The sequence below is a fragment of the Schistocerca gregaria genome, chromosome 5 (genome assembly GCF_023897955.1).
Source record: "Schistocerca gregaria isolate iqSchGreg1 chromosome 5, iqSchGreg1.2, whole genome shotgun sequence".
In the NCBI taxonomy this organism is placed as follows: domain Eukaryota; kingdom Metazoa; phylum Arthropoda; class Insecta; order Orthoptera; family Acrididae; genus Schistocerca; species Schistocerca gregaria.
The window spans coordinates 514,047,071-514,191,249 of record NC_064924.1 but is presented as its reverse complement, the minus strand read 5'-3'; the positions used below and the strand labels follow the sequence as shown (position 1 = coordinate 514,191,249).

The following is a 144,179-nucleotide window of genomic DNA, read 5'->3' as shown; positions in this document are numbered from 1 at the left end:
TAAAACGATTTATAGGATATTTCACATATTTTTTTAAAATTTGAAATTAATGTTTTTTACTTGATCATACGTTTTTCAGGTTGCTGTCCTTTCTCTGACACTGTTTACTCTGGTGGAAACAACTCTGCAACCGAGGGCACCGAATTTTCAGTATTTTGAGAGGTATTACAGATTTCTTTCCTTCCTAACATGTACAGTTCACATAAATTTCTTCTGATCTTAATGTTGTTGTTCATGTGCTACTCAATAAAACATATGACAGACAGGCACACTGTAATTGGTACATTCAATATTAAACAGAAAATGTTTTGTGATGCCCTTGAACCAGTTTTTGGCTTCTTAGGCCATTGTCAGATGACAACTGTATGTAGTAAACACAGATAAAATGATGTGTGACTTTCACTGATATTATTTATCCTACAGAAAATACAAAAATGATGAAATATAGAATGTTTACATAGGAAAGTATAATGATTTTTGTTTCAAGCGAAAATAGTTACATTAACTGTAAATCAGCAAACATATGACACAGAATGCCAGCTTACTATTAAATGACCAAACTCTTATTGCTTTTTTCCCTTCTGTTACATTACGTTTTGGTTAAAAGTACTAGACTAAAATTGTAAGTTCAGCTTTCAATTTTCTCCGACATTGCTTACTGTGGTGGAAACAACTCTGCAAGTTTTGCAGGAGAACTTCTGTGAAGTTTGGAAGGTAGGGGCTGAGGTACTGATGGAAGTAAAGCTGTGAGGATGGGTTGTGAGCCATGCTCAGTTGGTAGAGCACTTGCCCGCAAAAGGCAAAAGTACCAAGTTTGTGTCTCAGTCCAGCACACAGTTTAATCTCCCAAGAAGTTTCATATCAGTGCACACTCCACTGCAGAGTGAAAATTTCGGCCTGGGAACTCTGAAATCTGTTGTTAAATATATCTCCACAAGAAAAGTTTCATCTTTTAGTTAATGTAACTATTTCTGCATGACATAAAAATGTAATACTTTCCTTTGTAAACACACTACATGTCATCACATTTTTATCTTTAATGTACACTGTGCCAGCTGAATGCACAAAGCAGGGATGGCAGTTCAGTAGGTGGAGTGTGTTCGACAGCAGCAAGGCCATGGGCATGAGGGATGTTAGTGTATAATGAGGTGGCATCAACAGTGAAGAATGGGGATAAGCGAGAATTCCTAGACCTATCCCAGAAACTGTGCCCTAAATCCATCTCCCTCTTAACCCCAATGACCTGCCTTATACACACATTCTATATGCTTCCCAAAGTCCACAAATTAACAATCCTTGACGTCTCACTGTAGCCAACTATTGTGTTTCCACTGAAAGAATCTCTACTCTTGTCAATAAGCACTTACAACCAATTGCCCGAAGCATACCCTGTCATGACAAAGGATGTCCATTGCCGACTCTATCCTCGTCCCATTGCTACCTGGATCCCTACTCCATGGACCACTGATGATGTCACCTCCCTATACACCAACGTCCCACACACTCATGGCCTCACGTCTATTGTGGTGTATTTTTCCCTCTTCTCCTGCAGATGTTTATTTTGTAAGGTTTGTGGTGGATCATATACCAGCACTAGCGGGAAGTTGCGCCCCATGCCGATATAACTGGGCAATATTTTGCCGGCCCTATACACTGCCAGGTGACAATAGTATTATCTTTATTCTCTCTTCTCAGTGTAGTTGTTTGGTGGTCCGGATCCTTCTGTGCCACCTCTCTGTCCATCCAACTATGGTGAAGATTCCTGGAATGCTTCCGCAAGTTCTCTCTACTGCTCTACTAAATAAATAGCCACACTTCTCACAAACAGGGGTATATTTGCCTAACATTTTCACTATTTCTTTTAACAACACAACAAACAATTGCTGCGGTAATACCACTGCCTTGAGTACATTCAAAAACATCCATACATGGCTACTTTAGGACCTGAGAGAGCAAACCAGATAAATGACTATTGCTGTTCAATTGTTCATTACGCCCTTGTTGGTGTGTCATTTAGTCCATGGCTCTCGGATTTAGGCATTTGCTGCACCATGGCACAAATGACTCCTGGATGACCAGTGGCTGTAATACCATTTTTTATTGGTCCTCTTCTTGCCAGCTCCACCACTGCTCCACATTCACTGCATACAAGAAAGGAAAACACAGTTTCCCTTTCCCACTACATTTATTCTTATTCTATTTGTTCATGAGCATCTCTTGTCGACAGCTTTCCAGTGGTGTGTTGGCATGTTTACAATTATCTCAAAACACTACACTATCATACACTCCAACCTCACTACCTCATTTCATATACACCTTACCAATTACATCCCCTCACGCAACAAATTTTCCTTTGAATGGAAGATACATAAACAAATCTGCAGCACAGGCCTTAGGTACCCGTATGGCACCCTCCTATGCCAACCTCTTTATGGGCCATGTAGAGGAAACCTTCCTAGCCTTCAAAAACCACAAATCCCTTGTCTGGTTCAGATTCGTTGATGATGCACAAAAAATTGCTCTCATTTAGCCTGTCTTTCCATGGATGGGGTATCTGCAGTGGTGAAAATTCCCTTGCCCAGCATGCTGAAGGTCTTACGAAGGCATTCACATACAGACACTACCCCCAACACCTAGTCCACCAACAGATTTTCTGCACCATACTTCACACATCCCTAATCCTCCCACCACCTCCAAGAACCTGCTAGAAAGGAGTCTATCTCATCGTCCAATACCAGACCAGACTGGAACAACTAAATCACGTCCTTCGCCAGAACTTTGATTCTCTATCACTATCAAATGCCCACAAATGAAGAATGTCCTACCCATGGTCATTCCTGCCCCTCTTAAACTGTTATTCTGCTGCTCTCCCAATCTACACAATATCCTGGTCCATCCATATGCCACTTGCACTCCCAGTCACTCGTCACAGGGGGCATATCCCTGTGGAAGATCCAGGTGCATGACCCGCCCAGCTCTTCTTCCTAGTACACTCTATTTTAGTCCTGTCACTGGCTTATCGTATCCCATCAAAGGCAAGCCCATCTGTGAAAGCAGCCATGCCATATACCAGAACTGATGCAATTTTTGCACAGCATTTTACATGATCATAAACACAAACCAGCTATCCATCAGAATGAATGGCCACCATCAGACTGTAGAGAAGAATAGAATTGACCACCTAACAGAGGAGCTGTTGTGCATAACATCATTTTTGAAGTCAATGGCTGATTCACAGTCCTTGCCTTGTGAATCCTTCCCACCAGCAGAAGCTTTTCTCAACTGCACAGATGGAACGTATGCTTGCAACACATCCTTTACTCCCATAATGCTCCTGACCTCAATCTCAGCTAACTTGCTGCTCTACAACCCTAACCAAAAGTCTCCTCTTCCTCCATTCTGTCGCCCCTCCCAATCCAAAACTCAACTTCATCATCATGGTGCAATGCATGAAGGCACCCACCTGTTGTTTTCCTAGTCCATGCACCTGCAGCTTCTCCCTCTCACATCCCTATACCACACACCTGCTCCCTCCTTCTGAACATTTCTACTATTTGGCAAGTGCTCTCGTTTACTTCTAAATTATTTGTTGATAACTGTATAAGTAACTCATCGTTTTATCTGTGTTTGCAAAGGCATCGCTATGTTTGATACAGTGATTCTCTGCTTATCATGTCTTCGGGCTTTGTCTGTACCTGGATGCGTGAGCACTTGGGAACACTGGCTGCTGTTGGCTCAGGGACATGTAGATCACTGAAGTGGCATCCAATTGAATGACCTGCTCTAGACTGCCAAGCAATTTGGCATTATTATATTTGGTAATCATTTGGTAATAGCCTAAGAAGTTGAAAGACAGTTCATAACAAAATAAATATACCTTTGCAGAACATAAGGAAATGTTTCCTACGTAAAATTGTTACCATGTTCTGCCAAGAACTGACAGAAAATTCAGCAATGGTATGCATTCAAATTAACAAGAACACACCTACAAAAAGTGACAAAAGAGAGGTACAAAGTAAGAATAAAATGTTTAGCCCACAATTTTAAAAGAGGTTTCCTGAGAAACATCTTTGCATATTCTCACAGCTGTACTTTTCTTTATAAAACAACTGATTTTGGTCTGTTTAGGGCAGTCTTCGCGAGGTTATATAAGGGGTAATTAGACAAAGCATCATATATAAACTTCTTTTACAAATGTGAACTGTTCCATAGTATTACAACTGTAAAACCTGATTGAATTACACCCATGTTGTCCGATCTGCACACCTGCTATTGTAGTCATCCTTACTGTGCGTGCAGTCGTGAAAGAGTCACCATGTCAAGGTTTCTTCTATGGGAAGTAAAGAGATGAATGGGGAATCTGCTAAAAAAGTAGAAATATACTGCTAACAGTGAACTAGAAAAGGGCTTTGTGACAATATATAATGACAATGAGAGAGAGAGGAACTGTAAAAGATCAAAGGCTAACAAGAATATAATTTGGGCTCCAAAAACTACGTGGCTGGAAGCAAGTACATGACCAGACCAGATTTTGTACCCTTTGTAAATATTAGAGTCACAGACAGGCACAACAGACTGCTAAACAAGTGAGTTTTCAGCCAAAAAGCCTCCTTCTGAATTGGAAAACACACACACACACACACACACACACACACACACACACACACACACACACACACACACACTTTCACACAAACACTACTCACACACAAATACACATCTGCTGTCGCTGGTTGTCTTGGCCAGGCTGCTAGCAATTTTGCGTGGTGAGAGAAGCAATATGGATGGTGGTGTTAAGGAGGAAGGTGGGGGAGGCTGGACAGGACAGCAGGGTAGCAATGGGGGACGGTAAAGTACTGCTTGTGGGAGCATACAGGGACATAGTGAGGAGAGGATAGGGCAGCTAGGTACGATTAGGAGGTTAGATGAAGGGGAGGGGGGGAGGGGCGAGTGGAGGGTTGGTAGGGGGGGAGAGTGCAGTGGAAAAGAAGAGAAGTAAAAACACTGTGATTGAGTTAGTGTAATAGAAGGGTGTGTGGAGCTGTAATGGGAACAGGGAAGGGGATAAGTGAATAAAAGACAGTGACTAACCAAGGTTGAGGCCAGAGAGTTTACAGGAATGTCGGACATACTGCAGGCCAGAAGAGCTTCTGAAGCTGTCATTGACGTGGAGAACGTTCTGTTGAGCAGCATGCTCAGCAACTGGATGGTCCAGCTGTTTCTTGCCACAGTTTGTCAGTGGCCACTCATGTGGACATGCCAACATAGAATGCAGCACAGTGGTTGCAGCTTAGCTTGGAAATTACATGACTGCTTTCACAGGTAGCTATGCCTTTGATGGGACAGGTTGTGCTTGTGACAGAATGGAGTAGGTGGTGGTGGTGGGAGAATGTGTGAGATAAGTCTTGCATCTTGGTCTGTTAAAGGGATATGAGCCATGAGCAAGGGGTTGGGAACAAGGGTGAAGTAAGGATGGACAAGGATATTGTGTAGGGTCAGTGGGTGGTGGAATACCATTGAGGAAGGGGTGAGAAGGATAGTGGGTTGGACATTCCTCTTTTCAGCACAGTATGAAAGGTAGTTGAAACCTTGGCAGAGAATGTGATTCAGTTGCCCCAGTCCTGGGTGGTACTGAGTCATGAAGGGAATTGTCCTTTGTGGCCAGATGGTGGGACTTTGGAAGGTGGTGGATGTCTGGAGAGATAAGGCATGGGAGCTCCGTTTCTGTACAAGGTTGGTAAGGTATCTTCAATCTATGAAGGCCTCAGTGAGACTAATGTATATTTTGAGACAGACTGCTTGCCACTACGGATGCAGTCTCCCTGCAATATATTCTAAGTTCCTGTAACCCCTCAACTTTCATTTGTCACTGTCTTTCACCCACCTAGCCCCTTCGCTGTTCCCACTTCAGCACTACACAGGCCTTTATTACACCAACTCAACCACAGTGTTTTTACTTCCCTCCTTTTTCATTCCACTATCCCCCCACCTTTCATCTAACCTCCTGACTGTACCTATCTGTCCTACCGTCTCCCTGCCACATCACTGTATGCTCCCACAAGCAGAAATTTACCGGCCCTGCTATCCCTTCTCCTCCCCGCCCCAACCTCCTCCTTATCCCCACCTCCCAGATTGCTTCTCCCACCAAGTGCAGTCGCTTGCAGACTGGCCATGGCAGCCAGAGGAAGTGGCCACTTGTATGTGAGATATGTTGGCATGAATGTGGGTGTGTGTTGTGTACTTCAGAAGAAGGCCTGCTGGCTGAAAACTCACTTGTTTAGCAGTCTTTTTGTTGTGCCTGTCTGCGACTCAACCTCTACTGTTCGTAAATCTAAGCTTTTTGTTTACTCTGCTCTCACATACAGAGTAATATACATTCATAAACAACATAATATTATGATGTAAATGCTCTGTACTTCTTGATTGTGTGACTTAAAGAGAAATGTGTTTTGTGGAATATCTCAGAACATTGCAAAACATCCATAATTCTTGTCCATAATATTGAATGGTCATCACTTGTGTGTTCATTGAAGTTTATGCTGCTTTTCTAACAGAATAAGAATTTATTACTCTGGAACAGTACTGGGAGGTTGTGCTGTATCCTTATTATATTTTTGAATTAAATCTGAGGCCAGTTTAGTAAAAACCCCCATGAACCATCGACCTTCCTGTTGGTGGGGAGGCTTGCGTGCCTCAGTGATACAGATAACCGTACCGTAGGTGCAACCACAACGGAGGGGTATCTGTTGAGAGGCCAGACAAACGTGTGGTTCCTGATGAGGGGCAGCAGCCTTTTCAGTAGTTGCAGGGGCAACAGTCTGAATGATTGACTGATCTGGCCTTGTAACAATAACCAAAACAGCCTTGCTGTGCTGGTACTGCGAACGGCTGAAAGCAAGGGGAAACTACGGCCGTAATTTTTCCCGAGGGCAGGCAGCTTTACTGTATGATTAAATGATGATGGCGTCCTCTTGGGTAAAATATTCCGGAGGTAAAATAGTCCCCCATTCGGGTCTCCGCGGGGACTACTCAAGAGGATGTCGTTATCAGGAGAAAGAAAACTGGCTTTCTAAGAATCGGAGCGTGGAATGTCAGATCCCTTAATCGGGCAGGTAGGTTAGAAAATTTAAAAAGGGAAATGGATAGGTTAAAGTTAGATATAGTTGGAATTAGTGAAGTTCGATGACAGGAGGAACAAGACTTTTGGTCAGGTGACTTCAGGGTTATAAACACAAAATCAAATAGGGGTAATGCAGGAGTAGGTTTAATAATGAATAGGAAAATAGGAATGCAGGTAAGCTACTACAAACAGCATAGTGAATGCATTATTGTGGCCAAGATAGATACGAAGCCCACACCTACTACAATAGTACAAGTTTATATGCCAACTAGCTCTGCAGATGACGAAGAAATTGATGAAATGTATGATCAAATAAAAGAAATTATTCAAATAGTGAAGGGAGACGAAAATTTAATAGTCATGGGTGACTGGAATTCGGTAGTAGGAAAAGGGAGAGAAGGAAATATAGTAGGTGAATATGGACTGGGGCAAAGAAATGAAAGAGGAAGCCGCCTGGTAGAATTTTGCACAGAGCACAACTTAATTATAGGTAACACTTGGTTCAAGAATCATAAAAGAAGGCTGTATACATGGAAGAAGCCTGGAGATACTGACAGGTTTCAGGATTATATAATGGTAAGACAGAGATTTAGGAACCAGGTTTTAAATTGTAAGACATTTCCAGGGGCAGATGTGGACTCTGCCCCAATCTATTGGTTATGACCTGTAGATTAAAACTAAAGAAACTGCAAAAAGGTGGGAATTTAAGGAGATGGGACCTGGATAAACTAAAAGAACCAGAGGTTGTAGAGAGTTTCAGGGAGAGCATACGGGAGCAATTGACAGGAATGGGGGAAAGAAATATGGTGGAAGAAGAATGGGTAGCTTTGAAGGATGAAGTAGTGAAGGCAGCAGAGGATCAAGTAGGTAAAAAGACAAGGGCTAGTAGAAATCCTTGGGTAACAGAAGAAATATTGAATTTAATTGATGAAAGGAGAAAATATAAAAATGCAGTAAATGAAGCAGACAAAAAGCAATATAGACGTCTCAAAAATGAGATCGACAGGAAGTGCAAAATGGCTAAGCAGGTATAGCTAGAGGACAAATGTAAGGATGTAGAGGCTTATCTCACTAGGGGTAAGGTAGATACTGCCTACAGGAAAATTAAAGAGACCTTTGGAGATAAGAGAACCACTTGTATGAACATCAAGGGCTCAGATGGAAACCCAGTTCTAAGCAAAGAAGGGAAAGCAGAAAGGTGGAAGGAGTATATGGAGGGCCTATACAAGGGCGATGTACTTGAGGACAATATTATGGAAATGGAAGAGGATGTAGATGAAGATGAAATGGGAAATACAATACTGCGTAAAGAGTTTGACAGAGCACTGAAAGATCTGAGTCAAAACTAGGCCCCCGGAGTAGACAACATTCCATTGGAACTACTGACAGCCTTGGGAGAGCCAGTCCTGACAAAACTCTACCATCTGGTGAGCAAGATGTACAAGACAGGCGAAATACCCTCAGACTTCAAGAAGAATATAATAATTCCAATCCCAAAGAAAGCACGTGTTGACAGATGTGAAAATTACCGAACTATCAGTTTAATAAGTCACAGCTGCAAAATACTAACGCTAATTCCTTACCGACGAATGGAAAAACTAGTAGAAGCCGACCTCAGGGAAGATCAGTTTGGATTTCGTAGAAATGTTGGAACACGTGAGGCAATACTGACCCTACGACTTATCTTAGAAGCTAGATTAAGGAAGGGCAAACCTACGTTTCTAGCATTTGTAGACTTAGAGAAAGCTTTTGACAATGTTGATTGGAATACTCTCTTTCAAATTCTGCAGGTAGCAGGGGTAAAATACAGGGAGCGAAAGGCTATTTACAATTTGTACAGAAACCAGATGGCAGTCATAAAAATCGAGGGGCATGAAAGGGAAGCAGTGGTTGGGAAGGGAGTGAGACAGGGTTGTAGCCTCTCCCCAATGTTATTCAATCTGTATATTGAGCAAGCAGTGAAGGAAACAAAAGAAAAATTCAGAGTAGGTATTAAAATCCATGGAGAAGAAATCAAAATGTTGAGGTTTGCCAATGACATCGTAATTCTGTCAGAGACAGCAAAGGACTTGGAAGAGCAGTTGAACGGAATGGATAGTGTCTTGAAAGGAGGATATAAGATGAACATCAACAAAAGCAAAACGAGGATAACGGAATGTAGTCGAATTAAGTTGGGTGATGCTGAGGGAATTAGATTAGGAAATGAGACACTTAAAGTAGTAAAGGAGTTTTGCTATTTGGGGAGCAAAATAACTGATGATGGTCGAAGTAGAGAGGATATAAAATGTAGACTGACAATCGCAAGGAAAGCGTTTCTGAAGAAGAGAAATTTGTTAACATCACGTATAGATTTAAGTGTCAGGAAGTCATTTCTGAAAGTATTTGTATGGAGTGTAACCATGTATGGAAGTGAAACGTTGACGATAAATAGTTTGGACAAGAAGAGAATAGAAGCTTTCGAAATGTGGTGCTACAGAAGAATGCTGAGGATTAAATGGGTAGATCACATAACTAATGAGGAAGTATTGAACAGGATTGGGGAGAAGAGAAGTTTGTGGCACCACTTGACCAGAAGAAGGGATCGGTTGGTAGGACATGTTCTGAGGCATCAAGGGATCACCATTTAGTATTGGAGGGCAGCATGGAGGGTAAAAATCGTAGAGGGAGACCAAGAAATGACTACACTAAGCTGATTCAGAAGGATGTAGGTTGCAGTAGGTACTGGGAGATGAAGAAGCTTGCACAAGATAGAGTAGCATGGAGAGCTGCATCAAACCAGTCTCAGGACTGAAGACCACAACAACAACAACATGTAAAGGGATAACACTGACCACAAAATTCTAATGCTATCCTCACATTATAGCTCCCACCCATGAACTGAGTTCTAATAGCACAAGAGTTATCTCCCACAAAATGAAAACAGTTGTCAATGACATCACAGATTAATATATTGAAGGCTCTTGTCTCTGTATATTCAAATGGTAGAAAAGTGATTCAAATGTCACAAACATCCATATATCTGCCAATGCTGATTTCTGTCCATACCACCTGTTTAGCACCGTAATACTGATATATTTCACAAACAAATTTGGGGCAATTTTAAATTCCACAGTCTCCACTGTTGATGAAACACCTTTGCTTTTATATCTAAGATTGCAGGTCGTCTTGTCAGAATTCACAGATAAAACCTTCTTTGGTTATAACATATGTGACTCTGAAAGTGTAAAGCATCTTTGGGCGTAGATGATAATTAAAAAATCTCTAAGAATTTCCATGTGATAGTATTCCTGCTCACATCATGACCACTGAAGATTACAGTAATGCTGGTTGTAAGGTTACACACTAAACTGCAACTTCTCTGGCTACAAAGCAAGTCTGTTGAATGTGTTTTCTTTGTGAACTGTAGTTGATGGGAGGGACACAATGAGACATCACACTTATAGACTGCTTTCACAAAGATCATTGTTGACCATTTGGGTGGTTGTTTTGTCTACTGTTGTTGTTTGCAAGTGTCAATGCAGTTAAATAAAACTTTGCTGCCCATTCCGATTGGCTGTAAGAGAGAGGTAATTATGATGTCTGGCCTGGCCTTCATCTTTCTGAAAGGACTCCTTTGTTTGAAAGCCAATCCATAATGAAAAACACACTTTAAGGCATTCTAATGGCATTTCATAACTCTCAGTGAAGATAATCAGTTTCTATCCTTTCTGTTACTTCCAGAGAAACATAATGTTATGAATTCCTGTGGCTGAGAGATTGAACCACCTTAACTCAAAAAACTGAGCAATGGCACAGAAGATCAATTACTCTTAGGGCTTAGACATGTCCACAGTTCCTCACTTTTACATCTACATCCATCCTATCCAAGCCACTTTACATTCTGTAGCAGAGGGTAATTTCTATACTGCAGTCACTTCATCCTTTCCCAGTTCCATTCCCAAAAGGTGTGCAAGCAGTAATATGCTGCCTGTTTCTTCTGACCTGTTTGGGCCAGCTTAATGATCTTTTTCTCCTTTTCCTGTAGTAACAATGAGAGATTCTAATGAAAGCTGCCAGAGGTGTGAGACTAGAAATTACAATGTATCAATATGGGAAGCATAGGAGATCCAGCACTAAACTTGTCAGATATTTTAAGGTAATTTAAACCAAGCAAACCAATAGGAAGTTGGAAGTTAAATCCAATGTTGTTAAAACCTGACATGAGCCATGACTTACAGCTAGCTGCATCTCAGTTCATTCAGCACTGCACTGCCAGTAGAGCCTCCTCCACATCACACATGAGCTCCACAGCAAGCATACATAGCCCACACACATTCATTCATTAATTTGCACATTAGATTCTGTGAATCTCATCATGAAGGGCAGTCTTCAGTGATGTGTTGAGAGTCAAGTTACACATCCACAAGCAGAAGTAGCCACATTAGGCTACTTCTGTTAAGTATACTAACAAGATATTATGACTAGTGCTACTCTGCTTGCACTGGTAATTATGGGAAATACTTCTAGGTGACTTTATGTGTGTACAGTAGAAGAACAGCTATTTTGAAAAACAAGCCACTGAACCATGTCTTTAACTAATATGCTGCCGTTTTTATCTAACACTTCAAGCAAATCATTTATGTAGCTTCACATGGAGCATATCCCATATACTAGCAATATGTTTAATACAAACATTAGCTTTATTTGAAATTTATACAATTAATAAGGTATTCTTCAAACAATGGAAACTCCAGGTAGGAATATCAACAATATACTTACTGTAAAGAAGACATGTCAAGTTCCAGACAGGTACAATTAAAAGACACTTACATAAATAAAGCTTTCGGCCACAGCCTTCATCAGTAAAACACACACACACACACACACACACACACACACACACACACACACACGCACGCGCGCCATCTCCAGCATCTGGGGCTGGCATCTCATGGCGAGGTGGAAAGAATTCGGCAAACATTTGAGAGGAGTTCACGAAAGTCTACTTGACACATAACAGAGAACTTGCAGTACCTTATACAACAGTTGTCAGGTGTTGAGGTGTCATTTGGTCTATAAACCAAACAGGTTGCAATTAGTGCAAGCTCTTTGGGTTGGTGATAAAAGGAAACAGGTTGACTTCAACAGTGCTCTGGTAGAGAACTGGAAGGCAACACAAATTTACCATAGTTAATTTTCAGAGATGAAGCAACATTTCATGTCAGCAGTAAAGTAAACCAACATAACATATGCATATGGGGACTCCAGAACCCTCATGACATTAATGGCATGAAAGACACTCACGTAAAGAAACATTTTTTGTACCATTTCTCGTAAAAAAGTATATGGTCCCTTCTTCTTCTTTCTCTCTCTCTCTCTCTCTCTCTCTCTCTCTCTCTTTTAAAAAATGAAAAGACAGTGACTGGAACCAGCTGTCTTCAAATGCTGCAGAATTGGCTTGTTCCACAACTTCAGTAGGACTCCAATCATTTCATTTTCCAACAGGATGGAGCTCCACCACATTGGAACAACAACGGACATCAGTTTCTTAATGATACTCTGCCTGCTGGATAGGGCACACTTGTCCCAAGAAATTGTCATGCATTCTTGGACTCCTAGATCATCACATGTGACTCCATGCAATTTTTTCTTGTGAAGGAAAGTGTGTTCATCTCTCCCTTCACCTTGTGACATAGAAGAAGTGAAGAACAGATTAACAGCAACCATAGCTAAAAGCAGACACATTAAGTAAAGTTTATGACGAATTTAGCTATTGCCTAAATGTTGTTCATGCTGCGGCTGGTGGACACGCAAAGCATTTATAACAGCATAGCTGAAACATTTTGCAATTCATCCCATGTTTGTATTTTTTTTTTATAGGTCGTTCTTTTTGAAACACCCTGTACTTTAACCATTAAAGGCAGTCATAAATATTTCAGGGCTTATACACTGTGCTGGTCAAAGTTTAAAGGCAGTCATAAATATTTCAGGGCTTATACACTGTGCTGGTCAAAGTTCTGTGATGGTGGTGTTGAAAACTGCTTACGTGTGATAGCTTCTCAATACCCAGTTTAGCAAGTGAATTTCAGTAGATACCACATCTGTTAACTGCTCATCATCAACTAATTCCTTTTTAAAGAAAGTTTTTTAAAAAAAAAGAGTGTTAATATTGAACTTAGCATTTGCTGCAGGAAATCAATAAATTAAAATTCGACTGTTATATTTATGTGAAAATTTAGTGGTAAAAAAAATGAAAAAGTTTGCACTAGGCAATTGAGACATAATTTATATTTTCTTTGCTGGTCTGTATATGGCAGGCAGCTATAATGTCTGACCAACAACCAGTACCTCAGACGACACATGCCTTAGACACCCGTAGTTTTAGCTGGAGTCTTGGAGAACACAGCCTGGTATGGCTGTGACTGTTGACAGTGCCATCCAACAGTAGACAGACACATACCTGCTCCCTGCCTAGCCCAAAACTCAAAAGTGACTGGCTAAAAATTGTTCTGTGACACTAGCTCCACCATCACTCTGCCTCACTTTTAACTATGTCATTCCTTTGCATATAATTTGTGATTGAAGTTTAAATAGTTATGATTATCGAAATGTTAACATTGGTTAAAATTTTAAATTTGTGTCCCAGTGTTATATTTCTTTATTGGTCAAGTGAGGCTCTCCCGACTATGTCTTTGTGTTGAGTGTAAAATTTCAAAAGCATCCATGTTGTGTAATACAATCTAATTAAATTTTTTATATCCGTGTCTGACAATAAAACTGCACACACACTGTTGCACCTCAGTTTATTATTAAGGTAGATGCCAAGAAACTTCACACATGGAGCCTCATTCAGTGTGTGTCCATTAATCTCTACTTCCGGTATCTGCAAGTTATTTTTGTGTGTTTGGAAATGCATACTACAGGTATTTGTAAGATTAATGGTTAAGCTGATTTCTATGAATCAGTTGTAATCCTGTTATTCCCTTCACTTTGCTTGCTATAGACATGTTTATATTTATGACACCAGAAAACATCACAGTTTTTGAAGAGTTCACAAATTACTAAAGCTGTTAATTTGTATAGGTAATTAATGTAATGGAAATAACTTACTCCTGCATATTACATACTTTTTTTTTTTAATTTTCAGGCCAAAGTATCGATACCCATATTATGATGAACAAGGAAGAGGACGTCTTTTGTATGGATATGGAGGGTCAGACTTGTATCAGTATAAAGCCTATTCCCCACTTGAAGGAATTCATTAATTTATGCTACAGATTATATCAATAATGCAAGAAATAAGTTGTGTGTTTAAGACAGATAATAGGCATTATGTTAAACCCATAATCACTAGTTTCTTTTCAAAAGTGTACTGTAGTTTGCTGCACATACAGTAATACTGCAATCCAGGACAATTGTAAAGAGACACGATTTTCCATTATGCGTGTGCAACTGTCAGCATTGTTTCTGCCATGTGGACCTGAATTTCGTTCTGTATATAAATGTAAATTACAAGCATTTCTTGCACAATTCTTACTAGACAAATCAAAATAATTGTACCCTGCCCACACGCTTTCATGTTGCATCAATATTATTTTTTATATTCACTTTACAGCTATGTTAAATTACTGGTCAGAATATAACTAGAAAAAAATTGACATAATTTTGTATGCAATATATTAAAGATTGAGACAGAAACTGTGTATCTTTTGAAACTACCGTTACCTAATGGTCACTTCTTCATACTAACATATTTGTAATCAACATTGTAAGGTGATTTTCAGTGCTTGTAGATGGTACTATTCAGTTCCAAGTTGACTAAGGATTGCAAATTCCATTAGCAACCAAGAAATCAGTGAAGCAATAACTTTTAACTGAATATTAAAGACTAACATAATAATGCAACACTGCAGTATGTTATCATTCCATTCTGTTGTAAAGAGTCATTCAAAACATACGCTGCTCAGTTTTTGCCAAACCCAGTATTATTTCAAGTAGTAGCTAGACCACTTATCTGGCTCAGAATAACAAAGTGATTGCCCAGTTAATTGCTTACAAAACAGTAATGATAGCAGCAATCAGAGAATGAGCTTAGACATGCTTTCTATTTTGTTAACCGGGTTGACTTATTTTCATTTTTGGATTTTTTTTCTCATGGCATGTTGCTTTTACATGAAGGAATATCCTAAACTCAAACCTAATACACCCCATCGACGAGCAGCATGTGCATGTGTTTAGAATAGAAAGGCCGAGTCATTGCTGCCGCAATGATATTGTGAGTGAAGACAAATATGAACAACAGCACCATACGCTCCCATATTCAGCTGTCAATCACTTTCTTGTTCTGACCAAGGTACACAGTAATTTTCACAATAGAAACAATTTTTTTCTTGTACTGAAACCTAATAAAAAAAAGAATGAATTTTGTATATATTTCTGTACAAAAGTTTTGTGGAATTTGACTGAATTCTTAAGAAATTTTCTTCTTCCATTAAAAGAATAAAAGATCAAAACAGAGCAATACATTATCTTAGTATTATCTTTGAGATTTTAAGGACACAGTGATTCAATTTAGAAAAATAACTCTCTAGAGTGATGTAGACCTAAGAAAACAGTTCTGTGATGAGCTAAGGTGGGGGCAGAAAGAGAAAATTTTGCATCTGCATCAGTATAGCAGGTGAGCTGTTGAACTGTTTGCCTAGGAGGGGATTTCACCTTGCCTCGCCCCCTTCTCCCTCTCCCTTCCTCCGACCTGGTGCTTTGTACGCCGTCTGTGTTCAGGCAGAGGCGCTTCTCCATACACATCTCACCAACACTTCACTGTCCACAGTTTGTGCCCAGGTACACATGCTGGCTGCATCTCTGCTGTTGGTCTGCCTGTCCCAGAAGTCAGTTCATTCTGGGGTATCACCTTCCTCTTCTTAACCAAACTAAGTGTGTGTTCCCAGGCCCTACTAAGGATGTATCCACTTGAATAATGATAGATTCTTTAATGACACAGTCCTAGAAGTTATACCTCTATGTCAGAACCTTACTACGATCCTAACCAATTTCAAGTTATTCCGATATGCACTGTTCCATGACTGCCAACTTGCTAAGCTGCTGCAGTTTGGCATTCTCAGAAATGATCTTCGACATTACACACTGTTGTTGTTGTTGTGGTCTTCAGTCCTGAAACTGATTTGATGCAGCTCTCCATGCTACTCTATCCTGTGCAAGCTTCTTCATCTCTCAGTACCTACTGCAACCGACATCCTTCTGAATCTGCTTAGTGTAGTCATCTCTTGGTCTCCCTCTACGATTTTTACCCTCCAATACTAAATTGGTGATCCCTTGATGCCTCAGAACATGTCCTACCAACCGATCCCTTCTTCTGGTCAAGTTGTACCACAAACTTCTCTTCTCCCCAATCCTATTCAATACCTCCTCATTAGTTATGTGATCTACCCATCTAATCCTCAGCATTCTTCTGTAGCACTACATTTCGAAAGCTTCTATTCTCTTCTTGTCCAAACTATTTATCGTCCATGATTCACTTCCATACATGGCTACACTCCATACAAATACTTTCAGAAATGACTTCCTGACACTTAAATCTATACTCGATGTTAACAAACTTCTCATATTCAGAAACGCTTTCCTTGTCATTGCCAGTCTACATTTTATATCCACTCTACTTCGACCATCATCAGTTATTTTGCTCCCCAAATAGCAAAACTCCTTTACTACTTTAAGTGTCTCACTTCCTAATCTAATTCCCTCAGCATCACCCGATTTACTTCGACTACATTCCATTACCCTTGTTTTGCTTTTGTTGATGTTCATCTTATATCCTCCTTTCAAGACACTATCCATTCTGTTCAACTGCTCTTCCAAGTCCTTTGCTGTCTCTGATAGAATTACGATGTCATCGGCGAACCTCAAAGTTTTATTTCTTCTCCATGGACTTTAACACCTACTCCGAATTTTTCTTTTGTTTCCTTTACTGCTTGCTCAATATACAGATTGAATAACATCGGGGAGAGGCTACAACCCTGTCTCACTCCCTTCTCAACCACTGCTTCCCTTTCATGTCCCTCTTCTCTTATAACTGCCATCTGGTTTCTGTACAAATTGTAAATAGCCTTTGGCTCCCTGTATTTTACCCCTGCCACCTTAAGAATTTGAAAGAGAGTATTCCAGTCAACATTGTCAAAAGCTTTCTCTAAGTCTACATATGCTAGAAACGTAGGTTTGCCCTTCCTTAATCTAGCTTCTAAGATAAGTCGTAGGGTCAGTATTGCCTCACGTGTTCCAACATTTCTACGGAATCCAAACTGATCTTCCCCGAGGTCGGCTTCTACTAGTTTTTCCATTCGTCTGTAAAGAACTCGCGTTAGTATTTTGCAGCTGTGGCTTATTAAACTGATAGTTCGGTAATTTTCACATCTGTCAACACCTGCTTTCTTTGGGATTGGAATTATTATGTTCTTCTTGAAGTCTGAGGGTATTTCGCCTGTCTCATACATCTTGCTCACCAGATGGTAGAGTTTTGTCAGGACTGGCTCTCCCAAGGTTGTCAGTAGTTCTAATGGAATGTTGTCTACTCCAGGGGCCTTGTTTCGACTCAGGTCTTTCAGTGCTCTGCCAAACTCTTCACGCAGTATCGTATCTCCCATTTCATCTTCATCTACATCCTCTTCCATTTCCATAATATTGTCCTCAAGTACATCGCCCTTGTATAGACCCTCTATATACTCCTTTCACCTTTCTGCTTTCCCTTCTTTGCTTAGAACTGGGTTTCCATCTGAGCTCTTGATGTTCATACAAGTGGTTCTCTTATCTCCAATGATCTGTTTAATTTTCCTGTAGGTCGTATGTACTTTACCCCTAGTGAGATAAGCCTCTACATCCTTACATTTGTCCTCTAGCCATACCTGCTTAGCCATTTTGCACTTCCTGTCAATGCCATTTTTGAGACGTTTGTATTACACACTATCTGACCTATATATGTCATGCCACAATGGCAGGACACATGATACGGTTCCAGACTTCCATAGTCCAACATTATCCATGTACCAAATAGGGCTCCTGTTCTAGCTGGGAGGGGGGATGACTGCTTCTGCTTTGTGTTTTCAGATAATTTATTCTATCTTTCCAAATAATGTGCCACAAAGTGAAATAAATACAGTGACTACATGCTTCTGAGGTTCATCTCCAATTTCTACTGGTTGTACAGTCGGAGTAGAATGTAGGGCTCTCTGAATGTGCTACTTTGTGTAGCTGTTCTTCTGGAACACCATTCTCAAGTGATGAAGTTCTTGGTTGATACTCTCATTGTTGGAGATGGTGCAAGCCTAACATGTGTCGTCTTACAGTACATGCTGTGGCCTAATGCTTTCTTTTTACCAAAACATCCAGAAAGGGGCACACTCCATCCACTTCAATAGTAAAATTAATGTTCTATTGTGTGGAACTGGGATGAGCAACATTTCAAAATACATAAAGTAAAGATGGTCTTCTGCCCACTAGCTAAAACACAGGCACTGCTTTGTAATGTCAAGTATGGCCTTGAACTTCTGAAGTCTGAGGTCTATCAGATCCACTGTCAAAGATCACTGCCAAGAACACCAATGGCACACCACACTGCACCAGCCCAACAAGTCAGCAGTAGTGGAACATTGCCTATCAGAATTAAACACAATGGATTACCACTATACTGAGGATCAGACACAGATGTCTAACATCTGGGATTATCATTAAAGAATCTATCGAAATTCGAGTACGATAACTGCTCAACAATCATGATAGTGGCCACATCCTTAATAAGGCCTGGGAACCTACACCTAGTCTGGTTAAGAAGAAGAAGAAAAAGGAGATATCCCACAATGAATTGACTCCAGGGGCAAGCAGAGCAACAGCAGAGATGCTACCAGCACTCGTCTATGGGTGCGAACCGTGGATGTTGCAATGTGTCAGTAGGAGGAGATGCTGGACACATACTGCACCAGGGCATGAACCACAGACAAAGTGCCTAATCGGATTGAGGAAGGAGGGTGGGGGGGAGCTATGAGGTAAAAGTCCTGCATGAGCTCCTAGGCAATAAATTCTTAAGTGCACCCGAAAATGGCAACATGGTCACTTGCCAAACTACTGTGCTGTTGGATACTGACATCTGGCCATTCACCACTCAACTTCCTGCTTGACTGTAAGGAGCAGAGACACTGTTGGACAGAAATAATCACAAGCAATGATGGGTGACATGAAAATCAGTAAGTATGTAATAAAGGTGGAGCAGTTTACTTATACTGAAAAATGGTGAAGCCTTCACCACATGGGAAAGCAGGTATTAAAAATAAATAACGTTCATGTTCAATACAGGTCAGACAGCTAATAAAAAGGTCTATATTGGGCTCTCAATATGGAATACTCCCTCCTCAGGTACTAATGCACATTTTACACTTGTTATTTATGCTAGCTACCAAACTGTTGAGAAGTCTTTTGGGGGCAGTGTCCCATTCCTCTCTCGGGGTGGTTTTCAGTTCTTGCACAGTTTGGGGAGCGAGTGTTTGTTGAGAAACATGTCTGATGAGAGCATCTCAGGCACGACCTATAGGGTTTAGGTCCGGGGAGTACACAGGCTATTCCATACGTTCAATATCTTCACTTAGGAGTGTGTCTGACACCTCAGTGGGCTGTGTGGGTGGGCATTCTCCTCCACAGACAGAATGTTTGGGCCTATCACACCCCTAAACAGATGTACATGATCCAGAATAATCTCCCTGCAATACCACTGTGCTGTAATGGTACCTCACACAAAGATAAGCAGTTGTGTTCAGTTGTTGTGGATAATGCCTGCCCACACCATAATGGAGACGTTCATGAACATTCTGTGATATTTAATGTGTTCCCCTCTCTCCACACTAGCTGGTGGCCAGATTCATAGTGAAACAACATTTGTCAGAGAACATCATTGTGGATCACTGTTGTTGACCCCAACCAATATGCTGCCTAGACCAATGAGCTCATACTCAATGATGGTGTGGTTGAAGTGAGATGCGTTTAACAGTCCTATATCCATACAAACCAGCCTGATTTACTGCTGTGAAATAGTTCTGGTAGAGACACATGTACCAGTAGTGGTTCCAAGGTCTCTAGCGACCTGCCTGGGACTAAGAAGTCTGCCCCTTTTCGCCACTGGGGCTATGTATTGATCCTCTTGCAGTGTGGCGGGCCATTTATGCCCAACGGCTTGCTTTTGCACAGCATACCCAACTTCAGCAGCCTTTTTTAATCACAAGGTGGAACTTTTGGACACACTCATTACTGTGGCCACAGTGGTGACACTCTGACAAGCTTTGAGCCGTCCAACTGCTTGTTCATGATCGTAAGCACATGTTGCAATACCACATGGAACGTCTCACTAATCAGTTCCACATCTGTCATCAAACAACATACTGCATGAACTGTCAAATGCATACAGGGGCATTTGTGCACAGGCTTCTCTGTAGTCAACATACTGCCCTCTACATTTCCTTTTATTATCACTGGTTGGGCATTCCATAGCATTTGCTGATTGTTCCGGAGCAACAAAGGGAGAAGTTGAAGTACCAAAGTTTACATTCTGTCTGTGTACTACACAACACACTTCAATTGTTCTCTTTCTAAGGAAGTGGCATTGCTGAGGTATGTTCCGCAGAAGGAATCAGTTATGCTTCTGCCTCTTTTGGATATTTGTATACTCTATTGTTTGTTAAACTGGGTGGCCCATGAGAAACCAGCCCTGTGTACCAGGCTGCTCATTGTCACCCACCAATTGTCATCTATTGTTTCAAGCTATTGCAACTATGGTTTGTGTTGTCAGTAAGAAAGTCTAATTATTGTGTGTTTTTCGATTTGTTGTTGTTGTTGTTGTATCTGCTTGTGGAGGGCAACAATCTGTGTGTAATTGGTGAGCAGCCTGTGCTCAGGATTGGTTTTTGATGCATCACCGTATATACAGCAGAGCCCTTCTATTTCAAGGTTCCACAAAATTTGAACTGGTCTTAAGGAAATTAAATTAAAGTTTTATGTAAAACTAGAGTAAAAACCCATTTTCATATGTTATCTGTTTGTACATTTTGTGCACTTTCAAATGTGTTACATTTTGAATTTTCTTTCAATTTCCCATGCACAATACAGGTAAAGCTGTCCCACTTAGGGTTTTCGTTCATAATGCTCAGAAATAACCTTAGCTTCAGACTACTAATGCATTCCTATTCCAGAGGGACAGGTGTTTCGAGGAGGTGTGCACTTATTTTTTCTTGTCGGCCCTTCACTAAATGGGACGACTGACAGTCAGTTGTAGATTGCATAGTATCCTTATTGTTACCCCTATAGTTGTGGCTACTCAGCAACAGTGGTCATTAAAATACAGTATTCCTAAGTAACAATACAGTACACATTTTACAACATTGGCTGACCACTGTTGTATGTACTATAGTTGCTTGTTTAGTTACATCTGTGCTGTAGTGAGCCCACCGGTGTTACATTAATTTTGAAGTGTTTTATGTATGTACAGTGTACTGTACATACTTAACCCTGTGTTTCTTAATGTTTTAATTAAAATGTTACAATGAGTGGTAGGAGTAGAGAAAATTTGTGGCATTCAATGTGAAACTGGAGGCTTTGAAAATACTGGACAAAGGAGAAACATCAAAAAACACTTGCTGCTGAGAATGGAGTGCATGGAGTGAGAGTTGGAGAGTGGCATAAAAACAGAGACAAAATTGAGAAGTTTTCATCAAACAAGTGTTCTGTTTCATCATTTGAACAGAAGCCAGTGAAGAAATCTGACTATGAAAAAAGGAGTGAAGCTTCCTTTGGTTTATTCAACAAAGACAAAAAGGAAATCCAATTTCAGGGCCTTTTCTGCAATAAAAAGCTGTATTGTTTAGAAATGAGTTACAGGAAGGTGAGGACGATTTTACTGCAAGTTCAGGATGATTGGGTAGATGGAAGGAGCGGTACAGTGTAAGAAAGCTTGAAATTTGTGATGAAAAACTTTCCACTGTTTCTCAAGTTGTTACACAATTTTGTGAGAAATTAAAAAAAAGTATACATAAAGAAAATCTTACTCCTGATCAGCTGTATAACTGTGATGAAACACGGCTAAATTATGAGGGTGGTTTGAAAAGTTCTCGGAATCACCACGAGAGGTCAGCACTAGCGATACAAGTTGTTCCTGTGGTATTCATTGCACTGTTGCCTGTAAACACATGCCACGTCACTCCTCTTGGAAGAGAGCTTTGGCAGTGACTGGCTCATTTGTTGTTTCCACATAGTGAGTTTGCGAAAATGGAGGGGGGGGGGGGGGGGGAATTGAGATTTAAGCACTGATTAAGTACTTTGTAAAGAAAGGTATGAAAGCAAAGGTCTTTCATGCCGATTCCCAGAATACACTGGAGGACTCTGCTCCTTCATATTCAACTGTTGCCAAGTGGACAAATGAATTTAAATTTGGTCGCGAGAGCTAAGATGATGATCCACACAGTGGTCGGTCAAGATGTGTCACTACTCCAGAAATCATTGCAAAAGTGCACAAAATGGTCATGGAGGATTGCTGACTGAAAGTGCATGAAATTGCTCATGCTTGTCAGGCATCATATCACAGGGTATATCACATTTTAACTGAAGAATTGGAAATGAAAAAAATTATCTGCAAGATGGGTGTCCTGACTCTTGGTGCTGGATCCGAGACGCCCAAGAATGGACATATCGGGACAATGTTTGGCCCGTTTTAGGAGAAACAAACAAGATTTTTTGCATCGGTTTGTGACCTCAGATGAAACTTCGGTGCACAACTATGCTCCAAAGACAAAACAACAGTCAAAGCACTAGAAACATGCCGATCTCTGCCACCGAAGAACGCAAAGAAAATTCCTTAAGTGGGAAAGGTCATGTCAAGAGTGTTCTGGGATGTGAAGGGTATTCTGTTTGTAGATTATCTCCCCACTGGGCAAACAATTACTGGAGAATACTATGCTAACCTCTAAACAAATTGCAACAAAAGATATGCGATAAAAGGCCAGGTTTAGCATGGAACAAAATCATCTTCCATCAAGATACTGCGCGCCCGCACACGTGCCGTCGCCATGGCAAAATTACAAGAACTAAAGTATGAATTGTTGCCACTACCACCTTATTCATCTGATATGACTTCGTCAGACTTCCATCTCTTCCCAAAACTGAAAATTTTTCTTGGTGGGTGAAGATTCACTTCAAACAAAGAACTGATAGCCGGAGTTGACAACTATTTTGCAGGCCTGGAGGAAACTCATTTTCGAGATGGGATCAAGGCACTGGAACATTGTTGGACCATGTGCATTAATCTGCAAGGTGACTAAAATGAAAAATAAAGAGTTTCACTGATGTAAGTACTTTTTTTCTATTCTGTTCCGAGAACTCTTCAAACCACCTTAGTATAAGATGCTTTCTCCTAAAACTCTAGTGTCAAAAGAAGAAATGGCTGCCCCAGGCTGCAAAAAACTTAAAAGAGAGGTTAACAGTTCTTGCAAGTGGAGATCTGCTTCTTGAAAAAAATCTGATTGACTGGACAAAAAAGAAGTAGTTTTTTGAAGATTTTGTTGCAGACAACAAAAGATACCTAACGAAAAAGTGCTTCCAAAGCAATCTTAACACTTGACAACGCTCTTTCATACCCTGATAAGGAAGAATTGCAATGTGCTGGTATTCTCGCATTGTTCTTAATGCCAAATGTGAAAAGTCAATATAGTCTATGGACCAAAGTGTTTTCCAATGCTAGTAAGAAAAAAGGGTATTGTTTGCTTCAGATGATTCTACAAACATTTAATTCAGATGCTTCTAAAATCAACAGAAAGTGAAGGAACCATTAAAGAGTTTCTAAAAAGAACTACAATAAAAAGATGTAGCTTACTGGATAGCCAATTCATAGTCTGAAATAAAGCTGAAGACACTAAAAAAGTTTTTGAACCAGATTTTACAGAATGAAACGGATACCTATAGTACACACAAAGATGACCTACATTGGCAGAACTGTTGAAAATTGTTGCTGGATGTGAAAAAGTGAATGCGAGTGATGTTTCAGAATGGATGAACAGTTCGAAGTGACTGGTCTTGCCATTGTTGAAATGGTTAGTGAAACTGCTAAAGACAGTGACAATGAGGAATTGGCTGAAAAATTGTACTAATGATCACTCACACCGAGGGTTCGGCAGTGCTAGGTGCGGCATTGCATTATATCAAGCAGCAAGTGGTAGCTACTCCAGCTGACACTACACTTCTTAGAAGACAATAGGACATTACTGCTAAAAAATTAGGTTACATTTTGAAACAAAGGACTATGGACAATGTCTTTAAAATGTAATTTATATTTTTGCAACTTGGAAGTGTCTGCCCATGTATGAAAATATAACTCAGGTATGTACTATATTTTTTATTTGTTTTTAAATCATTATTGTGCTGATTAAACATTTATTCATGATTTACCGATTGATTCAGCGATATTTCCATATTATCCGAATTTTTTTGTAATTCGAGGTAGCCTCAGCCACAGTTAGCTTGAATACTGGGGCTCTACTGTAATATATGTTGTGTGTGCTTTATTAGCTACATGAACATTGAAAAAGCGAAAGAGCTGACACTGTACATACACTAATGTGAAATATCATTAAATGTTTCATACACACCTCATACTTAGTAATACAGACAGATATCGTAGGATGCTGCTATGGTGCGTTACAGGGGGCTCTGTCTCTCACTGCTGTATGTCTAGCCATTGGCCACCTTACCTACTGTGTACTCTTCTAGATGTTCTTCCTTGGCCAGTTTCAGAACAATATTCCGGACAAATAACTTGTCATTTGGCACTCCCCCTTCTACACCCCCCCCCCTCTCTCCTCCATATATGTTCACCTGTGGCAGTTTTTGCTGCTCATTGACACACACACTGTATATAATCTTGCACTTGGATGCGCCTCTCAGCTTGGCACCCCAGTTGGCCGCTATTTTTGTGATAGATACTGTATAGAAATTGTACACCTGTGGTGCCTCTGGTGCCCCTCTCAGCTTGGCACCCCAAGCAGTGATGTGTGTCACTTAGGCCTTGAACCAGCCCAGGTTGTGTCCAATTAAAATCTCATACGAAGTGCGAATAATATTATTTAGCATTTATTGAGAGCGGCTGGCCCTTACTAGACAGCTGCAACAAAAATGTATTCCGTTATTTGTTTACAACACATTTTAACTCATGGTCCTAGAACTGCCCTTCCATTGTACATTCTTTAATTTAGGATCCCAACCACCAGTAGACTGTGAGACCAGGATTAAAAGACACATCTGGACATTCTATATAAAAGGTAGATTGATACTTGCTATAAACATGACATGTTTAGCTGCACACAGGAACAACAAAAACACTGTTACACATTGACCTTAAAGTGATGTATAGTATTTCCTGCCAAGTACAGTATACAGTAATAAACTAAGTTGAGCCTCACTGGTCACAGAAATATGTTTGGAATAATATAATATTTGAAAACAGAAACTGAACTCTGCAGAAGGCTTTCCGAGTCTGTTGATCTATCAGTGCTTTAAATGAGCAGTCCTGTCAAACAGCCTAACCTCTGACACAAACATAATAGTGACTATATCAAGGACAAGTTGCATACAATGAGTATTCTCTGTGCTTTCATTACTTAGAAACATTTATTCCTCCTCACTTCACCTCTTTCTATATGACCTAGTCAACACTTTTCGTACACCCCTTACTTTGGCAGCAATTCATTTCTGGACTATGATGTATGTTGATGATCTTCGTATTCTATGTGCCGGAACATCCCTTTTAATCATTTTTCTCACTTGGCAACTGACTCTGCACTTTTTAGTTTATTACACATTACCTTCCTTAAGACCAGATCACAGTCATCCCCAATTATCCATAAAAGCTTACACTGAAAAGTGACACTCATGTGTATTTGGACCCTCACTGCTCATGTTGTATATTAATGACCTCAAACTTTTTGCAGAGGACACAATTGTCTATAGTGAAGTAATGTCTGAAAGAAGCTGGATGAATATTCAGTCAGATTTTAATAAGATTTCAGAGTGGCGAAAAGATTGGAAATTTGCTTTAAAGTTAATAAATGTAAATTTGCGCATGTCACAAAATGAAAAAAAACATGACTAATATCAGTGAGTCTCTGTTGGATTCAGCCAAGTCTTACAAATACCAGGGCATAACAATTTGTAGGGATATGAAACGGAAAGATCACATCAGTTTATTGGTAGAACACTGGGAAAATGCAATTATTCTAAAAGGAATTGCTTACAAATCACTTGTGCAACCCATTCTGTAATATTGTTCAAGTGTTTGGGACCCGTGCTAAATAAGGACTAACAGAGGTTATTGAAAATATAGAGAAAGCCAGCACAAACAGTCACTGGTTTGTTCAACCCATGGAAGATTGTCACAGAGATGCTGAAGAAACTGAACTGGCAGGTTCTTGAAGATTACAAAGTTCCAAAAAAATGCCTTTGAATTATGACCCTAAGAATATACTGCAGCCCATAATTATCACTCACATAGGAATCACAAAGACAGGAATAGATTAATTACAACATACTCACAGAAGTATTTAATCATTCTTCCCACATTCCATATGTGACTGGAATGGGAAGAAACCCTAATAACTGGTACAATGGAACACACACTTTGCCATTCAGTTAACAGTGGTTTGCAGAGTACATAAGTAAATGCAAATAAATATGTGAAATGGACAGTTCGCATTTAGCTGATTTAGCAACAACTTGTGCACAAGTACGCCAAGGATGAAAACTGTAGCATTGGTTTATCCTGTTCAAAACAGTGTGCTGCAAAGGTACTAAACAAGTTAAATTATTTTACTGAAAAAAGTTCAGTTTAACACTGCTTTAATTTTGTTTCTTTTCCTTTACTGGAAACACTAAGTTTCCTTAGAACATAACAGAGCTTGTCTTCACCTCCACATTATGAAAATAAGTCTAGGTTGAAGCAGAAATACATCCCTCATTTCAAAGGAAAGTAAACAATACCATGAACTCTCTTATCTAAAAGCGTACTTAATGCAATATTTTCCAGTTACATTATACTACCATCAGTGGTGTCCCATATTACCCAGCTTGTTGGCACGGTGTCATTGTTTGGTTCACTTGATCACCTTACTTGCCAACCCGCTTTGAATCCACACGGGCATTCATCATGTGTTGGCAGTCTGTGTTAGCCTATCCGTCTCAGCCAGACTGGCCCGCATGGTATGCTTAGTCTGACCTGATGTTGCCACATCTCACTCTCCCTGCCCTGCTGTAATGGACTAGGCTGTCAATACCTCACATATTGTGGTCCAGGACGAACTCACCAATCGGGCCTCTAGCCTACAAACCAACAGTACCCATCATCTCCAAATGGCGTGATCTTTAACAAATGTACTGGATCGTAGTGTCATTTGACTCAAATTTGTAAGAGATACAAATAACTGATAATCAAAAATTGTTTTCTTTGTTTCTTTATTATAAACTGTTACCACTCACTTTTTTTTTTCTTGCAGTTTCTTATGACAAATAAGATGTGGCGATCCAGTGAGTATTTCATTTTGTGTGTCATCTCTACATGAAGCACATGCGAGTTTCTTATTAAATGCATCCACTTTTTCCATCAGATCAGAAATAAGCTGCTACTCACCTTGCAAAGTCTTATTGAGAGCATTCAAGTGTGCAGTCAGATAAACTAAAAAGGCAAGGTCTGCTATCGTCCATTTTGGATCTTCTTATTTTGACTCTGCCTTTCCTTTTTCCTTCAGGAACTCAACAATAACGAGTCTTAAATTGAAAAATCTTTCGAGGCATGCCCCTCGACTTAACCAACATATTTTGCAGTGGTAAATAACATCTCCTACTCTTCGTTCAGTTCCATGAGAAACTGTTGAAACTGACGGTGTACTAAGCCATGAGACTTCAAAAATTTACTATAGTGACTACCAACTTCATCACGTGCTCCAAATTTGCATATTTAGCACAAAGAGATTCTTGGTGTACAAAACAATGAATTCCAAACAAATCTTCTGTCGATCATCCTACTTTTTTACGCAACAATGCTACAAGCCCATTTTGGGCCCCTCGCATTGCTGGCACTCCATCCGTGGTGACTGAAACCAACATTTTCCAATTCAGGTCAATGGCTTTCAACTGCCTCTTCAACTGCTTTTAGCAAGTCGGTACGCCTCGTTGTGTCTTTCATTGGTACTAAATCTAACAGTTCTTCCGTCACGTGCAAATTTGTGTCGACTCCATGAACATAAATCGCTAGTTTTACCGTGTCCGAAATGTAGGTCGACTCGTCCAAAGCAATCAAGAATGCAATAAACTTGCAGGCACTATCAATTAACTGCCTGTAGAAATCCGCTGCCATACCAACTATGCGGCGAGCTATTGTCTGTCTGGAAAGACTAATTTCACTAAACTACTTTACTTCCAGTGGTGTCAAGAGTTCTGCCGCCTCAACAATACACTCCTTGATGAAATCACCATCACTGAAAGACTTATTCGCTCTTGCAATTTTGAGCGCTATTTTGTAGCTTGCTCTTAAAGACAGGTCGCTACGTTCGGTTGCAGGCTAAAAAAAGGAAACAAAAATTGAGTGAATCTAAATTCGAATTCTAATAACAAATATGTACAAATACAAACTTCAAAAACACAAAGATTTGTAAGGGGTACTCATGTTCGGTCCGTCTTGCTGCATAACACTATGCCTTCTTAATTTCGTCAACTTGTTTGATCTATCAGCCCCAAATACATCATTAAGTTCTTTGTGTGTGGTGTTATAATGCCATTCTATTGTAAATTTGTGGAGCCTGGCGAGTATGAGACTGCATACTAGACATTGAGAATTTTCATCCTTCTCTTCGGAAAAATATTGCAATTCCCATTCACCTCTGAAGGCTCATGACGTTGTGTCACTAGCCCGCCTCTTTGTGAGTGTGTGTTCCATTGCAACAACCACTGTACAGTACTTATAAACTTCCTACAAATGGCTAACAAATAGCGAGGAATAAACACCGCTGCCACTGCGAATCAACTAACACACCATATGCCGGATGAAAAGATGCCACATCGCACAGCTAGTCTAATGTCACGCCATGCCAAGCAGTGTCACGAAAGACCGAGGAAAGCAGAGTAGTGGCAAGGCGGACCAAGGCCTGGACGGCATGTGTGCAGCACATCTGGACACGCGTGCTGTTTAGCACACCATGGTCGTCCCTGATGTAAATGGTTGCAATGAACGTCTTTACTACAAACCACTCTGAGCAAATAGTGCGTCATGACACATACAGGTTTATTGTAGTAAGACTGAATGTCATAACATCCAGATCCATCAAAAACACAAAAACTATTTAAAAAGCAGATACTAACTTGCATTATGTCTTCCTAAGAGACAGTCTCCAATACTTCTGTACCAACTACACAAGTGTCGACAAAGTATCCCTCAAATTCAATGAAATTGTGTTGACACCAGTTGACAGTGATGGAAACAAATCTCTGTACGTTACACAAAAAAAGATGGACACTATTGCATAAGCAATGAAAAATGCTTGTCAGATTTAAAATAATACAAAATCTTCAATATTGGCAATAGCTTTGAGATGCTTGAAACTCAGTGCAGACTTCAATGTGAGAAGCTTATACTGGCTTCACGAATTACTGCAATCAATCACCATTTTTTCTTCAATTTTTATTCATTCATGATCGGTTTTGAATTGCCTGGCGATTCATCATCAGATGATACATTTAATTTGGAGCATTGTGGAGGTTGTGCATTGTTTTTATTCTTGTGGCAGGCACTACTCTGGAAAACAATGTGTGCTTACCAGTATTTTTAAATATCAAGTGAAACAGGCACTTTTCCACCGATAGCAACTCCCACATACTACTACTACTACTACTACTACTACTACTACTACTACGTGATCAGGCCCAGTGGACCACACGCATCTACAAGTTTCTTCCTCCACTGTATTCTGTCCATTGCTGCTATCTGCCATTCGTCCACATCTATTGACATTTGTTTTAAATCTTCATGGAGTCCATCCCTCCAACGCTTCTTGGGTCTCCCTGGCGCTCTATTTCCTGTAGGTGTGAAATCCAGGAGCTTCCGAGGCCATCTGTGATCCTCCATCCGGGCCACATGGCCGGCCCACTGCATTCGTTTGGCTTTGACAGCTCCTGCTATGTTGGGCTGCTGGTATAGTTCCTCAAGCTCTTGGTTGTATCTGATCCTCAATTCCCCTGTATCTGCATCCAGAACCGGACCGACGATCTTCCAAAGCACTTTTCTCTCGAAGACGAGGAGCTTATGGAAGATCTGTTTCCCACATACATTACAAAATATAAACAAACCAGAGTGTCTTTGGTTTGTTTATATTTTGTAACATCCAGAGCAGTGCCTGCCACAAGAATAAAAACAATGCACAACCTCCACAATACTCCCAACAAAATTGTATCATCTGATGATAAATCGCCAGGCAGTTCGAAACCGGTCATGAAAAAAATAAAAATTTAAGAAAAAACGGCGGCAGGTTGCAGTAATTTCCGAAACCTTTAACAAGACAGTCGCAGTATTCCAAATCCAGAATGGATAAAAGGCTTACAATGGTTTCCACTTTGAAACCCTGTCTCAAAATCTGATAATCTCTAGAGAGAATCTGGTCAAATGTAAATTATAACAATGGCAAGACAAAGTCAATACCATCACTGCAAGATAGCAATTCTACCGATGATAGCACCATAAAGTGGAGCTACTAAACACAGTTTTCCAAACTTTCTTGACCAAAGACAATGCAGAAAGTATTTCAGAATTCGAATCAAGAAGAGCTGCCAAAGTAAGTACTTTGGAAGTAGATACCCTTAGTGGAGTGAAGCAACGTAATTTACTTAATATTGTTAAGTCTTCTGTTCCAGATTGGGTTCCTTTCAGAGTATGCAGATGAAATAGCTCCATTTTGAGCAATTATATACAATCACTTGATAGGAAAAAAAAACCTATATCTAAAGACTTCACAGGTCACACTAAAGTAAAAGTAATATGTTGAAATACAGAACCATACCAGTGACATCAAATTGCAACATACACTGTGTTCCAAAATTATGAAATACGTCGAAGAAACTAGTCTATTGACAAATAACCAGTATTGATTCAGAAAAAATCATTCTTGGTAAACACAACTGGCTCTTTATCCATATGAAGTAATGAAAGCTATCAACTGGGGATTCAAAATTGATTCCACAGTTCTAGATTTCTGGAAGGCTTTTGACACTGTTCCTCACAAGCAACTTCTAATCATATTGTATGCATATGGTGTATTGTCTCAGGTGTGAGACTAGATTCACGATTGTCAGAAAGGTAACAGTTTGTCATCTAATGAAATCCAAGTAATGTATAGGGTTTCTCAAGGAAATCTTATAGATCCTCTGCTATTCTTAATCTATGCAAACTATTTAGCACACAATACGAAGAGGCTTCAAGATGTCTGCATGGTGTGAAAAGTAGCAACTGACAATAAGCAATTTTTTTTTTTTTTTTTTTTTTTAAAAAAAGAGGGGTCCTCAACATCAGTACTAAAAAAATTCCTAAGTTTGGTTACACAAATTTAAAGATAGTAGATTCAACTAAATACGGAGGTACTGCAATTACAAACAAGTGAAACTGGGATCATCACATGGAAATAATTGTGAGAAGAGGTGAATTAGAGACAGCATATTATTGGCAGGATTAGCACAAATCTACTAAAGAGACTGCCTCCACTACATCTGTCAGTCTTCTTCTGGAACATTGCTGTATGGTATAGAATCCTTGCTTGAGAAGACAAGGAATACATCGAAAAAGCTCAAAGCGAGCTGCCTTCGTTTTGTACTGTTGCTAAAGAGGTGCAAGAAATGAACATAAGAGAAATGATTTGGGGCGTCAATTGTTAAAACTAAGGTGTTTTTGTCGAGGCAAGATCTTTTTCACAAAATTTAAATCACCAACTTCCTCCTCTGAATATTTTGTGTTGCCTACTACTTACACAAAGAGAACGATCATTGTAATACAGTAAGAGAAATCACAACTCCCACGTGCTATTTGAGAGTGCTATAGTTGAGAAACAATCGTAACACGATTCCGTGAACCCTCTGCCAAACACATAAGTATGAACTGCGGAGTAATCCTGTAGACATAATGTCTCAGCAGAACGTGATTTCAGTTGTGCACAATTTGTTGATTCAGTGAAAATTAGTACTCAAAAATTGAATGACATTTTAATTACACATAATTATTTGGTAAATTTAGCATAAAACTACATTGTTTTCTTTCATTTAAGTACAGCATGAATATTCTCTCTTTTTCCCCCCCAGACTGAATAATACGCAGAGCGCTTACAATAAACAAGAGTTTCCTGCTTCTTGAGCCAGTTACCTATAATGGACTTTTTACTGTATTTTGTTAAATCTGTTCTATGGAAATGTAAAAGTACACATGTAAAATATTTCTTCTGTGTTTTAATTTACATTCATTCTCTCCAAATGGGTATTTATTTCAGTAGCAGTCAGTTTATTAATTCTGATCAGCTCCACCTGTCATTCTGAATAAGCAAAGTGAGCGATTCTGTGTGCCATGGTCAGATTGTTGTTTTATTGATTCCCAGAACTGAGAACATACTTGTAAAACAGTAAGACAGAGTTGAGAAAGGAAGTTTCTTGTTGTGTCAGAATGACTTCAACTTAAAAATGCAAATAACAATGAGAAAAGCCACAAATTTCAATAATAAGATAAGTATATATTTATAAACAATGTATATGTTGTACAAATATCAACATTTAAAGGCCTGATAAACCTATTTACGTCACTATGTATGTATGTATGTATGTACATACAAAGATGTATCCTGGCACAATTTCAACAGCCCTACATCTTGTTACGAGAAAAAAATTGTTGCATGTATGCATATTCATACATTGGGTTTTGAATCTGTTGGTTTCTCAACACAAGTCACTAAAGGAACAGAAATTTCAAATGGATTAAGGATACTGTGGCAGATATTGTCAGAAGCACTGTTATTAAATGCAATGACAGACTGGACAACGTAAATCTCCATTTAAGAGCTAGTAGCTTACAGTTTATTATACCAGGTATGTATCATAAAAATGAATGACTAAAGTTCGTCTTTCTACCACATGCATGAAGCAAAGTATCACACATATAAAATACTCTTTGGTTGAGTGGTATAATCACAATTAGATCTTCTTCAAACCGCATACTACCTTTCACAGTGTAAGCCAAGGAAAGGTGAAAAATCCCCATTAAATGCATGGCTATTTGAAATTGCAATGAATTTAAGACATTGCTATTTCACCATAATAGATCATCATTACCTTTCTTGCATATCTATGAATTACATATTTCCTAGGTATGTACGCCATGCATAAATTTCATTTGTACACAATTTCACTGTGATTTCCTGCATCATTTCAACATGGGATTTAAAGCCATCCCCTGGGGTTCTATCAGTAGACATTCTACAATCACAGATCAAGATACAGTGGAACATGTCTAAAGTGACTGCCCACATACACACAAATATGAAGCCAGTATTCATGTGTAATTCTTATCTTTTCAAGCCGCGAAGTCACACCGACTCCTTAATAATTAAAGTTTTCATCATATAGAATCATTCTATATGCGCAATAGTACACCGGGTTAGGTCAGGTCACTGCAGAAAGGATCTGATTAGGACTGCCTCACAGAGGTCCAGGCTGTTCAGGTATAAGGGAGGCAAAGAAGCTTGAGAAGAATGTCCATGTGATGGCAAGGAGAGACGGCCTCTCGGGTTCTTGAACAGCACGCTCGTCTGTGTCACTATCCCCATCCCTTTGAGGAGCAGGGGCTGCAGCTTCTTCTCCAAACTGGTGGACATTCCCATGCCTCACTATATCACGACCAGCGTGCACTACATTGTTATTCTCAGGTACGGGTGCTGGTGGTGGCGCTGGCTGTGGTATCGCTGCAGGAGCTTGTACACGAAAGAATCCAATCTGGTAGCTGCACACACACACACAAGACATAAAATTTTACAAACCAACAGATCCTGGAATGTAATTTAAATTAGATTAATTAAAAATATTTCTGTTGTGCGCTAATCTCTCAAGGACGTTGAATTATTATACATATTGATGTTAATTATGGAACTCATACTCACAGGTACATTATTATTCCCAATGCAGACACTATGATGAATCTAGTGGGCGAGGAATAGAAATAAACTATGCTAAAGAGGACCATCACTCTACTCAAGAAATATATCCAATATAACCAGTCTCTGTTTGCTCTGTCATCATCATCACCACCTGGAATGCACAAGGATGTAAATAAAGTAAGCAGCCAGAAATGGAAGATAATTAACAGCTTCTAGATGAAATATTAATACCAATAGCCAAATGTATTTTTCTGCACTTGATGGGAAACAAATATACTTTTTGGTACATCTAAAGAAGAAGTCAGTTCAAGTATAAAAACAATGCTCCTACCTATCAGGTTACCGTCGATGGCTTGCTCCTGTTGGTTATTGGGCACTGCTGCTACTGCTGGCTCTTCCGCAACAGGTTGTGTGTAAGCGTCAGTCTGTCCATTAGGAGCCTGTCCATAATTATTCTGTACAGCAGGACCAGACGCCAGCCTACAGATGAACACAACATTTATTGCATTTAGTACATACAATTTTTTTTTTCCAGTTCGTCATTTTCGTGGTCATCTGTTACCCAGAAATGACTAGTGGAATCTCAGTTTAGACAAAATCCCTTTCACAACTCAAATAATCGTTAGTGTGTTAAAGACACACATAAACCCCACCAAAAAAGAAATGTTTTTCATATGAAGTGCCTTAACATTTAACTGCTGCTTCGTTTACATCTACAACCATACTCTGCACGCCACCTGTAAGTTGTGGCAAAGATTACTTTTGGCATCGTTATTATGTCAAAGACTTTTTCAAGGCTCTTTTGCATGAATTAGTATAACATGACTGAGTATTTAATACAATGATTAATATCATCTGGTAAATCAATGTACACAATGCAAATGCTAGTTACACTCAAGAAGGAAAAAAGATTGAAAACCATTGGAAGTCTTGTTTTGTGTTAACAGCATAATGACATCTGGTTAAGTTATTTTACTGTGTTGTGCTGTGCTACACCAATGTCATAAAATTATATTTAATTTGTCAAATAGTGAATGCACGCACATCTTAGTCCTTTCATCACAGCACTGAACATTTATTTGAAAACACTAATTAGTAAAATATCTATTAGTAAGTTGCCAAAATATAGCAATTTGTGTACACTGCCAGCTACTAAACATCAGACTACCATGCACCAAACATAAGACTGCCTTTAAGTGTAATGCATGTCTGAATATACAAATAATGAGGATTTTGATGCCACCACACAAAGAAGATAAGAGATCATCACCTACATAACATATGTAATGAAAGATTACACAGCAGGTCTCTTATTCAGAAATTACATTTGAATGATAAAAGATGGTGAAAAAACAGATGTTATTCCTTTATAAGGAGAAATGTCTACCAGCACATCTGAATTCAACAATGGTAGGATCATTGCCTACCTAGATTGTGGATTATCGTTCTCTGATATTGTTGCTCACATTGGTTGAGCTCCCGACTGTTGTGCGAATATGGAATTGACAGGCTCAGGAGAGCCGTACCCAATGCCATGCAGGGTCTCAACAGTTGAGAGGGAAGACACACTATTCATTCAGTACAGAATCTTACATCAACATAATGTAGCCTGTCAGGAAATGGCCTTGTTTTCAGCAAGATACCAATTTCACACATACAGCTTGGTGACATCTGTAGCACCACGGACTGTTAAAATGGCAACCATTTTTGTAGTTTCCATTGATGCAGAAGAAGAGAGAGACACACACAATCAGTAGTGTAACCAATGAGAACATTGAACACAACAGGAGCAGTGCTAATACGACTTTTCAGACAAATTCCAGTTCTGTTTACTGCATCAAAACCAATGTACCTGTTTGTAATGACTCCGAGGAGAACAAGTGTTGCCAGATTACATTTGTCATCATCATATGGGCCCAGCAACTGGTGCGATGGTATGGGGTGCCATTAGGTATACAACACAACCACCTCTGGCTCACATTGCAGGTATTTTGGACAGCAGGTGTAACAGTTCAAAGGTGTTATGATCTGTAGCTGTTCTGCACCTTCGAGATCACCATGATGTTATCTTTTAGCAAGACAATGTGTTGCCATGCAGTCTTGACCACACCCTCCCCCCTTGCAATGCAGGGTGTTATGCCGTTGCCTTCACCAGCATGTCTTACAGATCCCTCATTTATTGGAAACATCTGGTCACTGGTTGCTGTGAGCCTGGCACATTACCACTTACCATGCACTCTGATTAATGAACTCCGTCAGAGTTCAAGCATATATCCTTACTACTTTACTGTACATGCACAAAAAACAATGTTTCCTTATCTTGCCTGGTGTTGCAATTTTACTCTATTTGTCTGACTTTTGCAGAAGTAGCATACTCCATACAATAACATTCTCCGTATGTATTAACTACAGAATATGCAACTGAATAGAGAAACTACCACTCTTTGGCACCTTCATCACGTGTTTGCCCTTACCTCTGGAACCAATTTGGAATAAATAATTAATGTAAATAATAATAGTAATAATTCCTACCAGTTTTTGTTCATGAATACTTACATCTGCATGTACTGAGTCATGTAGTACGCATATGCCTGCTGTACCCAAGCCATCTGTTGAACCATATTATTAGGGTCAAGTGCGGCACCTGTTGCACTGAATGGAGCTGTACTGACATAAGGTTGTGCCATGGCAGCAGCCCAAGCAGCACGTGGATCCGGTGTTGGAATTTGAACATGACCCCTGTCATGCGCTGCTAGACCTGAGTTGCTTGAAGAGGTAGCAGCTTGAGGCAACAAAGTGTTAGACGCGGATCCAACTGATCTCTGCCTTAAGCCATCTGGTTCTACCATGGTACTGCTTGCACTGGTTCTCACATCTTCAGAACCTATAATTGGATGAAAGAAGGTACAAATCCTAAATTTAATACTTTCTTGTTGCCCCTTTCAATAGCATATTAACTGGTGGCTGTCTCAAGGATTGTATGTGCTTAACAGTATGCCAGCAGCATTTAAAATCTGATCGAGTACCAGAAAAAAAAAAAAAAAAAAAAAAAGAAGAAGACAGAGAGAATCTTTGAAAGAAAATAAAAAAAAATATTAATCAGTCTCTTAATAATTCACAACCATTTTCTTCCAATGTTTATTTACCTGAACTAGGAACAGTTGCTTGTTTACTGCCACAATCACTCATTTTAGATTGTGTTTTACTATTCTGTTCTTTTGATGGGGTACACACTAAGTGAACTGTATGAGCTTCTTGTCCCTCATACCATCTAAGGATGTCCCTCAAGACAACACTATCAGACAGCAGCTGGCCCGAATAGATTAGTTTCTGGTCTTCAGTTCGCTAAAAATATAACATCATCATTATAGTCACCATAGTCAATTCATAAGCCTGACATTTAATTACTGGTCAATATTATCTGGCTATGACACTTATTTTTGATTACCATACTTACTGGTTTACTAGGGTAAACTTCTGAAAGATAGCCTTTCAATCGTTTTATTGTCCAAGTTGGTTCGCACTTTATTGTCTGATCTTCTATCTGCTGATTGGGTGCTTTAACTATCAATGTGACTGGCATATCAAGCACGTCCATCGCTGTTCAACTGCTCCGACAGCTGAAGTTATCTGGTAGACACACCTGAAATGTTTTTCAGTTGTTTGTAACAGTGATCATATAATACAGGTAGGTATAGACATTATCACTGTATAGGATTGACTAACAGGCACTGCCACTGCCTTAAACAAACTACAGCCCTCCAGAATTTTATATTTTACAGCAAGGTAACCAGTTGCACTCCAAAACAGAAGTCTGGATATCTACTATCCCCACTAATGAAACTCTCTCTAGCATCCAAAGAATTTCAGTCAAATGGACATTTAAGGAAGAAGAACGTATTTGAATAATAATATTAATAATAATAAGACATTTGTTTTGCAGTGTGTGTCCATTAATTTTTTTTACATATTAACAATAAGGCACTGAAAACCTGAAGCCTCATACCATAACATTTTCATTTTAGCACAATGACAATAAAATTAATCCACTGAAACATTGCTCCAGTGTCTAGTGAAATATTAAATATCTCTACAACGTAAGAGAGAGAGTTTGGAGAAAATGCAGCTACAAGTAATAATACACAACTGAATGTTATCCACACTGCAGTTACTTTTTACTTACCTTCATATTTTTTTTAACTCTCCATTTTCACTCAGTCCATTTATTTTGCCTACTCAAAAACACAATAACTGTTCTTGGAGTTAACTGACAATATTTTCAACTCTTATTAGACTATTATGTCCATAAGACTAGCATGCAATTAAATTTTTTTTTTTTACTTTCATCACTATCATACTGTTAAACCCCTTTCTTTTTTTAATTAAAAGGCTCCATTTTACTTCATTAATTTTGACAACCTAGAATGAGAAGAAGAAACCAATAAATCTTAACTTTTCTTAGTCTGGTGTTGGTGGTATATAAACATTGCAAAGTTAGGTGAAAGGAAAAATCTCCACTTGAAAATTTTATCTCCGGCTATTTATACAAAGTTCTCACTGACTACAAAATCATTCTATTCTTACAGAGAGAAAACTCTCACAGCAGCTATTTCTAAGAGTGTCATAACTATAAATAATTGAGGAGTAAAGGAAACCACCTATCAAAAGAAGCATTGAGTCTCTCTCTCTCTCTCTCTCTCTCTCTCTCTCTCTCTCTCTCTCACACTCACACACACACACACACACACACACACACACACACACACACACACACACACACACACACACACACAGAGAGAGAGAGAGAGAGAGAGAGAGAGAGAGAGAGAGAGAGAGAGAGAGAGAGAGAGAGAGAGAGAGAGGTCTGCTTTACTTCTATATTATTTACATGAACTTGTATCTGACTTTACTATAAAATCCATGTTTTAGTTATGATGTGAGTAATCCAACCAGTAGGAAAACAAATGAAAATCTGAGATTCCTAACTCAGCCCATTATTTTTTCAGGACATTTCTCTCAATGTGTATTGAGAGAACTGAGCACTGGATGGGCAGGTTTTGGGGAACAACTCATTTATACTTTAAAACCTGGAATTAAAATGACTAAAGTGAACTTTAATCAACTGGTTGTAGTGATAAGTTAAAACTGTGAAGTAGAAAGAGACTTTAACTAGTACCAATGCCTTTAGGGGGGTAGTACACTATCAGTTCTATTATGCGGCACTGCTAATGGGAAAGCTTCAACCTGTCACAGTCTTCTCCTCATTCACTCTTCTCTTTAAACAATAGTGTCAAAATGACAATCCAGACCAGACTAGCAATAGTTACAGCAACTTACTTGCTTAGTTGCATTTGCAGATGGTGTATGCGATGTAAATACAGATTAAAAGCAATCCAGCAAGCATTGAAAGATAGTGTTGCAGATTACCCATATGTTGTGCATTCAATACCTCTTTAGTCTGATACTTGGTAAAATTATCAGAGTTAATCAGTTCTTACATTAACATATCACCATCATCATTGTCATCCTCGTTGTTGGGTAAAGGGCTCCTGCACACATCGTCTGTTTCAGCATGGTTTCCATCCACCCATGATCAGGACACTGCCGTGGTCTCTCTCAATCTCTTGGAATATAAGAAATAGCCTCCTCATTCTATTTCTCGGCTTACTTATGTTCCAAAATGTAGTATGGGATAATTTCTTTGGAGTAATTTATCTAGGCAACCTAAACTTCTCAGAGTCCAATAGTGTGTAACATGAATTATTTTTGCGGGATTTCAACTAAGTCCTGTAGAGGCCTGTTCACGGAACTGTGGATACTAATTTCAAATGTTTACATACCACCAGCTCGTGTGATGGAATTAACAATAAATTGATCTTCCCAAAGATTTTAAGGCACTTACTATGGTACGGAAAGTTGTCCATCATACAGGAACACACGTTTTCAATAACTTCCCAGCAGCCAAAAAATCTTAACAACTGATACTAATAAAGTTCACTTTAAGAGAAGATTAAACCATCTATTGGCAAATATTCCTGCTAAATTAATCAATTATAAAACAGAACTGTTAGACCTACATTCACATCCACAAGATGCAACCAAACTGAAATGCATGGAAGAGGGTACTTTCTACAGGTGGTTATATATTATTAACCACCACCGCCACCGCCGCCGCTGCCGCCACCACCACAAGCATTATGCCTCATTTCTTTCGATTTTTAAGATACTTGTCACTTCTCTTGTATTGCCTGACTTCTCACAACTGACTTAAATCTCTATCTGGAGAGGTAATCCTTCTCCACTCATTCTTTCAAGATGTCCATTCCAGTTTCTCCTATTTTCTTATGTTTTATTGAGGATATTAAATACATTTCTGAAATCTTGACTCTTGTGCATCCCTTTACTACTATTAAAAACCTCATCTCTGTTGCTTGCATGTGACTTTCTTGGCGTTTACTTACATCCACAATTCACTTCATAAGCAAATTCTGAAATGTCATTAACTTAATTTTTTTTTGTTTCCTCATTTTGTTTTGCATTTTCAGACGTCTGTTTTTTGTTAATCAAATGATCTCAAATTATCATCAATAAATATCATATACAGTTAATGTTTTAAAAAAAATCTGACTTCTGCAGATCATCTGTGGAATGATGTGATCCATGTAAATACCTTTTGAACAGGTTTGTCTCTGATGATGTATGACTTCAATAGCCTAAGAATCATGACAATATTATGAAAAGGATAGATTGCTGTTCACTGTATTCAAGAGACAGTGAGCATTAGACAGACACAACAAATGGACTGCTATGCATGTAAGCTTTCAGCCTTTTGGTTGAAAGCTCAAGTACAGCAAACTTTTTGTACTGCTCGCCTGCGACTCAGCGTCTCCTCTATACCATGAGTAGCAATCAATCCCTTTCATAATATTATTGTTATTCTGTTGTTGTTGTTGTTATCGTCGTCTTCAGTCCTGAGACTGGTTTGAAGCAGCTCTCCATGCTACTCTATCCTTTGCAAGCTGCTTCATCTCCCAGTACCTACTGCAACCTACAGCCTTCTGAATCTGCTTAGTGTATTCATCTCTTGGTCTCCCTCTACGATTTTTACGCTCCACGCTGCCCTCCAATACTAAATTGGTGATCCCTTGATGCCTCACAACATGTCCTACCAACCGATCTTATTTTCTAGTCCAGTTGTGCCACAAACTCCTATTCTCCCCAATTCTATTCAATACCTCATCATTAGTTATGTGATTTACCCATCTAATCTTCAGCATTATCGTTATTATATCCTGGATTTTTCACTGTTTGATATAGCTTAAGAATTATTATGTGCACTCAGTTTATTGTACATTTGTGTGTTTGGTAACAAGTTTGTTATCACATCTTAAATGAAACTACGTTTTGTTATCATTAACTACGTTTTATTATCATTCGACTTACACTATATTCATGAAGATTTTTTCACTTGGGGTTTGTGACAATCCAGTTTATTCCCTATTCCATTTTTTCCCCTCTCTCCCCTCGTACTAAATAAATTTATCTTTCAATTGCTCTGACAAACCCTAAACTTCTCAATCTTTCGCACTGAATTCAAAACTGATAACACACACAGGTTGTACACCCTTTGCTCCATACAAATCATAATTTGAATCCCAATCTAGCTTCCCAAAAGCACTTGAGGCAAGTTTTCCACTTGTTTATTCATTTTGCTATCCAGTCATCTGTTTGAGTCTTAAATACAGAACTTCTACTATACTTCATTGTAAATTTTTATAATTTTCTGTGCATGTCGATCATGCATTATTTTGCACTTCTTATAAACGATTTAACAGTCTACTTTTAAAATACATTTGTTAAGCAGTTCTACTTGTGCTTGACATCTACTGCAGTAGGGGCAACTAGTACAGTGTCAGGAAATCAAAGTGATTCATGTATCTACAGATAAATAGTCTACAGACCGTACAAAGTGTGGTACGAAATAAAATGTAACTGCAGGTATTTTTATCAGGCGTTAATGCAATGTAAAAATAGGCTCTAAATTCCTGAATTTGGGACAGTGGCCCTATAGGAAGCCTTTGGGATTTAATTTACTAACCATGTACTTTGGCACAAATGAAACTGCAGGGCTGGTCTGAAAGCTGTCACTTACCACAACGAAGACATCAGATGAGGGCTTGACAAACACTATCGGTGACGGATGATGAAAGGTTGTTTTAAACAAACTCGAGTTGTACGCTTAACTACGCACAGCAAAGATAGCCACTACGGGATGTTACTATCTGAAGACTAGGCAGTTAGTTTTAGAAATATTCATTAATGAGTAAAAAATCTGTTTCTTCGACGGGCTAGAACCAAACAGCAAACGTTTTCCACAACACAATAACTTTGAGTTGTTTACTATTTACCGTCACTTACTTTAAAACATTAACAATCAGGCAAATTACGGCAGGCAGTTGTAATTAGATGGCAGTGGTTTCCTGATTATGTATACACGACAATCACTGAATAACTTCATATGAGAAAATGTGCAGAAAGTTAAACCGATAATAATAACTATTGCAAAAGGCAAATGGGCGTCTCATTAACTGAAGTTCTTCCGTGAGATTAACTTACCACAAAAGATGAAATTTTCTTCCTTACGGGAACTCGCTATTGATGCCAGTTTTCATGTCAAATCACAGTATCGATGAAATACCAGAACTGTCAAGCTCACTCGCAAATTTATACACCAAATACGACGTACTACTTGATAGTCTCTCTCCAACTATTTGGCGGTATTTCATTGGCTGCTGCACAACACTTCTTCACTTGCTATTGGTTGATATGTAGGAACAGCTGACTGACGTAAATAATAGTAGGTTGTACTAGAGAGAAACAGAACAATTCGTGTGCAAGGGGCGAAAAAGAAGCGGTTCCAAAGTTTTAATATTCATGGTGCATATTATTGGCACATGAACTTGGCGGTTTCTCTCTCTGATTTATAGACAATCCTAAGATCGTCCCATCTGATAAGCTATTTGGTATTATAATTAATACGAATTTACATGAAAGCTATTGTCTATTGCCAAGGTCAAATGTGTTACATGACAGAAATTTCATCAGCTTGATGTAACATGGGCAGTTTGAAAATGTCAAAAGAATAATCTGCATAGAAGAACGAATGAAAATATGACTTTGTTCGTTACTAACACGTTTTTCCGCTTAACTCCCCTATCTCGACATTGAAATGATTGGTGTCATCTGCTGAGTAATATGCAGATTAATTTAGTCTAGTTCAGAAGTTAGGACTTAATGGTTGGTATCATATGGATTTATCAAAATCTGATATTTCCTTTATCCTTTAATGCCAGTTAGATGTAAAGGAAATGCATAAAACTATGAAATTTTATCATATTGTAACGTTACACAATACGCTGGTCAGGAAACGGTAAGACCTAACCTTTTTTTGCAGCATGAATGGAACAGAATATAGAAACTGCTATTGTAACATCAATTTACATTTATCGTATTGACGAAAGCAGTGTTGTTCAGGCTTACGAAATACGTTAAAAAATGTAACTTATTATTTTTCCAGCGCAAGGTACATGCTACTGACGAGGCTAATCCGTTTCAGAATTTATGAACTCTTATGCGAGGGACAGCACCAATATTCCACTTGGCAAAGCAGTTAATAACTTGAGACTTTTGATCCACTTTTATTGTTTTGATTACATTAGGTCCTCCCCCCCCCCCCCCCTAGACAACTTAAAAGCCCTAGACTTAATGAATCGGAAAAAAATGACCCTCTCTCTCTCTCTCTCTCTCTCTCTCTCTCTCTCTCTCTCTCTCTCTCTCTTCCAATCAAGAACTTTGGCGCCGTAGTGGACTTGAATTCAGGTGCTCCGCTTTCCACCTTATAGACTATTTTTTCCTCGTAAATCAGTTAAGACGAATGATCTAATGTTACTTTAGAAAGGGCACGGCCCATTTACCGCACATCATTGGCAAATCTGCGCTTGTAATGACTTTGATGTTAAATTGATGTTTTGTTTTTAAATCCCAAACGTAAAATGTATTATCTGCTTTAATATCACTGCCCAGTAAAACATCAACTGCTTTGCATTTATCCATTCTCTCCATCAAACCACGTTAGTAGCACACACTATATTCTAGCCAAATGGTGAAGCACATCTAACTACACACACACCGGTTACCAGTCCATCCCCTTAACTAATCTGCCGACTCATTGCCCTTCATTAACTTCTTGATGATGATAAAGCAGCAAATAGTCTCTGCTATTGCAATCCTACGATCTGTTTAAGGGAATTGGGCAGTCCAATTATTGCTTCACAGTATATGTAAAGTTTGTTGTAAATAATCCACTACCCTTCAAAAGAAACAATGACAACTTAATTACAATAACAGAGTGGAAAATTACATTCATTACCCCACATTAAGGATGTATTTAACACAAAAAGGGGCGCATAATGCTTCAACAAAAATTTTTGATCACCTACACAGTGACATAAAATTTGTGTCTGACAGGAAAGCAAATTTGAAAACAAACTGAGAATGTTCCTCCTTGACAATTCCTTCTTTCTATAGTAGAATTTTTATTACTGCAATTTTTAAAAGGAGGTAGGCATGAATTGCTAACCCAAATCTATATGGTTTTTTTTTTTTTTTTTTTTTTTTTAAACAAAAAGAACAGAGAAATGTTCAGAATGTAACCATATGTACAAATTAATCTGTGGTGTGAATACAAAATGACTCATTTCACGCCATCATGATCTATTGTGCAATATGAGCCATGGAACATGTAAATGACTAACACCTTATTGGCCATACTGTTCCTTAACATAGTCTCCAACTATTGTAACAGCCACCTCTAAAGCATCCACATACACTATTTTTCCCACAGATCAGCACCCATATATCAACACTATCCCTATTTCACCCACGCACAGGCAGCACATTGAGTTTACAACACATTTCCAACAATTTTACTGGCTTTCATGTGGTGACCAATGTTTGCAACTTGTTGAAAACAGATTTTGAAACACAGACATAGCTATAAGCGGAGAAATAATGTTGAAACCATGTAGATAATTGTCGGCAACAGCACTGCAGGCAGCACCACCACTACCACAACAGAGAAACAAAATGAAATAAAGAAGGTTTCAACATAATGCGCCACATAGCTTAAATGATATGCAGAATAGTTATTGAAAGTGTTCTCCCACATTGTTGAGTAACATGTTTTGTGTGTAGTAGCACACTAACTGAATAATTTGGAGGAAACAGAAGGGATTTTACAGTTTAGCATATAATCAACTACGGACACAAAAATTAAAGTTATAGCTCTACATTATGAATCTGGTAACACCATGTAAACATTGAGGAGGAGCATTTACTGCAAGTGGCAACTCACAAAACATTTAACTATTATTTTTCTAACTACCCATCACAATGAACTTTTCAAAGTGAGATGATGTGAGGGATTATGTTCTTTGCTTAATAGGTAGTAATGTTTTCAAAACCAATTATCCTGTTTCATCCTCGAGACCATATGGTGCTGTGCTGAGTTCTTGCCATTAGGACAGATATCCATAAAAAAGGAGTATGAATACAAAAACGTACAAAATAATTAAATTCAGTATAGCTCATAATACAGAAGCATGCGCTTGTTACAGTACACAGTTTGATAGTTTATTATGTTCTCTGTCAGACAAAAGATGAGATTATTAATTTGTAATGATTTTAATTTAAACTTTTTGAAGGGATCTGACATAATTCAGTACCAGTCATAAATTTCCCTACCCGAGTTGCTCAAGTAGTAATACCCTTATAGATAATGTTTCCACGCAACAAGTAGACGTTAAATACATGTCTAATGGATTGTAAGATCGCAATGCACAGTTAGTCACAATATGTAACTTTGTTCCATAAACAGTTCACAAATACTCAGATAAAACAGTTAGGTCTATTAATGAAAAAAACCACTGAAGATTTTAAAGAAAATTTAAGAAAAACGTTGGCTGGGGCAAAGTTTACAACGAGCCTAATAGTAGATTGATATTCAACAATTTGTTTGTATCCAATTTTGAAAGCAATATTTTTAAGAGGGTAAAAAAAGAAAAAAAAAGGAGAGAGAGAGAGAGAGAGGTGAGAAAATTAGAACAAATAATTTCAGAAGATAAAACAGTACACCAAAGAAGGAATACAGAGGACATTTTGTGAAATAAAAATTAATCTCCTTGTCTGAAATAAGGAAGATCATTAAATATTATATTATGACATGAGTAATATCTCCAGTAAACCTGCCCAGGTAGCTGAGTACATTAAGTTACGGCATTCACTTCTGCAATGTGGGAGGTGCACAAGCCCTGGATTGAATTTACCTTGCAACCTCTTGCATGCTGCATCCTTTGAAGAGCCCATGGGCATCCGTCGTTCATCTTGTCAAGAAGTAGAAAGACTCCTAGCATGATTACTGGGCATTAAATGTTCCAACCATACCTGACCGGTACCTGGTACCATTCCTACACAGCTACAACAATGCACTGGCTGGAGCTACAGTCTCTAGGATGATCAAATGTGCCAAGTCTTTCACCCAGAGTCCTGTCACAGCTGAGGACTACCATCATCACATGATTCAGCATGAGAGTGGCTTTATCTATGTCTACATGAATACCCTGCAAAACACTGTGAAGTGCATGGCAGAAAGTACATCCCATTGCACCAGTTGTTAGGGCTTTATTCCATTTCTTTCACTTATGGAGTACTGGAAGGATGATTGTTAACTGCCTCTGTGCACGCCATAGTTAGTCCAATCTTGTCCTCACAATCCCTGTGGAAGCGATATGTGTGGGGTTGTAACCCTTCACTGTATACGTTCAGTATCCGCAGTCAGTCCTATCTGGTATGGGTTTCACATACTTGAGCAATATTCTAAAATGAGTCATACGAGTGACTTTTAAGCAACCTTCTTTATAGACTGATTGCATTTCCTTAGTATTCTACCAATAAACCAAAGTATGTTACTTACTTCACCCACGACAAAGCCTATGTGATTGTTCGATTTCATGTCTGTACAAAATGTTACCCCCAGCTATTTGTATGAGTTTACTAATTCCAGTTGTGTCTCGTTGATATTATAGTCATAGGATATAATACTTTCTGAGTTTTGTGAAGTGCACAATTAAACATTTCTGAAATTTAAAGCAAGTTTTCAATATTGGCACCACTTTGAAATCTTATCGAGATCTGACTGAATATTTGTAGGAGTTTCTTTCAAATTGTACTTTATTATGCATGGTGTTCATTTTGAATTGAGATGACAGAGTATCTCAAAAATGACTCATTCTAGGAAAAAAGGTGTTTTAGGTGAAAAGTTAATATTAGTCTGTGCTACAACTGGCCAACTCCTAACCATTCCTCTTGCATTGTATTTTCAAATGGAAACCCCACCATTTTTACTGCATATTTGGATTTTGCATCAAAAACTGCACATGATAAACTCAAACCATTGTTTTCTCTTCCTGGTAGATGGTACTGTAATCAGAAAGTATCAAGTGTGCCTGTTTTTGCAATTAAGAACCGACACATTTGATTCTACATTTAATTTATGATGTAATTGTAAATCATTGATATTCATGTTTGAAGTTTACTTGAGTGTTGCAAATTTGATTTTACTGTACAATATGGTTAACTGTTTTAATGTCTGGTTAGAAACTATGTTTAGCATGACCCAGATACAACGAAATGGAGGTAATAGTTTTCTGCTCCCATTGGGATGCTCGATATTGGTGACTATCCTTGCCTCTTACCATTGAGGCACTTGGTTTTGGTGATTCCTTTCGCCTCTCAGCATTGGGGTGCCTGATTTCAGTGAGCATGCAAGTGTTTACAGGATTTGTGCGTGTATGTGTGGCAGGTGTGCTTGCAACTATCACTGCATGGAAATTTTACTTTATTATTACAAGAGTTGTGGTTTGTACACTGCCTGTAGCCACATAAAAGCCAGTGCAAGGGGCACAGTGGTTGGATGAAACACATCCTGAAGCATCCCAGCATGTGCGCTACCTCCACACTGGTAATGTGACAATTCGTTTGGCCAGGTATCCAGAGGGACTGCAAGACCTGGGCTTGCACATGCCTCAACTGTTGGTGTGCCAAGATCGGCTGCCATATACATGCCCCTGTCACCATCTTCCAGATGTCAGGTATTGCTTCACCTACATTCATGTGGACATTGTTGGCTCTCTACCATCCTCTGACATCTGCACTATCTTCTCACCATTGTGGACAGGTTCACCTACTGGCCTGAAACAATGTCAACAACTGACATCACTGCCACCACAGTAGCCACTGTCTTCATCTCCAAGTGGATTTCCCATTTTAGTTGTCCATACCCTGTCACAATGGGCACCAATTTACATCTGCCCTCCTTCACACATTGACATGCCACTATGGGGCTGACCTGCACTTGACATTGATGTACCATCCAGTTGCAAATGGTGTGGTGGAACAACTCCACCATATCTTGAAGGCCACCATCACCTGCCCCAACAACATGTGGGCCACTGTCCTGCCTCTGGTACTTTTCGGCCTCAGTGTCCCTCACGAGGCTGATCTGGTAATGTTGGCTGATGACCTTGTCTAAAGCCAGCCACTTGCTGTACTGAGCAACTTCCTGGAACCCGCTGACCCCCCGCATGATGTCATGCTTGAGTTTGTTGCTGGCTTGCAGGACTGCACGGCTCTCCTGCAACATCCTCCCTTTGCCCCCCTGCCCCCTTCCCCCATCCCATCCCTCCCCCCAGCAACATGGCATATGCAGGACATTCATCGACCTCACTTCATGCACTCATGTCATGCTTCGTATCAACATTCAGTCAACCCCTGCTTTGCCAGCACTACTCTAGCCCCCACTCGGACCTTCACCCTACATCTTTACAACACCCTTACCAGCATATCGATTGATAGGATGAGGCCAACATAAATGGTGCCTGACTACACACCACGTAGCCCAACCACCATCCTTGTCAACATCCCACAGACGCCCGTCACTGGTGAAGCTGGCGCCACCGCTACATCGCTTGAAGCACCCCACAGCAACTCCCCTGAGACACCAGCCAACCACACCAATGCTGAGGACACCTCCAGAAACTCACCAAAGTACCCAGGTGCTGCACCCGATGCTTCCCCTGGACCATCAGCTGCCAACAACACAGGTTCCAGTATCCCGGAGATCTGGGATGCTCACACCCCTGCCCCTCTACCTCTCCTGCAGCATATGCCCAATGGAGCAAATTAACCTCCACTGCTCCAATAACTGATTAAACCCTGAAGTTGCACCACTACTTGATGCCTTCACCACATCTGCAGTGGTGCTATTTCACAGCAGCTTGCACCAAACCTGCCACCACCAATCCTCACACCTGAGACACCAGTGATTCACTCTCACACTGTCCAGAGCATGAATTTTCAGTTGTCAGATGTAGCCATTTGGCTCCTGCCTCTGCTGCACTGCACTGGCAAACTCACCCAGAAACTGCTCACTGTGTGCACAGCCCCAGACACATGCCCCCCTCCAGCCACTTTACCCTTGTTGCATTGCTCCAGCTGACCTGCCTCTGAATCCATCACTCAGTGCACTGTCGGCTGACACATTGCATGCACTCACTGCCAGCATCTCGCTGACCTACCTTGTCATGCAATGGCTTGGCACAGCTGATAGTCATTCGCCTCACATCACTCACTTGACCAGTAACTGCAGTGTCGATGGCGCTGCACTCAGCGTCACTGCTGATGTAACACGCTCTTCCACCAGTATCAGCCTCCGTTATCACAACCTGGCTCCTCCTCCGCTTTTGTGGGAATTTGATCTTGTGAATGCACTGTAATGGATATACCACATGGCTACGGACTTCAAGTCTTAAATAGTGCTATAAATGGGACCAAGTCCATCCTCAAAAGCAGCATGTTTTAAACAGTGCTCCACACTGCAAGACATTCTCTACGACTGGCTAGTGCATATGCTCATGTGGATACTAGCTGAGATTTGAGCTCCTGCCCATCATGGCCAGTATGCTCATGTGAAGAATGTATATCATTCTATTGACTCCTGGCTTAGTCTCTTCCCCATGAGAGACGTTAACCAGAATTTGTGTCAGTTCTGGCAGACACTGAGTGACTAATTATGAATCGCCTCCAACATGATTTGTAAAGCTCATATTTCAAACTCCTATAAGAGACATGATATTTTTTCTCTGCACTTCATGGTATGAAAACATTTGGGAGGATGACAGTTCAAATCAGCCTCTGGTCATCGAGATTTAGGTTTTCCATGATTTTCCTAAATTGCTAAAAGTAAATGGCAGGCTGGTTCCTGTGACAGGGCTCGGCCAATTTCCTTCCCTAATCTGAGTTTGTTCTCCTTCTCTAATGACCTCTTTAGTGGGACATTAAATCCGTATGTTTCTTACTTCTTTTGAGCAGCCAGTTTACTCCAGGACCATCACCCACCTGTGCAGCTACGGGATACTTAGTCAATTACAGCGTGGATTTCAAAAGGCCATTCTACTGAGACAGCTGTTTATACATTTACTGAGCACTAACTAACAACATCTTGAAATGATAAAATAACACCTATTGAGATCTTTTGTGGCTTATGGAAGGCATTTGATTGTGTCAGTCATATTATTCTATTAAGGTAGTTAAGGTTTTAAAGAATTTGTAGTTCAGCACATCCCTGGCTTAGTTTTTATTTAAGAAACAGAATGCAGGAAGTTACCCTTGGCCATTTGAGTAATGCAAAGGAGGATGCCACATCATCTGCTTGGGGAAAAACTACAAGGGGAGCCTCACACTTTGACAAATAAATAACTAAATAAAAAGGGTAGAAAGTTCTAAGCTCAAAGTATGCATATTGATGAAAAATTAAACTGGAAAAACCATTTAATAGAAGAGCTAAAATATTTAGGTTTGGATACATTTGCCATAAGAAATAATTGCCAACTTTGGTGTTCTAGAAGTCAATAAGTTAACATATTTTACATATTTTCATTTACCGATACCTTGCGAGATATTATTCTGAGGGAACACCTCACATAAGCGACAGTATTTTCTGCACATTTGTTTTGGATTTTGGACATATTTTAAACTTCCTTCATATCTTTGTGAGCACAACTACAAGTAATGAAAACAACACTATATTTATATTTGATATGTTCTTCAGGTGCATCTACGTGGTGCATAACAGTTGGCTACAGGTGAGTGATTGCCTTTCATAGCTTTTGTTTATTGTTTTCATCCAGGAATTTCCAGTAGTGAAATATTGTGAAAAATTTTGCAGCTGTTTCATAAAGCCTTAAATATTTTCTGTTTCAGGTTGCACACTTACAGAACCACTCGTTTGTTGCATTTTAAACTGACGGAAATTAGATAAAGGTTTGTGCAATTATTTATATGTTAGTATGGAGCAGCTTGTTATTCATTCTGCTTTTACACAATCATTTATCCTCACCTTTACAACCTTGACATTGGAGGTAGTGTTTGAATCCCTCTACCACACCCTGTTTTAAGTTTTTTGTGAATTCTCCAAATCTCTACAGATGAATGCAAAAAAAGAAGAAACTATGACTGATTCCTTCTTTCTGTCCTCTCCAACTGAGCTGGTGCTCCATTGCTGGTGTCTTGATAGTCAATGAGATGTTAAAATACAAACTGCCAACTTTCCTCATATTTCGGCTTTTTAATGTACTATAAAATTGACTTTTAGTGATTTCAGTATATATTTTCAAGTTACTCGAATTCCAAATGATGATCTTTTCATTCATTCACCTTGTTCTGTAGATCACAACAAGAAAGAGGACCTTCAATAATGTGGAACCAGTCAATGTATACTTTAACAAAGAGGAGCAAACCTTAAAAACATAATTTGTTTAATGGAATGACAATAAACTATCTTTACATCACTTTAACTATTCTTGCTTATGTCAGCAAAATTGAATCAAGTAAATTAGAAAGGAATCTGATACTTTAAAAAACTGCTGCCTCCTCAGTTTACTAAGTACCTGGGTATTGCCTCCTATTGGTAGCTTAACATTTACTTTGTTGGGATATGTGTCCTAAAGTGACCAAACATATATGTCACGAGCAGTGTGGACACTCTTTGGGGCAGTAGAATGAGACTTAAGTGCGTATCTGGACAGTGCGATTGACCAGATGCTTTGTGCTGATTCTCCATTTTAAGAGGATTCTTGTCATTCAAGCGTTCATATCTATCAGTAGCTTACTACCATCATAGTGTCCCACTTCCTCCATTGGTGACCCCACATCAACCATGAATATGTGCAAATTTGTCTCCGAACTCAGTTGTGAATTTGTCTCCGAACTCAGTTGTGCTTGCTATGATCTGACAATGTAGCTGTTGTACATCACATCACATCACATCACATCACCAGGCACCATACCCACATCAATGGATGCCACTCACAGGAATGCAGTGCAGGAGCAATATGGACAGTGTGTGAATCCAACTGTGAAAACTGAGTGTGCGAATAATCTGTTTTCATTATGGCTAGCAAGCAGTGGCATGGCACTGCAGCAACAATGGTGGCATATGATGAACCTGTTAATTGACTTAAATCCAGTGAATTTGACAGAATCCTTAGAGTACCTTCTCAATTGTAATCATCTCTCAACACCATGTTTGCATCACCCATGGCTTCCATGACTCACAATGTATTTCAACGTTTGCAATTTGTCACGCGACAACCAACTTAGCATGAACAATTGGCAGCCATCTTGCCTCGCACACTTCACAGAAACAGTGCATCCATCAGTAAATTGACATGTTTGGGTGGCACTCATCTCAAACTGCCACTCTTCAATTTCAGGAATCCGAGCTTGTGGTTCACAATCATTGAGTGCATTTTTCAGACAATGAGCATTTTTGATGAGCAACCATCAGCCACCTGGTGAGCCACTTGGAACTAATTTATGATATCATCAAGTTTCCTCTGGCAGAGTATAGACAGTCACAGCTCTGGCAGCACCTTCACACCCTTGCTGATCCAGCTCTTATATCAGATTCCATGCAGTTGATCAAGCTACCAACAGACCTACAGCTCACCATGATCGTGAATAAGACAGAGCCAATTGGATGGCACTTGGTTATGGCTGACAGAATATTCACTCTCATTCACCACAGCAAAAAGTAACAGTGTCCCAAGATTCGACTCAGTGACGCATGTGGCAGATCCCACACCTTGCACTGCATGAATGCAGCCAGCCGGACATAAAGAGTCACAATCACTACAAACCACAGTGCTCCCTGCTGCCTATGCAGCAATGTTCACTAGCACCTGAAGTTATAAACGTAAAAGTGGCATGCATCCTGCACTGACTCCAGGTCCTGCTGTCTGCTGGTATCATATGCAATTTGGCAATGCTGCACACAAATATCAGGACTCCTTGCGGGTAACAAAATTCTATGAGCAGGTCGCAATAAGCTCTCCAACCCACAACACCTCACTAAATCACTTTCAACCCATTAGAATATCTAACACACACATGCCTGTCTCAGCTGCTGCTCTTGGATATCTTCTCGGATAAAGCATCAAACCAGCATACACCATGCCAACACAGATGGCACCAACCACTGCACAGCCACCCAAAGGTCAGACAATTGCAGTGTGCTCTGTCTGTTAACAATGCTCCTGACCCTGCCACTCTCATGCATACATGCATGCACATCTGTGCTGTTTGTGACAGAAAAATGCATCTCATGGCAACCACAGATGGACCCCAGTTAAAAAAATACATGACAGTTAGTCACTGTAGATCTAAAACTTCCAAAATCTGTAGTTAATGAACTCCTTCAACTGGAATTGTTTGCCCTTCAGATTATCCCTGGGCCTCCAGAAATCAAGCTTATTCCTAGGAAGATGGCTCTACCAGATTGTGTGGTGGTTCAGGTTCTCACTTCTCAAACAGCTCGTGACAGCTACCCCCTTCTCAAGGTACAGGATCTCATGCACACCCTCACAGCACAACAATTTTCAGCACAGTCGGTTTCAAACATGCCTACCCACAAATACCGATGCACCCCAATTACATCCAAAAGACTGCCATTATAACTCTGTTTGCACTATTGGGCATCTCTTTATGCCATAAGGGCGTAAAAAATGTTGCGCAAACTTGGCAGTGCTTCATTGATTGTCTCCTCTTCTGCTTCCCCTTTTGCTATAGTTATCTTGATGACATACTCACTTTTCACATTCCGGAGTTCTTGCCACGCTGAAGAAGGGTGAATTGGTCATTAATGAGGTGAGATAACAACTTCAGCAGATGGAAGTCATCATTCTCAGGCACACTCTTTAACACTGCTGGCATCAAACTGACAACTAAATGTATGCTGGTTGTGCCAGACCTTCCTTGCCTGGAAACATACCACAACCTATGGTGAGTCCTCAGGATTCTCAACTTTTACTGCCAACACCTCCCACTGGCAGCCAGGTTGCAGATCCCAGTAATAAATGCATTGAAAGGCAATGATAAACATGAGAAAAGGAAATTACCTTGGACCCCAGAAATGATGTAAACACTTCGCCACACTAATAATTGCCTCATTCAAGCTGTTGTATTGGCACACCGACAAATGACTGCACAACTGACACTTAAAATGATATGAGTGCACTGCAATTGGAGCAGTTCTTCAACAGATTGTTAATAGTGTGCCATAATCACTTTACTTTTTCTTCAAGAAACTATCAGCCATGCATAATTCATCCGTAAGCTGCTCATAATTTACTCAGCTATGGGTTTTTCAGTGAAGTCACTGAAGGCTGCCAGGTAACAATATTTACAGATCATAAGCCCTTGATAAATGCCATTTGTAACTCACAACAGACACCAGCCCCTGATGTTTCCATCATTTCAATCTTACTGGCCAATACACAACTGACAAATGAAACATGCATGGTGGTGGTAATACCATTGCCTATTATTTCTCATGTGGTTCTGCAATCTACCTACAATATGAATATTAATGTATAGCACAAGAATAAACAAATGATCCTGCCATCACTCAGCTACTCACCGATGGAAGTACTTTGCCTTCGACAACCACCATATTACTGTGTGACATCCGTTCCTGTGGGGAAACTATGACCATTGGTCTCCCTCAACATGCGACACATGGTATTTGGTGGATTTCACAACTTTAGTCACCCTGATGCCAGGACAAGAAATGGCTGATTGCAGACTGTTTTGTGTGGCATAGTAAAACAGGACTGTTGCCTCTAGGCATGATGGATGCTGTTTACCCTGCAAACAGAACAAAGCAGGGCATAATGCTTAACCTCTATTAGGCAACTTTCTCAAGTCAACAGGACATTACAAACATATTCACATTGACATTGTCAAGCAACTCCCGAATTCAAAGGAGTTCGTTACATTCTCTTTGCCATTGATAGAAAGACTCACTGGGGGAGGTGGCCTCCTCCTATGATATCATGGCAGACATCCTCGCAGGGACTTTTGTCAGACTGTAGATTGTATGCTTTTGTGTACCTGACCATATTATGACTGACCAGGACAGACAGTTTGAGTCAGTCCTTTTCAACACTCTTTGCTGCCTCTGTCGGATCGACCATATGCACATCACTGCTTACCACGCATAAAGCAATGGCCTGGTGCAGAGCTGGCATAGAGCAATGAAAGCAGCTTCGTGTGCCGTGGGGGCTCATGGACTGAGGCACTTCCATGGCTTCTAATAGGTACACGGGGTGCATATGAAAAAGACCTTCAGGCTTCGCTTGACAAAGCAGTGTATGAACCCTTGTACTCCCTGCAGATTATACTCTGCGCACGGCTGACATCAGCGAGTTCAGTATTTCACAATTGGTAAGTGCATAAAAAATCACGTCCACCACATACAGATCGCCCTGTTGATGCCACATTCTGCACTAAAGATAGTCATCAAAGAAATCTCAAACACTGTGACCGGGTGATCTTGCCTAATGACACAATATGTCCCATATTGCAACCTCCTTATTTCGGACCATAAAAAGTGCTCAAATCTGGAATGTATACCTCTGACATTTTGATTAACATGAAACCTACAACTGTCCTCCTTGACTGCCTCAGACTAGCACAGATACTGGAAGATGGACCTCCTGCATCGTCGCTGGACGATGATGATCCCCACCTCAGCAACCACTACACGAACACATACTACACAACATTTCAACTGCCACAAGAGTTATGAAATGCTGTTGCATCTCCACACAAGCTGACTGACCCATCTATACCTCCAATTCATGGTACTGTTGCGCCAGATGACCACCACAACACCTCACCTCCTGTCCTCTGTGAGAAATGATCCGATCATACCAAGCTCAAGCACCAGCCATGATGTGATTGGTCACATATATTCCTGCATGCTCCATGACAAATGGACTGGTCGGGCCCTCTGCAGACATTACAAATAGCCCGACCGGTCCCACACACCTGTGCTACTGCAAACAACAGTGGTGCACAGTCCTCCCATGCCTTTTGATGCAGACTGTCCACCACACCTCACTGTGCTCCATACTTCCAGTGGACTCACTGTGTGGACATTTGTCCAATAGCGATCAAACATCTTTGGTGGTGTGAGAATCTTTGTAACAGTGCTATGTGACTTCAGTGCAAGCTGAACAAAACAATTGACTAGATGCTCTGTACTAGTGCTCTGTTTAATGAGGAGTGTTCTTTTGATTCAAGTGTGTCATCTCTATTAGTGGTTTACTACCAGTGTAGTACAACACTTCCTGCAACTTGGTTATACTAGAATTTTTCAGAGCATATAGCTATGTGCTTCTATATGCAGCAAATTACTGCTAGACATACAACTTTTCTTGCCATGCATCTAACAGAACTTTTTAATCCTTAAATCTAACTGAATGGTTACTCTGTAGAAAGAATGGCTCTTGCATGTTTTAATTTTTTTGGAAAGAGACAAATCCAGCTTACACATGGGGCAAATTCTTTTTGAAGGAGCAGTGAAGAAGGAATTGTCAGTGAGATAAGAAACATGATTTGAATGGCAAGACACTTCTACAAAATCTTCCAGAAGCTTCCAGGATTGTAAAAAGTGGCATTCTATACAGATGGTCAGAAAGCAAAATGTACATAGCAAGAATAAATTTCAGTATCAAGTAGCATTGCAATAGGTAAGGATCTGTATTTAGAGACCCTGATAAATTCTTAAGTAGTAAATATCTGGAGAAAGAGGATTTACATCCCAAGAGATTTGGTTCCAAAACACTTAGCAAAATGTTCCTTTCAGATTAGATAAAATGTCTGAATGCTCCACAAAATAAAAGGTTGTCAGAAACAGAGGTAGGGAATATTATATTAACACTGAAAAACAAAAATTCTGCAGGTTGGGATGGGATGCCCAAAAAAGTTCTCAAGTTTGTGCATAAAATAATAGGAAATGCACAATTTATAATAATAAACCATTCTTTTGAACGTGGACATTTCCCGGAGGTGCTACACTGCTGTTCAAATAAGAGTCAAGAGAGGACATGGAAATTGTTGTCCCTTATCTCTTCTTCCCGTCCTGTCAAAAGTATTCAAAAAAGCTCTACCATCCAGATTAAAAATTTTATCGAAAAAAATGGGATTATTTTGAAAAATCAATTTGGCTTCCAATATAGAAAAAACTCTGTAGATGCAATTAACAAATTTGTTGACAAGATCAGTACATCATTAGACAATCAGAATAGAGTTGCAGGGATATTTTGTGACCTCACAAAAGCATTTGACTCAGTAAATCATGCACTTCATATCCATAAACTTGACAGTCGTAGAATTAGGGGCAGTGTTCTGTATTGAGTTACTGTGTACCTGTGCAATAGGAAACAAAGAGCGGTGTCTCTGCAAATGCAGGAAATTATGCTTCTAAATAGAAGACAGTAACACAATATGTCCTTCAAGGTTCTGTGCTAGGACCTATATTGTTTCTGTTCTAAATTAATGACCTGTCAATCAATATAAATGCCCCACTGGTTTTATCTGCAGATGAACACCTGTATTAATCGAGGAGCATGAATCAGAAACTATGCTGTATTTGTCATTAGTACAATAGATAATTTAGAAATAGATTAACCCGGAACATCCCAAAACCCATGTGATCCATTTCAGAACATACAGTAAACACCCCAGGAAATTAAAAGAAACCATAAAATCAAATTCTAGAAGAAGTGGATTCTATGAAACATTTAGGATTAAACCTAGACAAGAATTTAAACTAGAGTAAACATGTGGGGTGTCTAGTAAAAAAAAGAAAAAAAAACTATTTAGCTCTGCAATTGCAGTGCAAATATTGGTTAATGACACTAACATGGCCACCCATAAGGAAAATAGCACACCAGTCAATTATAAGGTACAATATTGTTTTTTTAGTGAAGTCTGAACAGCTTAAAGCACATACTGAAATTATATAAAAGAATCATTAGGAACATGTGTGCTGTGTATCCATTAAAAATCTGAAATTATTAACACTGTCCTCCCTGTATATCTATGATATTTTCATTTTTTAGGTAGGAATTTATAATTATGCAACAAGAACTGCTTTGATCACATGCACTATACAAGAAATAAAGAAAATTTTATGCTCTTGTTTGTTGTTTAAACTTATAGCCTCAGGCTCTCCAGTATATAGGAATGAAAATTTACAACAAACTAAAAGCAAAGAACATTCTAAGTCTGAACCTATATTCACTTTAATGAAAGCTACATGATATGCTACTTCAGCAACGCTAATATTCAGTTGAAGATTTCATCAAGCATTATCTGAATATTTGAGGAGGATGTAGTTTATCAATTGTCTTGTTATGTAAATATGTAAAGGTATCTTTTCACAAAACAGTTGCTTAATGTTTAAATACTGCTCCATCTCATGACTATAATCTCACTAATCAGTGAAATTGTATTAACCATATTTTGACAAGTCTTCTGTACTCTAATAAAATGATTAGCATATGCTTGTTATGAGGTGAATAAACCACAATTCAAAATGTGATAAATGCAATATTGTTGACTACCTTTCTGTCACTCTGAATCCTAAACAAGAAGGCAACACCCACATGAAAAAATATTGTTACTTAATTGTATTGTGGTTGTGTAGTCAACTACCAATCAGCAACAAAAATCATCAAATTGTGTATGTATTAAGAAGTGTGCTTAAGAATCACAAGAGCCTTAAAGATGCTTATGTGAGATGTAAAGTTATATACAGTACACAATATTCTCACAGTTCATTCCAAATGAATAAACAGTTTATTTACTTTATTGCACTTCCCCAGAAGATCATTCTAAATGACAGGGAGTGAAAATATGCAGAATAAGCTAACACTCTTGTCTTTAAGTCAGCAAAATGAGAGATTCTTCTAAGAGCTAAAAATACTGAACTGTATTCTTGATTAGCTTATATTTGTATTGACTACATTTCAACTTACTGTCCAGTTAGATCTCAAAAGGAGTTTATACACAGCATACCATTAATGTCTATTTCTGGCACTAGCAGGTCTGTGTAGCCATTATCAGAGTTGTGTTCAGAATGAGTCTTTCATCCTGCAGTAGCGTGTGAATTGTTTTGAAACTTCACAGAAGCTACCAGAAGTTTTACAATGTGGCACATTCTGACACCGAGTGAAAAATTCTTATTAGAAAAAAAAAATTGTTTATGTTGTGGATAAGCCATTCCTCTGTAGTGTCCTTTCTTCCAGGAGTGTTAGTCCAGTAAGGTATGCGGGAGAGCTTCTGTGAAATTTGGGAGACAAGAGAGGAGGTACTGTTGTGGTAAAGCTGTGAGGGCAGGTCATGTCTGTGTAGTTCAGTCAGTCAGGGCAACTGTGAAAGGCAAGTTTGTGAATTTGAGTTCCAGTTCAACAGCCATTTTTAATCTGCTAGGAAGTCTTTGGCTAGGTTGAGTTTGGACCCTTGTGCCATCAGCAAATATTAAAATTATTGAACTGTCTTTTAAAGTCACTGGAAGAAGAGTAGACCCAGTATTGATCCCACATATTTTGTTCCCCCATGTTGTGGTTGTATGTATGTATTGAACTGGAGACTTAGCAATGATGCAGAGGCTTCGTGCCCACCGTAGCCCTCAGTGGTACACAACCCCACAACGGTCTACAGCAGTCCACTCACCCCACCGCCGGCCCGCACTGAACCCAGGGTTATTGTGCAGTTTGGCCCCAAGTGGACAACACCCCCCCCTCCCCTCCCAAGGAAGGAACATCTCATTCCAGATGAGTGTAACCCCAGTGTTTGCTTGCTAGAGTAATTATAGTATATGCTTATGTGGAGACAGTGTTTGCGCAGCAATTGCTGACATAGTGTAACTAAGGCAGAATACAGAATAAGGGGATCCAACCCACATTTGTGAAGGCAGATGAAAAACCGCTTTAAAAACCATCCACAGGCTGGCCGGCACACTGGACCTCGACACAAATCCGCTAGGTGGATTCATGCTGGGGACCGCCATGCTTTCCCACTCAGGAAGCAGCGCGTTAGACCACACAGCTAGCCAGGCGTGCATGTTGAGGTTACTTTCATACCTCTCAAACAGTCTGACAGTGAGACCCTATACTTTCTGTTATGAAGGTAAGACTCCATCCCTGCAGGAGGGTTGCCATTAATGCCATTGTTTGCAAAGTAGAATTTTGTGGTCCACACAGTCGAAGGCTTTGGTGAGTCACAAAATACACCAGTAGGATAAGTTTTGTTGTTTAAGTGTGCCAGGACTACATCTGTGAAGTTTTGTATTGCTTTCTCTGTGGAGAATTTCTTATGAAAACCAATCTGAGAGGCAGCTGACAAAGTCAGCTAAATTTCCTGTCTGACATGCTCCACACCCATGAGAATCATCTCATTTTTGGGTCTATGGAACAAAAACTGATTCTAATCTAATCTAAATGCATCAGTGTTACTTCATAGACCATATTATCAAGTGCTTGTGACACAACTGGAAAGAATGGAGTAGTTCTGTAACTATAAATGGTTTGTTTACTTCAGTTTTATAGATCGGTGTTACTACAGCATATTTAAGACTGTCAGGAAATACGAATGGTGGGCTCCATGTGGTTCCCAAGTTGTGCAGCAACCGTAAACCATACAATTACCAAATATGCAACAACCAGTTGCAAAATCATGTTTTATTTATTCACTTTTGCAAATCGATTTCAACTGATTAACAGCCATCATCGGCCCTTTCAACCAATATGTGCCCTGAGTAATAATACTGTCTTAAGCAGAGGTAAAACATGATTTGCAAAAGTGAACAAATAAAACATGATTTTGCGACTGATTGCTGCATATTTGGTAATTTAATGTCAGGAAATATGTCTCGAGTCATTGATTGGTTACAAAGATAACTTAAGGATAATGGTATCAAGTCAACACACGTTTTGAATATTCTACTAGAAAAAACCAGCAGAATTTTTAGTTACATCCTTAGGGCAGGCTGTTCCAGCTCAAGTAACCACCTGTGGGCATTCAAATGCCTGCAGACACAGACAAACAGCTGAAATGAGGGCAGTCAGTGAACCAAGCTGTAGCCTGTGTGATCCTACTGCTCTGGCTAAGTGCCCACAGGCAGAGGAGAGCAAGTGGCTTGTGCACAACAGAACATGGTGAAACCAGATTATGTGGTGGGTAGCCTAGCCCACCTGCACCTGTCCATGGGAGAGCTGATGAGCATTTGTGGGCACCCGTATCCCATGGGACAGCACTGGACAGCCTGCCCAGTGGGTTGTATTTTTCAAACTAATGTTGATAGTGCATGTAGTTTTGCACAACTAAATCTAATGCATCTGTATTTAGTTGTTTATTAATGGATGCAACATTTGCTGCCCTTGTGAGGAAGTGGCCAATAATCTGAAAGGGCCACAATTTCAACCAGAGCTATTTTCTGGGGTCTCAGTTTCATTTGGGTTGCTATTTTTATTTGTTTCTTATTTAACAATGTTTCAAATTGTTTTTGCCTTACTATTGGAGTGTTTTAGATGTGTAGTCACTCCCTACCTCCTTGTGCTGGTTCAGCTTGTATCTGTGGGGACATACTCTGTTCTGTTAGAAATACTAAATCTACCAGTCTGATATTTCACAGCATTGCAATGGGATTAATAATTCGCCCTTTTTACTTATGTGAGTTTTTGTATCTCTTCATTTAATACACTAAAAGAATAGTTATCTGTACTTCCAGTATGGACCAAACTGAACAGTATTTGAATCATATTTGTACTAACTGATTCTGTAAGTATCCTGCTACTGTGCCTCTAATTTCAGACCCATTACACTCCTTCCAATCTTTTCAAAATCTTTTAAGAAAGTACTCAATGATGAAATACTGACCAACTTTTTCACATGAATTTGTTAACTCCCTCTCACATTAGATTTTGTAAAGTTTTAACTACAGATAAAGACACACAATATCTCATAAACGAGAATCCTAGTGGAGCTAAACTGATGATATATTTTGTAACATAACCTAAGCTTTTAATTGGCTGGACCACAAAACTGTAAATGGCAAACTAAAGGTTTTGTTATTAATACCATGTGTCTTGCATGGGTGAAATCTTACTTTCTTAACAGGAAGCAGTGCATCTTATTGAAAAACTGTCATGAAACTAACATCAGATCTGGGTGGAGGGGGGGAGTTCAGGGGATTTGGAGGGGGATGGAAGGGGTCAAGACATTAGGGAGAAGAATGACTAATGGTTCCACTCTTGTTCTTCACCTATGTTAATGATTGTCCAATGATTGTAAAGAGAGTTAAATAAACTGTAATGTTTGCTGATCAGATACAGCTCAGATGATAACTGAACAAGCCTATAAGTGGTCCACAGCTAAAAGTTAACATCCTAATCTCATAACAACTCTTAGTATATGATTTGAAATGAGCAAAACTGAGGGCTAGCATCAGAAGCAGACACTAATGGCCACACACTAAATGAAACACTGTGTGTTAAATGTCTTGATGTTTAAGTCGGTAAAAAGTTAAAATGGAGTCAACATGATTTTAAACTAATAGAGAAGCTCAGTTCAACATGTTTTGCCCTTAGAAGCATCTCTCATTTTGTTGAACCAAAGACAAGAGTCTTGACTTATTTTGTATATTTTCACAAGTTTTTGTCCCAAAGAATGATATTTTGGGGCAGTGTAACTAAAGTAAATAAAGTGTTTGTACTGCTGAAGTAAGATGTAAAAAAACTGTGTAGAAAAGGATAATCATAAACCTTACAAATGCCTTTTGAAGCAGCTTCCAATTTGTATACTTATTTCGCAGTATATTTCGCCTTAAGGGGAGTTGGATGATTCTACCTCGGCCATGTTAAATTATATGACTGTAGGAACATTTTTCTCTCTAACCAACTGACATATTATCATGATTTGTTTTGTTGTGTTCCTTATATCTTTATCTTCATTTTAAACTGACAACTCTTAAAAATAACAAAAATTTATGTTTAAATTTTTTTTAAGTAGTCATAAAAACTGCAATTTTTTTTACTTTAATTAAATTTATACCATAGTTCTTTAAAAGATATTCATATTTCCTCAGCTTAAATCAACAACTAATGAATAAGCAACAATTTTTAAAAAATCATGTTGATAACATTAATAGTAGCCAAGAAAAATGTTCCTAACCATTGAAAAACACAGTTGTTGGGGAAATGCAAATAAAGATAAGACTATTAAACAATGATTTTATTCTTACTTTATTACATTCCAGCTTCATATGAAGGTCTACCTGGATCTTCTAGTTCTTCAAACTGGTCCTCAATCTTTCTTCTTGCTTGCTGTGAGGCCTGGCGACACTTTTTCTCAATTTCTGTGACAGCTTTGACCGCTTTTTTAATCCAAAGTTCGTCTTCCTTTTTCAGAAACTTGACACAGTTCTTGCCTGGAGATATGCCTAGACGACTCAAAATTTTACACTTTGCTAAATTCCCTTCATTGAAACTTGTAATAGCTTTGTACACTCCCAACTGAAATGTGGTCATCAAAATAAAAGTTGCTTTTGGTAGCCACGACCATACAACATTGTTAAACAACTTTGACAGATTTTGCTTTCCACCATGTAGGCATTTACTCACGAGGTCAGGATGGGCCAAGTCTCTAAATATGGGTTTTATTTGTTCCCGAAAGGAAGATGAGTGTGGTCATAAGGTTCGTTTTTTTCTTGGCCTTTTTGGAATTTGCATCAACTTGTCTCACCTTTGGGGCATAGTCCGTGCCCAGATGTGTCTTCATTGGTAGCCGTCAAATAAAAAAATTCTGCCCAGACCGCTGCCTTCATGTCCTTTAGAGTTTTTTTAGCATTCCTTCTTATAGCTAGGCCATAATATAGTTGTATTTGATTTATAGCCTCACCAGTAAGGCAGCCACGATTCCCGATGGTTTTGCCGTTCGAAAGTTTTGTTTTCCCAAGTTTCAGTTTCAATTTCCTGAAGCAACTACCAATCTGCTACTAGACGTGACCGTAACATTCCAATTTCTCGATTGAGAAGTCATGGCCACATGGTTTGGCCTCACAAACCTTGGGGTAAGAAGCACTGTCCCCATCTCCTAAATAATGCTTGTACCACACTTACTCCAGAGTAGTTAGCTAGGCAATCAGCATCATGATTGTTGGTCATTCTATTTCCGCATCTGCAATACTTGGATGAAATTTTAACATCAATTACCTTGCCTGTGTTTTCTGCTGTTGCAATTACAATTCCATTGAGTGAAGTGTGGCTCTTACATTGCCACGATCCGTAAAATATTGCTGACAAGTCTCTATTACCATCATTTTCACTGACACTTTCTTCAACAGCAGCCTTCATACTCACTTCACAGACCTTCTTTGCAGCATCTCGAAGCATCTTATTGTAATATTTGAAAGCTGGCGGTGTTGGAAAGTTCATTACACCGCAGAAAGATTACACCGCAGAAAGTTTTCGCCACTTTTTCACCTTTTCCAATATATCAGAATGTGTGGGATAATCGAACACTCACCTCTGATTGTTTACTGTCTGGTAAGCATGGAGAATTTGTAGTGGACACTTCAAAAGAACATTCACTGCACTTTATTACTGTTGGTACTGGTAAGCCTAGCCTGGTTCCAGTAGAGACAGTAAGAGATCCTTTCCATTTTACGCACACTGTAATTTGGCTAACTAGGCTACCTAAACTGTTGATATTAACGATATCATAGCAACCTTCTTCTTTTCCATATATCTCATATTTAGCCAACTTACGGGTAAGCTCCTTAGAAGAAGAGCTTGTTTTAAAAGCACAAACAGCTTCAGTACTAGTACTAGGCCTGGGCTCACCTTCACAATGAACTTCCATTTCAAATTCACCACAATGCAAAAACTGTTTTTGGTTACATCTCCCCCCACCAAAAACTGTTTTTGGTTACATCCCCCCTCCCTCCACCCCACTGAACTCATGTTTTATTTTCTTGTTTTGTATTCATGGCATTACATAATACAAACTTATTTGCTGGGATCTAAACACTGAAATACAAATATTGTAAACAAACACCACTTTCAATCACCACAAACAAAGAACTGAAAACAACAAAATAGACTGGCAGCTGTTTTCATCATTGTTGCCAACAGTATTTAATCAGTGTTACCAACTAAGATTTCAAACAGCTCTACTATAACAAGTAGTCACCAGCAAGTAAAAAGAAGGTTGAGTTCATGAAAAGTGTACGTTGCAGGGTGTTACTAAAATGCTTGTAAAATGGAAACCACTCAACATAAATTAATAAATTTGGTATCAATTTAAACCCAAATATATGCATAACAAAAAAGGTGCAATAAATAAAAATAAAATTTTTTTAACCTAACAACCATCCGACTCCCCTTAATGGTTTATGTACATGACAATAAAAATCAGTTTCAAATTGTCTGTGATCTATATAACCACAGTGCAAGGCGTAAAATAATTTTCTAGTAACCTTTGCCTTTTTCTCTTGGTACAGAGTAGAGGTATGCACACTGGTACAAATGTATTTGTCAGGTTCTTAATGTAAAACAAAAGAAAGCTGGGATTAGCAACTAATTTAGAAGAAAATAAAAACACTCCCCGTTAACTGCTCTTTCCAAAAATTATCTGAATACATAGATTCAAGAATTGAAAAGTTCTTTTAACTACATGGTAAATAGTGGCTTTTGTTGTGTAGCTAATACTCACTATTTACAGGTGAAGTTACCTATTTTGTGTAATCAAGTAACTATTAAGTTACTAACAACAGATAAACAGTAACAATTTAATATAACTGAGGATGCAGCAGCATTTGTCAAAATATCAGTTTTCTGTACTTGCTTAATATTACCCAGTATGTGTGAATAGCATTAAGGAGAATAGTGATAGCTTACTTTTAATATAGTGAATAGATTCAGTTTCTATGAGTGCATTGTCTTTTGTTAATGTATAGCTTGAGTAATTTTACATCTCTGAAGGTTCATCTTCAAGTTGGGGTCCATGGGACATGGTGAACAGTTGAATTAATATGTCTACCTAACTGTCTGTCACAACTGTTAATACTACTCTCCAACTAACGGAAAAGCAATGTTTGAAACTATGTTGAGCACTCCCACATGAACACAGTATTATTCCTGAAAGAGGACATATTTACTTTAACTTGCTCTTGATAGGAATGTTACAATATTATTATATTGTTTCTGAAACAGAACACTTATACAGGGTGTTACAAAAAGATACGGCCAAACTTTCAGGAAACATTCCTCACACACAAATAAAGAAAAGATGTTATGTGGACATGTGTCCAGAAATGCTTAATTTCCATGTTAGAGTTCATTTTAGTTTCGTCAGTATGTACTGTACTTCCTTGATTCACCGCCAGTTGGCCCAATTGAAGGACAGTAATGTTGACTTCGGTGCTTGTGTTGACATGCGACTAATTGCTCTACAGTACTAGCAACAAGCACATCAGTACGTAGCATCAACAGGTTAGTGTTCATCACAAAAGTGATTTTGCAGTCAGTGGAATGATTACAAATGCAGAGTTGGCAGTTGCCCATTTGATGTATGGATTAGCACGGGGGCAATAGCCGTGGCGCGGTACGTTTGTATCGAGACAGATTTCCAGAACGAAAGTGTCCCGACAGGAAGACATTCGAAGCAATTGATCGGCATCTTAGGGAGCACGGAACATTCCAGCCTATGACTTGCGACTGGGGAAGACCTAGAACAACGAGGACACCTGCAATGGACGAGGCAATTCTTCATGCAATTGACAATAACCCTAATGTCAGCGTCAGAGAAGTTGCTGCTGTACAAGGTAATGTTGACCACGTCACTGTTTGGAGAGTGCTACGGGAGAACCAGTTTTTTCCGTGCCACGTACAACGTGTGCAGGCACTATCAGCAGCTGATTGGCCTCCACGGGTACACTTCGGCAAATGGTTCATCCAACAATGTGTCAATCCTCATTTCAGAGCAAATGTTCTCTATACAGATGAAGCTTCATTCCAATGTGATCAAATTGTAAATTTTCAGAATCAACATGTGTGGGCTGACAATCTGCATGCAATTGTGCAATCACGTCATCAACACAGATTTTCTGTGACCGTTTGGGCAGGCATTGTTGGTGATGTCTTGATTGGGCCCCATGTTCTTCCACCTACGCTCAATGGAGCATGTTATCATGATTTCATGCGGGATACTCTGCCTGTGCTGCTAGAACATGTGCCTTTACAAGTACGACACAACATGTGGTTCATGCATGATGGAGCTGCTGTACATTTCAGTCGAAGTGTTTGTATGCTTCTCAACAACAGATTCGGTGACCGATGGATTGGTATGTTGCTGTTGTTGTTGTGGTCTTCAGTCCTGAGACTGGTTTGATGCAGCTCTCCATGCTATTCTATCCTGTGCAAGCTTCTTCATCTCCCAGTACTTACTGCAACCTACGTCCTTCTGAATCTGCTTAGTGTATTCATCTCTTGGTCTCCCTCTATGATTTTTACCCTCCACACTGCCCTCCAATGCTAAATTTGTGATCCCTTGATGCCTCAGAAATGTCCTACCAACCGGTACCTTCTTCTTGTCAAGTTGTGCCACAAACTCCTCCTCTCCTCTCCAGTTCTATTCAATACCTCCTCATTAGTTATGTGATCTACCCATCTAATCTTCAGCATTCTTCTGTAGCACCACATTTTTAAAGCTTCTATTCTCTTCTTGTCCAAACTCTTTATCGTCCATGTTTTCTTTCCATACATGGCTACACACCATATAAATACTTTCAGAAACGACTTCTTGACACTTAAATCTATACTCGACGTTAACAAATTTCTCTTCTTCAGAAACGCTTTTCTTGCCATTGCCAGTCTACATTTTACATCCTCTATACTTCGACCATCATCAGTTATTTTGCTCCCCAAATAGCAAAACTCCTTCACTACTTTAAGTGTCTCATTTCGTAATCTAATTCCCTCAGCATCACCTGACTTAATTCGACTACACTTCATTATCCTTGTTTTGCTTTTGTTGATGTTCATCTTATATCCTCCTTTCAAGACACTGTCCATTCCATTCAACTGCTCTTCCAAGTCCTTTGCTGTCTCTGACAGAATTACAATGTCATCAGCGAACCTCAAAGTTTCTATTTCTTCTCCATGAATTTTAATACCTACTCCAAATTTTGCTTTTGTTTCCTTTCATGCTTGCTCAATATACAGATTGGATAACATCAGGGAGAGGCTACAACCCTGTCTCACTCCCTTCCCAATCACTGCTTCCCTTTCATGTTCCTCGACTCTTATAACTGCCATTTGGTTTCTGCACAAATTGTAAATAGCCTTTTGCTCCCTGTATTTTACCCCTGCCACCTTTAGAATTTGAAAGAGAGTATTCCAGTCAATTTGTCAAAAGCTTTCTCTAAGTCTAAAAATGCTAGAAACGTAGGTTTGCCTTTCCTTAATCTTTCTTCTAAGATAAGTCGTAAGGTCAGTATTGCCTCACGTGTTCCAATATTTCTACGGAATCCAAACTGATCTTCCCCAAGGTTGGCTTCTACTAGTTTTTCCATTTATCTGTAAAGAATTCGCATTAGTATTTTGCAGCTGTGGCTTATTAAACTGATTGTTCAGTAATTTTCACATCTGTCAACACGTGCTTTCTTTGGGATTGGAATTATTATATTCTTCTTGAAGTCTGAGGGTATTTCGCCTGTCTCATACATATTGCTCACCAGATGGTAGAGTTTTGTCAAGACTGGCTCTCCCAAGGCCGTCAGTAGTTCCAATGGAATGTTGGCTACTCCTGGGGCCTTGTTTTGACTCAGGTCTTTCAGTGCTCTGTCAAACTCTTCACGCAGTATTGGACTGGTAGAGGCGGACCAATTCCATGGCCTCCACACTCTCCTGACCTCAACCCTCTTGACTTTCATTTATGGGGGCATTTGAAAGCTCTTGTCTACGCAACCCCAGTACCAAATGTAGAGACTCTTTGTGCTCATATTGAGGACGGCTGTGATACAGTACGCCATTCTCCAGGGCTGCATCAGCGCATCAGGGATTCCATGCGACGGAGGGTGGATGCATGTATCCTCGTTAATGGAGGACATTTTGAACATTTCCTGTAACATTTTCCTGGTACGTTCTGTTGCTGTGTGTTTCTATTCCATGATTTATGTGATTTGAAGAGAAGTAATAAAATGAGCTCTAACATGGAAAGTGAGCATTTCCGGACACACGTCCACATAACATATTTTCTTTCTTTGTGTGTGAGGAATGTTTCCTCAAAGTTTGGCCTTTTTGTAACACCCTGTACACACTTACACATGCTACTAATACCTCTGCCACCCTGATTATAGTATTGTTCCCAAAGCAAACCACATATACTTGCAGTTGTTTTTTTAACTTCTACCATGTTAATACTATTATTCCTGAAATAGAACACACTAAAATTAAAGTCTGGCACAAGCCTGACTGAACTGTTGGCTTGATTGTAAGTAATGTGTGCAGCCTATCTTTGCCACAGCACTAGGAGGGGATGGGATGTAAGTCCAGTGCCCCGACTGCCTTTTACCCTCAGGAAAATCCCCGGTACTCATTTGATACAGGTTGAGTGGACTTGGGCAGTCCCATCTGAGATTGAACTCAGGACCTCCAGGGCTGGAGTCAAGTGCTCTGCCCACCAAATATTGTTCCTGAAAGTGTTCTACTGATTACTATCTTCTTTTTATAACCCTCTGTGCAACTGTTCATAATACTGTAGCAGGTGAGTGGAATTTTCCTTTGCTTTCCACATAAATGGTGACCAAGTTTCTTGTCTCAAAAATAATTTCATCACTTGATTGTGACAGCCTTTGCTTGAGCTGTTACTTGTTCACTTGTGTCAACTCCATGCCCAGGAATTGGATTGTTACTCTGTTTCTCAAAAAAAAATTGTCAATGTAACTCATCACCCATACTTCTGAACAAGATCTAGAAACAAGCTTGACAGCATTTACAATATCTTCAGGGGCAGAACATTAATCACAATCACAGTGCTAGATCCCCATCAACTAATAACTGAAAAATTGTTCATGTAAAATTTTTCATCTGCATTTCTTTGCTGTTAGTTTGTCTTGTTTTCTAAGTCATCTAGTTTGTGCCTATAACCATTAGTTGTCACACCATATGTTATTTAGGAAGCCTTAACTTCATCTCAGTAATGTTCCAGTTTTAATTATCTGCACAGCTGGCAGTTAATATTGCAACACCATGAATGCAACATGTAACAAACATCAAGCTGACATGAAGTGTACTACATGTTTGTTGAAGCAAATATGTTTCATATCAATAACACAAGGTAGATAGGAATTACATCACTTACGTTCTGTATATAGGAACAATTATGGTTTATATTTAGAAATAACTTTTTAATGCTGGCTGTTTGTGATGCTATGGCTCACATCAGTAGGGATCACAAGACTGTCACAGATCTGAAGGGGCTGAGCAGGGCCACATTCAATGCTATACAGATCTCTACAGTCCCAAGCAACTAACACCTAAGAGGACAAACATATTTTTCTCTCAGTTATGCAGGATGGCACAGCTGTATCATGTACTTAAGAGTCAGGAATTGAGTGACTTTGCAGCAAGACAAGTATCCTTCAGTCAGTGTTAAAAAAGTTTGGCCATTTCAGTCTTGTATTTCAGTGAATAGTTGTAGTAAAGCTGTAAAACTTGGTTAATAGGTTCAACACTTGTATTGTGCACATTCTGTAAGTTTTAAGTCATTTGATTCACTAATTTTTCTCCCCATGTCATTCAAATTCGTTAATAAATTTTGGCACAATGAAACTTCCCCCAAGTTTATTTAAGTGATCTCTTTACATACTATGTTTTAAGAAGCTCCTCTTCTGTGACCTTATTGTGGAGTGGCTTGTTCATAGAACTTTCAGATATAATTACACCTATCCACAGCCAGATATGCAACTGCAGCCAAGTTGCAGATTAACTGATATTTCATTATGATGAAAAGAACATACTGAATTTTTTAATAATACTTATTTAGGAGATGCCCAGGTCATATTTTCAACCTACAGAATGAAATACTAGTTTTTACATCAGATGATCTTGTAATGTCCCCTCTTCCATGCCATATTCATACTAATTTTACAGTCTGGATAATTAATTACAACAACATCATAACACCAACTTCAATAACTCTCTCCAAAACTAACTTCAACTGTACTCACAAACAACTCCTCTCTCTCTCTTGGCCTTGCAACAGTTCTTATATAAAAATGTAACAATCCATAACGATAAACTCATTATCATTATTGATACTTTTATAAAACCATAATGAAAAATTACAAATTTACAAAAACTTATTTTTAAACACAAATTTTACAATAAAGAGCAAAGTGTTTGGCACAGTTTGTTTTCTTATACAATTTCTTTTTCTACAAAATTTTGTTATATCTGAATATGCATAGAAAAACAGGTTAACCCGTAAATGTAAAAGTGTTGCCATTGTTGGTGGGTATGTGTTGCCATTGTTGGTGGGTATGGGAATTAGCAAAATTGACATTGGTCTCACTCCTAAGTGATACTTAGAGGCGAGACCAATGTCTGTTTTGATAGTTCCCATACCCAGCAACAGATGGCAACACTTATCTGCAAGATTTTACATTTGAGGGCTAGCTCATTTTCCTTGCTTGTTTTCAATTCCTTCTAAAATAGTGCTAATTTTTTCTACATTATTTATTAATTTTGATTTCTAAAATTTATGTGCATTCCAACTCTAAAGTTACATTTTTTGATTCAACAAGTACATTGTAAATTATGTTATACATTACTAAACAGTCTTATTTTTCCATGCTGATTTTCTCATACCTTATAAACAGTAATTTCACACAAAAAACATGTTACATAACTGATAATATTATGAAAAGCATAGATTGCTACTCACCATATATAGTTGAGATGCTGAGTCGCAAACAGGCACAACAAAAAGACTGCTAAAGGAATAAGCTTTCTGCCAAAAGGCCTTCTGAATTAGACAAACACACACACACACACACACACACACACACACACACACACACACACACACACATGACCACTGTCTCTGGCTGTTGAGGCCAGAGTGCAAGCAGGTGGGAGAAGCAGTCTGGGTGGTGAGGGTAAGGAGGAGCTGGGACAGGGAGGGGGAAGGATAGCAGGGTAGGAGTGAAGGATGGTGGAGTGCTGCTTGTGGAAGGATGCAGGCATGAGATGGGGAGAAGGCAGGGCAGCTAGGTGCAGTCGGGGGGTTAGATGGTGGGCACGGAGGGGGGAGAGGGAGTGCAGGGGAGAGGGCACAAAAGGAAAGAAGTAAAAAGACTGTGGGTGTGTCGGTGGAATAAAAGGCTGTGTAGTACTGAGGTGGGAACAGGGAAGGATTGAGTTGTTATTCTTGTAGGAACTGCTGGTTGGAATTCTCAGTGAAATGCAGAGGGGAGATGAATGGAATTCACACACACACACACACTTTTTTGCTTAATGTGGAGATGCACCAAGATGAGTGTACACAATGCAACAGCATACAGCAGACTGTCAGTGTCAAAGATACTCCCCTCATGGGAGTTCAACCACCAATCAAAGAGTCTTCTTATCTTGCACTGGTGTTATTGATGGTGAGGTCTCCACATAGATGACCGGTGTCTGTGGTGGAACAGGCATTGCATATGTGACGAAGCAAGCTGGAATAATTTTACTTCCCCTTTTGTTTTGCCATCTGCTTCCTTAAAATTCATTTTGTTCTTAACTAATTACCATTGACATGTGTGGTTACAACTGCATTTTCATGAAAGAGAAGGGCTGACCCTCAGCTTTGAAGAATTTAACATCAGATCTAATTTTGTGCTTAGTGTTATGTATGTAATTGATTTTCTAATTTATTTTGACTATTACTAGTTAGTATCTTTTGTTATAGGGCGAAATCAGTAATTGTTTCTTAATGTACATTCTATTGTTGATATATAAACAAATACAAATTCTGTAATAATTGTAAACATTTGGGGGAACAACTAATAGTAATCTTAAGGGATCTATTTGGCTCTATTCAAAAAACATGTTAGCAAGCCAGAATTCCAGAGTAATTATGGTAACAGTTTTGTCAAAAGTACCGTACTGTTTGTGTAACTATATCTGTTTGTTTCATGATTTAAACAAATAATTTGGCTTAACCCTTGCAGTAGAAGAAACTGTTACAAAGAACCAATTTTTCAATGTATTCTATTAATCTAATGAGTTAAGTTTTAATTGTAATTTCTGTAAATTAAACTTCAAACAATGTGTAGTTTCAGTGTGTATTATTGTGAATATGTATAAGGCCCCAATTTTTGGTCACAAGACGGTCAGTCCACGTCCGAATTTCAGACAAGGAACCTGTGTTGATTAGAATGACAACAATGCATCAACTTAACAGTGAAATTAGTGTTACACCAACAGGCTGTGTGTTAAAGCAATTAGAGTGTCTGTTCCATACATACCTGATTATTCTGAAAGAAATGTGAATTATGTGGTTATGTTTTTAATGCTTGTAGATGATCAAAAGTAAACTATTATAGCAATATGTGGACGTTTGCCTAGAAACTATGAATGAGGCTTATGGGAAGTTAGAACAATAGTGCACTGGCCATATATAACTGTGTATTATTGGTGGGGGGTTGTGAACATTGAAAGTAAAAGACTGTGAAACACAACTGTGCATCTGTCGACTACATCATTTGTAGTAGACGTTACTGCATGTCCACCCTCTATTTTTTCAGCCAGTACGTTGACACCAGGACAACAAACAAAGAAACAAAGCAGGCAAACCGCTACATGTGGTACTCCGATGTGAGGAGTATTGTATGTGGACACAATAAACTAGAACTCATGAAGGTTGAGTAGGAAGTGTGAACTTGGAGTGATTTACAGTACAGATTTAAATGGAAGAGATGATACAGCCAATCAGCACTGGGGTTTCATAACAAAGAAGGTGCAGCAGCCCGTCAGTGAGCTGGTTCTATGGAAGCAGTTGCTGAGTATGGGAGCAGACAATCAGCATGCAGGTAGACACAGCTGACCGAGATAAACAAGGCACATCGCCAAGAGGATTACAACTTGCCACAGCCATGCAGATGATGGACCAAGATGACAACCACAACAACAGCAGCAGCAGCAACAGCAGCAAAACAGTAGAAGGAGAGTGAATGAGAATAAGGTAATTTAATAGCAAAAGCTATTTTGTATTAAGTGATACATAATGAGTGACTTTAACGAACAAGACAGTGTGACTGAGAACAAAGCTGTAGAAGGTTAAGTTTTTAAGTGGACAGAAAGACCTAAGTGGGAATGGTTCTGTAGACTATTGTGGTTATAAATCAGACTTGAATGTAATTGTGAAGGATGGAGATGAAAGTCCTATTGTAAAGAGCGAAATGAATGAAAACAGTACTGAAGTGGATGAGGTCATTAAGGTTAAGGAAGAGGAATCTAGTAGCAAAGGTCAGCAAGGGCAAAAGTTTATGGTAGATGGAAATTTGGCAGCAATTTTAAGGCAAATTTTGAGTAATATGAGTATGAAAGAAGACATTAGTAGGGTGGAAAAAACATTAGTAGGATGGGATATAATATGAAAAAATATTTTAGTAGGGTGGAAAATAGTATGAAAGAAGACATTACTAGGAATAAAGAAAACTGATAGCATTAGAACTGAGATTGTTTGCTTAAAGGACGAACTGAAGGCAGAAATTAAAAAGGAGATTCAGGTAGTCAGCTCTAATCTTTCAGAATAAAATAAGAAGTTTGATGTGGTAGTTAAAGATTGTGATAATGCTAATGAGAAATTAACATTGAGTTGTAACTGTGTAGAGGAGAGAGAGAAACTTTGTGATGACAGTAGTAGGAAGGTGGAGGTTTTCGAGAAACAATGTGCTGAAAATAGGGTTAAACTTGGCAACCACATCAACCAGATAAAAATGATTTATAAACAGACATAAAAACCAAGTGGGCAGTAGTGGTAGAGGAAAAACTGGAAAAAGTAAATGAAAATATAGATTCAAAATGGCTAAAATAGAGAAAAAGGTGGAAGAAGTACAAAATCTAAAGCATAGAGAAACTGACAGTGGATCTGATTCTGACAGTAGTTGTAATGATGATAGAAATGACGAATCCAGTAGTGATGAGGATGAGGTATTTGAATGAAGGCAATGTGTTACGTATACAAAGAATAAAGGAGGATAATATTAGCCCTAATAAAACGTTAGATTTTGAGAGTGGTACTGAGGAAGGTGACCTTGCTATCTGTCATTTGACTCAGTCTGTTATTCATTTTGATAAGCAAGATGATAGTTTTTTTTCCAGGGAAAGGATTAATGAGGATTCGTTGTATGAAGAAGATCTCATGGTAAGTAAGAAGGAAGTGTGGCACCGTGTAATAACATCAAGGGTACGAGGAATGCATGTTAAGTGTTTACTGGACAGTGGTATTGATTTGAATGGCATTTCACAGGCAAATTTTGAATCTATTAAGAACACAGAGGGTATAGTAGTAATGCATGTTCCTGGTATAAAAATTATTGGTGCTACTTGCAAGCTATCACAGAGTGTGAAATGAGAGGTGCTATTAAATGTAGAATTGGCAGGACAGTTGTTGAAATACAGTTTCTTGGTGATTCAAGATCTCAGCATTGATGTTCTATTTGAGACTAATTTCTTGTGAAATTATGAAGTAAGGGGTTCAACATTCTGTGGCGATTCATTATGTGGCGATAATGCTTACCCCAGCTGCCTGTCTCATTTTTCACATTTCCTGAGGCAGTCAAACTCTTCTCCTATCCTATCTGTAGTTTATAAGTGAATCAGAAACATCCTGTCTTCGAATTTCATTTAATTTTGTACTGTAGGATGCTTTAGTATAGAAATATTTTAGAAAAGGTTTCTGCTGTGATTTTATATATGTTGTGTTAGTTTTAAGTAATGGAATCATTAGAGGATGGAAGAAAGTAAACTGGTACCATGATTAAAGAATTTCCACCTGAAGTAATCAGCTCCTTAGTTCAGCAGCAGAGGCAATATGCAGTAAAAATCATCTTAAATAGTAGATATTATTATTAATTATGATATAATAGAAGCGTTTGTGTTCAGTGCAATCAGTATATGGAGATAACTATCTACCTATAGAAGTGTGTCATGGTACAGCCTTTTCTAACATTAAGGAATTACAACTTTAAACATAGTTGCCTGGAGTAATGTGTGTGGAAGGAGTAAGCAAGAATTGTATGTATATCGCCCTTCAGGCTAGAATACAGTGAAATAATAGTTTGTCTAGGTGATGATTTTGTCCGATTGGTAATGAGATTTAAGTTTGCCTTAGCATAAGGATCTGTTACTGTGGAATGTTTTTCAGTAGAGTCAATTTTGCATTAGATAAGCAGAGCAAGTGTTTATTTATTAGATAATGAAACAATAATGAAATAATAAAACAATGAATAATGTTAGGGTCTTAATGGTGCATGTCTCTGCAGTAGGGACATTTTTTGAGACTGCACTCCACTAGCTAACAAGGTAAGAGATGTAAGCAAAATAATGGAGCTGACAGACAGGACTGAATAATCGAAAAGATAACTGTATACCAAACAAATGTGGTGTAACTGTATTGAAGATCTATTTGTTAACTGGGCAACATTGGGTACTGTGTATATTGTGCAATTTATGACACTGCAGCTGGGAATGAGAGTTTAACAGAAAGAGCAATATTTTAGTGAGGTACAAGTCACATAACACTGTATCATTGAATCTATAGGTTATCTGAAAACTTCTATTTGTGTTCTGAACAGAAATTATGCGAAATGAAAGCAGCTGTCAAAAGGTCAATGAGAGATTCTTTTAACGAATTTGAAAGCAATATTTTATCTGTAGATTCTAAAAATAACCCCAAAAAATTTTGGTCATATGTAAAATATATGAACGCTACAAATAATTAAATACCTTCTCTTGCTGACAGTATGGGTAATGTAACGAATGATGATAAACAGAAGGCCAACATTCTAAACCTAGCTTTCAAAAACTCGTTTACGGTAGAGGACTTTAGCACCATTCCCCCTTTCATTTATCGAACAAATGCAAGGATGGCTGACATAGTGTTTAGTGTATCTGGGACTCTAAAACAGTTAAGATCCATAGATGCCAGGAAGGCATCTGGCCCAGACAGTATCTTCGTAAGATTATATGTTAACTATACTACAAATATAGCACTATTCTTATCCATCATCTATCAGAGATCACTGGAACAGCGAAAAGTTCCGTGGGGCTAGAACAAGGCCCAGGTCATAGCAATCTATAAAAAGGGGAGTAAATCGGATGATCATAATTACCAGCCAATTTCACTGACATTGATTCGTTGTAGAATCGTGGAACATATTTTGTATTAAGACATAATGACCCCTTTCTTGACTCTGAGAAGCTCATCTGCAGAAACCAGCATGGTTTTAGGAAACAGCGGTCATGCGAGGCACAACTGGCCCTCTTTGTGCATTACATACAACAGGCTCTAGATACTAGCTGCCAGGTTGATGCCATATTTCTATATTTTTGAAAGGTGTTTGACTCAGTTCTGCACTTTTACTTTCTCCAAAAAGTGCACGCTTACGGTCTACCTGATGACATATGCGGTTGGATAGAAAGTTTTCTAACAGACAGAGAGCAGTATGTCATCCTGAATGGGGACTTCAACAGAAACAAGTGTAGCTTCAGGTGTGCCCCAGGTCAGCATAATAGGTCCGCTGCTTTTTACAATTTACATGTTTAGTCTGGTTGATGGTATTGACAGTGGCATTAGACTGTTTGCCATTGATGCTGTAGTCTACAGGAAAGTAGTATCACACAAAAGTTGTGAACAAATCAATGAGGATATGCAGAAAATAAATGTGTGGTGTAACGACTGGCAATTATCTCTTAATATTTGTAAGTGTAACCTACTGTGTATAACAAGGTGGAAATCCCCATTAATGTACGAGTACAAAATAAATGCCCAGTCTTTGGAAGTAGTAACATCTGTGAAGTATTTGGGCGTGAATATTCAAAATGATCTCAAATGGAAGTAATGGGCAAGGCAAACTCTAGATTGTGATTTATTGGTAGAATCCTGAAGCAATGCAGTTCTTCAACAAAGAAAATTGCTTACAATACTTTAGTTCGTCCAGTCTTAGAGTATTGTTCTTCTGTATGGGACCCACACCAATTGGGTCTGTTTCAAGAGATTGAGAAGGTCCAAAGAAGAGTGGCAAGATTCTTGACTGGTACATTTAGCCATCGCAAGAGTGTTACAAATATCATAGAAAGTTTGAAGTGGGACACACTTGCAGATAGACGACGCACTAAATGGAAGGAGCTGCTCACTAAATTCCGAAATCCGATCTTCACCGAGGATGTAGAGTATATATTATTACCTCAAACTTTTCAAATCGTGCAATGATCACCATTCAAAGTTAAGGGAAATTAGAGCTCGTACTGAGGCGTTCAGACAGTCGTTTTTTCCTCACACGATCCATGAGTGGAACAGAGGGGGAGAAGTATGACTTTGGCGTGAATTGTGCCCTCTGCCACACGCTGCTTGGTGGCTAGCGGAGCATATATGTAGATGTAGATGAGGAATTATGAGCTTGAAGTGGTAACTCTGGGAGGAAGAACAATAATTCTGCTGATTCACTGATAACTAAGGTGCTAGACTGATGTGAATATTCTGACAGGTAAACTATTTGGTAGCATTTTGTGATTTTGTGAGGATTTAATTTTCTGGGTGAATGAGAGTGGTGCTCAGAGTTGAGTAGAGAAATATGGCAATGAGTTGGTACAACTTCCATCCCCTTAATTTTGATTTGATAGTAACCAGCTATGTAATGGTGACTCTATCCTTTTTTCATAATGTAATGATTAGTAAATCTATGCTACTGCACATCTTGAGTTATGACTTAGAGTAATGTTTTGGAGTGTAATGTGCACTTGATTTTAAAATTTTTTTAGTCCACACCTTTCATACTGTAGTCAAATTTAGGTCTACTTATTGTAATGTTATAAGAACTATGTAATGTATTTATTTATTATGTAATTACTATCATGTGCCATTAGTGATAAACAACTTTTTTGACTTAGAAGTAAAAGTAAATGTACTAAAGTAGGATATTTTGTTTCATTTTTTTCATGTACTGTGGCAGAGGACAACCACCTCCAAGAGAACTGATAGCAGTGCATTTCCTTACTAATTGCCATTTGGACCTGTTGAAGGTGTGGGAAACTTGGTGAGAAAATGTGTAAAAGCTCACTGAAAAAGTGAAAGTGCTTGTGAAAAATAACTAAACATTGAGCAAGTGAAATTTTGTGTCTATACTTGAACTGCGATGTGCAGTGTAATTTAATTTTTTTGGAACCCATGAGAATTTATTATCTGAAGCAAGACAGGACTTGTATCAAATGATATGTATCTTTAAATGTGATCTTCATTTACCCAAAAAGAACATCACTTATGATGAAGATGCATAATTTTTATTAAAAGTATAAATTATAGATATTTTATGCAATACACTGTATATAAATATTTTGTATGGGAATTTTCACATGGCCAGTTAGTACAGGTAGGAATTTGAAAAATATATGTCCTGTAGTTTTTGATAGGATTTCTTATGTAATATTTTTTGTGTGTAGATTTTAAACCCAAAGTCTGGTGTCACTTGCGGTCATTGAATTGCCCAGTTAGCCATTTGCATTATCTATCTGGTCAATCCAATGAGGGGGTGTTGTGATGAAGCAAGCTGCGATAATTTTACTTACCCTCTTGTTTTGCCTTCTGCCTCCTTAAAATTAATTTGATTCTTAACTAATTAACATTAACATTGTTGTTGTTGTGGTCTTCAGTCCTGAAACTGGTTTGATGCAGCTCTCCATGCCACTCTATCCTGTGCAAACCTCTTCATATCCCAGTACCTACTGCAACCTACATCCTTCTGAATCTGCTTAGTGTATTCATCTCTTGGTCTCCCTCTACGATTTTTACCCTCCACACTGCCCTCCAATACTAAAATTGGTGATCCCTTGATGCCTCAGAACATGTCCTACCAACCAATCCCTTCTTCTTGTCAAGTTGTGCCACAAACTTCTCTTCTCCCCAACCCTATTCAATACCTTCTCATTAGTTATGTGATCTACCCATCTAATCTTCAGCATTCTTCTGTAGCACCACATTTCGAAAGCTTCTATTCTAATTCTTGTCCAAACTATTTATCGTCCATGCTTTACTTCCATACATGGCTACACTCCATACAAATACTTTCAGAAGAGACTTCCTGACACTTAAATCTATACTCGATGTTAACAAATTTCTATTCTTCAGAAACGCTTTCCTTGCCATTGCCAGTTTACATTTTATATCCTCTGTACTTCTACCATCATCAGTTATTTTGCTCCCCAAATAGCAAAACTCCTTTACTACTTTAAGTGTCTAATTTCCTAATCTAGTTCCTTCAGCATCACCCGATTTAATTCAACTGCATTCCATTACCATCATTTTGCTTTTGTTGATGTTCATCTTATATCCTCCTTTCAAGACGCTACCCATTCCATTCAACTGCTCTTCCAAGTCCTTTGCTGTCTCTGACAGCATTACAATGTCATCGGCGAACTTCAAAGTTTTTATTTCTTCTCCATGGATTTTAATACCTACTCCAATTTTTTCTTTGGTTTCCTTTACTGCTTGCTCAATATACAGATTGAATAACATCGGGGAGAGGTTACAACCCTGTCTTACTCCCTTCCCAACAACTGCTTCCCTTTCATGTCCCTCAACTCTTATAACTGCCATCTGGTTTCTGTACAAATTGTAAATAGCCTTTCGCTCCCTGTATTTTACCCCTGCTACCTTCAGAATTTGAAAGAGAGTATTCCAATCAACATTGTCAAAAGCTTTCTCTAAGTCTACAAATGCTAGAAATGTTGGTTTGCCCTTCCTTAATCTAGCTTCTAAGATACGTCGTAGGGACAGTATTGCCTCACGTGTTCCAACGTTTCTACGGAATCCAAACTGATCTTCCCCGAGGTCGGCTTCTACTAGTTTTTCCATTTGTCTGTAAAGAATTCGTGTTAGTATTTTGCATCTGTGGCTTATTAAACTGATTTTTCGGTAATTTTCACATCTGTCAACACCTGCTTTCTTTGGGATTGGAATTATTATGTTCTTCTTGAAGTCTGAGGGTATTTTGCCTGTTTCATACATCTTGCTCACCAGATGGTAGAGTTTTGTCATGACTGGCTCTCCCAAGGTTGTCAGTAGTTCTAATGGAATGTTGTCTACTCCGGGGGCCTTGTTTCGAATCAGGTCTTTCAGTGCTCTGTCAAACTCTTCACGCAGTATCGTATCTCCCATTTCATCTTCATCTACATCCTCTTCCATTTCCATAGTATTGTCCTCAAGTACATCGCCCTTGTATAGACCCTCTATATACTCCTTTCACCTTTCTGCTTTCCCTTCTTTGCTTAGAACTGGGTTTCCATCTGAGCTCTTGATGTTCATACAAGTGGTTCTCTTATCTCCAATGGTCTCTTTAATTTTCCTGTAGGCTGTATGTACCTTACCCCTAGTGAGATAAGCCTCTACATCCTTACATTTGTCCTGTAGCCATCCCTGCTTAGCCATTTTGCACTTCCTGTTGATCTCATTTTTGAGGCGTTTGTATTCCTTTTTGCCTGCAGCATTTACTGCATTTTTATATTTTCTCCTTTCATCAATTAAATTCAATATTTCTTCTGTTACCCAAGGATTTCTACTTGCCCTTGTCTTTTTACCTACTTGATCCTCTGCTGCCTTCACTACTTCATCCCTCAAAGCTACCCATTCTTCTTCTACTGTATTTCTTTCCCCCCATACCTATCTATTGTTCCCTTATGCTCTCCCTCAAACTCTGTACAACCTCTGGTTCTTTCAGTTTATCCAGGTCCCATCTCCTTAAATTCCCACCTTTTTGCAGTTTCTTCAGTTTTAATCTACAGGTCATAACCAATAGATTGTGGTCAGAGTCCACATCTGCCCCTGGCAATGTCTTACAATTTAAAACCTGGTTCCCAAATCTCTGTCTTACCATTATATAATCAATCTGATACCTTTTAGTATCTCCAGGGTTCTTCCATGTATACAACCTTCTTTCATGATTCTTAAACCAAGTGTTAGCTATGATTAAGTTGTGATCTGTGCAAAATTCTACCGGGCGGCTTCCTCTTTCATTTCTCTCCCCCAATCCATATTCACCTACTACATTTCCTTCTCTCCCTTTTCCTACTACTGAATTCCAGTCACCCATGACTATTAAATTTTCGTCACCCTTCACTATCTGAATAATTTCTTTTATTTGATCATACATTTCTTCAAGTTCGTCTTCATCTGCAGAGCTAGTTGGCATATAAACTTCTACTACTGTAGTAGGTGTGGCTTCGTATATCTAACCTTAACATAGCTATTTCTCTTTTAAATTTTCTAACCTACCTACCCAATTAAGAGATCTGACATTCCACACTCCGATCCGTAGAACGCCAGTTTTCTTTCTCCTGATAACGACATCCTCTTGAGTAGTCCCCGCCCGGAAATCTGAATGGGGGACTATTTTACCTCCGGAATATTTTACTCAAGAGGATGCCATCATCATTTAATCATACAGTAAAGCTGCATGCCTCGGGAAAAATTATGGCTGTAGTTTCCCCTTGCTTTTAGTCGTTCGCAGTACCAGCACAGCAAGGCCGTTTTGGTTATTGTTACAAGGCCAGGTCAGTCAATCATCCAGACTGTTTCCCTTGCAACTACTGAAAAGGCTGCTTCCCCTCTTCAGGAACCACACATTTGTCTGGCCTCTCAACAGATACCCCTCTGTTGTGGTTGCACCTACGGTACGGCTATCTGTATCGCTGAGGCACGCAAGCCTCCCCACCAACGGCAAGGTCCATGGTTCATGGGGGTTGGGGGGGGGGGACATTAACATACATGAGTATAACTGCATTTTCATGAAAGGTTGGACCTCAGCTTTAAAGAATTTAACACCAGATCTAATTTTGCACTTAGTTTTATGTGTGTAATTGATTTTCTAACTTATTTTGACTAGTAATAGTTAGTATCTATTGTTATAGAGTGAAATCAGTTAAATTGTGTTGTTGCCATATAAACAAACATAAATTCTGTAATAATTATAAACATTTGGGAGAACAACTAACAGTAATATTAAAGGATCTATTTGGCTCTATTCGAAAACATGTTAGCAAAGCCAGCCCTTAATTAATTCAAAAGTAATTACAGTAACAGTTTTGTCAAAAGTATTGTTTGCATAACTACACTCCTGGAAATGGAAAAAAGAACACATTGACACCGGTGTGTCAGACCCACCATACTTGCTCTGGACACTGCGAGAGGGCTGCACAAGCAATGATCACACGCACGGCACAGCGGACACACCAGGAACCGCGGTGTTGGCCGTCGAATAGCGCTAGCTGCGCAGCATTTGTGCACCGCAGCCGTCAGTGTCAGCCAGTTTGCCGTGGCATACGGAGCTCCATCGCAGTCTTTAACACTGGTAGCAAGCCACGACAGCATGGATGTGAACCGTATGTGCAGTTGACGGACTTTGAGCGAGGGCGTATAGTGGGCATGCGGGAGGCCGGGTGGACGTACCGCCGAATTGCTCAACACGTGGGTCGTGAGGTCTCCACAGTACATCGATGTTGTCGCCAGTGGTTGGCGGAAGGTGCACGTGCCCATCGACCTGGGACCGGACCGCAGCGACGCACGGATGCACGCCAAGACCATAGGATCCTACACAGTGCCGTAGGGGACCGCACCGCCATTTCCCAGCAAATTAGGGACACTGTTGCTCCTGGGGTATCTTCGAGGACCATTCGCAACCGTCTCCATGAAGCTGGGCTACGGTCCAGCACACCGTTAGGCTGTCTTCCGCTCACACCCCAACATCGTGCAGACGCCTCCAGTGGTGTCGCGACAGGCGTGAATGGAGGGACGAATGGAGACGTGTCGTCTTCAGCGATGAGAGTCGCTTCTGTCTTGGTGCCAATGATGGTCGTATGCGTGTTTGGCGCGGTGCAGGTGAGCGCCACAATCAGGACTGCATACGACCGAGGCACACAGGGCCAACACCCGGCATCATGGTGTGGGGAGCGATCTCCTACACTGGCCGTACACCTCTGGTGATCGTCGAGGGGACACTGAATAGTGCACGGTACATCCAAACCGTCATCGAACCCATCGTTCTACCATTCCTAGACCGGCAAGGGAACTTGCTGTTCCAACAGGACAATGCACGGCCGCATGTATCCCGTGCCACCCAACGTGCTCTAGAAGGTGTAAGTCAACTACCCTGGCCAGCAAGATCTCCGGATCTGTCCCCCATTGAGCATGTTTGGGACTGGATGAAGCGTCGTCTCACGCGGTCTGCACGTCCAGCATGAACGCTGGTCCAACTGAGGCGCCAGGTGGAAATGGCATGGCAAGCCGTTCCACAGAACTACATCCAGCATCTCTACGATCGTCTCTATGGGAGAATAGCAGCCAACATTGCTGCGAAAGGTGGATATACACTGTACTAGTGCCGACATTGTGCATGCTCTGTTGCCTGTGTCTATGTCCCTGTGGTTCTGTCAGTGTGATCATGTGATGTATCTGACCCCAGGAATGTGTCAATAAAGTTTCCCCTTCCTGGGACAATGAATTCACGGTGTTCTTATTTCAATTTCCAGGAGTGTATATTAGTTAGTTTCATGATTTAAACAAATAATTTGGCTTAACCCTAGTAGTAGAAGAAACTGTTAAAGAAGCAATTTTTTGATGTATTCAATTAATTTAATGGGTTAAGTTTTAATTGTAATTTCTGTAAATCAAACTTCGAAAAATATGTAGTTTCTGTGCCTATTATTGTGAGGATCTAAAAAGGCCCAATTTTTCATCATGAGACAGTCAGTCCACAGCCGAATTTCAGATGAGGAACCTTTGTTGGTTAGAATGACAACAATACATCAACTTAACAGTGGAATAAGTGTTACACCAATAGGCCATGTGTTAAAGCAATGACAGTGTCTGTTCCATATGTACCTGGTTATTCCGAAAGAACTGTGAATTATGTGGTTGTGTTTAAACTATTGTAGCAGTATGTGGATGTTCACCTGGTAACTTTGAATGAGGCTTATGGGAAGTTAGAACAATAGTGCAGTGGCCATATGTAACTGTGTGTTATTAGAGGGGTTGTGAAAAGTGAAAGAAAAGCCTGTGAAACGCAACTGTGCATCTGTCGGCTACATCATTTACTGTAGACAGTACTGCACTTCCACCCCCTATTTTTTCAGCCAGTACATTGACACTGAGGACAACAAACAAAGAAAAAAAAGTAGGAACCGCTATACATTCTCTCTCTGCTGTATGTATGAGTCCACTGCTGGTGCCATGATGATTCCTGTCTCATTCATATGGGTTATGCAGGGAGATGCCCTTGGACTAGTATCCTCTGAAGGCAGCTGTGTATAAAGTGGTGAACTACCAGTGATGCTGGGTATATATTCTTGGCTACTGGAATGCTCAAGGATTCTTCATGTCAGACCTGAGGGCAGATTAAAGTGATAGAGGAAATCCCTGCCCAAGATCAGTTCTCAAACTTTGGCAACCAAAAACTGCCTTAGAAATTTTTCAAGTAGGCCGAGGTCTATGGTGGGTGTGACAGTTCTGTAAAGTTTGCTAATAGAATCATTTGTAGCATTTAAATGGATGGCCTGTGTAGTAAGCTCCCTGTGTGGACAGTGAAATCATTTAAGTATTGACTTGTTGAATGATCTAGCATGTAGAGTCTACCACTGTCACCTAAAGCTACGTAATACTAGTTTGGCCCACTTGTCTGAGCTGTGGGTGCTGCAGTCTGGATCATGTCTTGTGTTTGAGTGGTTGCACAGCAGGGAGCAGCTATATGCTCAGTCGCTGACGCAAGCACGGAACCAACACAGTTGTTGTCGCAGTTGCCCCCATTTTGCCATGGGTGTGGTTGGCTCAGCTGGTCGCAGGTCTGTGGCCTTACAGCAGGGGTACTGATATCACTCTGGTGAGTCTACAGAACTGCTTGGATCATGTTGGCTGCTTGCTACTGTGGGCAGCATGTCATACTAGGAATGTACTGGTGCGGGGTCATTGATGTCTGGTACATTCCCATATTATTGTCGCTGCAGAATTGCAGAAAGTCTGTCTTCCAGGACTAATTTGCTTTCCATCATTTCACATTCATGTGAGATCACTGCCGTCTGTATCTCTGGCAGCAGTTTGATGCGCCGTAGTGTCCAAAGCATAATGTCTTGTGTGACCAATGAGGTGATAGATGTATGGAGATGTCTCCATAGCTAAAAAGTGTTCTGTTTCCAAATGTGACCCCATAACTCACCTGTCACAACTGTTGCTCTGGTGCAACAATGCCTTTTTGGCAGTGTAAAATTTACCATCAGCTGGAGGTGCATTTGTCTCTGCTGATAATGTGGGCGCGCTCTCCTACAAACTTGAAAGTGTCATTCAAGATGCTGTGGCTCTGTAGGATGTAGACAACACTTGTAAACCATATTTTCAGGTGTTTCAGTTGGATTAGCAGTAGTTTGGGGCAAAAACCTTATTGTATATATGCTCCACAAAAATTTTGTTGTCTACATGCTGGGTCATGTTGACTGGGGAAAGCAATGGACAAAATTCCTCAGACCAAGATTGGCACAGATGAAAAATTGAGAATCCTCATGTCGCCAGTGGGCTGGGGTCTGTGTGAGGTTTCGAACAGGTAAGGCTGGATTGTGCGCGAGATGTTGATGAACCTTCAAAATTGTGCAAGTTACTCCTGTGTAGACTTGGAGTAGTTGGTGGAATATTGTCTTATTGGGGGGAGGAAGCACTGAGCTCATCATTGAAATCACCTAGTAGGTCAAAAGCCATTACATATCGTTAGTGCACTCTTGGGTAATTGTTGTAGTTCACGGTACAACATGATAGAACATCACTTTCATGTTTCACATTTACTGTAGACTGGTCCAGGTTGTGAAAAACATTATATGAAGCACCATGAGGCACTTTTTGTACCTTTTGTCTATAAGAGTAGCAATTGTGGGATGGTTCCATTGTCATAGCAAAGACAATCAGGTGAAGTACACTGATGAAGTTGTAATAGCTGCTGCTGTTTGCTGTGGGACTAGGTTTTGGGGGGTATTTCCTGTCTGTGACGGTCTTCTCAGGAGCTCCAGGTGTACTGGGCAAGGGAGTTCTTATCACTGCAGATACATCATCCACTAGCAGCAAGGTTGTACAGGAGGGATTTTTTGGTGCAGAAAGGATGGCAGCTGTCAAAATGCAGGTGCTGCTGTTGGTTAGTGGGTTCGATGTGGACAGAGATGTGGCTGGAGCATCAGGGAGGTAGAGATCAATGGCCAGAAAGTGACTCATTCAGAGAGCAGCTAAATGGAATTGACAGACTCTGTTTTGCTTAATATGGAGATACAACAAGATGGCTGTACATTGCGCCATAGCATACAGCTGACTGTCAGTGCCAAATATGCTTTCCTTCTGGGAGCTGAATCACTGACCAAAGAGTATTTATCTCCCACTTACATTATTGATTGTGAGGTACCCACAAACTTTTTTTTTTAATTTGAGAAATTTGTTTAACCTGAATATAAACTTATAAATGCAATGTACTGAGATTCATAATTTTATTAATTGCATAGTGTGTTTAGCGTTAATAAACAGATAATCTTCAGTTGTTCCAAATAATATTAATTCATGAACAGTAAATGTGAAATATTGTAGAAAATGTAAGGTCACAATCACACAAGGGAAAACCCTGTAATTATTAGAGTCAGAGGGCAACATACTCTTTTTAGGTTAGAGTGAAGTTACAGACAAATATTATTCAAAGAAATTAGAACAGAACTGAAATATATGTAACAGTTCCAGAAAATTAAAATTAGTTTGCTTCGTCAGATCATTAGGTGCTGAAAAACAAGACAGATGAACTTCTGGTATTTCTAGACGATGTAAAAAAGTAAAAAGGGACATATTTTATGTACCTCTCTAAACACCATGTAATCACAGGGACAGAGAAATTAAAAATCAGGGATTGTAAACTAGCATCATTTTCATGTAGAGTTAATACTGGAAAAGGAGTTGCAACATATGTAGAAGTTGGACATATAGCCAGAACTATTGAAATAAGCAGTTCATATCTGTGAGTTGTTACCGCAGAAAGCTTTTCTTGTAATTGTAACCATCTGTGGGTCCCCTATAGGAAACTTTCAGTTATTTATGACAAATTTTGACAAACTGGAAAAGCCACACACACCCACACCTCTCTCTCTCTCTCTCTCTCTCTCTCTCTCTCTCTCTCTCTCTCTCTCTCTCTCTCTCTCTCTCTCTCATGGGTGGATAGAGGGAGAGGGAGGCAGAAGCATGGAGAGCGACTGGAATGGGTGGCTAGTGGCTTGGAAGAAGGCAGTCAGTTTCTGGCCAAGAAAATGGGAAGGATTGGTGGCAGGTATAAGGGGTAGGCATGACTGTAGGAGCCATTGGGGAGTGGCTGGTCCCCCTCTAACTGGTGAGTCACTTTCTGGCCTTTGATCTCCATCTCCCTGATGCTCCACCCACATCTCTGTCCACATCAAACCCATTAACCAACAACAGTACCTGCATTTTGACAGCTGCCATCCTTTCTGCACCGTACAACTTTGCTACTCATGGACGATGTATCTGCAGTGACAAGAACTCCCTTGCCCAGTACGCTGAAGGTCCTGAGAAGAGTGTCACAGACAGGGAATACCCACCAAACCTAGTCCACAAACAGATTTCCCATGCCATTTCTCACACATTCTCAGTTCTCCCACCACCCTCAAGAATCAGACATGGAGAAGCACCCATGTCATCAACAATATTACCCTGGACTGGAGTAACTGAACCATATCCTTTGGCAGGACTTTGATTATATCTCATCCTGACCTGAAATGAGGAATGTCCTACTCAAGATCCTTCCCACCCCTCCTAAAATGGTGTTCCATCATCCACCCAACCTACACGACATCCTAGTCCATCCCTATGCCACTTTCACTCCCAAGCCCTTGCTACAGGTATCATATCCCTGTGGGAGTCCAAGGTGCAAGACTTGACCAATCCACCCACCCAGCACCTCCTATTCCAGTCCTGTCACATGTTTATCCTACCCCATCAGAGTGTGGGTCACCTGTGACAGCAGTCTTGTCATATACCAACTCTGCTACAAACTCTGCAAAGCTTTTTATGTTGGTATAACTACCAATTACCTGTCCAGAAGGATGAATTGCTGCTGCCAAACTGTTATCAAGGAGAAATCTGACCATCCAGTGGCACAACATCCAACACCACATAACATTCTTAGTTTTGATGGCTGCTTCAAAACCTTCGCTATCTGGATCATTCCCTCTACCACCAACTTCTCTGAACTCTGCAGTTGGTAGTTATCCTTACAATATATTCTCTGCTCCTTTAATCTTCCTGACCTGTCTCCAGTAACCCACTGTCTCTGACCACCCTGCCAATAGTTCTCCATCCTGTACCCTGTCGGCCCCTCCCAATTCATATCCCTGCATCACCTTGAGCATTTCATTACCCACTTCTCCGACACCTGGTCCGTGTATGGGCCACGTCTCCCTACCACATTCCTAGTGTACAAACTGGCTGCCTATCTCTAAGCAGCTAGCCACCTACCTCTAACCCCTCTCTCTGCCTCCCTTTCCTTCTACCCACCTTACCTGACATCAACCCTACCAAAACATAGTCCACCTGCCAAAATGCAGCACCAGAACTGTTAGTCCAGTTGGCACCATGTTGGTGTATAGGCGCATGTGTGTGCGTGTGCGTGTGTGTGTGTGTATGTGTGTGTGTGTGTGTGTGTGTGTGTGTGTGTGTGTGTGTGTGTGTGTGTGCGTGCGTGTGTCAGTGTCAATGTCAGTGTCAGTGTCAGTGAGTGATCTCCTTTAATCCAAAAGTGTTTAATTTTCCTACAAAAGATCCAGGTGGATTGTTGAGCTCCCTGTCAAAGATGAAAAAAAAAAAAAAACTGTTAGTAGTTTGTTTGAGATTTCAGCGTAGATTTATTAAAAGATTCTGACAGGAAAAAATTAATCGGAATCGTTATATGTCTGTTTCAGTTAGATTTCTGTAGCGAATTTTCCAATTTGCTTGCAGCGAGATAGCAAGATCCATATCGATAACATTATTATAGACAGCTTTCGGTTGAAACAATTAATGTGTACCATATTATTAATGGACTATCTGACCATGATGTACAGTTAATGAAAATAAACAATTGAGCTCCTAACAGCTCTAAGGGATGTTCATACAAAGCAATAGGGCTTATTAATGAGAACAGGGTACAATGTTTTATGAATAAGCAGTACAAAATGAAGTTAATTTAGTAAGAGATGCTGATTCAATACTCAATGTATTGCGTAGTAAACTTGTTTCAGTATTTGAAAGTAGGTTTTCTATTAATTTATCCAGAAAGTCTATTAAAACAAAAGTAAGCCATGGATAATTAGAGGGACTAAAATTTCATGTAAGGGGAAATCGGGAATTTATATATAAAGACCAAAATAAGTCAAGATCCCAAGTCACTTGTATTCTACATAAAATTGTAATATTTTAAGGAAAGTCACTAGAATGTCCAGAAATATGCACATACTGATAGAAATTAGTTATAAGGATAGTAAAATTAAAATTATATGAAATACCGTGAAACAGGAGACAGAACAGTCAGTGTACAAAATACTATAATAATTACAAAAAATGACAGTATTGTGACTCATAATTCACAAGTTGTGAGTATGTTTAACAATCACTTTGTAAAAGTAGCAGCAAAAATAGGATTAAATTGTTTAGCTGTTGGAGCAAGAGAATGTATTAAAAATGCTATACCATGAAATTTTAAGTTACAGTAAGTAGAACCAATATCCTTTTTAATAGAATTATGATTTTTTTTTAAAAAAAAAAAGCTCATATGGTACTGATGAAATTTCTTACAGAATTCTGCAAAGCTGTTCTGCCTTAATAAGTAATGTTCTTAGTGTTGTATGTAATGCATCACTGGCATGAGGTATTTTTCTGGACAGATAACTATATGTAATAAGGTTACAAGAATGACTTAATTTTAAATTTCTCGCCCTTAAATAACACTCCAAAATGTTACAGACTAGTATTAGTCAGTTTTATTACATTGAAAAATAACTAAAGATAACTGAGCACAGAATAACAATGGCAGCAACCATGACCTTTTTTAAAAATCTTTTATCTATTTTATCTAAATCATAGATGTAATTATTGAAATTGCACTCTCAGTATCCTTCCTCGATTCAGAGTTTTACATTTAACATTAACAAAATTTCAGATTGACCCAACAAGTTTCTCAAAGCAATGAATCTAGGAGCTGGTAAGCCTTAGGAAAGATGTCTGCAATCCTGTCCTCCAAACATACATGCTCGGCAGTGATTATTTTGCGGTGGTGAAGCTGATGTACAAAGTTATATTTAACATTGACTTGCCTCAGCCGATGATGTTTCCATTTCTTCAGTAACCGCATAGAGGACTGACTGTCCTCGAATATACGAATTTGTACCTGCAGAGTGGAATTTGAATATCCTCCAGCAAGTATTTCAGCCCAAGTGACGCAGCAGCAGCTGTTGCCACAGCTGCATTTTCTGCCTCTGTAGAAGACAAAGCCATACTAGTCTGTCTTTTCATTGCCCAACAGACAGTATTTCTAAAAGATTGTAACAGATAACTAGAGGTACATTGTGGATCTTCCTTTTTGTACCAGTTTGTATCAACATAGGCCAATAGAGCTTCTTGATTCCCTTTTTGATAATGCAGTTTCGTGTCAGTGGTTCCTTTGATAAATCTCAAAAGTCTTTTCAAACATCCCCAGAGTTCTTCTGATGGATTGTTTTGGTATCTACTTAAGAAGTTGACCACAGCACTCTCCTAGGTCCTTTACTTTAAACTCTTCTTTAACTTAAATTTCACTCTGTTCATTACATCTCTATTATTTCCTCCTATCAGAAAGTCATCAACATAGAACATAACATAAATGACAACTTCCTTTAAAATCATGCAGTAAAGACATTTATCTGCTTCTGACTGAGTGAATCTTATAGAGATAAGAAATATATGAATAGTGGTGCTTACTTTAAGCTGTAGTAAGACTTTCGTGACCTGCAAACCAAACCAGCTGTATCTTTCAATTCTTCAGGAATAGCCATTCCTTCAGCAATAACCACCTATATTTCTTCCTTGAGTAATCCATGAGGAAAAGCATTGGTAACATTAAATTTTTCCAGACCCAGTCCTTGTTAGATTGCAATAACTAGCATTATTCTAACAATTTGTAAGTCAAGCCACTGGTGCATATGCTTCCTCCTAGTCAGATCCCTTTGTCTGTGAACGTCCTTTAGTTCTAAGTCTAGCCTTGTATCTTATGATATTTCCATACTTGTCTTCCTTCAATTTGAATACTGACTTAACTGTAGACAGCCTTCCTTCCAGGGGATAATTTAACAAAGATGCAAGTCTTGTTTGCCTTTATAGAGTCAGTTTCATCCAGCACAGCTTTACACCAGTATTCCTTATCTTCGTGAGTTGCAGTTTCCTTGTAGCTTTTCAGTGCATTATTGAAAAATGATTCAGAATTCAGTGCGAGAACAGCATAGTCATATATGTATTTGGGAGGGTTGCCCTTCCTGGTAGGATGTCAAACAGCTTCATTTTCAGTTTCCACTTCATCTCTGGTCAATTCGGCTATGAGAATTCTTTCATGACCTCCATCATTTGATTTAACATTGTCTACAGTGAGTTCTTCTTCATTATCATCTTTGTGTTCCTTCTCTGATGATTCCTGTGCAGATTCCAGAATCCAGTCCTCAGTAACAGTTGGTATATATTCAAAGTCAAATCTTCCTTTGTAGGAAACAATGTTCCTCCCTGTGATTATTTTGCCTTCCTCTGCACACCAAAGTCTGAAGCCTAATGGCTACAGTAGCCAATGAAGTAGCACTTCAAAGATTTTCAGTCAAACTACCCTGTTCTCAATTCCTTTTGTACCAGTAGATAAGCAATACATCCAAATACTCTCAGCTTACTCAAGTTAGGTTTCTCATTGTACCACAAAGCTGTTCCTTCCAAAGCTGCAGTACGACTTCTATATGGTAGGTACACAGCAGTATGAATGGCTTCTGACCAGAACATTTCATTAAATTTTCATTGAAGTATCAAACAGCGAGATTTCTCAATAAGAGTTCTGTTCAATCGCTCCAAGACACCATTTTGCTGTGGATTCTGTCTTCTTCAAAAAATTAATTCAACTCTTTTGACATGTATTCATGACCATTATCATGCTGCAACATGCTGATCTTCAAGCTGAAATGAGCTGTGCCATGGTGTGAAACATCTTCAGGTAGTGAATTACCTCTGATTTTGATTCCAGTGCATAGGTCACTGTGAAACGTGTAGTCATTGCCGAACATGAGCACATACTGGTAAGATTGGCTCATACAGGTCACTGTGGGTCAACTCAAGTGGTCTGGTGGCATGTTTCCTAGTGTGATTATAAGGCAGCTGTAATTGTTTTCTTTTGACACATTCTGAGCATCTGTGGGGATTGTTGTAGTGCCCAGTCCTAACTGTCAACTTGTAACTCAAATAGCCTAATGTGCTGTGCTACAGTTTCACATTAGCTTCATTTGAAGCTGCTGACAAGGCTTTATGTTCCAAAAGTTTAAAACATAAAGCTGAGATTCATTCCTATTTGCAGTGGCAATGATTTATTTTCCCTTTTTAATTAAACCTTGAGCTGTTCAAGTATGATACTGAAACCATTCATTTCCAATTTTCCAACTGACAGCAAATTATATTTAAGGTCAGACACAGATAAAACATTTTTGATCATTATCTGAATTTCCTTTCCTTTTACAACTCTAGTGGCTTTAATTTCTCCTTTTACTTTAGCCTCATGAAAAATGCCTGACTTAGTTACTCTAACTTTAATCAGTGGTTCCAGTTTCTTTAAATCAGTGAGAGGTGTCTTACTGTAAATGAAGTGTTCTGTTGCTCCAGAGTTCAAGGACCAGTTTAAGTTGAGCTTCACTTGCTGCTGCAAAACAGAAACCATCTTCATCTTTGACATTAGCCACAACCTCTGAATTGCTGGTTCCCAAGTTCCTATTTGGAAATTTAATTTTGCAGTTAGCTCTTTTTTTATGACCAGGCTTTCCACACTAATGACAAGTGAAATTGAATGAATTCCTGGAAGTACTTGCTGATTTCTTTTTTTACTGGTGTCTGAAGAACCTTTCTTCTGATACTATTTAGTTTGGAAAGCTGTAAGAGGCGATGTCTTCATTTGTGTTTTTCCCAATGACTCCCTTCCACTTTGACTCTTCATCCAATAGCCTGTTTTTCACAAAGCTCAGCTTCAAGTCTCTCATTGAGAGTGTTTTTATTGCAGTGACCACTACATTGTATTCTGCAGGCATTGTTAAAAGTAGATGGCATACAATGTCAGTTTCTTCGAAAGTAACCCCAGTCGAAAGTAAATCTCAAATCAGTTCATCAAACTTAAGGAAGTGATAAACTAGCACATCATTTGTTGCATTGAATTTCATAGTTAACAACTGTTTTCTCAGCAGAAGTTGTCTCTCAAATGTATTGCACAGAGATGTCCCTAAATCGAAAGAGGTTACCTTATCTTTTGCATATTTCAAGTGACTGTTGGCTATCTGTCAAATAAGGTGAGACTTACATTTCCAATCTTATTTAGTCAATTCAGCCAGCCGTGTTTCCTTTGCAATATGCTGTGTATCTGCCTCACCACCCACAAATTGCACCTTTGTGAGATAATTCGCTTGCACAAACAGGAAGAGTTTCCATCCTGAATTCTCAGTTGTTGAAATTTGTTCCGTCAATTAAAGGAATATGATATTTCACCACTTCAGCTGCCATTTCGAAAAGTTTACGTGAGTGTCCACTCATGGCCAGGTATTTTATTACAAATTCCATTTTAAAACAAACTTGGGCCCATAACCTGATAAATTTTCAGCTTCTCACCCTTAAATAACACTCACAAAATGTTAAAAACTATTATTAGTTGGTTTTAGTAAATTAAAAAATAACTGAAGACAGCTGAGTACAGAATAATGACAGCAGCAGACATGCTTTGTCCATCTTTGAAGTTATTTTACGTGAATTTTAGATATAAGCATTTAAATTGCACACTCAACAATTATTATCCATCAACTTTCTTCAAAATATTTGAAAAAGCAATGTACTTATGACTAGTCTCACATTTAATTAGAAGCAATTTACTTAGCGTACCACACTTAGATTCCAGAAAGGTTGTTTGACTTAGATTGCTATTTATACATTTACTCACCAAATATTACAAGCCTTAAATAATAAAATATTACCAGCTGGTATTTTTGGGATCTTTCAAAGGCATTTGATTGCATGGTCATGCTACTTTTTTAGAAGAACTTAAGTTTTATGGAACTAATGACTTTACACACAATTAGTTTGACTCATACTTAACAAACAGAATGTGAAACATTATGATGAATAATTCAAAGAAAGTTGAAAAGAGAGAAAATTTTAGCAACTGGAGAGAAATCATGAAGGAAGTCCTAGACTGTTCAATTTTGGATCTTCTACTACTCCTTATATATGTTAATGACCTTCCACTTAAAATTCATCTTACAGAATTGGTACTTTTTGCAGATGACATTGTTGTTGTGGTCTTCAGTCCAGAGACTGGTTTGATGCAGCTCTCCATGCTACTCCATCCTGTGCAACCTTCTTCCTCTCTGAGTAACTACTGCAACCTACATCCCTCTGAATCTGTTTAGTGTATTCATGCCTTGGTCTCCCTCTACTATTTTTACCCTGTGTGCTTCCCTTCATTACTAAATTGATGATCCCTTGATGCCTCAGAATATGTCCTACCAAGTGATCCCTTCTTCTAGTCAAGTTGTGCCACAAATTTCTCCCCAATTCTATTTAATACCTCCTCATTAGTCATGTGGTCTACCCATCTAATTTTCAGCATTCTTCTGTAGCACCACATTTCAAAAGCTTCTATTCTCTTCTTGCTTAAACTACTTATCATTCACATTTCACTTCCATACATGGCTACACTCCATACAAATACTTTCAGAAACATCTTCCTGACACTTAAATCTATACTACATGTTAACAAATTTCTCTTCTTCAGAAACACTTTCCTTGAATTGCCAGTCTACATTTTATATCCTCACTACTTCAACGATCAGCAGTTATTTTGCTCCCCAAATAGCAAAACTCATTTACTACTTTAAGCATCTCATTTCCTAATCTAATTCCCTCAGCATCACCTGATTTAATTTGAATACATTCCACTATCCTCATTTTGCTTTTGTAGATGTTCATCTTATATCCTCCTTTCAAGACACTGTCCGTTCGGCTCAACTGCTCTTCCAGGTCCTTTGCTGTCTTGACAGAATTACAATGTCATCAACAAACCTCAAAGCTTTTATTTCTTCTCCATGGATTTTAATACCTACTTCTATTTTTTCTTTTGTTTCCTTTACTGCTTGCTAAATATACAGATTGAATAACATCGGGGAGAGGTTACAAACCTGTCGTACACCCTTCCCAACAACTGTTTCCCTTTCATGCCCTTCAACTCTTATAACTGCCATCTGGTTTCTGCACAAATTGTAAATACCCTTTTGCTCGCTGTATTTGACCCTTGCCGCCTTCAGAATTTGAAAGTGAGTATTCCAGTCAACAATGTCAAAAGCTTTCTCTAAGTTTACAAATGCTAATGCTAGAAACACAAGTTTGCCTTTCCTCAATCTATCTTCTAAGGTAATTTGGAGGGTCAGTTTTGCATCACGTGTTTCTACGGAATCGAAACTTATCTTCCCTGAGGTCGGCTTCTACCAGTTTTTCCATTCGTCTGTAAAGAATTTGTGTCAGTATTTTGCAGGTGTAACTTATTAAATGTGTGACATTAGTGCTACATATTTTACATATTTCCACTCAGTAATGTCTAATTAAATAATTTTCTGGGGCAGCTTGCCACTTAGAAAGTACCGATTGCAAAAAAGCAAACAGTATTGAACTGCTGCACCAGCACATTACATACATTTGCTAATAATATTCACCATAAGGAATGCCTGCCCCCGGTAGCTGAGTGGTTAGTGCAACAGAACGTCAATCCTAAGGGCCCGGGTTCGAGTCCCATCTGGATCGGAGATTTTCTTCAATCAGGGACTGGGTGTTGTGTTATCCTAATCATCATCATTTCATCCACATAGACATGCAAGTCGCTGAAGGGGTGTCAAATCCAAAGACTTGCATCTGGCGAACGGTCCACCCAACGGGAGGCCCTAGTCACACAACAAATTTTTACCATATGGAATCCATAGTAATTTGAAAAGAATAGTGATGTCCACATGTACAACTCTAAAGGAAAAAAGACCTTCATTAAACATTACTGAAGCTGTCAATGATCCAGAAAGAAGTTCAATATGCACCAACAAAAGTTTTTGATTATTTGCCCAGTAACCTAAAATGTCTCACAGGTAGCAAAACAGCACTCCTCAAACAACAGCTAAGTCATGCAGTTTCTGAAATGCTTGTGCTGAGCCTCCAGGCCGTGAAAATCTGCCCTTGGTCAAACTTGGATAGATTGCCCACCTTCCCTGTTCTACACACATTCTACACTTATTGGTACTAAATGCACAACAGATGTGTCTCACTAGCAATCATTCCTCGCCAAGTGACGTTGTTATTGTCCGGATGGGTTTATATTGATAGTAGGTCAGTGGTCATAATTTTCTGCCTGATAAGTGTATTCTGGCTACATAATGAGGTATCTTGAACAGAATGACATCCTCAGTGCCAATGAGCATGGATTTTGAAAACATCAATAATGTGAAACCCAACTCACATTTTTCTCACATGACATACTGAAAGCTTTGGATCAATGCAGCCAGGTAGATGCAGTATTTCATGATTTCCAAAAAGCATTTGACTCAGTACTGCACCTATGTTTACCATCAAAAGTGCGATCATATGGGGTATCAAGTGAAATTTGTGACTGGATTGAGGACTTTTTGGTAGGGAGGACACAGCATGTTATCTTGGATGGGGAGCCATCATCAGCTGCAGAAGTAACTTTGAGTGTGCTCCAGGGAAGTGTGTTGGGACCCTTGCTGTTCATGTTGTATATTAATGACCTTGCAGACATTATTAACAGTAAAATCAGGCTGTTTGGGGATGATGCATAAATACTCTTTAACATCTCAATGAGATTTCAACATAGCGCAGAGATTGGCAATTTGCTTTAATCGTTCAGAAATGTAAAATTTTGCACTTCCCAAAATGAAAAAAACTTAGTATCCTATGACCATAATATTAATGAGTCACTATTTGAATTGGCCAGCTCATGCAAATACCTGGTTGTAACACTTTGTAAGGATGTGAAATGGAATGATCACATAGGTTCAGTCATGGGTAAAGCAGATGGTAGACTTCAGTGTATTGGTACAATAATGGGGAAGTGTAACCAGTCTACAAAGAAGATTGCTTACAAATCGCTTGTGTGACCAATTCTAGAACATTGCTCAAGTGTGTGGGACCAGTACCAGATAGGATTAACTGGGGTATCGAACATATACAGAGAAGGATAGCATGAATAGTAATAAGCTTGTTTACTCTGTAGGAGAGTCTCACAGAGATACTGAAAGAACTGAACTAGAAAACTCTTGAAGATAGAAAACAACTATCCTCAGAGTGTCTATTAACAAAGCTTCAGGAACCTCCTTTAAATGATTACTCTAGGAATATACCGCAACACCCTACATATCACTCACATAGGGATTGCAAGGATAAGATGAGAATAATTACTGCACACACTGAGGCATTCAAACAATCATTCTTACTGCACTCTGCACATGAATGGAAAAGGAAGAAACTGTAATAACAGGTACAATGAGACATACCCCTGCCATGCATCTCACAGTGGTTTGCAGAGTACAGATGTAGATGTACAAGATGTCATGATTTTCTCTTCTATGGCCTGCAGTGCACTTCTACACAGGATGATGGTGCTATTGAGCAACTGCCAAATAAGCAAGTGCTGCAACTGATGGAAGGACTGCTATCATCACCCAATCTGGCATATACACTAGGCCCATATCCCAACTTGTGGACAAGCACATAGAAATAAAAATTCTTCCCACAATATGTAGACTGCAGTTGGCTACTTAAGTAACATGCAGATTACTTCCAAAGGTCACAATCATCATTCATTGCTCAGATAGCCATGATGCAACACATGAAGCGATGTTATGCCACATCAAATGTAGTTGCATGAGTAGGACTTAAAATAATATGTTAATTAATGTTGACACTGATCATGCTTACATATTGTATAAACTGATTCATTACACATCATTTCAGTAAAAGTATCATTCAACTGATCTATGGAGATGGTCAGCTGACACCAGTGGCTGATGTGCAAGAGAGACGTTCTGCATAATGTTATGGTCTGCTGTTAAAAGTTCTGCTAGAAGAGTCAGCAAATATATTGCTTACACCAAAGAATATCTCACAAAAGAATCATCAAGATAAAATTAGCCTTACCAGCAGTTACTCTTCAGGCAAAACATATGCACCTGGACCAGCAAAATTGGGATGTGTCAGTGGTGCACAAAGTACCCTCCATTACACACTGCAGAGTATAGATGTAGATGGAACGTGAAATAATAACCAACTAAATGTATTCAGATGATAACACAATGCTTGATACAATGTGTTGAGTAATACATTAAAATCTGTGTATCGCATACTCATATATGAAATTTAAGACTTACATTACAAATTGCAAGTTTGTTCACTTTTGGGTGTACAATTTTAATTCATTAATTGACAGATCATGGCCTGAACAAGTCTCCTCTTTGTGCTTAAATGCATTTGTCAACTTGCAACTAAAAATTATGCATTTCAAGTCTCTCCAGGAATTTGGCCAGTCTCATATTGGGCTCTTCTAGTGACAATTGTGTGTCACCACACCATTAAGATAATTGAACAGTTATCTGTCTGCAGATCTGTCAGAACCAAGCTGATGAGCTTCTTAAACATGATAAGTGCTGACTTTCATGCAGTGGACATTCTTTTGTTCCCTTAATGTCTATTGAGGTTGCTTGAAGCTGACTTTTTTGTCCTTCTTCTCTAGCTGGAACTTGTTACAGCTCTTGTATAAATCCAAGGTAAGGAATATTTTGCTTTCTGAAAGTCATCTGAGACCCCATCTAACTGTGGCAAAGGGGAAACTGAATTAAGGGAGAGTTCATTTAGGCAATAGTATGTGCTACTTCATTCTGCTGCTAGCATCCATTTTCATGAGAATGAGAATGATTAATAGTGGAAAGTTCCATTTACTTGTATTTGTTACTATAACAGATCTTCTAATGTATCTAATTTCTGTTGCAGGACTTATTTCTGTTTGTATGGAATCCAATTGGGCCATCAACAAATTGCTCATCCCTCTGATTTTAGTAACAATTTTATTTCAGGCATTAAACTATGAGTGTGTCATAGTTTATATCCTGGCAGATGGAACATGTTACTATGTTGTTGCTGTGGTCTTCAGTCCATAGACTAATTTGATGCAGCTCTCCATGCTACTCCTCCATCCTGTGCAAGCTTCATCATCTCCCAGTACCTACTGCAACCTACATCCTTCTGAATCTGTTTAGTGTACTCATCTCTTGGTCTCCCTCTACGATTTTTACCCTCCATGCTGCCATCCAATACTAAATTGGTGATCCCTTGATGCCTCAGAATATGTCCTACCAAGTGATCCCTTCTTCTAGTCAAGTTGTGCCACAAATTTCTCCCCAATTCTATTTAATACCTCCTCATTAGTCATGTGGTCTGCCCATCTAATTTTCAGCATTCTTCTGTAGCACAACATTTCAAAAGCTTCTATTCTCTTCTTGTTTAAACTACTTATCATCCACATTTCACTTCTGTACATGGCTACACACCATACAAATACTTTCAGAAACATCTTCCTGACACTTAAATCTATACTCGATGTTAACAAATTTCTCTTCTTGAGAAACACTTTCCTTTAATAGCCAGTCTACATTTTATATCCTCTCTACTTCAACCGTCAGCAGTTATTTTGCTCCCCAAATAGCAAAACTCATTTACTACTTTAAGCGTCTCATTTCCTAATCTAATTCCCTCAGCATCACCTGATTTAATTCGACTACATTCCATGCCCCTTTCAAGACACTGTCCATTCTGTTCAGCTGCTCTTCCAGGTCCTTTGCTGTCTCTAACAGAATTACAATGTCATCGGCGAACCTCAAAGTTTTTATTTCTTCTCCATGAATTTTAAATCCTACTCCGAATTTTTCTTTGGTTTCCCTTACTGCTCGCTCAATATACAGATTGAATAACATTAGGGATAGGCTACAACCCTGTCTCACTCCCTCCAAACCACTGCTTCCCTTTCATGTCCCTCTTCTCTTATTACTGCCATCTGGTTTCTGTACAAATTGTAAATAGCCTTTCGCTCTCTGTATTTTACCCCTGCCACCTTCAGAATTTGAAAGACAGTATTCCAGTCAACATTGTCAAAAGCTTTCTCTGAGTCTACAAATGCTAGAAACATAAGTTTGCCTTTCCTTAATCTATTTTCTAAGACAATTTATAGGGTCAGTATTTCCTCACGCGTTCCAACATTTCTACGGAATCCAAATTAATGCTCCCTGAGGTCGGCTTCTACTAATTTTTCCATTTGTCTGTAAAGAATTCATATTTTGCAGCCATGGCTTGTTAAACTGATAGTTCGGTAATTTTCACATCTGTCAACACCTGCTCTCTTTGGGATTGGAATTATTATATTCTTCTTGAAGTTTGAGGGTATTTCACCTCTTCCATACATCTTGCTCACAAGATGGTGGAGTTTTGTCCCAAGGCTACCAGTAGTTCTCATGAAATGTTGTCTACTCCTGGGGCTTTGTTTCGACTTAGGTCTTTCAGTGCTCTGTCAAACTCTTCATGCAGTATCATATCTCCCATTTCATCTTTATCTACATCCTCTTCCATTTCCATAATACTGTCCTCAAGAACATCACCCTTGTATAGACCCTCTGTATACTCCTTCCACCTTTCTGCTTTCCCATCTTTGCTTACAACTGGGCTTTCATTTTCAGCTCTTGATATTCATGCAAGTGGATCTCTTTTCTCCAAAGGTCTCTTTAATTTTCCTGTAGGCAGTATCTATCTTACCGCTAGTGATATACACCTCTACATGCTTACATTTGTCCTCTAGCCATCCCTGCTTAGCCATTTTGCACTTCCTGTCAATCTCATTTTTGAGACATTTGTATTCCTTTTTGCCTGCATCATTTACTGCATTTTTGTATTTTCTTCTTTCATCAATTAAATTCAATCTCTCTTCTGTTATCTAAGGATTTCTATTAGCCTTCATCTTTTTACCTACTTGATGCTGTGCTGCCTTCACTATTCCATCTCTCAAAGCTACCCATTCTTCTTCTACTGTATTTCTTTCCCCCATTCTTGTCAGTCGTTCCCTAATGCTCTCCCTGAAACTCTCTATAACCTCTGGTTCTGTCAGTTTATCCAGGTACCATCTCCTTAAATTCCCACCTTTTTGCAGTTTCTTCAGTTTTAATCTACAGTTCATAATCAATAGATTGTGGTCAGAATCCACATCTGCCCCTGGAAATGTCTTACAATTTAAAACCTGGTTCCTTAATTTCTGTCTTACTATTATATAATCTATCTGAAACGTTCCAGTATTTCCAGGCTTCTTCCATGTATACAATCTTCTTTCATGATTCTTGAACCAGGTGTTAGCTATGATTAAGTTATGCTCTGTGCAAAATTCTACCAGGCGTCTTCCTCTTTCATTCCTTACCACCATTCCATATTCACCTACTATGTTTCCTTCTCTTCCTTTCCCTACAATCAAATTCCAGTCACCCATGACTATTAAATTTTTGTCTCCCTTCACCATCTGAATACTTTCTTTTATTGCATCATACATTTCATCAATCTCTTCGTCATCTGTGGAGCTAATTGGCCTATAAACTTGTACTACTGTGGTAGGCGTGGGCTTTGTGTCTATCTTGGTCACAATAATGTGTTCACTATGCTGTTTGTAGTAGCTTACCCACATTCCTATTTTTTTATTCATTATTAAACCTTCTCCAGCATTACCCCTATTTGATTTTCCATTTACAACCCTGTATTCACCTTATCAGAAGTCTTGTTCCTCCTGCCACCGAACTTCACTAATTCCACTATATCTAACTTCAACCTATCCATTTCCCTTTTTAAATTTTCTAACCTTCCTGCCCGATTACGGAATCCGACACTCCACACTCCAACCCGTAGAATGGCAGTTTTCTTTTTCCTGATAACAACATTCTGCTGAGTAGTCCCCGCCCGGAGATCTGAATGGTGGACTATTTTACCTCCGTAATATTTTATCCAAGAGGACGCCATCATCATTTAACCATACAGTAAATCTGCATGGTCTCAGGAAAAATCATGGCTGTAGTTTCCCCTTTCTTTCAGCTGTTCACAGTACGAGCACAGCAATGTCGTTTTGGTTAGTGTAACACGGTCAGATCAGTCAATCATCCAGACTGTTGCCCCTGCAATTACTGATAAGGCTCTTGCTCTTCTCCGGGAACCACACATTTGTCTGGCCTCTCAACAGATACCCCTCCATTGTGATTGCACCTACAGTACGGCTACCTGTATCGCTGAGGCACGCAAGCCTCCCCACCAACGGCAATGTCCATGGTTCATGGTGGGTGGGAGAGTCACTATGTATCATATATAAAATTCAAATGTCTTATCTGGAAATTCTCTTTTAATTTACTCTATTTTAATTTATAATTTTCTCTTTTAATTTACAGATTGACCTCTGGCAATGCAACATAATGAGGAAAAAAAATTGCACAAATCATTCTGTGTGTTTCAGAAATAAGAATGAAAAATGACACAATAGGATGTACGATCACAGGAAAATTTTTATGTGGCAAGTCGAGGACAGAGCAGCCTGTTCCAGAGTATGCTACTTGTATGTTGCTGGCATCAGCCTCACCTCTACTGTAAACATCAGACAATCCATGGAAATAAACTTGCTCATTGTATTTGACATGCTCATTACACACATTCTCTGTTCTGTAGTCACCAAGCTTTGTCTCAATTCCTGTCTTGTTACTATAACCTCTTTTAGATCTTGCATCAACTTTTACTTGTAGTGTTCTTTATTGATGAGAGTCTGTTCTGATTCTCAGCAACTTTACTTATTTTACAATTCCTGGACTGTTCTGTTTTGACTTGCCACATACAGATTTTCCTGTGGATCCTGCAGCTTACTCTATACCTTTTCACTTTTGTTTCAGAAAGACTCAAAAATATTTGTGGAACCCTTTTTCTCAGTCTGTTTGTATGGAAGTACACTTATATTTTATCATTATAAATCAGTAGCATAATTTATCACATCTCTGAGTTTTGTGAAGAATTCATGATCAACCAAACTGTCAAACAGAAGATCTAAAGGTCTCCTGATAACGTGGAACCATTGCCAAACTTGCAAATCCTTAATGATTTGCATCAAAATGGTCACTATCTTCTCTGTTTTTCAATTACCCAAGTCCTAATACTTTCTGATGGATTGCATTTTCATGGATTCTTTTGAATTCCCAGTCAAGTCAGACTTTTTAGTTTGCCACTTTCTATTGGGCCTGCATTGTATTCCATTTTCGTTCGTGGCTCCTGTATTTGATATACTCATTTTTAATCTTGTGGTCATGTTTCCAAATCTTTCCTTCCGAGACATAATGCAACTGCCTGATTACGCGTCAGCTTGGTTTCCCACTGCATTACTCGAGTGCTATGCCAGCAACTTGCACTCATTGTAGTCTATAATGTAATGCCCAGCTACTTGCATTTGAAAAATGTCACCACTTTAGCCTGCCTGCAGGGTCCTCTGTGTTCCAGTAGATCACACATTGTACAATTTGCGAGTCATGACCAACCTGTCTCTACAGCTTCCTTAAAAATTGCTGTGTTGTATTTCCATAGTTTTTATGGACTTTCTTGGTATGGTATTGAACTTGCTGACTTCTAACATTTTTTTATTCTTATTGACACTCATGCTATATTGTTGTATTTCCACTTTTTAATAGCATCTTTTCCTTGCAGAAACTGTGACGGTCTCTTCTTCTACAGTCATCTCTATAATTTTGGCTAACATTAATTCTTCACCCTGAGAGTGAATTATCATTTCTGTTCTGTCATCAGAGAGATACCTGAATAAATATTGCACTGCTTAATTTTCATAACATGCGGTCAGTTCTATTTCTGTCATTATATCCCATATTTATATCCCAGAATGATGCATAAGAGTTCCATTCCACAATGAGCTTGTCTTACTCCTGCTGGCCTTTGAAATCTTGCATGTTATTTTAGCTTCACAATTGTCAACTAAAATTGCCCATCCATTCTTCTAAGTAGGCAATAAATCCATCACTAGTAATATACTGCAGGCTGAAGCCAATATTCTAGTCTTCACAAACTTCAGTGGTGTCTCCTGCTGTACTGAAGCAACAAATTTAAAGGCAGTTTCACAGTTATGTAGAAATTCACTTACATGTGCTTTATTACTTCCAAAAGCTGGCTGATAAACTGATGTGCTGCCTACTGGTGATGATTACTGTGCATTGCTGCTACCCATAGTACCTTCCATTTCAGTTTCATTTGCTGCTTCTTTCTCCTTCACTCTGCTGCAGTTGCTGCCCTGCCTCATTGGCTGCCCACCCCATTCTGTCTACAGCATTGCTACCTTGGCCAGTTGCAGACATGTCAGGTTCCATCTGACTTGTGCAGTGGCCTGTCTGCCATTCCATTTGACTTGTGCGAGCCTGTTTGCCTTCTTCCCCATTCTTTGTCTCTCTCTCTCTCTCTCTCTCTCTCTCTCCTTCTTGTTTGTATAGTTTCTTGCAGAAGGAATGTCAAAGATGTGCCATTACAGCTTCACATCAGATTCAATAAGTCCTAAGTTCAGGGGCTCTGCACTTTTTCTGCTATTCATATTAGTGACACCAAGATAATTTGTACCTCACACCTGGCACAAAAAATTAAGAATTGACTGTTGTGTCTGTAGGTAGTCTGGACGTTAAGTAACAGAACTGTGGCGCATGTTCATATCAGAGGAAAATGGGAAAGCTAACTGAATGCCATTTTTTTTCTTTTTTAAATATGGAACTTGGTGACTTACAAATTCTGATAAAATTGGTGAAGAATAACTCATCACTTCTGTGGTGCTAAGAAAACTATGTGACCAGAAGTCAGCACCATGTATGACAACATACAAAAGCTAAGAAGACTGCAAGATATCTCCGAGTGTGTTCAGAGTCTAAGTACACAGTTGAGCAGATGGTATGCAGACTAAATTCAAGAGTTACAGCTGCCTTGGATTTCCTTTTCTGCTTGTCATACATCTGGTACTAACTTAACAATGTCTCACTGCCCCAGCATTCCCACAGTGTATGCTGGGCCAAAACACACAAGCAACCTCAATATTATCTTTGTCTGCTGTGTATGTGTGTTAACATAACAAGATTTAGATAATGATAATAATATAATAGTCACTGTCAATAATTTCTTGATCCTTTCATATATTAAATATACCATTCTGCCCATTTTTAATTAGCAGTATTTCTGCATATATAATCAACAACACTTTTCCACTAAAAGCCATGACATTTATAGAATCTAAGCAGTTTCAGTTTTGTTGCTGTGCAAACATTGTGGTCTTCTTTTTAATGCAACTGAAAAATATTCTCTCTACATCAGCCATCTGTTACATATTTATATTATGGGCTCTCTCACTCATTATTGATAGTGTGCTTTTATTAAGCAATTAACACAGGAAATTCTCATAATAGTGGTGAGTGAAGTATCATGCAGATCACATCTTTAATGCTTAGAAATGTTTCCAATCTGCCAACTAGTAACTGCAATCATTCGACACTCATAACCATAACCATAATACCCACATTAACATGTTTAACCAAACAACAGAAAATCTGCACTGGAATAACGACAATACTATAAAAAGGAAAGATTGCTACTCCCCATATAGAGGAGATACTGAATCACAGACATACAACAATGAAAAGAATGCCACACATTTTTTGGTCAAAACATCTTTTTTTTATAAAGTAGACAACACACACATTCATGAAAGCACAAGTCATAGACAAAGACAGTGGTCATATGTGTGTGAGTTGTACTTGTGTGTGTATGTTGTCTACTTTAGAAAAAGGGCTTTTAGCCAGAACCTCAACTTGTATGGCCATCCTTTTGTTGTGTCTATCTGCAACTCAACATCTCATCTATATGGACATTAACAGGTTTTTATATGTTATGATATAGTTTATATAAAGAAAATCCTGATTTCTCTTTTTTTTCACCATGTTCCAGAGATGTCTACAAAAAGCTGGAGAGAAGCAGCAAGTATTATGATAGCTGCACGAACTTCATTCCAGCAAATCCCTAAATCCACTGCTAACTACAAGATCCTTATGCTAAAAAGGGGTAAGACCAGTCCTTTCATGCCAGGAAGTTATGTGTTTCCTGGTGGAGTAGCAGAGTCTTCAGATGGTTCTAAGGAGTGGTTGCAGTTGTATAAAGACAATGGATACACCGTCACAAAAGAAAATGCAGGAGGTAGAACACAAAACATGAACATTTCACAATATATCCCAGAGATTCTTCCATTAAAGATTGCAGCTATCAGAGAAACATTTGAAGAAGCAGGAATTCTTTTGTGCAAAAATAAGCATGTCCATTTTCAGTTTCCAGTGTCATACTGGGCTTCATATATTTCAAGCTATGAAACAGAAACCTGGCAGAATAAGGTGAAAAAAGATCCAAGTCAGTTTTTGGACCTGTGTAAACATTTTGAATGTGTTCCAGATATTTGGGCACTTCATCTGTGGAGCAACTGGCTCACACCAACACACAATACACGAAGATTTAATACAACCTTTTTCTTAGCAGTCTTAGACCAAATGCCTCCAGCAATATGTGATAAAACTGAAATGGATGAAATGCAGGTATTTTATATAAATTTTTTACTGCTGTAACTTATAGTGTCTGAATTTATTTCCAAAGAGCAGCATAAAGTATTTGCATGTTCTTTATTACCAGTGGTCATCTGTGAGTGAGTTGCTGTCTATGAGCAACATCTGCAAAATATGGTTGCCACCCCCTCAAGTTTATGAACTAGCTAGACTACACAATTTTAATGATGTGGAAACTTTAGTTAATTTTGCACATGAAAGAGTCAAATCTGGATGTCCTTTCTGGATGCCTGTGCACATGAAAACAACAGATGGACTACTCTTCATACTTCCAGGTACTTGTTTTTACTTTTTATCTTAAACTGTACTTCCCACATTTGCTAAACCAAATATGTAGCAAGACAGCAATATGAGAACTAGAACAGGTAGAAAAGAAAAGTTACATTTTAGAAAGTTATAAGGTTGTTGATATAGCCAGCTAAATGTAGAAAACTGCCAGACAGGCCTTGTTTGGAAAAAATTATAACTTTCTATACCACCAGCTGCAGTTTTGTAGATATAATTTGTAACACTTAAAATTTTTTTTTCTTGTGTGTGAGTATTGAAAGCAAACCATCAGCAGCTTCTGGAGGATATAAATACTTACTGTTTTTGTTTTCAGTAAGATATTCACTTCTTTGGAGCAGGGGGCAAAATCTTTTACTTTTTTCCTTGTGCATGGATACCTTTTTAGTCTGTCATACTTACAGCGAGAAGGGTCATTGCATGGATAAGGAATCTCACCATTTTATTGTACAATAATATTGCTCCATATTTTTATATAGCTTCAGCACTATTCTACATTGACCAGTAAATGAAATGAAATTTATCAGGGAGAAAATTGGTTCTTTCACAGTCTAGAAACTGGAATTTATTTCAGAGGACTGAGCTTTTCCAGCCACCTTACTTATATGTCATATTAAAAACAAATAATGGAAATTCCAGGTTGGAAATCAATAATATTATGAAAAGGATAAATTGCCACTCACCATAAAGATAACATGTTGAGTTGTAGACAAGCACAACAAAAACACTGTTACACTTCGAGCCAGGGCCTTCTTCAGAAAAAAAAGGAACACACTCACATTCATGCAAGTAAATACATCTCGTGCACATGACTGCTATCTCCAGCCACTGCACCCAGAATGCAACTTTTGAAATGAAATCATTCTGCTTTTTGCTGTTAAAACATTATTTGTTGCAACTGCAGTTTAAACATGTGGTCTTTTTCAAGCATTCTGAAAACAAAATTTTTAGTTTACTGATGTGGAATGTTGTAACCCTTCCAATAATATACAGGTGTGACATGCTGTGTATGAGCAGTTGCATGTGAATGTATTCTTACTTTGGTGTTATGAAATCTTTCAGAGACAGATCTGCTATGGAGTAGGGATAAATATTTAGTTTTAGCTTCTTCCTCTTTCTGCAGCGTTATGTCATCAGTAGCACTGAGGCAGCATAATTTTGCACCAAACATTTTATCAATAATTTGTGCAGGAATTATTGTGGATGACATTTTCAGTGCAAATGGGCGTACAATAGATGCCAAATCTATGAGCACCATTGTTGTTCTTTATAGTCAGATCCAAAACCTTCATAGTGTGTTGTTTTTCTCAGTCCATAGTTGAAATTAATGTTAGTGTGCATACTACTGTGTTGTGCTAACATGATGTCAGTACCACTGAGTGATCCTGTAAACAGTACTAATGTGTCATCCATGTATCTATTATAGAATTAAATTTTGTTAACTGTGGTGGGTAATTTCTTAAAGAATTGACTTTCAAGATGGTTAACAAAAATGTCAGCTAGTGAAAAATGTCAGCTAGTGCACTCGTTATACAACTACCCATGGCGATGCCCTTCAGTTGTGAAAAAATTTCATGATTGACCTTGGAATAGTTATAGGAGAGTATTAGTCATAATAAGCTAATGATCTTATTAATTTCTTGTACACTGACTTTCTGGTGTTGGAGAAGAATCTGTCCAATGAGATCTATATTGTCTTCAATAAGAATGTTAGTAAATAAATTATCTATATCAAAAGATACAAATGTAGCATTAGTAGGAAAAGAGATGCCTTTAGTTTTGGCTGTTAGTTCATCTGAAGTTTTAACAGTATAGTTTTCTTTAAAATGTAATATTCTTTAAGGAGATGGGACCTGGATAAACTAAAAGTACCAGAGGTTGTACAGAGTTTCAGGGAGAGCATAAGGGAGCAATTGACAGGAATGGGGGAAAGAAATACAGTAGAAGAAGAATGGGTAGCTTTGAGGGATGAAGTAGTGAAGGCAGCAGAGGATCAAGTAGGTAAAAAGATGAAGGCTAGTAGAAATCCTTGGGTAACAGAAGAAATATTGAATTTAATTGATGAAAGGAGAAAATATAAAAACGCAGTAAATGAAGCAGGCAAAAAGGAATACAGATGTCTCAAAAATGAGATCGACAGGAAGTGCAAAATGGCTAAGCAGGAATGGCTAGAGGACAAATGTAAGGATGTAGAGGCTTATCTCACAAGGGGTAAGATAGATACTGCCTACAGGAAAATTAAAGAGACCTTTGGAGATAAGAGAACCACTTGTATGAACATCAAGAGCTCAGATGGAAACCCAGTTCTAAGCAAAGAAGGGAAAGCAGAAAGGTGGAAGGAGTATATAGAGGGTCTATACAAGGGTGATGTACTTGAGGACAATATAATGGAAATGGAAGTGGATGTAGATGAAGATGAAATGGGAGATATAATACTGCGTGAAGAATCTGACAGAGCACTGAAAGACCTGAATCGAAACAAGGCCCCGGGAGTAGACAACATTCCTTTAGAACTACTGACAGCCTTGGGAGAGCCAGTCCTGACAAAACTCTACCATCTGATGAGCAAGATGTATGAGACAGGCGAAATACCCTCAGATTTCAAGAAGAATATAATAATTCCAATCCCAAAGAAAGCAGGTGTTGACAGATGTGAAAATTACCGAACTTTCAGTTTAATAAGTCACAGCTGCAAAATACTAACGCGAATTCTTTACAGACGAATGGAGAAACTAGTAGAAGCCGACCTCGGGGAAGATCAGTTTGGATTCCGTAGAAATGTTGGAACACGTGAGGCAATACTGTCCCTACGACGTATCTTAGAAGCTAGATTAAGGAAGGGCAAACCAACATTTCTAGCATTTGTAGACTTAGAGAAAGCTTTTGACAATGTTGATTGGAATACTCTCTTTCAAATTCTGAAGGTAGCAGGGGTAAAATACAGGGAGCGAAAGGCTATTTACAATTTGTACATAAACCAGATGGCAGTTATAAGAGTTGAGGGACATGAAAGGGAGGCAGTGGTTGGGAAGGGAGTGAGACAGGGTTGCAGTCTCTCCCCGATGTTATTCAATCTGTATATTGAGCAAGCAGTGAAGGAAACAAAAGAAAAATTCGGAGTAGGTATTAAAATCCATGGAGAAGAAATAAAAATGTTGAGGTTCGCCTATGACAGTGTAATTCTGGCAGGGACAGCAAAAGACTTGGAATAGCAGTTGAACGGAATGGATAGTGTCTTGAAATGAGAATATAAGATGAACATCAACAAAAGCAAAACGAGGATAATGGAATGTAGTCTAATAAAGTTGGGTGATGCTGAGGGCATTAGATTAGGAAATGAGACACTTAAAGTCGTAAAGGAGTTTTGCTATTTGGGGAGCAAAATAACTGATGATGGTCGAATTACAGAGGATATAAAATGTAGACTGGCAATGGCAAGGAAAGCGTTTCTGAAGAAGAGAAATTTGTTAACATCGAGTATAGATTTAAGTGTCAGGAAGTCTCTTCTGAAAGTATTTGTATGGAGTGTAGCCATGTATGGAAGTGAAACATGGACAATAACTAGTTTGGACAAGAAGAGAATAGAAGCTTTAGAAATGTGGTGCTACAGAAGAATGCTGAAGATTAGATAGGTAGATCACATAACTAATAAGGAAGTATTGAATAGGATTGGGGAGAAGAGAAGTTTGTGGCACAACTTGACCAGGAGAAGGGATCGGTTGGTAGGACATGTTCTGAGGCATCGAGGGATCACCAATTTAGTATTGGAGGGCAGTGTGGAGGGTAAAAATCGTAGAGGGAGACCAAGAGATGACTACACTAAGCAGATTCAGAATGATGTAGGTTGCAGTAGGTACTGGGAGATGAAGAAGCTTGCACTAGATAGAGTAGCATGGAGAGCTGCATCAAACCAGTCTCAGGACTGAAGACCACAAAAACAACATAGTGTATCTAATTTTTTGCTGACTTTACAGGCAAGGCTATCTATATAATTGACAATTGTACGAATCAGGATACCAGTTTTATGGATCTTGGGTTGAGTATGTAAGATATGGACGCACAAGTTCATAACAAAAATTTGTTGTACATCTTTTTGAGAAAAAATAAAATCACACTTATTTACTGTTTTTCTAATTAAGGTATTCAATTTGTTACTTGGATCATTATTTAAATTTACAGTACCATTGGCAGAAAAAAAATCATGTACTTTATTAATGTAATTGTCTCGATTGATAACAACCAAACTGTTTCCTTGATCTGCCTTGAAAGCGATGGCATTGTTCTCAATTAATGTCTTGTTAATTTTGTGAACTGTCTGGGTTTTTGAGCTTGTGTGGTTGTTATTCTCTCTATCTCGGTTTATATGAGCAGCACCTTTAACTGTGGCTCTAGTCTGTTATAAGAGAGGTAACTAGGCCATGTATAGGGCAGATTGACTGGCATTGTTTTTACCAAAAGTAAGATGGAGATTTTAAATATGGATTTACAATGTCTAAGGCAATTTTACAGTTGACAGTTACATTCCTAAACATGCTGCCTTTCATATTGGAGGTTAGATTATATTTTAAACCTGAGGATTTTGGTGAAAAGTTTATCAACAGTATTCTGGGATTGTTTTGGCTCTGGATTTAGTGGAGTATTGGTAGGGAGTTTCGGGGGGCTGTGGCCAATTGAAAAAGGCTGCTAGTTAAGGCCTGGGTGCTATGAGTTGTTGGCACAGTGGAACACTGAGGGTAGGATAGGGACTGAACAATGGTGCCCCAAGGCAATTCTAAGACGTCAGCAGATTAATAACTTATGGAGGTTGTGTCTGGTAAGCTCTACCAGTTGCTGAATGGAAAGGGATTCAGTTTCAGGAACATTATGTTTGTTGCAGGGAGTTCACAATAACAGTATCTTGTGGAGGGTACAGAGTTGGTTCTGTGACACCTCTGTGATGGAGATATGTTTTAGCAGTACGAGGTTTGTGAGGGACAGGGTCTGGCAGAATCTGAAGAGGTGATGGTGGGATCCAGAGAAAGGAATTTTAATGATAAGGCAATTGGGAGGGAGGAGGGAGGGGGGATATATTCCATGTTTTAGGCAGAATTTAAGGAGTAGGATGTGGGACAGTGTTTTAGCCAGGGAAAGAAATACTTTTTTGAACTGGTGCAGAAAGATGGAGCAGGATTCCAATTATGCAAAGGTGGCTTTGGGGAAACAGGAAATCATGCAGGAAATTGGCAAATGAAAGCATTACGTGATTGTGAGGGGAGCTGGATAATGGAAAAGGAAGTGTAAAAAGACATACATACATGCGAAAATACACACAAATATGTAAAATTGCACAAATACTTTAAAATATGTAAAATTACACACAAACATGCACAAACAGGTAAAAATGTACCAAAATGTTGGAAAAGAGAATAGAACAAATGAGGTATGGGAGTATGTGTTTGTTGGGATAAGTGATGAGAGAGAGAGAAGGAAGCGGAGATGGTCAAGGTTCACAAGTTAATGTGGTACAGGGAGGTGTGGAAAATAATGAGTGAAAATATGTGAGAATAAGGAAGGAAATGTGATTGATAAGAATAATTACATTATCAGTGGGAAGAATTTGGAGTATGAGATTCTGCAGCAACAATACGCACAGGCACATAGCTCTGTGTTGTGCATGGATGAGACCACTGATACAGCCACTCTAACTGTTGACACCACTACCCTATACACCAACATCACTCATGCCCATGATCTTCCTGCCATAGAACACTACTTCCCCCAACATCTTTCAGATTCCAAACTCACAACCTTATTCCTTATGCACCTTATTAAACTTATACTAGCACTAAACTACTGCTCCTTTGAAGGGAAAATATGCAAACAAATCCACAGAACAGCCATGAGCACCTGCATGGCAGTTTCTATGCCAACCTGTTTATGAGCCATCTAGAGAGCTTCCTAGCCTCAAAAAACCCCAAACCCCTGGTTGGATTCAGTTTCACTGATGGTATCTTCATGATCTGGACTCAGCGACAAAACACCCTATCGTCATTCCTTCAAAACCTTCTCTTGCATCCATTTCACCTGGTCCTCCACAGTGTAACATGCCACCTTTCTGGATGTTGACTTCCTCTTCTTTGACACCTCTGTCCACATTAAACCCACCCATCATTAACATTACACGCATTTTGATGGCTGCTATTACTAAATCCCTCCGAGGGACAGTGAATTTGGAGTGACAAGAAGTTCCTCACCCCATATGCTGAAGGTCTCACAAAGGCCTTCAAGATGTGCACTATCCCCCAGACTTAGTCAGCAGACAGATTTCCTGTGCAGTATAACCCCCCCCCCCCCCCCCCCCAATCCTTCCAGCATCCCCCAAGAACCAGCTACAAAGGCGTATCCCCCTTCATCACCAAATACCACCCCAAACTAGAACATCTGAAGTACATCCTTTGTGAAGACTTTGATTATCTATCACCATTACATGTAATGAAGAATTATCCTACCCAAATTCATCCCCCCCCTCCTCCTAAAGTGGTCTTTCATTGCCCACCGAACCTCGATGACATCCCAGTCTATCTCTATGCCACTTCCAAATTGCAATGGCTTGCCACAGGAATCATATCCCTGTGCAGGATCAGGATACAAGACCTACTAGTCCATCCATCCAGCACTTCCTGTTCCAGTCTGGCCTGTCACAGGATTAACCTAATCAGTCAGAGACCAGGCCACATGTGAAAGCAGCTGTGTCGTATACCATTTCTGCTGTAATCATTCCATGGCTTTTTATGATGATACAACTACGAACCAGCTGTCCATGAGGATGAACAGCCACTGTCATACTGTGACCAAAAGCAACATGGACCACCCTGTGTGTAACTGGATATAACATGCTTGATTTCAATGGCTGATTCACAGACTAGACCTAGCTGCCTTTTTCAATTGGCCACAGCCCCCCGAAACTCCCTACCAATACTCCACTAAATCCAGAGCCAAAACAATCCCAGAATACTGTTGATAAACTTTTCACCAAAATCCTCAGGTTTAAAATATAATCTAACTTCCAATATGAAAGGCAGCATGTTTAGAAATGTAACTGTCATCTATAAAATTGCCTTAGACATTGTAAATCCATATTTAAAATCTCCATCTCACTTTTGGTAAAAACAATGCCAGTCAATCTGCCCTATACATGGCCTAGTTACCTGTCTGTTGATTGAATTATCAGCCAGCCTAATTTCAATCGCCTCTTTATAGACACTGTTCCAAAAACCGGAAATGTTGGCAACCACAACAGTTTCCTTAAATTTCATTTTGTGTACAAAATTCCATGTCAATGTGGGAAAGCTTACATTGGCCGTTCTAATCACACAGTGCATGACAGGTGTGTGGAACATCGCCATCACATGAGGCTACAACAGCCAGAAAAATCGGCGGTAGCAGAACACTGCCTAAATGAAGGACACAAAATGAAATTTGAGGAGACTATTGTGGTTGCCAACATTTCCGGTTTTTGGAACAGTGTCTATAAAGAGGTGATTGAAATTAGGTTGACCGATAATTTAATCAACAGAGACAATGGGTTTCCTCTTAGCAAAATGTGGAATCCTGTATTATCTTGCATCAAAACTGAACGTTCTTCGGTGTGGCCTTGATTGCGATATATCATTGCCAGCAGTGATTTACTAAGGGTGGCGCCACCTCCCTGTTTTGGAAGGCAGAAACCGTGATGGGTGGTGCATGTGCCGTGTACTGAACGGTGGCCTATTTAGGACGTCGATTTGCAACCTGGCGTCAGTTCTCAGCGGGACTCATCAGTAGAAGCAACATTTCATGAAGATGATGAACAGTTGGATCGTCGAAATATCGAGTCAAGTTGATTTTAGGATCTGGCAGTAAACCCGAAGAGACTTTCAAGACAGATAATTGTTAATAGCTACAATTTCATAGCAGATGCCCGTGTTTACAATGGCAAATGAGAGTTGTGTATGCCACTGGATATAAACACAGGTTGCTCTTTATGCCCATGATATGTGAGTCTAGCCATGCAGTGCTCAGATTAAAGTGCGAACTGGTGTGGAATATCTCCACAAACATTATAAATTAGGGTACAGCAATGCGTGAGCTCACATGGCGATTTGAAAGCTAACAAATTCCAACTCCATCATAATCAATGTACATATTGTTCCAGTTGTATCCAAATCAAAGTCCTCATCCACAAAGTGGTAATCAACACAGCACTATAATGGTGTGTGAAGGTGTGCTCCATGTACAATATGTGAATTGTTTCTCAGCCACATTGAGCACTTTTTTAAAGTGGCTGAGAAACCAAAGGGTTTGCCCATCTATGTAGTGCCTCCTGCTATCCTCTGGTGCTGTGTGGCTTAATGTCCATGTGCTGCCCTCTATGGAGGCGACTAACTGATTCCACCTATATGTTGAAGTCCACTGGTGGGACATCCTTGTCACTACTATGCAGATATACAATAAAAAATGTACCCTTCTTGCCTGATGAGATAATAAATTACTGATTTCATGTTTAGACATTACCTCTGCACAGTCACTCAATCCACTGACATTTACTGCTACTTTTTCTGTGCAACAGACATTTCCCCTTTATCTGAGAATATAACTTTTGCTTTGACAAATATTCCTTGTACTTTGCTTCAAAAAAATATGTATTAACGTTCACTAGCAGATAAACAGTACATAAATGAACAGCAGGAAAATCAGCTTCTTTTACAGTTCGAAATTGTGAGAAAATGGAATATTTGAGATAAGATCCTCTTACAATGAAATCTTTAGAGACAGGCCTTTGCAGAAAAATGGACAAGAAATCAGATGTGACCTTGTTAACAAACCATTCAAGCATTTTAAAGTGATAGCACATATAACCTAAATCACTATGGCTACACAAATATAACTACTAGTTGGATCAAAAAGTGGAAGGGATACACAAAATAAGTTGTAGTGCAGATACAGCTTAAACGTAATTAATACTGTTTCTAAAACTTGGAAATAATGTTCAGACACGTGGGATCCATCTCAAATTATGGATGAAAGAAAAGGATTAAAAAGATAATACACTCTTAAGTCTGTAACTAAATAATTTAACATTTGCAATAATATAACTGTTTTTTTTTTTTTTCAGTGCACAGAATTGAACAGAGCAAAAGATTTTAAGAGCACATACCTCAGAAAACATCTGAAACAATTCTGTCACATTCACTGTATTTTCCCTTAGCTTAGGATATAAAGTTCAGTGTAGATAGTCTTACTAGAAAGTAATACATACAGATGTTCAAGACTAACAATGAATTTGCTGCAATTAAGCGATCTTTTGTTTTATTTTATTTTAACGATATTATTGAGTCAACTCATCAACCAGCATTACTGCTCTCTTCAAGTACTGCTGTTTATGGAATAGTACAAAAATTTCATCCATTACTTCTGAGCTACATTTCTCTAACATCAGCAATTTGTTGTCCACACATTATGCACAACAAATGCACGTCTTAGAGACTTGAATGCAGCTAAATCAGTGTCAAAAATACCCTGATCAATCTTAAGCAGCCTAGATTGCAGATGTGCAGAGTCTCAGTGGAAAATGCCAGTTCATGTGCCCCAGCTGTAAGGTTCCATATGCATGTGTTGATTCAAGACTTTTAGTGCAGCTCTGGATGAAGACATATGCACTGAAGCTTGAAGCATTTTTGATCCCATTTGTTAACATCTTTTCATACTGGCCATCAACACAACAGGCATCTGATCATCTGATGGTGAGGTTTGTGGGGTGAATAGTTTCTGTTGCAGGTTGCAGATAGCTGACGACAGTCACTCCCTGTCTTCCAAATGTAGAAAAAGACCCACATTGTTAGTTGCTGTTCCAGTTAAGGAGTGGGTAGAACAACATTGCTCCCATTCTAGCCAGTCAACATTTACTCAAAGCTATCAACATTACCATCAAAGACCTGTAGTTTAAGTGAAACAAGTTGTGTGCTAATTGCCACATATAGCTCACCAGATGCGTTGGGACAAGCTGTAGTATACACAGAATAAGTCAGGCTGCCTTGCAGCAGTCTATGTGAGCCATTGGTCTGCAGCCCCAGTTGGCAACACGCCGGTTCTTGCCATATCACTGAGGGCTGTACCAACATGAAATTCACCAAACAAGCTGTGCATATGGTGTGTTTATGCTGTTCAAAATTGACATCAAGGCTGTGGTGTTGCTGGTAGATAGGGACACCTACAGGCATATTGGGGTGCTATTGCTGCAACTTTTCCAGCAGCAGGCTATCATGCATAGTAAAGAAGTTGTACCACTATGGATGCAGGCAACACTTCAAGTGAGGAACAATAATGTAGCTTGTGTTCTAACATTTTTGCAGTATCTTCATTGACAGCTACTAACAGTTTTGGTCTTGATATGTTCATTAGTTATGAGCTCATTATCCAAGACAATATTACCCTGTTATTTTAAAGCACTCCATATAGGGAGTTGGAACAATTGTGCAAGAACTATAGCAATTATTTGAACTAGGATTAGGTTGGATAACTGACTTCCATGCACACATCTTGCTCAAGCAATAGACAAGTCTACATTTTAGCAGAACTTGTCCAATGCTGTTTGCCACAAAAGAAGTGATAAAATCACAACATGACAACTTACAGGAGTCAGGCGTAGTCACTCCAATCACATTAAGTTAATGAGCCATGGCAATTATCATTGTTGGTTAACCCTCTGGAGCCATAAGTATATATGACAATTTGAAGGTCACCCTTAACTGCTCAGTATCCTATATCACACCTGGTTGGACTACTGGTAAATTTAGCAGGTGGTCACTGTTTTTTCTAAAATAGATCTTTCTGATTCATACCAGACCCTTGGATGCCAGAACAGCAGGTATGCTAGCAATAAACATGTGTGTTGGATTATAGCATTACAACTGATTACCATTCAACATCGCAAGTGCTTGTATGATTTTCCAACAGTATTTACAACATCACGTGCACATTATTCCATGATGCATTAACTACTTACAAGGGAAATTACCCACCACAAAACCTTCAGATTTAGTGGTAAAATGACCCAATGGATAGCCTGTCAAAAACTGAACACAGATCAAGCATGAAAAAAGGAAGAAGGTGTACTGAAATGTGAAAAAAGAAGCAAAATAAAAACAGTGATTGGTCCAAGCTCATGATGTGCAACACTGAGTGCTCTGCAAGAATCACAGTGTTGTGGTTGTGTGGTCACAGTGTTGGACTGCAAAGTGGGAGATATGTGTTCAAATCCTCCTCATGGCCCTCCACCCCCCCTTTTCTTCATTCACAAAATTATGATTTTTCTATCTGATCACTGACCTGTCTGTTCTCCTTCTGTAATCTTGGCAATTGTCATACTACACATTGGTTATAGAATATGAGTCGTGTGGTAAGAATATATTACCATCACAAGTAAAGGTGATGAATAGCGAGAGCAGGTGAGATGCGGCATAGACCTCTCACAGAAATAAAAGCAACAAATAAAGGATTCCTTGAAGCTGAGACTGCGTCAGCTTTCAGACGACTCTACATACAAAGTTTGCCAAGGTAATCCCATTCCTGATGTCCAGGCGGAGCTTCAAGGAATCCTCAGAACCTTAGGCCCCCTACAAAACCTTTCACTTGACTCCATCAAACTCCTGACCCCACCGACACCTCGCACTCCTACCCTCTACCTACTTCCTAAAATTCACAAACCCAAACATCCTGGCCGCCCCATTGTAGCTGGTTACCAAGCCCCCAAAGAACGTATCTCCGCCTACGTAGATCAACACCTTCAACCCATTACACGCAGTCTCCCATCCTTCATCAAAGTCACCAACCACTTTCTCGAATGCCTGGAATCCGTACCCAGTCTGTTACCCCCGGAAACAATCCTAGTAACCATTGATGCCACTTCCCTATACACAAATATCCCGCACGTCCAGGGCCTCGCTGCAATGGAGCACTTCCTTTCACGCCGATCACCTGCCACCCTACCTAAAACCTCTTTCCTCGTCACCTTAGCCAGCTTCATCCTGATCCACAATTTCTTCACTTTTGAAGGACAGACATACCATAGCCAGCTTCATCCTGACCCACAATTTCTTCACTTTTGAAGGACAGACATACCAACAATTAAAGGGAACAGCCATGGGTACCAGGATGGCCCCCTCGTATGCCAACCTATTTATGGGTCGCTTAGGGGAAGCCTTCTTGGTTACCCAAGCCTGCCAACCCAAAGTTTGGTACAGATTTATTGACGACATCTTCATGATCTGGACTCACAGTGAAGAACAACTCCAGAATTTCCTCTCCAACCTCAACTCCTTTGGTTCCATCAGATTCACCTGGTCCTACTCCAAATCCCATGCCACTTTCCTAGACGTTGACCTCCATCTGTCCAATGGCCAGCTTCACACATCCGTCCACATCAATCCCACCAACAAGCAACAGTACCTCCATTATGACAGCTGCCACCCATTCCATATCAAACGGTCCCTTCCCTACAGCCTAGGCCTTCATGGCAAAAGGAATCTGCTCCAGTCCTGAATCCCTGGACCATTACACCAACAACCTGAAAACAGCTTTTGCATCCCGCAACTACCCTCCCGACCTGGTACAGAAGCAGATAACCAGAGCCACTTCCTCATCCCCTCAAACCCAGAACCTCTCACAGAAGAACCCCAAAAGTGCCCCACTTGTGACAGGACACTTCCCGGGACTGGATCGGACTCTGAATGTGGCTCTCCAGCAGGGATACGACTTCCTAAAATCCTGCCCCAAAATGAGATCCATCCTTCATGAAATCCTCCCCACCCCACCAAGAGTGTCTATCCGTCATCCACCTAACCTTCGTAACCTCTTGGTTCATCCCTATGAAATCCCCAAACCACCTTCCCTACCATCTGGCTCCTACCCTTGCAACTGCCCCCGGTGTAAAACCTGTCCTATGCACCCTCCCACCACCACCTACTCCAGTTCCAGTCTTGTAACCCGGAAGGTGTACACGATCAAAGGCAGAGCCACGTCTGAAAGCACCCACGTGATTTACCAACTGACCTGCCTACACTGTGACCCTTTCTATGTGGGAATGACCAGCAACAAACTGTCCATTCGCATGAATGGACACAGGCAGACAGTGTTTGTTGGTAATGAGGATCATCCTGTGGCTAGACATGCCTTGGTGCATGGCCAGCACATTTTCGCACAGTGTTACACCGTCCGAGTTACCTGGATACTTCACACCAACACCAACCTATCCGAACTCCGGAGATGGGAACTTGCCCTTCAATATATCCTCTCTTCTCGTTATCCACCAGGCCTCAATCTCCGCTAATTTCAAGTTGCTGCCACTCATACCTCACCTGTTTTTCAACACCATCTTTGCCTCCACACTTCCGCCTCGACTTACATCTCTGCCCTTACTTAAATGTGTCTGCTTGTGTCTGTGTATGTATGGATGGATATGTGTGTGTGTGTGTGTGTGTGTGTGTGTGTGTGTGTGTGTGTGTGCGCGCGAGTATATACCTATCCTTTTTTCCCCCTAAGGTAAGTCTTTCTGCTCCCGGGATTGGAATGACTCCTTACCCTCTCCCTTAAAACCCACATCCTTTCGTCTTTTCCTCTCCTTCCCTCTTTCCTGAAGAAGCAACCATCGGTTGCGAAAGCTAGAAATTCTGTTTGTGTGTTTTATTCATTGTACCTATCTACCGGCACTTTCCCGCTTGGTAAGTCTTGGAATCTTTGTTTTTAATATATTTTTCCCATGTGGAAATTTCTTTCTATTTTATTTACAATATGGATGGTTTGAAAACGGCAATAGGTGTCCAAAACTAGTCACCATCAAGAAATAAAAAAAAATTTCTTAATGCTACTCATGACAGAGTTATAATCATTTATTTCAATTACAAAACAAGTTGTGGACCTATTTTTCACCTGCAGCATGCTACAAGTTCATAAAAATTATTTAACCTATTTAAAAAATGATAAAGGTCTCCATTCCTTTGTTGGCCCAGCACCTCCACACCTCTAAATCGGGTCTTGGTTTCCAGGCTGATGGTATTAAATGCACTTTCTTCGAACCTATTGTCAAATACGTGGGATATGTATTAAACAAAGATGATCTTCGATCAATGGCAGTTCCCTGGAATCTTGAATAACTCCAAGCTATTCTCAGGAAAACTGATTAAACAAAATTCATACTCAGAGCCGTCCACATATCTCATCCACTAAATAATTTGCTAAAAAAAAGGGCACTAAATCTGTATGTTCTCAAGTATGTCCAAGAAGCCTTTACTACTTTAAGACCGTGTCAAATCCACTCTATGTTTACAGACTTTTATACCCCATAAATGCAGTATATTGGCCTCAGAGACACTGAAGTATGATACTGATGCTGTGATGTCACATACAGACACTGATGGGACAGAGCATCCTATAACATTCATGTCCGCAATTTTCTCCCTGGTGCAGAGAAGCTATTAAACTGTTTGCATATAGAAAAAGAAGCATTTGCCATAATTTATGGGATAATGAAGTTCCACATATTTCAGTGTAGTACCATGTTCCATTTACTATCAGTCCACAGGCTGCTGATTGCTCTGTTTCATCTAAAATCAAAACTCCAGCGAGAAGAGCACAGTGGCTTCAGAGATGGGTCATTCTGAGCAATTGTAATTATGACATTCGTTGCAGGCCCATCTCATGATGTGCCAACTATGATGCCTTATTCTATCTGTTGATGGAGTCCAATGTGGAATTCAATAAGGAGGAGGTTGTTTACTTTGTCATCAATGAAAACATAAGGCATACCCTCACCAAGTTACCAGTCACAGTTTGTGACATCGTGAGAGCAACACACACAGAGCTGCTTCTTTGCAGGGTGTAATTACCAGTTCAGCTGAGTTGCCCAGATCATACTTTCAGAGGCTCAGACGCTGCTTTCAAAACTTACTTCTCCTTGCCTTACTGCTGCTGCCAATGAAGCAGAGTGCAGTGTCGTCATGCCACACGTTTTGAGTTCATATCCCCTGCCTGCTGCATTGTTAGTACTGGCAAAAGAGTCATATGAATGGTGTGTAAAAACATCATGTTTACTGGCTGCAGGTAGATGCACAGCTAAAATGAACAGTCTAGTCCTGTAATGCATGCATGCAAAATCAGTCTGTCCAAGCACTGTGTTTGCTGCCACGGCCCACTCTGGAACACCCATGGGAAGAGACACATCTGGACTTTGCCAGACTGTTCAAAGGCATAATACGGCTTCTGATGGTAGATGCTATCTGCATTTTTCTCTTGTGGCCTGGATATCATCCACAACGGCTGCTGCAATAATCCAGGCTCCGTCTAAAACTTTTGAAATGGAAGATGTGCCACATTTGATAGTCTCTAACTATGGTCTCGAGTTTGGAGCATCAGGATTCCACCAGTTTTGACAACATAACTGAACTGATAATCTCACCATCACTCCCTAACATCTGGCATCAAACTTGGAAATTCAGCTGCTGGTAGGGAATCTCAAAATTCAGGTGCAAACACCATGCTAGCAGCACTCTCCAAGGGGGCCATTTCCTGTTTCCTGACATCTTATAGGTCCACTCCAATTGGCAGTCAATGCCTGGCTGTATTACGGCATGGGTGACGAGCATGAGCATTAACCCTTTCACTGCTCCAGACGTAAATATACGCTAATCGTTTCAGTGCTCCAGATGTATATATACTATTTGCTATAAAAATACTTACAGCAGTTCCCCGTTACAGTAGTATAGTTACGTATAATACCGACAATCGGGCCAGTGAGTCAGAGGTAATTGTTGCGCAAGTATGCAGTTCAATTGTTGGAATACTAGGAAATACCTGAACGACAATTGAATGCTGAATTCTCTTTCTGCTGAGTTCATTCGTATCGCTATATTACCTGATCTGTGTGCGGCCGTTTCCGTGTTACCGAATAAAATGATGTGACATTACTGTCCGTTTACAGACAATGAGCTGCTGAGTATTCTAAACCAAAGTGACAACGAGGACATCATCATGCACAATCCAGTTGATTATGGGTGGACAGATAATGATGACGATGAGCTGGCAGATAAATCTGCACCACAAATATAAAAAATATTTGTGAACCAACAAACGTTGAACCAGTAAATTCACATCAGATTTTGATGTTATCATTGATTCTTTCACTGATTCCGAAGAAGAGCCTGAGTGTATGCCTGAAAAATCTCCTAAGAGACGCAAAACAGTTGATTTTAGATGGAAAGACTCTGATTTGGACCCTAAAGTATATAATTTCGATAACAGTGGTTCCGGTTGCAAAATCATCAATTTAAATGATTTATGTACTAAATACGAATGCTCCCAAGTTTTTTTTAGCCAAGAAATTGTGAGCTACATAGCTGAGCAATGTAATTTATATTATGAACACCTTTGCAATGATGCCAGTGAAAAATCAAGACTGCGACGTCGGAAATACAAAAACAGTGATGAAGTTTACTGCTTCCTTGCTGTAAATTTTCTGATGGCTCAAGTGAGAAAACATGAAATAAACAGTTATTGGACCAATGATCAGTTACTGTCTACTCCAATGTTTACGCAAATCATGCCGAGAGATAGATATCTTCTCTTACTTAGAATGTTACATTTTGCTGATAACAGTAAGGACCCTGGAGCTGACAAAATCTGGAAATTACGTTGAATTGTGGACCGCTTAAGAAAAGTATTTCCAGGTGCTTTCTATCCTTCTAAAAATTTGTGCATTGACGAAAGTTTAGTTCTCTTCAAAGGTCGTGTCTTCTTCAAGCAGTACATTCCTTCCAAACACCACAGATTTGGTGAAAATTTTCTGTGTTATGTGATTGTGAAACTGGTTATATTCTTGACTTTATTATTTATGTGGGTGCAGCAACAGATGTAAAAAAAGAAACTGTCTTTGGTGTAAATGTTGGAATACCTGGAAGCATTGTTCTCACTGTACTTGAACGTTACCTTGGTAGAGCTCACACATTATGTGTTGACAATTGATACACTAGCCCAACATTATTTTCTTATTTGCATGACAGAGTGACTAATGCCTGTGCAACTGTGAGAACAAACCGCAAAGGCATGCCTGCTTTATCAAAAAAACTTAGAAAAGGCAAGATCAAGTTTATGACAACAGATAAACTTCTTGCTCTGAAGTGGCAGGACAAGCAGGAAGTGAGGATGCTTTCAACTCTTCATACAAGTGAAATTACAGCGACTGACAAAATTGACAGAACCATGAATCAATCAAAAACAAAACCAGCTTGCATCGTAAGCTACACTGAAAATGTGGGGGCCGTCGACAGGAGCAACATGATGCTAACTTCAGTAGAAGTAAATAAAATAGAAAGAAACTTCCACATGGGAAAAATATATTAAAAACAAAGATTCCAAGACTTACCAAGCGGGAAATCGCCGGTAGATAGGCGCAATGAATAAAACAAACACACAGAATTTCGAGCTTTCGCAACCGGCGGCTGCTTCGTCAGGAAAGAGGGAAGGAAAAGGAAAGATGAAAGGATGTGGGTTTTAAGGGAGAGCGTAAGGAGTCATTCCAATCCCGGGAGCGGAAAGACTTACCTTAGGGGGAAAAAAGGATAGGTATATACTCGCGCGCGCGCGCACACACACACACACACACACACACACACACACACACACACACACACACACACAGAAGAGAGGATATATTGAAGGGCAAGTTCCCGTCTCCGGAGTTTGGATAGGCTGGTGTTGGTGGGAAGTATCCAGATAACTCAGACGGTGTAACACTGTGCCAAGATGTGCTAGCCGTGCACCAAGGCATGTTTAGCCACAGGGTGATCCTCATTACCAACAAACACTGTCTGCCTGTGTCCATTCATGCGAATGGACAGTTTGTTGCTGGTCATTCCCACATAGAAAGGGTCACAGTGTGGGCAGGTCAGTTGGTAAATCACGTGGGTGCTTTCACACGTGGCTCTGCCTTTGATCGTGTACACCTACCGGGTTACAGGACTGGAGCTGGAGTAGGTGGTGGTGGGAGGGTGCATAGGACAGGTTTTACACCGGGAGCGGTTGCAAGGGTAGGAGCCAGAGGGTAGGGAAGGTGGTTTGGGGATTTCATAGGTATGAACCAAGAGGTTACGAAGGTTAGGTGGACGGCGGAAAGACACTCTTGGTGGAGTGGGGAGGATTTCATGAAGGATGGATCTCATTTCGGGGCAGGATTTTAGGAAGTCATATCCCTGCTGGAGAGCCACATTCAGAGTCTGATCCAGTCCCGGGAAGTATCCTGTCACAGGAAGTATCCTGTCAGAGGAACCCCAAAAGTGCCCCACAACCGAGAAACCATTCCACATACTGTATATGAAATGTTCCTGTATGCACCATTATAATATTGTGTTGACTACCACACTACAGACTTGAATTTTGATTAGGATATAACTGAAATTATTTGTACATAATCTACAATGGACTTGGCATCTTTTCTAGAATTTATCAGCTTGCAACTTCCTGGGTGAACTAATGCCTTTGCCTAAATTGTACTGTTTGTGAAAGTGTTTCACATCAGTTTGAACTTCACTCTGACTATCAAATAACAGAACTTGTCTATCATGCACATAAAGATCAATATGTGTTTATCCAGTGTGACACAAAACTCTTCATTTGTTATTGCACAACAAAGGAGATTGCTGACATCTACTGTGAAATTGTGGCTGTTTAGAGTGATGTGATATAACATCACAAAATGGTAAATTAGTCTATATTGGTTACAGAGGAGGATATAAAATGTAGACTGGCAATGGCAAGGAATGCGTGTCTGAAGAGGAGAAATTTGTTACACCGAGTATTGATTTAAGTGTCAGGAATTCTTTTCTCAAAGTATTTGTATGGAGTGTAGCCATGTATGGAAGTGAAACATGGGCAATAAATAGTTTAGACAAGACGAGAAGAGAAGCTCTCGAAATGTGGTGCAATGCTGAAGATTAGTTAGGTAGATCACGTAACTAATGAGGAGGTACTGCATGGAATTGGGGAGAAGAGGAATTTGTGGCACAGCCTGTCTAGAAGAAGGGATCAGTTGATAGGACATGTTCTGAGGCATCAAGGGATAACCAATTTAGTATTTGGCAGCAAGTTGGGGGGTAAAAATCATAGAGGGAGACCAAGAGATGAATACAGTAAGCAGATTCAAAAGGATGTAGCGTGCAGTAGTTACTTGGAAATGAAGAAGCTTGCACAAGTTAGAGTAGCATGGAGAGATGCATCAAACCAGTCTCTGGACTGAAGACGATAACAACAACAACAACAACAACAACAGGAACAGGTTACAGATTGTGGAAAAACAACCTAGATGAATTGACGAGTGTGAGACTATAAGTTGTGCCTATTTGTGAACAAACTAGCTGATTCATGAACAGTGCTATATGACAATGAATGAACTGTGTAAAATGTGTCTACAAAATCTGCCAAACTTTATTTTATGCACAGTTAACTGCTCTGAATTTCTGTTGTTGTTTGGTGCTGATAATGTGATAAGCACAAAATAAGGTGCATTCAGTCATCTGGGAGTGTGAGACTGTTAATTGTGACTAAAGCGTTCACAGAGAAACTCAAATGGATGATTAATGAAGACTGTCCTTCAACTGTTAATGTCTAAAATATGTCCAGAAGTTGGTCAACAGTTAAACTGTGCTGTATGCAAGGATAACTGAACAATTGCATTTCCGGAAATTCCGCAGTTGGTGGTTGCTGAAAATGCCAGCCAATGATGAGAAAAAAATAAACTGTGTTCAGCCAATTTGAGAATTTGTAATGGGGTATAAAATCTGGATGGTCCATTATGCACTGGAATCAAAAAGGCAATCAGTGTATTGGCAGCGGTCAACTGTCAAAAACATTCAAAATGCAACAGTTTATGGCATCCTCAAAGTGTCGAATTCATCAACAGTTTTCATTGGAGTATTCTGAACCAACTCGCCTGCTGTCCTACCTAGTATTACACAGTTCTGAAAGAACAGGTGAGCAGAAGAAAACTGTTTTCAATAGACCATAAGGTGAAGGTTGCCACGTATGAATGGTCATGATATCAGTGGTAGGAACATGTGCAACAGACACACTGAATTTCAAGTCTCATTTCACCATATATGGGCACATATTGTGAGTGTACAGTATTATTAAGATGAAAGTTGCATGTACTTTAACAGTACATGTAGTAAATACGTTTAGATTGTTATTTAATGACTTAATCAAGGACAAGAATAGATAGCTACAAGTTTTTATATACCTACATTAACGAAACTATTTCTTTGTTACATTTGAGGGTTCCACAGCCCAGGGGGCACTGCAACAGCTAACGATCAGTGGCAGGTGCTCTGGTTGTGACACTAATTAATGCCCAAACTCCAAGGGTTCCCATACAATAGTTTACAAAGGGACGGCGGGTGCCTGGACCTGGGGTTATTGTGTATCTTTAATGTTTTGGAAGATGAATGGCGACCTGTAAGTAGCCATATAAAAAGTTACAGTTCCAACCCTGTCAAAAAGCTGCATATAAAAAGTTACAGTTCCAACCCTGTCAAAAAGCTGCATAATACTGACTTTTAGGGAAGCACCATTCACAATGAGCTCAGAGTAAAAGAGATATTAACTGACCCAAGAAGCATACCTCATAGTGCAGAAATGTAATTAACAGGGAATTCTGCTTAGCTGAATTCAGTTAACCTTGAGTTGTATCTTGGAGTAGTTCATGAATGATCATACATGAGTCTAAATATCGAACCTGTCAATTCAACAATTTATGAGTGTCATTCAGTTCCTTAAAAAAAGGCACTGATGATCATTTGACAAATAATTTACTTTCCAATTAATTAAATTAATGAAAGAGTCAAAGTAAAGTGTACATCTATCTACTTTTTAAAAAAATTAATATCTTGAAAAATACCTGTTAAGAGAGAAGAAAGCATTCTATGAATGAAACAGTAGACATTTAAGTGAAAGGGTTAAAGGAAAAACAGTAGGTAAGACTATCTGTAAATCAACAGTGAAGTTCTAATAGTAGTTGAGATTTGAAAATTTATGAAGTGGGTGAGATACAGTTGACAAATCAGAGGTAGGATATCAACAAAAATAATCAGTTTTTGAAAATATTATGTAAATGGATAGATAAATGATATACTCACCAAGTGATGGCAGGAGAAAACATGTATAAAGCTTAAGAGAATGTGCAAGTTTTCGGAGTCAAGGGCAAGAGCTCATCCAGTGCAGTACCAAACAATCAGTCCTTCCTTATCATCCTGTCTGGTGAAGTCTCTCCTGACCTGGGATTTTGGGCAATTTTTTTGAACTCTAGTCTTTTTCCTTCATCCTTCTTCCTTCCCCTTCAACTCTTCTGCCAGAAGGAGCCACTGGCTCCAAAAGCTTGTACATTTTCTTAATCTTTGTATATGTTTTCTCTTACTGTTGCTGGATGAGTAGATATCTATTCAACTACATTGTAAATAAAATAGAAAGAAACTTGCACATGGGAAAAATATATTAAAAACAAAGATTCCAAGACATACCAAGCGGGAAAGCGCCGGTAGATTGGCACAATGAATAAAACACACAAACACACACACAGAATTTCGAGCTTTCACAACCGGCGGCTGCTTCGTCAGGAAAGAGGAAAGGAAAAGGAAAGATGAAAGGATGTGGGTTTTAAGGGAGAGGGTAAGGAGTCATTCCAATCCCGGGAGCAGAAAGACTTACCTTAGGGGGAAAAAAGGATAGGTATATACTCGCGCGCACACACACACACACACACATATCCATCAATACATACACAGACACAAGCAGGAAGTAAATCAGAGGTAAGGGAAGACTGGATTGGAATAGAAGAAGGGATTGGCAAGAGCATAGAGAAGAAAAGAAAATAAGAATTGGGACAAGACAAAAATAACAAACAAAAAATGAAGGGAAACAGCTACTTACCTGCTCGTCAATGATGGGGGTGACATACTGGCACTCACAGCTGCTGGAGAGAGAGAGAGAGAGAGAGAGAGAGAGAGAGAGAGAGAGAGAGAGAGTTATTCATCAGGCACATAGCTGCCCTTGTCTGTCTGATGAAAACTCTTCATAATGCAAAACCCCAACAAATTCTGGTCAGCCTATTAGTCATCTGAATTTTCTAATTCAAGCTGTCAAGAATCTCCCACTATGGAGTATCTGAGACATCACTGGAGCACCAGATTGGAAGTGATGTTTATCAGTGTAACTTTAGAACACAAGGCTGTTGCAGATTTACAACTTGGTTATTAACAAGACAAGAATTATTTTTAGGTTTCTGTGACTATAAATTAAATCATGTCTTCTGTACTTAAAATGATGTTTTTACCATGCTTCAAATCTGCCAGGAAGTTTTGTACTTCAGATGTCACTTATAAACAAAAATGTTATTTTAAGTATGACTACAAGTGGCTGCTTTGTTTAGTCAGGTTTTATGGTGCATTTACCAATAGCATCCACGGTGCATTTGATTAAAATTATGACGTCACTGCAACAAATATAATGTGACCAATGAGTTCGAGTTATTCGTGTGCTGTAGTTGCAGCTTCCAGATTCTTCAAGCCCTTTACTTGATATTTCTGCTACTACACCAAGGTCTACACTCTACAGAGTATAATGGAGCAGCTGAAGCTCTAAGCAAAAATACTTATAAGTTATACTCTTGCCATCTAGCAGAGTGTGATAAGAGCATAAGAACTTTCAATGATCTGAGGTCAGATGAGTCACCAGGAATCACTGATGCACCTTCAGAGCAACTGGAATCTGTAAGAGTTATAGGAAAGACATTAATTCAGCAAGTATAAAAATTATTGGGCAGGTTGCTTGGTAATCTGATATGGCATTCGGGAAAAAGTAACTTGCTTCCAGAGGGAGCAATAGAGGATAAAAATTGTAGGGGACAGACAAAGAATAGAATATGTGAAACAGATTAAAGGAAATGCCGGATGCAGTATGTACCCAGTGATGAAAAGAACAGCAGAAAACAGAAAGCAAATGACAGCATAAAACATTCCAGACACTGAGACCAAATGAAGTCCCATACCCTAGTATGTTCTTGTCTCACGAGATGGGGATACATTTCTCTGACACAAAGGCTAATGCACTTAAACAGATGCACTCACATACAACGAGCAGTTATAGTGGTGAATGTTGTTATTGTAAGTATCTATCCATCATTATTTCCCTAAATAATTATCCGACAGCTAGTACATTTTTTGTAATGTTACGCCTGTCCATGTGTAAACCCTTGTGGTGATAACCAGCAAATTGTTTGTGCAGTTTCTGGTAACTAAGGAACACTTTTGACACATGGAAACTTCTGTTCTCTCCAACAATATCAATGTTTTTACTACAATCAACTTCACTTTTCACCACAAACATTTTCATCTCCTTAGTACTTGCAGGAATCAAGAAACCAGTGGTTCAGTCCCTGTCTTGTCCTAAAGAAACTAGGCATTGAACATCTGCTGCCATTACGTAAAAAAAAAAAAAGGAAAAAAAGAAACCACTGCCTGAATTTCATTTCCAGCAATCGTTATTTCATTTATGCTTACCTTTACAAAGATCTATTACATGTCATAAATCAATGCTAATGTCGCATACTCTTAATAAAAGTAGCATCCTTTCAGCAATTGATGTGCAATGTGGTAGTCGTGCAATGGTCTTATTGCCATTCGTAAATATACCTTACTTCTAGGATAACATATTACATTTACATGTTTTTTACTTTTTATAGTATATTAGGTATGTCTGAAAATTTTGATGAGGGATCACAAAAAACAAAGAAACAAGGGTTACAAAAGAAAATCTTTATTAGCCTTCAAAGCAATCACTATTAGCTACAACACACTTCTGAAATTTGTTGCAAAGCTGTTAAAAACATCCTCAGACACTTCTTGTGGAAGGAATTGCTCAAAGTATCATAGTCATGAATTGTTGGATTTCTGCAATGTCTGCAAAGCATTGGCCTTTTAGGTTAATTTAAAGGGGGGGGGGGGGGGGGGGGGGGGAATGGAATGGAACAAAAAAAGTCTGCGACTGCCAAATCTGAAGAATAAGAAGAGTGCTGATAAACAGTCATCTTGCATTGAGTGAGAATGTTGAGCATGCGGATTGCAGTGTGCAAACGGTCATTATCATGAAGGAAATTCTGCTGTTTGCACCAGTACAATTATTGCTAAAACTGCCAGATGCATTGTAGCAGTCATTTCAAAACTCTCTCATAAACTTCTGTGCTGACAGCTTGACCCTCAGGTTGAAATTCCTGATGTATCACATCCTTGCTGTTGGAAGAAGGCAATCAACATTGTTTCAGTCTCGAATTTTTGTCAACTGATTTGTTTTGGGAGGCAGGAATGGCGACGAACACCATGGCATTGACTGTTTGATTGTCTCCAGATAGTATCAGTGGCACTAGGCCTCATCTTCTGTAATGATGGTTTATAAAAATTGCAGATTCCAGTAGGATATGTTAATGAAATCTCCATTCATTTCCTCCAAATTTACTTATGCCCATCTGTCAGTGTGTGCGGTACAAACTGGGTAAAATTATTCTGCTTTTTCTACTGTTCATATACAGTGGTGCATACATTGCACTCTGCTATCATTCACAAAGCACCTATCAATTAGCCACAAGCTCCTGTCACACTCATCTGATGTTGTCTAGGATTGTACTTGTTGACAGCTGATCTAAATGCAGTGCATCCTTGATACTTTTTTTCCATCTATTAAGTATTTAAACCCCTCAACCATGCACTTTTTACTCACAGCTTCAACACTGTACACTTGTGCTAACATTCCATGAGTCTCTGTCGCCATTTTACCTGATTTGAACTAAAACTTAATGTTAACATATTGCTCAATTTTGCAATGACACGAGTTCTCATATTTACTAGTTAGCTTCATTTCAGAAGCACAGTAGGGGGTGCTCGTTGAGATGTTTCTCAATGTGTTTGTGAGGGTTGTTGTTGTTGTTGTTGTGGTTTTCAGTCCTGAGACTGGTTTGATGCAGCTCTCCATGCTACTCTATCCTGTGCAAGCTTCTTCATCTCCCAGTACCTACTGCAACCTACGTCCTTCTGAATCTGCTTACTGTATTCATCTCTTGGTCTCCCTCTACGATTTTTACCCTCCACGGTGCCCTCCAATACTAAATTGGTGATCCCTTGATGCCTCAGAACATGTCCTACCAACCGATCCCTTCTTCTGGTCAAGTTGTGCCACAAACTTCTCTTCTCCGCAATCCTATTCAATACTTCCTCATTAGTTATGTGATCTACCCATCTAATCTTCAGCATTCTTCTGTAGCACCACATTTCGAAAGCTTCTATTCTCTTCTTGTCCAAACTATTTATCGTCCATGTTTCACTTCCATACATGGCTACACTCCATACAAATACTTTCAGAAATGACTTCCTGACACTTAAATCTATACTCGATGTTAACAAATTTCTCTTCTTCAGAAATGCTTTCCTTGCCATTGCCAGTCTACATTTTATATCCTCTATACTTCGACCATCATCAGTTATTTTGCTCCCCAAACAGCAAAACTCCTTTACTACTTTAAGCATCTCATTTCCTAATCTAATTCCCTCAGCATCACCTGATTTAATTTGAATACATTCCACTATCCTCGTTTTGCTTTTGTTGATGTTCATCTTATATCCTCCTTTTAAGACATTATCCATTCCGTTCAACTGCTCTTCCAAGTCCTTTGCTGTCTCTGACAAAATTACGATGTCATCAGCGAACCTCAAAGTTTTTATTTCTTCTCCATGGATTTTAATACCTACTCCAAATTTTTCTTTTGTTTCCTTTACTGCATGCTCAATATACAGATTGAATAACACCAGGGAGAGACTACAACCCTGTCTCACTCCCTTCCCAACCACTGCTTCCCTTTCATGCCCCTCGACTCTTATAACTGCCATCTGGTTTCTGTACAAATTGTAAATAGCCTTTCGCTCCCTGTATTTTACCCCTGCCACCTTCAGAATTTGAAGGAGAGTATTCCAGTCAACATTGTCAAAAGCTTTCTCTAAGTCTACAAATGCTAGAAACGTAGGTTTGCCTTTCCTTAATCTTTCTTCTAAGATAAGTCGTAGGGTCAGTATTGCCTCACGTGTTCCAACATTTCTATGTAAGCCAAACTGATCTTCCCCGAGGTCAGCTTCTACTAGTTTTTCCATTCGCCTGTAAAGAATTCATGTTAGCATTTTGCAGCTGTGACTTGTTAAACTGATAGTTCGGTAATTTTCACATCTGTAAACACCTGCTTTCTTTGGGATTGGAATTATTATATTCTTCTTGAAGTCTGAGGGTATTTCGCCTGTCTCATACATCTTGCTCACCAGATGGTAGAGTTTTGTAAGGACTGGCTCTCCCGAGGCCGTCAGTAGTTCCAATGGAATGTTGTCTACTCCAGGGGCCTTGTTTCGACTCAGGTCTTTCAGTGCTCTATCAAACTCTACACGCAGTATCGTATCTCCCATTTCGTCTTCATCTACATCCTCTTCCAATTCCATAATATTGTCCTCAAGTATATCGCCCTTGTATAGACCCTCTATATACTCCTTCCACCTTTCTGCTTTATCTTCTATGCTTAGAACTGGGTTTCCATCCGAGCTCTTGATGTTCATACAAGTGGTTCTCCTATCTCCAAAGGTCTCTTTAATTTTCCTGTTGGCAGTATCTATCTTACCCCTAGTGAGATAAGCCTCTACATCCTTACATTTGTCCTCTAGCCATCCCTGCTTAGCCATTTTGCACTTCCTGTCGATCTCATTTTTGAGACATCTGTATTCCTTTTTGCCTGCTTCATTTACTGCATTTTTATATTTTCTCCTTTCATCAATTAAATTCAATATTTCTTCTGTTACCCTAGGATATCTACTAGCCCTTGTCTTTTTACCTACTTGATCCTCTGCTGCCTTCACTACTTCATCCCTCAAAGCTACCCATTCTTCTTCTACTGTATTTCTTTCCCCATTCCTGTCAATTGCTCCCTTATGCTCTCCCTGAAACTCTGTACAACCTCTGGCTCTTTCAGCTTATCCAGGTCCCATATCCTTAAATTCCCACCTTTTTGCAGTTTCTTCAATTTTAACCTACAGGTCATAACCAATAGATTGTGGTCAGAGTCCACATCTGCCTCTGGAAATGTCTTACAATTTAAAACCTGGTTCCTAAATCTCTGTCTTACCATTATATAATCTATCTGATACCTTTTAGTATCTCCAGGGTTCTTCCATGTATACAGCCTTCTTTTATGATTGTTGAACTAAGTGTTACCTATGATTAAGTTGTGCTCTGTGCAAAATTCTACCAGGCAGCTTCCTCTTTCATTTCTTTGCCCCAGTCCATATTCACCTATTACGTACGTTTCCTTCTCTCCCTTTCCCTACTACCGAATTCCAGTTACCCATGACTATTAAATTTTCATCTCCCTTCACTATCTGAATAATTTCTTTTATTTGATCATACATTTCTTCGTCATCTGCAGAGCTAGTTGGCATATAAACTTGTACTACTGTAGTAGGTGTGGGCTTCGTATCTATCTTTGCCACAATAATGCGTTCACTATGCTGTTTGTAGTAGCTTACCCGCATTCCTATTTTCCTATTCATTATTAAAGCTACTCCTGCATTACCCCTATTTGATTTTGTGTTTATAACCCTGTAGTCACCTGACCAGAAGTCTTGTTCCTCCTGCCACCGAACTTCACTAATTCCCACTATATCTAATTTTAACCTATCCATTTCCCTTTTTAAATTTTCTCACCTACCTGCCCGATTAAGAGATCTGACATTCCATGCTCCGATCCGTAGAACGCCAGTTTTCTTTCTCCTGATAACAACATCCTCTTGAGTAGTCCCCGCCCGGTGATCTGAATGGGGGACTATTTTACCTCCGGAATATTTTACCCAAGAGGACGCCATCATCATTTAATCATACAGTAAAGCTGCATGCCCTCGGGAAAGATTACGGCCGTAGTTTCCCCTTGCTTTCAGCTTTCGCAGTACCAGCACAGTCAATCACCCAGACTGTTGCCCCTGCAACTACTGAAAAGGCTGCTGCCCCTCTTCAGGAACCACACGTTTGTCTGGCCTCTCAACAGATACCCCTCCGTTGTGGTTGCACCTACGGTATGGCTATCTGTATTGCTGAGGCACGCCAGCCTCCCCACCAACGGCAAGGTCCATGGTTCATTGGGGGGCGGGGGGGGGGGGGGGTGCCTTACCATAAACAACACAGTTTTTAGTATATTGGACCATCCACCAAACTTTTCAGATACACTTGCATTATTAGGGAAGAAAATCCAAGGTGAAAGAGAATATGCAAATGAAGTTATCTCAGTACTCACCAAACAGTAGTGGTGTTAAGCAGTCATCATGTAAGTAGGATGAAAGTGGTTACATGTGTTTTTTTGTTAATTCTGAAGGACTTTGTCCAAAAGGTATACAATATTCCATATCTTACATATGCCTGCTTGCTAATCAGCATCTCCTCTGCTTGGTGGTTGGTGACCTAATTCTCATATACATGTGATATTAATGGACCATTTATCTTATCAAATATAATATATACAGGGAGGTCCATTGATCATGACTGGGCCAAATATCTCATGAAATAAGCATCAAATGAAAAAACTACAAAGAACGAAACTTGTCTAGCTTGAAGGGGGAAACCAGATGGCGCTATGGTTGGCTTGCTAGATGGCGCTGCCATAGGTCAAACAGATATCAATTACGTTTTTTTAAAATAGGAACCCCCATTTTTTATTACATATTCATGTAGTACGTAAAGAAATATTCGTTTTAGTTGGACCACTTTTTTCACTTTGTGATGGATGGTCCTGTAATAGTCACAAAAATATGACTCACAATTTTAGACGAACAGTTGGTAACAGGTAGGTTTTTTAAATTAAAATACAGAACATAGCTACGTTTGAACATTTTATTTCGGTTGTTCCAATGTGATACATGTACCTTTGTGAACTTATCATTTCTGAGAACACATGCTGTTACAGCATGATTACCTGTAAATACCACATTATTGCAATAAATGCTCAAAATGATGTCCGTCTACCTCAAAGCATTTGGCAATATATGTAATGACATTTCTCTCAACAGCGAGTAATTCGCCTTCCGTAATGTTCGCACATGCATTGACAATGTGCTGACGCATGTTGTCAAGCATTGTCATCGGATCATGATAGCAAATATCCTTCAACTTTCCCCACAGAAAGAAATCTGGGGACGGTGAACGTGCGGGCCATGGTATGGTGCTTCAATGACCAATCCACCTGTCATGAAATATGCTATTCAATACCGCTTCAACTGCGTGTGAGCTATGTACCAGACATCCATCATGTTGGAACTACATCACCATTTTGTCATGCAGTGAAACTTCTTGTAGTACATTGGTAGAACATTACTTAGGAAATTAGCATACATTGCACCATTTAGATTGCCATTGAATGTAATTGGGGCCAATTATCCTTCCTCCCATAATGCCACACCATACATTAACCCACCAAGGTCGCTTATGTTCCATTTGTCTCAGCCATTGTGGATTTTCCGTTTCCCAATAGTGCATATTATGCTGGTTTACGTTACCGCTGTTGGTGAATGATGCTTGGTCGCTAAGTAGAATGCATGCAAAAAGTCTATCATTGACCCATAATTTCTCTTGTGCCCAGTGGCAGACCTGTACACGACGGGTGCCCAGTGGCAGACCTGTACACGACGTTTGAAGTCATCGCCATGCAATTCCTGGCGCATAGAAATATGGTACGGGTGCAATCGATGTTGATGTAGCATTCTCAACACCAACGTTTTTGAGATTCCTGATTCTTGTGCAGTTTGTCTGCTACTAATGTGCAGATTAGCTGCGACGGCAGCTAAAACACCTACCTGGGCATCATCATTTGTTGCATGTCGCGATTGACGTTTCATATTTGGCTGAACACTTCCTGATTCCTTAAATAACGTAACTATCCGGCGAACAGTCCGGACACTTGGATGATGTCATCCAGGATACCAAGCAGCATACATAGCACATGCCTGTTGGGAATTTTGATCACAACAGCCGTACATCAACACGATATCAACCTTTTCCGCAATTGGTAAACGGTCCATTTTAACATCAGTAATGTATCACAAAGCAAATACCATCTGCACTGGCGGAATGTTACATGATACCATGTACTTACATGTTTGTGACTATTACAGCACCATCTATCACAAAGCAAAAAAAGTGGTCCAACTAAAACATTCATATTTCTTTACGTACTATACAAATATGTAATAAAAAATGGGGGTTCCTATTTTTAAAAAAAAGCAGTTGATATCCGTTTGACCTAAGGCAGTGCCATCTAGTGGGCCAACCATAGCGCCAACTGGTTTCCCCCTTCAAGCTAGACGAGTTTCGTTCTTTGTAGTTTTTTCGTTTGATGCTTATTTTGTGAGATATTTGCCCTGGTCACTATCAATGGACCACCCTGTATATAATATACACTCTGTCTTCAGGCCACAAGTGGCCCATCGGGACCATCCAACCGCTGTGTCAGCCTCAGGTGAGGATGTGAATAGGAGGGGTGTGCAGTCAGCACACCTATCTCTCGGTTGTTATGATGGTTTTCTTTGACTGGAGCCACTACTATTTAGTCGAGTAGCTCCTCAATTGGCATCATGAGAAAAATGGCAACAACGCATGGTGGCCCGGATGGTCACCCATCCAAGTGCCAGCCACACCCAACAGTGCTTGTCTTCGGTGATCTCGTGGGAACCGCAGTATCCATTGCGGCAAGGCTGTTGCTATCTTGTCAAATGCTAGTGACTAATAGGCTAAGTCTCAGCAATATTTTTGTGACCCTTAAAATTAAATGCTCATTATAATTACACATAAGTGACAAAAAAAGGTCTTGTACAATTTCTGTAGATTACACAAGCTGGACATTTTATTAGGTTCACAGTTAGTTCTTACACTAAACGTGAAAAATGAAGAGAAGCAGTTGACTTGACAACGATCTGCACATGGCACTGAGCCAACAACTGATTGTGATTAATCTGAAAATTTGAATACAGGGGTTATCATTTTTCTGGTGTGACGGTCTAAAAGCATATAACTATGTAATAAATTAATACTAAACTTCTTTACAGGTGATGATCTATACCCAGAAAAGCCAGATATATTTCAGGTTGGTACAAAACTTTCTGAGGTACAAAAGACAGCAGAAGAAATGCGGACTGGATGTGATAATCTGCATCGTATTGAATACATTGAAAATGCTAAAACTAACATTATTCTTCGAAACATATATCCTAGTTATGGACACAAACTGCCACTGCTCTTATTTGACAGGTAAGCTAAAGATCTATTGGATATGAGGAAAATAACTGTTGTAATAATTGATTTTTTATACTTTTGTCACATATTTTACATTATTAAGTAGTTCCCAAAAAATGAATCAGTGATCTTCCTCCCTCCTCCTTTTCCAACATTCCTTAACCAGTTTTTCTTCCTTCTTTGAAGGAGGTACTTATTTTCTGAAAACTAGGAGTACATTGTTCCATTTTGAGGTTTCTAATACCAGCGCTGGAATTTCTGCTTCCTACTTGTCAGCCTTCCTTTTTTCCCTTTTTTTTTTTAAATATATAATTTTTCTCAGGGATATAAAATGGAGCATTTGCCCAACTTAAATTATCGAGACCAGGCATCATCATCATTAAAATGATCCAATAATACAGTTTAAAGCTGAAATTAGTAAGACAAATTTGTTTACAAGTGATTTCAATATTCCTAAAGCAACTTGTCATGTCCAATTTTTTCAGGAACAACCTGTGATTGGAAAAGAAGGGACTGTTCAATATTTGAAATGGACAAAAACAACACCTATAAATGAAACATACAGATGCTACCGGACAAAACTGCCTGTGACAGGGGTTTTTATCTTCCATAAACTGACAATTTAACAAAGGATGAAGCGGAATATCAAGAGTCTAGCATTGTGTCAACAAGGATTTAGAGACAAGATGATTCCACAAAGTAAATAATGTGTCACTGGTATTTATAGCACACTGTTTTTGTAATGAAAATTTTTTAATCAGATATAGATTCTAAAGTTTTAATGGGTTATTTTTTATTAACCTGCCATACCCGTGACAATAAAGGGCACATGTGACGATGTGTACTGAGCAAGGTGACACAGTGCTGAGACAATGGACTCATACTGAAGAGTACACTGGTTCAAATCTCCATCTGTCCATCTCCTTAATTTATCTAAATTGCTTAAAGAAAATGCTGGGATGGTTCCTTTAAAATAACACAGGCAGTTTCTCTCGCCAATCTAAGATTGTGCTTTGTCTCTAATGATCTTACCATCACTGGGATGTTAAATTCGAATCTTCCTTTCCTTCCTTTGTTATTGCACAGAACACAGCTGCTGTGTCAAACAATACAGAGTGCTACTAACACTCTGTCAAAGCATCACTAATGGATATTCATATGCATTGTTTAGCACTTTCTAACAATAAAAACTCCAGGAGGGAATAACGATGACATGGAAAGAATAGATTGCTATTCACCACATAGAAGAGGTGTTGAGTCACAAAGATGCACACTAAAAAAAAAGACTACTAAACATTTAAGCATTTTGGCAAAAAAGTCCTTCTTCGAAAATAGAAAACGCACACATACTCACACAAACACAATTGACATACACAAGGCCACTGTCTCCAGGTGCTGAAGATTGATTGTGGACTGCATCTGCATCTGACATGAGCAGCAACCTGCTGGGGTAGGTTGTGATGGTAAGAACGTGGCATGGGCTGGGGTGAAGGGATAGCAGGGGAGGGGTAGAGGAAGATGATGCCTGTGGGATCATGCAGGGCTGTTATGGGGACAGGATAGTGTTCGTAGGTGCAGTTTCGGGAGGTTTGCAGCAGCTCTGGGGGGTTGTGCTGGGCAGAGGGTGGGGGTGGGGGCAGAGAAGTGGAGAAGCAGAAATGACTATGTAGGTGTGTTGGCGGGAAAGTAAGTGTGTGTAGTCCTGGAGTGGGAGCACGGAAGAGGATAGGTAGGTGGAGAACAGGGACTAGTGAAGGTTGATGCCAGGGCGTTCTGGCAGAGAAGTACATGTTGTAGGGAGAGTTCCTGTCTATGCAGTTCAGAAAACCTATTGTTGATGGGAAGAACCCATATGGCACACACTGTGAAGCAATCAATATAGTAAACATTGTGTTGGGCGGCATGTTCATCAGCTTGACCTCAGGTTGGTGGTGGATATTCATGCAGACATACAGTTTGTTAGTTGTCATGTCCACATAGAAAGTGAGGCAGTGGATGCAGTTTATTTTGTAGATCACATGGTTGCTTTTACATGTGGCCCTGCCTTTGAAGAGTTGCCTGTGATGGGACTGGAGTACAGTAGGAGCATATATGGGTCAGGAATGGCATCTATGTCTATTGCAGGGATATGAGCCATGAGGCAAGGGGTTGAGAGAAGTGGTGGAGTAGTGATGGAGATGGATATTGTGTAGTTACTGTGGGTGGTGGAATACAGCTGTAGGATGGATGGGGATGATATCCCTCATTTAAGAACACAATGAAAGGTATTGGAAATGCTGGTTGATAATGTGATTCAGTTTCTCCACTTCCAGGTAGTACTAAGTAATGAGAGGAGTGATCCTTTGTGGCTGGACATTGGGTATGTGGGAGGTGACTGGCGACTGGAAAGACAAGGCACAGGACATCTGTTTCTCGTCGAGGTTGGGAGAGCAATTTCTATATGTGAAGGTCTTAGTGAGACGCTTGATATAATTGGAAAGGGACTGCTTGTCACTACAGATGTGCAACCATGGGTGATTGGGCTGTATGGAAGCGACTTCTTGGTACAGAATGGGAGGCAGCTGTTGAAGTGGAGATATTGTTGGTAGGTTTGATGTGACCAGAGGTACTGGTGATGTCAAAGGCACTGATGTAGCCATACTTGAGGTATAGGTCAGCATCGCAGAAGGTAGCTTGTTGGGCTGAGGAGGGCCAAATGAAGGGAATAGGGGAGAAAGTGCTGAGGTTCTAGTGGAATGGGGATAAGTTGTCCTCAGCGACAGCCCACATCACGAAGACGTCATCAATGAGTCTGAATCAGGCTAATTTATTTTATTTATCGTATGGTGACAACAACAAGTATTCAGAAATACTCACATTTTGCAATTATACATTTAAGGATTTAGGCACAAAGCTAATATGTTCAAATTCTTAAAATTAATAATTGAATAATTCCTAAGAGAAGGGCATTTAAACTATAAAATAAGGACTATTATAAGAGCCAGGTGAAAGGTTTGGGACTCTGAGTGGTTAAGAAGGATCCTCTAAGTGGCCCACGAATAGGCTGGATTTGCTTGTGCATAATCTCTTTAAAGGAGAAGTAATTGTGGATAATGATGTCATTGGCCATGGTGACCAGGAAGGAGGTTGTAGGGTTAGAATTAGATGGGGATGTGGCAACAATAGTGACAAGCAGGTCACCGTGTGATAGAAGGTAGGAATGTTTCTTACGTCTATAAACCCATCCACACAGGATTCTAGAGTGTGCCCAGTTCCTGTGCCCGTGCAGAGAGAATCTCTGCTCTCATG

At 39.5% G+C, this 144,179-nt stretch overlaps 3 protein-coding genes across 21 annotated transcripts in view; 2 read left to right on the top strand and 1 right to left on the bottom strand.

Moving 5' to 3' along the window:
- Positions 1–14,797, top strand: part of LOC126273007 (uncharacterized) — an 18,429-nt gene extending 3,632 nt beyond the window's left edge. For both annotated transcript variants that reach the window (XM_049976372.1, XM_049976373.1), the window contains exons 2-3: positions 80–162; positions 14,247–14,797. In XM_049976372.1, coding sequence (XP_049832329.1) covers positions 80–162; positions 14,247–14,364 — 201 coding nt within the window. In that variant the 3' untranslated portion in view covers positions 14,365–14,797. The remainder of the gene's footprint in view (positions 1–79; positions 163–14,246) is intronic.
- A 17,615-nt stretch (positions 14,798–32,412) lies between these two features.
- On the bottom strand, positions 32,413–43,389 carry LOC126272878 (homocysteine-responsive endoplasmic reticulum-resident ubiquitin-like domain member 2 protein). 4 transcript variants are annotated; one of them, XM_049976106.1, is made up of 8 exons: positions 42,976–43,377; positions 38,543–38,778; positions 37,817–38,002; positions 37,506–37,704; positions 36,916–37,243; positions 34,691–34,839; positions 34,363–34,510; positions 32,413–34,205 (listed from the first exon to the last, which is right to left on the bottom strand). In XM_049976106.1, exons 3-8 carry the CDS (start codon positions 37,955–37,957, stop codon positions 33,905–33,907), a joined length of 1,266 nt encoding a protein of 421 aa, XP_049832063.1. In that variant the 5' UTR covers positions 37,958–38,002; positions 38,543–38,778; positions 42,976–43,377; the 3' UTR covers positions 32,413–33,904. The 4 variants fall into 4 exon arrangements, with proteins under 4 accessions (XP_049832063.1, XP_049832064.1, XP_049832066.1 ...); XM_049976107.1 differs by lacking the exon at positions 38,543–38,778 and having other exon boundaries at positions 42,976–43,389; XM_049976109.1 differs by lacking the exons at positions 38,543–38,778; positions 42,976–43,377 and adding an exon at positions 42,778–42,949.
- A 182-nt stretch (positions 43,390–43,571) lies between these two features.
- Positions 43,572–141,673, top strand: LOC126272880 (acyl-coenzyme A diphosphatase NUDT19). 15 transcript variants are annotated; one of them, XM_049976126.1, is made up of 9 exons: positions 43,572–43,656; positions 51,736–51,795; positions 52,201–52,245; positions 71,081–71,220; positions 108,538–108,783; positions 109,033–109,172; positions 109,267–109,474; positions 140,705–140,906; positions 141,377–141,673. In XM_049976126.1, the coding sequence occupies exons 4-9, from the start codon at positions 71,133–71,135 to the stop codon at positions 141,387–141,389; spliced, it is 897 nt and encodes a 298-aa protein (XP_049832083.1). In that variant the 5' UTR covers positions 43,572–43,656; positions 51,736–51,795; positions 52,201–52,245; positions 71,081–71,132; the 3' UTR covers positions 141,390–141,673. The 15 variants fall into 15 exon arrangements, with proteins under 15 accessions (XP_049832083.1, XP_049832073.1, XP_049832067.1 ...); XM_049976116.1 differs by lacking the exons at positions 52,201–52,245; positions 71,081–71,220 and adding exons at positions 74,672–75,108; positions 80,102–80,185 and having other exon boundaries at positions 108,538–109,172; XM_049976110.1 differs by having other exon boundaries at positions 108,538–109,172.
- The last annotated feature ends 2,506 nt before the right edge of the window (positions 141,674–144,179 follow it).

What these genes read in the sequence shown, in the direction of transcription:
- LOC126272878 (XM_049976107.1), bottom strand. Translation starts at nt 37,957, where the DNA reads ATGGACGTGCTTGATATGCCAGTCACATTGATAGTTAAAGCACCCAAT. An exon ending in AAGTTTACCCTAGTAAACCA is followed by an intron (nt 37,705 to 37,816) that starts GTAAGTATGGTA and finishes TTATATTTTTAG; the next exon opens with CGAACTGAAGACCAGAAACT. An exon ending in CATCGACGGTAACCTGATAG is followed by an intron (nt 34,511 to 34,690) that starts GTAGGAGCATTG and finishes TGTGCATTCCAG; the next exon opens with GTGGTGATGATGATGACAGA.
- LOC126272880 (XM_049976110.1), top strand. Translation starts at nt 71,133, where the DNA reads ATGAATGCAACATGTAACAAACATCAAGCTGACATGAAGTGTACTACA. An exon ending in CTGAAATGGATGAAATGCAG is followed by an intron (nt 109,173 to 109,266) that starts GTATTTTATATA and finishes CTTTATTACCAG; the next exon opens with TGGTCATCTGTGAGTGAGTT. An exon ending in ACTACTCTTCATACTTCCAG is followed by an intron (nt 109,475 to 140,704) that starts GTACTTGTTTTT and finishes ACTTCTTTACAG; the next exon opens with GTGATGATCTATACCCAGAA.